The 137,593-nt window shown below is 48.7% G+C and overlaps 9 protein-coding genes and 1 long non-coding RNA gene across 23 annotated transcripts in view; 8 read left to right on the top strand and 2 right to left on the bottom strand.

The window, feature by feature from the left end:
• Window positions 1-9,810, top strand: part of NEMP1 (nuclear envelope integral membrane protein 1) — a 20,175-nt gene extending 10,365 nt beyond the window's left edge. For both annotated transcript variants that reach the window (XM_084760004.1, XM_084760005.1), the window contains exons 3-9: window positions 429-648; window positions 2,173-2,245; window positions 4,545-4,638; window positions 5,050-5,164; window positions 7,074-7,299; window positions 8,367-8,540; window positions 9,180-9,810. In XM_084760004.1, coding sequence (XP_084616130.1) covers window positions 429-648; window positions 2,173-2,245; window positions 4,545-4,638; window positions 5,050-5,164; window positions 7,074-7,299; window positions 8,367-8,540; window positions 9,180-9,345 — 1,068 coding nt within the window. In that variant the 3' untranslated portion in view covers window positions 9,346-9,810. The remainder of the gene's footprint in view (window positions 1-428; window positions 649-2,172; window positions 2,246-4,544; window positions 4,639-5,049; window positions 5,165-7,073; window positions 7,300-8,366; window positions 8,541-9,179) is intronic.
• A 6,452-nt stretch (window positions 9,811-16,262) lies between these two features.
• MYO1A (myosin IA) lies at window positions 16,263-33,796 on the top strand. The gene is made up of 28 exons (XM_084759044.1): window positions 16,263-16,437; window positions 17,879-18,011; window positions 18,111-18,226; window positions 18,424-18,518; window positions 19,432-19,536; window positions 19,883-19,929; window positions 20,110-20,173; window positions 20,320-20,418; window positions 22,654-22,757; window positions 22,878-23,025; window positions 23,481-23,599; window positions 23,687-23,773; window positions 25,405-25,470; window positions 25,598-25,702; window positions 26,543-26,605; window positions 26,714-26,914; window positions 27,019-27,245; window positions 27,586-27,786; window positions 27,930-28,023; window positions 28,324-28,473; window positions 28,561-28,629; window positions 28,953-29,027; window positions 30,969-31,103; window positions 31,857-31,963; window positions 32,232-32,364; window positions 32,693-32,845; window positions 32,998-33,125; window positions 33,507-33,796. The coding sequence occupies exons 2-28, from the start codon at window positions 17,898-17,900 to the stop codon at window positions 33,631-33,633; spliced, it is 3,132 nt and encodes a 1,043-aa protein (XP_084615170.1). The 5' UTR covers window positions 16,263-16,437; window positions 17,879-17,897; the 3' UTR covers window positions 33,634-33,796.
• A 5,038-nt stretch (window positions 33,797-38,834) lies between these two features.
• On the top strand, window positions 38,835-45,030 carry TAC3 (tachykinin precursor 3). The gene is made up of 7 exons (XM_084759045.1): window positions 38,835-38,974; window positions 39,548-39,666; window positions 41,449-41,554; window positions 41,703-41,732; window positions 42,494-42,547; window positions 42,797-42,870; window positions 44,812-45,030. The coding sequence occupies exons 2-6, from the start codon at window positions 39,553-39,555 to the stop codon at window positions 42,850-42,852; spliced, it is 360 nt and encodes a 119-aa protein (XP_084615171.1). The 5' UTR covers window positions 38,835-38,974; window positions 39,548-39,552; the 3' UTR covers window positions 42,853-42,870; window positions 44,812-45,030.
• Window positions 45,031-56,213: 11,183 nt separating this feature from the next.
• ZBTB39 (zinc finger and BTB domain containing 39) lies at window positions 56,214-63,416 on the top strand. Of its 2 annotated transcripts, none has more exons than XM_084758499.1 (2): window positions 56,214-56,395; window positions 58,433-63,416. In XM_084758499.1, the coding sequence occupies exon 2, from the start codon at window positions 58,477-58,479 to the stop codon at window positions 60,595-60,597; it is 2,121 nt and encodes a 706-aa protein (XP_084614625.1). In that variant the 5' UTR covers window positions 56,214-56,395; window positions 58,433-58,476; the 3' UTR covers window positions 60,598-63,416. The 2 variants fall into 2 exon arrangements, with proteins under 2 accessions (XP_084614625.1, XP_084614626.1); XM_084758500.1 differs by lacking the exon at window positions 56,214-56,395 and adding an exon at window positions 56,437-56,967.
• Window positions 63,417-63,568: 152 nt separating this feature from the next.
• ACKR5 (atypical chemokine receptor 5) lies at window positions 63,569-73,067 on the bottom strand. 4 transcript variants are annotated; one of them, XM_084758560.1, is made up of 4 exons: window positions 72,916-73,067; window positions 68,290-68,554; window positions 66,659-67,870; window positions 63,569-64,491 (listed from the first exon to the last, which is right to left on the bottom strand). In XM_084758560.1, exon 3 carries the CDS (start codon window positions 67,851-67,853, stop codon window positions 66,660-66,662), a length of 1,194 nt encoding a protein of 397 aa, XP_084614686.1. In that variant the 5' UTR covers window positions 67,854-67,870; window positions 68,290-68,554; window positions 72,916-73,067; the 3' UTR covers window positions 63,569-64,491; window position 66,659. The 4 variants fall into 4 exon arrangements, with proteins under 4 accessions (XP_084614686.1, XP_084614685.1, XP_084614684.1 ...); XM_084758559.1 differs by having other exon boundaries at window positions 66,659-67,873; window positions 68,402-68,554; XM_084758558.1 differs by having other exon boundaries at window positions 68,402-68,554; window positions 72,916-73,066.
• Window positions 73,068-77,803: 4,736 nt separating this feature from the next.
• Window positions 77,804-93,768, top strand: LOC311584319 (retinol dehydrogenase 16-like). 8 transcript variants are annotated; one of them, XR_014774819.1, is made up of 7 exons: window positions 77,808-78,360; window positions 80,739-80,997; window positions 82,423-82,586; window positions 83,080-83,182; window positions 83,459-83,530; window positions 88,354-88,612; window positions 89,408-89,545. XR_014774819.1 is itself a non-coding variant. In XM_084758566.1 (6 exons), the coding sequence occupies exons 1-6, from the start codon at window positions 78,048-78,050 to the stop codon at window positions 84,504-84,506; spliced, it is 921 nt and encodes a 306-aa protein (XP_084614692.1). In that variant the 5' UTR covers window positions 77,804-78,047; the 3' UTR covers window positions 84,507-84,596. The 8 variants fall into 8 exon arrangements, 5 of the variants coding, with proteins under 5 accessions (XP_084614692.1, XP_084614691.1, XP_084614690.1 ...); XM_084758566.1 differs by lacking the exons at window positions 88,354-88,612; window positions 89,408-89,545 and adding an exon at window positions 84,497-84,596 and having other exon boundaries at window positions 77,804-78,360; XR_014774820.1 differs by lacking the exons at window positions 88,354-88,612; window positions 89,408-89,545 and adding an exon at window positions 84,497-84,596 and having other exon boundaries at window positions 77,805-78,360; window positions 83,080-83,332.
• Window positions 93,769-98,302: 4,534 nt separating this feature from the next.
• Window positions 98,303-106,068, top strand: LOC311584322 (retinol dehydrogenase 16-like). 2 transcript variants are annotated; one of them, XM_084758572.1, is made up of 5 exons: window positions 98,303-98,754; window positions 101,375-101,506; window positions 103,908-104,166; window positions 104,999-105,162; window positions 105,616-106,068. In XM_084758572.1, the coding sequence occupies exons 1-5, from the start codon at window positions 98,442-98,444 to the stop codon at window positions 105,831-105,833; spliced, it is 1,086 nt and encodes a 361-aa protein (XP_084614698.1). In that variant the 5' UTR covers window positions 98,303-98,441; the 3' UTR covers window positions 105,834-106,068. The 2 variants fall into 2 exon arrangements, with proteins under 2 accessions (XP_084614698.1, XP_084614699.1); XM_084758573.1 differs by lacking the exon at window positions 101,375-101,506 and having other exon boundaries at window positions 98,305-98,754.
• Window positions 106,069-114,207: 8,139 nt separating this feature from the next.
• LOC311584326 (retinol dehydrogenase 16-like) lies at window positions 114,208-123,975 on the top strand. The gene is made up of 4 exons (XM_084758580.1): window positions 114,208-114,636; window positions 117,968-118,226; window positions 122,906-123,069; window positions 123,520-123,975. Exons 1-4 carry the CDS (start codon window positions 114,324-114,326, stop codon window positions 123,735-123,737), a joined length of 954 nt encoding a protein of 317 aa, XP_084614706.1. The 5' UTR covers window positions 114,208-114,323; the 3' UTR covers window positions 123,738-123,975.
• A 132-nt stretch (window positions 123,976-124,107) lies between these two features.
• Window positions 124,108-131,688, bottom strand: LOC311584354. Its single transcript, XR_014774825.1, has 3 exons — window positions 130,375-131,688; window positions 128,022-129,364; window positions 124,108-125,683 (listed from the first exon to the last, which is right to left on the bottom strand). It is a non-coding gene; the product is annotated as an uncharacterized lncRNA (long non-coding RNA).
• On the top strand, window positions 129,512-135,139 carry LOC311584329 (retinol dehydrogenase 7). Its single transcript, XM_084758587.1, has 4 exons — window positions 129,512-129,996; window positions 131,696-131,951; window positions 133,259-133,422; window positions 134,369-135,139. The coding sequence occupies exons 1-4, from the start codon at window positions 129,684-129,686 to the stop codon at window positions 134,584-134,586; spliced, it is 951 nt and encodes a 316-aa protein (XP_084614713.1). The 5' UTR covers window positions 129,512-129,683; the 3' UTR covers window positions 134,587-135,139.
• The last annotated feature ends 2,454 nt before the right edge of the window (window positions 135,140-137,593 follow it).

Genomic DNA, 137,593 nt, shown 5'->3' with positions numbered 1-137,593 from the left:
TGGGGCACATTATAACCAACGTTTATCCATAATCAGTGATTTGTGACAATGCGTTGAACTTCTCAGCCTGTCGTTATGGGAAACATTTTCAGTTTTCTGGGCTGTTTATGACTAGCAATTTTCTTAATATCCCAGGTCCTTGCTTTGTATGATCGTAAATAGCTGTGTTGATAACTCTTTGTGCTTGGGAACTCCTTCCCCGCTTTCTGGCTTAATAGCAGACTCAGACCGTGTTAACAAGAGACTGTGGCAGCCGCCTCTCTATCGCAGCAGCATCATTTGCCAAATCATGTTTTGCTGCGGCAGCTGTGTGTTTCTGGTTAGCCCTGAGGGAAACAGGCACATGGCTCATGAGCTGTTTAAAGGTTTCTAAAAGTTATGTTACGAAAGTTTCTCACTGTTTCATCCTAATCTCATTTGTGTTACAGGTCCGGGTAAATAGTTCCAAATTGGTCCGAGTCACCCAGGTGGACAGTGAGGAGAAGCTGAAGGAGCTAGAGCAGTTTAGTATCTGGAACTTTTTTTCTTCCTTTTTAAAAGAGAAGTTGAATGACACCTATGTTAACGTGGGTCTGTACAGCACAAAGACCTGCCTCAAAGTTGAGATTATAGAGAAGGACACCAGATACAGTGTCATTGTGACGCGGAGTAAGTCTCACCTGATTTTCTGGTGAATTCTATAGTGCGATGGGACAGAGCTGTGGAGGGTGTAATCACTGAGACAGAGGTCAGCCCAGGACAGCTCATTCTGTTTTTATTACAATCTTGACTATACTGTGGTTCTTGACAACTTAGGGAGACTCCACCCCACATAAGACTTTTAAGGCCTAGAGTTAAAAGTCTCCCTCAGTAACTCGTTGCCCAGAGGTGGGCAGGCCCTAAGTCACAATGGTCAGTACTACTGAAGTCAGTCAGCCGCTCCTCCTCCTCCTCCTCCTCCTCCTCTTCTTCCTCTTCCTCTTCCTCCTTTCTTCTTTTAGTTTTTAGAGACAAGGTTTCTCTGTGTAGCCTTAGCTATTGTGGACTTGCTTTGTAGACCAGGCTAGCCTCGAACTCACAGAGATCCACCTGGTACTCCACTGCTCCAGACTAAATGAGTGCTCTATTTGCATGTACACCTACATGACAGAAGAAAGTATCAGATTCCATTACAGATGGTTGTGAGCCACCATGTGGTTGCTGGGAATTGAACTCAGGACCTCTGGAAGAGGAGCCAGTGCTCTTAACCTCTGAGCTATCTCTCCACCCGGTTCTGGAGACTTCCTGACAGAGGTAGTTAGTTGTGCTGCTCTGTTCAGGCCTATGTTTGAGGACAGGAACACTAAACAATAAACTTAGGAACTCACAACAGAAATACTTGTGGGATCATAATGAAAGGTGAAGACCCACAGTTTACTGTTTATTTACTGGACCTGGGAGAAGTTTTTTCTCCTGTTGGCATCTGAGAGCATGTTGGTAGAGGAGGTACACTCCCTCAAATCCTGACTCGGTTTCTCCTTGGTTACTCCTCAGGGTTCATGATGTAGGTTTTGCTACAGACATGTTATGCCCCTTCCTGTTGTCTGACAGTCCGTGGACAGGTGGCTATGTGAGGTTGGCCCGCCTTTGAGTGTTCCTTCTGTATTTACTCATCCTGCCATCTCCTGACTGTTCCTAGGCTTTCCTTAGACTCCCGCTTTTGAATGTAAAAGCCATGGGATGCTCTGGTGTGCCACCAAGGGGTCTGCTTGGGCCTCCAGGTCCTGAGTGAGATATGTTTGACAAGCAGACTTTTTAAGCACAGTGCTGTGTAGTGAGCAAAGTAGGAGATGTGGTTGGGTAAGAAAAACTCTAGGTAGAGTGCCTAAGGACACATCCAAAGTTCCAGGTCTATCTCTCAAGTTCCCTGAAACCCAAATACAGGGACCCCTTTTGAGCAAGTGTATGAAGTGATCACTTTCCCCCTAATCCTTAGAGGAAGGCAAAGTTGGAGTAAAATCTTCAGGAGAGTACAGAATAGATAGAAACCTGGTTATGTCTCGCCTCTGGAAGGATGCCCAGGATCTGGGTGGTGTGCATACTGCCATTTAGTTGGGCCATTTGCTTTGTTTGAGTTGACCAGGACTACCAATGTCTCCTTTTATAATACCTTTAACTGAGTCTTCTGTTAAGCAAACATTTTATTTGTTTCAGGATTTGACCCCAAACTCTTCCTTGTTTTCCTCCTTGGACTTACGCTCTTTTTTTGTGGAGACTTGTTGAGCAGGTAGGTGTGAACTTGATAAAACTCTTACCATAAGAATTATGATAAGTACTGCTATTCTCTCATAGGATCTATGCTTGGATATTTTAAAGACTTTTTTATTTTGTTTACATTTATTTTGTTTGTTTAAGACAGAATCTCACTATGTAGTGCTGGCTGGCCTAGAACTCAATTATATAGACAAACTCCACCTGCCTTTGACTCCCAAGTGATCGATTAAAGGTGTGCACCAACATAGCCAGCAGTTTCTTTTTGTAAAAAATGTGTATCTGTTGGTGCCTGCAGAGGCCAGAAAGGGGCATTGGATTCCCTGGACCTAGAGTTCTAGTCAGTTGTGAGTGTCCAACATGGATGCTTGGGACAGAGCTGAGGTCCTCCAGAAGAGCAACAGGCAGTAGAGACAGCTTAGCCCCATCTCTGGCCCTGCTTGGATATTTTAAAAATAAAAATTTCCCCCTGATTTGAATATGATTGTTAATTAATGTACCTTTTATTAGGTAGCTCTATCATTAGTTTAAGAGAGTTACCTAGGACTGTAAAGATGACTGTCAGCTTAGAAGTAATGTTACAGTTAAATTTACACAATGAAATTGGTGCCAAGTGTTACGCTGGTGAGTTCCATGCTGTTTAGATACAAGGGACAAGCACCAGGTACTTGTCCATTTCCTTCTTTTAGAAACCAGCTAGGATAGGAGAGCTTGACGTGCGCTAGTATAGAGGCCACTCTGAGAGGAAGCTCTGACCTGGTCCTGCTGAAGCCGCAGGAACCTGAGACTAGATCAGCCCTGGGTCTTACGGGAAAAGCTTCTGCAGTTATTCTGCTAAAAGAACATGGCAGTAAAGTGACTCCTAGTGATAGAACGCTCTCCCATTGATCAGTGCCTCACTCAGCCGCTTCAGAGACCCTCACCCGAGAGTGAGGCTTTGTACTACTTGTCCACCTTGGGCTGTCTGTATAAGACCTCCCTCCCCTCACGGCTCCGGGATCTGTGTAGAAGAGGTGGTGGATGACTCCCAGACACTACACAGATGAACACAGACTCTGGCCATGTCAACAAGTCCCACACTACTCAAACCAGTCAATTCCCATCATGGAGAAGGGGAAGTGGGCACAGAGTCCCGCCTCTAACCAGGAGACCATGTACAATAGAAGCCTGTGGGAAAGGGCAAGTCTAGTTTCTCCAGGCTGGGGCTGCTCACCAGGTGTATCAGCCACCCTCCAGGAGGAGCTGGCCAACACAACTACAGAATGGACTCCGTGGGTTGTTTTGTGTGTGTGTCACAGTTTCCTTAGGGCTGTTCCACAAGCACAGGTGAAGGTTTGTTTACAGCCGCAGGCTGCAGCACTGAAAACCGTGTCTCCCTCTCCCGTGGCCCAGTAACTGTACAAATTCTTTATGGGGCACAGTGGCTCATGAGAGGCAGGGGAGTCTCTCTGAGTTTCTGGCCATCCAGGTCTACATAGGAATTCCAGGACAGCCAGGGCTACATAGACCCTGCCTCAGAAACCTGAAATATAAAATAGAGTGCAGCAAGCGTGTCGTGCCTAGCGTCCGGCTCTCACCACTCTTCCCCTTCCTCTTAGCTCTTGCACTCTGTGAAGCCTTTCTTCATGGTGCTCCCTAAGCCTTGGAGGGGCTGGTACAGCTACTCCACTTAAGGCTGGACATTCAAAGGCCAGCCACGCTAGGTGCTTTGACCAGTTAGGAATCTGCAGCCTCACTGACCACTGCAAAAAAGCCTTTGATGGGCACATTGTATCCAGTTAGCAGAAGGAGAGCAGTAGCTCTCCCATTGCGGTCCACAAACTCCTCAGCCATGAGCTTTTGATGAGGGCAGCAGCCCCAGATGTGAATTCTCTCCTGTGGAATGGGCATCAGATCCAGTCTCAATGTGGTTGGTTATTCCTAAAACAGATTTCAGTGCACTCCTATGGTGTCTTGTGTGGGCAGTCAGTATTGCTGCACGTGGGGTGCGGCTGAGAGTTGCCACCCAGCATCCTGCATAGCCCCTGCTGGCACTATGAAGGCCACCCAACTCCAACTTGATTTTTCTGTCCTCTGTGTCTACAACGTGCAGCACATCTGAAGAGCAATGGAGCCAGGAGTGAGCCTGAGAGGACCTCGTTGATACTGACCTTCATAATCTATCAGCCACTTTATCCGCCCACATTTCTGTAGCTTTAAATACTGCACGGATTCCTCCTGTTGACTTGATGCTGTCTAGCTAGGGCACTTGTGACCCCATCAGTACTCTGTAGGACCTGCAATAATATTACATAGTCATGATGTTTTCTCTGCAGGAGTCAAGTTTTCTACTACTCCACTGGCATGAGCGTGGGGATTGTGGCCTCTCTGTTGATCATCATCTTCATGCTCTCCAAATTCATGCCCAAGGTGAGTAGTTAGAGTCGCCGAAGTGCTGAGGATGAGCTGGGCTGTCTTAGAACACTGTGCGTTTGTGTTGACGCTGATGAGCCTGCAGCCGTCCTAGTTTTTTATTCTGAAAGACGCCTGCATGGTAAGACAGGAAGCTGGACCACACACGAGCTCTTTACTTGAGAGCATGTGCGCAGTGGGGACTGAGAGCCACTCTGTGTTCTAATTGCAGAGTTGGGCTTTTCTGTTACTTAGCATCTCATCTGTCTGTGCTCACTGCCCGCTGTACCTTTGTAGGTATAAAGCACATCTTTTTAAAGAGATAGGTTTTTATGCATTTTGAGTAGGTTGAATTGTAAGAAAATAATGTCCCATTTGCTTCTTTTACAAAAGCCTTGTAACTTTTGCTTTCATTTCTACTTTGTCTAGAGAAGTCCCATTTATGTCATCCTGGTAGGAGGCTGGTCTTTTTCTCTGTACCTCATACAGCTAGTTTTTAAGAATTTACAAGAGATATGGAGGTGTTATTGGCATTATCTTCTGAGTAAGTATCGCTGGCCTGGCTTTCCCTTGTGAGTGTCTATAAGATGTTTGATTGTAAGATGTTGCCTGCTAACAAGGAGTCGCTAGTTAACATCATTTAATTAACTTGTAGAAATTATAATTTTCTACTTATTTCTAATACCACTATCTCCTTAACATCATCTTTTGTTTTTGGTTTTTGGTTTTTGGTTTTTCGAGACAGCATCTCTCTGTGTAGCCTTGGCTGTCCTGGACTCGATTTGTAGACCAGGCTGACCTGGAACTCACAGCAATCCACCTTCCTCTGCTTCCCGAGCGCTGGGATTAAAGGCGTGCGCCACCACACCATGCCTGGCTTATCTTTTGAACTCAGATGCTGTTGATAAGGATGAAACTTTAATTTGCTGACATTTATCTCTACAATAAGCAAAGCTTAAAAACTTAAATTGGCTTTATTAATGTTAATTTAAACATGTTAGGAAGGGGAACCTTAAAAAGTAAAACCGCGCCAGGCAGTGGTGGCGCACGCCTTTAATCCCAGCACTCTGGAGGCAGAGGCAGGCAGATCTCTGTGAGTTTGAAGCCAGCCTGGTCTACAAAGCCAGTGCAGGACAGCCAGGGTAACATCGAGCAATCCTGCCTCAAAAAACAAAACAACAAAACAAAACAAAAAAGTAAAACTGCAATGAGTCTTGTATATAGTAAGAAAAAAAACCTTTTTTTTCTTGATAGGAACTCAATTATTATTTGAGAATATTAATGTAGATTTTTATATTTGGGGATTAAAATAGACTAGAAATGTTCAACATGTAGCTTTTAAAAAAGATTTAGTTTTGATTGGTGGTGGTACATGCCTTTAACCCCAGCCCTTGGGAAGCAGAGGCAGGTAGATTTCTGTTTTCAGAGACAGCCAGGCCTATGCAAATAAACCCTATCTCCAAAAAAAAAAAAAAAAAAAAAAAAAAAAAAAAAGCCAAACCAATCAAAAACAACAACAAGAGATTTAGTTAGTAATTATATGTATGTGTGTATGTGTGCGCACTTGAATGCTGGTCCTGTCCTGTCAGATCACTGCATGCATTGCCCAGTGTGGGTGCTGGGAACTGAACTTGGGTCCTCTGGACGAGTATTGAGAAATTGTGAGCATGTATCCAACCCCTTTGTTATTTGAACTAAGTAAACTTGTGATAAAAAAAGATAAGAGTGATACATATAAGCATGTGAGGAACAGTGAATAAAATTTGTTTCCTGAAAATTCAAAATAGGTAAGCAATTGAGTCCAGCTCTTGCCCGATTCCCCGGCTCAGTAGATGCCGTCTAGGAGTGTGCTTGCTCTTCACGCAGGCTCAGTAGACGCCGTCTAGGAGTGTGCTTGCTCTTCACGCAGGCTCAGTAGATGCCGTCTAGGAGTGTGCTTGCTCTTCACGCAGGCTCAGTAGATGCCGTCTAGGAGTGTGCTTGCTCTTCACGCAGGCTCAGTAGATGCCATCTAGGAGTGTGCTTGCTCTTCATGCAGGCTCAGTAGATCCGTCTAGGAGTGTGCTTGCTCTTCACGCTGGCTCAGTAGACGCCGTCTAGGAGTGTGTTTGCTCTTCACGCAGGCTCAGTAGACGCCGTCTAGGAGTGTGCTTGCTCTTCATGCAGGCTCAGTAGACGCCGTCTAGGAGTGTGCTTGCTCTTCATGCAGGCTCAGTAGATGCCATCTAGGAGTGTGCTTGCTCTTCATGCAGGCTCAGTAGATCCGTCTAGGAGTGTGCTTGCTCTTCACGCAGGCTCAGTAGACGCCGTCTAGGAGTGTGCTTGCTCTTCATGCAGGCTCAGTAGATCCGTCTAGGAGTGTGCTTGCTCTTCACGCAGGCTCAGTAGATCCGTCTAGGAGTGTGCTTGCTCTTCACGCAGGCTTGAAAGGAATGACTTCTGCCCCTTCACAGGCTACGTCCTCACTGTTGGATTCCTGAGTTTCGCACTGTGCTACAAGTATGGACCCCTGGAGAATGAACGGAGTATCAACCTGCTGACCTGGACGCTGCAGCTGCTGGGCCTGGGGCTCATGTACGCCAGCATTCAGATGCCACACGTCGCCTTGGCTCTGCTTGTCATTGCACTGTGCACCAAGAACCTGGAGTACCCTGTGCATTGGCTGTACACCACCTACAGGTGACTAAAGGCAGTGTAGCTTGTGTCTGCGTGTCAGATTGGGATGCTCTTTGCAGCAAAAGGATGTAGAGCTTTTCCTTGGGAACCTCTGTGAGGAATCACTGTGCTGTTTCTACCCTTGCTCCTTTCTCAGTTGAGTATATTTATTACTTTTTTCTTTTTTTTTTCTAAAAGTATCCAGTAAAATGTCCTGTGTTCTGTTACCACTAGGTGGTGCAAATTATATTGTTGTTTTGTTTTGTTTATACTATAACCCTCAGGTTCAGGTTTCAGGTCATTTCATGCCAACTATCAGATGTTTCCAAAAATCTTAATCTTATTTTAAGATGAGATTTATAGCATGTTATTCTTGCAAAAGTAAATGGTCCTGGATTCTGAGGTTGTCAGTGGCTGTCCCATTGCAGACAAAATGGTACCTTCAGTTTGCGAAACTAGGTTCATGAACCCTAACATTATAGCATCATTTCGTTGTTTTTCCACTTATTGGAAAATAAATATTTTGTCATTTATTGGAAAATAAGTGAGTTTGCCTGCTCTGGTTCTTCACTCACAGTTTGGCATGTGAGTTGGGAGCACACTGTACTGAAAGGTGCGTGTGAAGGAAGGTGGAGGTGACGGCTGAGTGTCTAGTGTGTGTGGTGCGTGTGAAGGAAGGTGGAGGTGACGGCTGAGTGTCTAGTGTGTCTGGTGCGTGTGAAGGAAGGTGGAGGTGACAGCTGAGTGTCTAGTGTGTCTGGTGCGTGTGAAGGAAGGTGGAGGTGACGGCTGAGTGTCTAGTGTGTCTGGTGCGTGTGAAGGAAGGTGGGGTGGCGGCTGAGTGTCTAGTGTGTCTGGTGCGTGTGAAGGAAGGTGGAGGTGACGGCTGAGTGTCTAGTGTGTCTGGTGCGTGTGAAGGAAGGTGGAGGTGACAGCTGAGTGTCTAGTGTGTCTGGTGTGTGTGAAGGAAGGTGGAGGTGACAGCTGAGTGTCTAGTCTGTCTGGTGTGTGGTTGGCCTCCCAAAACAAGTCGAATAAGGATGGATGTGGACGCTGATTAATGACTCATGGTGTTATTTTGGTGAGCGCAGAAGGATGTGCAAGGCAAGAGAAATGCCTGTCCCCCCTCGCCTCCTGACAGAAGAAGAGTATCGGATACAAGGAGAGGTGGAGACGCAAAAGGCTTTACAGGAACTCCGAGAATTTTGTAGCAGTCCAGAGTGCTCCGCCTGGAAGACTATATCTCGAATTCAGTCTCCCAAAAGGTAAACTGTTGGCCTGATGAGCCGGGTGTTTATGGGTAGTTCCTGAGTTCTGACAGAGATCATACTTGTAGATAACTGTTATATATTGCCCTTTGATTACTGTTCCCTAGTAGTAGTCAGGAGAAAGTCATCTGTGCCATCATGGAGGAATCTTTCCTGTTTCCCCAAGGCGGCTGCCTCCTTGTTTTGATAATGGCATTAACTCGTGAAGACTTCAGCACCACGTGTTAAGTGTGGCCCTTGAAGTCTGAGTCTGCCCTCCCCCCTTTTTGGTTGGGAGTAGTTGTACCAAAGAGTATGTGAAGTTTCAATTTGGAATCATGATAATATAAAGTTTATAGGGCCACAAGTGCAAAGCACTGTAATGCCTTAATCTTCTCTTATCAGGAATGTGGTGACTCAGGGAACCTTAGCACTTCGTAACTAAAAAGGGCAGGGTAGTGATGGGCAGGCAGGAGGAGGGTGCCCAGGATGTCCATCTGTGATCTCTTCCTGTTTCCTGCCTCGTTCTTGCTTCACTGCATATCTGCCATGGCACAGGACAGGACTGCAGCATGCTGAGCTTTCAGCCGGGTCTTACTTTGGAAGCCATTTGGGAAGGACAGGCAACTTTCTAATGAGCACCCCTCTCTTTTGCAGATTTGCTGACTTTGTGGAAGGTTCTTTTCACCTCACACCAAATGAAGTTTCTGTTCACGAGCAGGAATATGGCTTAGGGAGCATAATTGCCCAGGACGAGGAGCTGTCCTCAGAGGAGGAGGGCTTGGAGGACGCCACTCTCACACACAACTACTTGTGGACTTAGATGGCAGTCAGCTACTTGTGTGTAGACTGACATGATGCCTTGATGACGCATGTTGTAAGTGCTGTGCGGTTCTCCCAGGCTTTAGAACCGCACAGAGAGATGAGCGCTCCCCACTGAAATGAGGGCCGAGTGGCTTACCCCTGGCAGCACTTCCAGTGGTCTCCAAGTGCTGTGGTAGCTTGCTTCTGACAGCTGAGCTGTTGGTCTCCTTTGCTGTTCCTGAAGAGACTTGCTGGCCACAGATAGCACGACATTCTGGCTCCTGTCTGAAAGTTCACTGAATTCTGGTGACTTTGTCACTGTGACAGACCCTTAAAAAAATAAGTATTAAGTGCAGTACTGTGTTCAGATGGAGGCTGCTTCTTCTAAAGAGAATCTACAAGTCTGAGCCATTTTTACTCCCGTCTACTTCTGTTTCAGTGGATCCTTATAGTAATCCTTGATTGAACTATTGAAGAAAAACTAGATTGTTGCCTGTCTTGTTTTTTAAAACAAATTATTTTTTTAATGCAACAAATTCATGTCCTAGAAGCAGTAAGTTCTCAGGAGTATAAACCGTGCCGACCCCATATATTGGTATAGACACTCCATGGAACCCCTGGAGCTGCTCTTGAGTTTGCTTACATTTAGAAAAATGTTTGCTGGCCTTCTGTGGGCTCTGATTCCTAAGCTTTTTATTATATTTAACACTGGCATTTTTCTCTGGCCATTTCTCACCACTCAACTCCCCACTCAGAAGGGTCTGTTCCCGTCCCTGTGGGGTGTGTGCAGTTGGGAATCTGGCTCATTTTCCTCTCCTCCTCCTCCTCCTCCGTCCTCTCCCTTCTTGCTGACACTGAGGCTGCTTCTGCATCTAACAGCTTTGTTTTACTTGTCCTTCCTGGGTCGGAGTCTTGCTGTGTGCCTCGGCTGGCCCTTTACCTCAGCCTCAGGGCCAGAACTTTACACCTGTGCTGTTGTACCAAGTTTCTTTTTTTTCCTTTGTTTTTTGAGGCAGGGTTTCTCTGTGTAGCCTTGGCTTTGTAGACCAGGCTGGCCTCAAACTCACAGAGATCTGCCTCCCTGGGTGCTGGGATTAAAGGCGTGCGCTACCACTGTTCTGGCTTGCCAATTTTTTTGTCCTGTTTCTTACATATATCCCCTTTACCTTCCTGTATTATAACTGGGCAGAGAAGTCTTTTTTACCCGCCCCATTCGGATCACATGTGTTTGAGTTACTACACACTCAGCACTATCCCAGGGCTGGGGATGTAGCTCAGTGGAGAGCGCTTGCTTGGCTCAGCACGCGAGCCCTGGTTGGATTGTTAGCACCACAACAAAACCAACCTTAGCCCCTTGCCCTTTGTCTCCTTTATAACCTGTTCTGCCCATCAGGCCTTCATTGCCACCTGCATGCTTCCAGATGAGGTCATTGTTAAGCCCTGGAGCTAGCTGGGATTTCTTTGTATGCAATTTTAGTTATGTACCTGCCACACTTCACATGGCAGAGAAGTGACCTCAGCTGGACTTCCCGTTCCTGATGCCCATTCCATTGTCAGCATCAGACACGGTCCCCTGAATTAACTATACTCAAAGTTGCATTTCTGTAAGAGATGCTGCCTCTTGCTGTAGTGACGTTAGCTCCAGAACCCTTGCCATTGCAGATGCCCAAAGAGGCTGGCAGTAGCCATTGTGAGGGAGCACACACTCAAGTCTCTGCCGTTTGCTTGGTTCTTTCATTGTGATCTTCACCTTGCCTGGGAGAAGTGTGTAAAGAAGTATGTAAGTGTGTAACTTGTAACCCTCAGCCGGGGAGGCGGATGCTCGCTCAGGTGTGCAGCATTAGATTCCTTGTCTTAGCATCTCTGAGGAGGAAGGTGATATTTTCAGGGAGCTCTCAGGGCTTCTTAGACCTGCTATCAGCATGTCATTTTGAAAGACCCTGGGCTCTACTGCTAGCATCCAAAATGTCAGCTGAGACACCTCTCCAGGTGGCCAGTTAGTTATTTCAACCAATGTTCCCCATAGCCTTAAATTGTCCTAAAGTGACACCTACCTCAAGTGGTAGACAGTGGTGTAAGGAGGAATGGAAAAACGAGCGGTGTTTGAGCAGATGCTGTGGGTTAAAGCTGGGCAGTACAGGAAGCTTTGCAGTAGGGAGCCTTTCTGTCTTTGTGCGTTATGAATATGGTAAAACTTAGTCCCCTTTCAAAGAACTGTTGAAACTCATGAAAGGGTTAAAGCTCAGGCTTAGTGCTTGTTATGCAAGCCCAAGGCTGGGTTCACTCCTGGCATTGCAAAAGTAAAACCCACCGCTAACAACAAAAGCCTCCAGAATACACAATTTTGTAGCCTTCTCCTTAGAAGTTGTATATTTTACCTAGTGTGTTTTAATGTAAAAAAAAAAAAAGTTCAGCTGTACAGGTAACGTCAGATCTTGGGAGACCACGGTGCAACCCCAGATCCCTCCTTATGGATGGTAAAGGGAGGCAGCCTCTGACTTAGATCTTATTTTAATGAGAAATCACTGTGAATGACTTCCTCTTCTGTGTGGTGAACTCCCTGTGAAATAGGGCTTTCATTTAAAGGCCTTTTTTTTTTTTTTAAACTGAGTTTGGGGTGAATAAACCAAGCTCATTTTTGTGCCCCTGCTTGGTAGTTGGAGAACTGAGTGCTGTGACAGCTGCTTTCAGACAGTGCCTTCTCTAAGTGCTGTGTATCCTTGCCTTTCCTGCCTGTGTGCCTCAGCGTGCCCAGACATTGTTTTACTCAGCTCAGTCTCATCACTTAGACGGGCTGAGCTGGATGCTGGAGCCTTGTCTGCTGCCATGTCAGCGTCTTGCTCAGCAACCATCAAGCCATAAAGTGGTTCTAGGGCTTAGGGTCTCATCAGTATTGGAAATCTATTGCTTCTAATTGGTTGGCCTAAGTTTATAGACCATGACTCCCACTGATGGGAACACAAGAGGCAGTGGGCGTAAAACTTTACAGTAGTTTCCCTTTCCTCATGAGAACATAGTGAGCAAAGCCAGGAAAACTCCAGCAGCTTTGATTACTTCATTACCTTGAAGGAAGAAGGAGCTAGTCCCACGCACACAGTGGCGATCTGCTTCCATCCTTGGGCATAGCCTTTATCCTACCCTTCTTGGCATGGGTGACCCACACAGGTCAGAGAATCCTCCCAGGCCTCATACTCAGGACTTAATTGTCCTTAGTCTTTTTGTTGGGGGGGGGGGATGAGCTGAGAGGGACCCTGCGTTAGAATGTCCCTAGTGCGCTCCTTATAACACTTCTGAAGTGAACGGTAAACGTTGAAGTGTGAGGGCATAAAACTAAGTGCCCTTCTAGTGTTCCCTTCTCTCAGGTCTAGCATATGAGATGGTTGTCTGTTTCAATGCTGAGAATTTGAGCGCAGGAGAGGACAGCGGTGCAGATTCACTGAACTCTCACCTTAGTCAGGCACTGAAGCCAGGGAGTAGGCACACGAGACAGACGTGCCTAAGCCTTCTGCTTGTGGTCTTCGTGCAGTTGTGCAGTTGTGGTGCCCAGTAACTTTGTGACTTAACTGTGGGTTCTGGTTGGGGCCCAGGTGGTTCGTCAGGCATAGTAGTGCATACCTGAACTTGGAAGGCTCAGGTGACAGGATCACCTGAGTGAGCCTTTGAAATTAGCAGGGGCAACAATGGTAACCCCATTTCAAGCTAGGAAGGGAAAGAAGAGTGTTAGGTGCCTTCCATGGGTGTCACTGTTGGTCCTTTAACCTCAGCAGGCACAGAAGTGGCCACACAGACTCACGTGTGCCATTTTTCTTTGGCACACATTTTTTCTGGGGCTGGTATTGTTTACACAGGGTGCCACGCTATAGTCCAGGCTGGCCTGGAACTCAGTATATTTATTTCCCAGGCTAGCCTGGAATTCAGGGCAGCCTTGCCTTGTCTCCTACGTGCTGGGATTGCAGACCTGCCCTAGCTACCATGCCCACCTTCCTTTTTCTCATTCTTGGTGATAACTTGAACATGGCAAAAGCACTTCTTTGAACTTGCAGGCAGCCCGGGCATCACTGTGTGACAACAGATGCCCCTCTCTGAACCTTCAGGCCTGTCAGCCTGCAGGGGCAACAGTTTCCAGTCTGTGGAACGGATACTGAAATAATAGGGCTAAGAGATTACTAGGTAAGTTTCAGCCTGTGGGTAATGCCCTGGTGTTACTCAGGTGAATCATTTGTCATTTATACCTAATAAATGTTAAGACAGTATCAGGGGCGGCTGTTTGCTACAAGTCTTCCACGTTTCTGTAAGAAAACTGATGCCATGTATTTTTCATTTTATTATGGTCTGTAAACAATCTCAATTTAATAAAGCTTTATATGCTGTATAATGGTCTTTTAAATTAAAATGTGTTATTGTGTGTGTGTGCGCACGCGCACGCATCTGTGTGTGAATGTACTCATGCTGTGGCACACGTGGGCATCAGAGGACAACTCGAGGGAGTCTGTTCTCACCATGCAGATTCCAGGACTCAAACTCAGGCCATCAGGCTTGACAGCAAGCACTCTTACCCACTGAATCTCTTAATGAGCATACATTTTTGTGTGACTCATACTTTCAGATAATTGGCAGTTAATAATCAGTTTCATGTGTATTTTTTTTTTCCCTCCTCCTTAACCACACCTCCTCGTCCTGAATATATTTTGGTTTACTGTTTTGGAGCCTGGGAGGTTTGAGACAGTGTCTCGTGTAGCCCAGGTTGGCCTTGAACTCCTTATTTCCTGTCCCAGTCTCTGGAGTGCTGGGATCACATGTATGAGCCACCAGACCCAGCGTATTAAAGTTCCTGTGGCTGGGAGGCTTGTCCAGTGGGTTGGTGTGATCAGATGGCTGCTCGCAACTAGTACCAAACCAGTCCCAAAGGGTTGGGATTGTCTCTCCCCTACCTTTCCATCTGCTTCTTCAGAGTGGAGGCTACACAGACAGGCTTCCTATGTTTGTGTAGTTTGGCTGGGTTTTGGCGGAATCAGTTGTCTAACCACCACATCATGAGACATTCCTACACCCCACCAAGTTCCTTCTCATCCTCTGTATGCTTGAAGTAGTTGGGGGCTCTGAGCTGTGGTAGCCACACACTACCACTGGGTCATAGCTCCATCCCTGGGGTAGGTCAGAGATGAAGGGGCAGGAGTGAGCTAACAGCTGGATTGCTCCGGCTAAGTCTGGAAAGCAGATTGTAGTGTTGTACGCGCCCACACCACTTCAGGATGGCAGGTTTTGAAATCCCAGCTGACTCGGATGTGTGTTTGATACATTATAAACTTAAGAGTGGCCCACCCTGGTCTTCCCTAGTTTTTATTTTGTAGGGTGAGGGGCAGGGTCTCACTCTGCAGCACTGGCTGGCCTAGCACTCCCTATGTAGACCAGGCTGGCTTCAAACGCAGATCCACGTGCTTCTGCCTCACCAGTGCCAGGTGTGCCACCATGTCCAGCCACCGTCTTCCCCCAGCTCCTGGATCTGCACCTCTGGGTATGTAGGAGCCCACTGTGGGTCCCAGGCAGGCAAGCATGGCTAGTAGCAGGAGGTGGGATATTAATATCATTGTTTTAAGACTTAAGAGCTGTCTCATTTTAAAGCATGCAGTAGGCACTCACATGAGTAAACGGGTAGAGAAAGCAAGTGGCTGCAGACCCCTAGCCATGAGAACGGAAGACCCAGGCTCTGGTGCCAGCTGTGGAGGTTTGTGTGGGTGTGGTCCTGGGAAAGTATTTCTTACTGGGGGTCTGTTTCTTCTGCCAGAGACTGGAATCAGTAGTGACCCTGGCTCTGACACAGTGACACTGCTCCAGCCCTTTGTAATAGGTGGTTATACTTTGATACATTTCTGCTTAGCTTTCTCTTCCTTGCTTCCCTCCCTTCAAATAGACATAGTAAATCAATAAAATATGTAAGGGCAGGTTGAAGATGGAACTGCTGATGGACCAGGCGTATGCAGAGTGCTTCTGTGAGAGCAATAGAGCTCGGACCTTGCACCAAGCAGCAGAGGCTGAGAATTGGAAAATCAAGTCTCCATGTTAGTTAAGTAATACGATTACCCACTTTTCTCTTTGTGCATGCCTCGGGGGCAGAGGAGCATGCTGCCTAGGAATTTCCTGAGTAGGTGAAGGCATGCTTGGGAAACTGGATCTTATAAGCTTTTACCTGTCTGAGGGAGCCATCATTTTCTGCTGGGCTAATGCTCAGGGAATAGCATCTTACTTAGTTGGTATCCTACTGAGAAATTATTAAGATTCAAAACCTCAGGACTTAGGCTGCAATCTTTCTGGGCAAGATCAGGAAGTGCTGTGGAACCAGAGCACAGGTGTCACGTGTGGGCATGGGTTTGCCTGTTTTCCCATTGAATGGTGCATCTGCACTGCCTACCTCATGGGGGGGGGGGCTACTGTGTGTGTATGTGATTGTCCGAGTTACAGATCTGGATTTAATCTGTGCGTCTCTGTGATGGGGTCTCAAGGGAAGGCAAGTAGACAGGATTTGGAATTTGGTCACTTAGCTCTCCAGGTAATCTGAGGACCCTGGGGCTCCCAGGAAGATAGAAAAGACAGCTTTAACTGTAGAAGACAGCACTACACCCATCCACCTGCCCATGCCCACTTCCATCCATGGCTAAATGTCCAGCTCTTTCTTGGAAAATCTTTTCCTTTGACACAAATTCTGTTCCTTCTGTCCTTGCTTCCAACTTCTCGGCAGAGTGGGGCATGGACTCTTCTCTATTGGAGCCCCTCAGCAGAAGCCAGGCAGAAAGCCTTTCCCTAAACGCAGGGAGTCTGAACTCACAGGCCTGTGAAGGGTTAAGGGAGCCACACCCTCAGAGGAAGAGCCCTGGACTTTGTGCTGAGGCGGCCAGCCCTCTCTCTGGCCTGAGTGTCACCGGGAGCCTTGGTTAGAGGAGGCAGCACAGAGGAAGGTGAGAGAGGGCACCTGGCTTCGCTGACACCATGGACAGCTCCCGTTAACAAACCCTCTCCACGTTAGGCGTCTGGGTCTCCATAGTCTTCCTTCAGACTGGGACTTGGACTCCATTCTCCCAGGGGCGCCGAAGTACACCTTTGTTTCCAGTGTTGGGTAAGACCTGTCTTGACCTGTCACCTTGGGGTGCCCCTTCTGGGATCTGCTTTTCTCCTTTCTCACCTCCAAAAATATCACTCTTACTCCTCTCAATTTAAACTAAAAGATGTGGGCTCATACCTTGCCTCTGCATCACATGCTTCCCTGCTTCTAAGACTGTGTGTGTGTGTGTGTGTGTGTGTGTGTGTGTGTGTGTGTGTGTGTGTGTGTGTGTGTGTGTGTGTGTTGAGACTGGAACTTACTTTGTATTTCTGGTTGGTCTGGAATTCACTGTGTAGCTCAGTTGGCCTCAAACTTAGGGCAACCTGAATACTATGATTACAGGCACAAGCCACCATGCATGGCTACTTAGCTTTAATCTGAAAAAATAATATCTACTTCACGGGCTGTGATAACTGTCCAGTTATGGTGTTTAGAGCTCTGCCTGGCCTGTGGTGAATGCTGCGTGTTTTCTATAGACTGCTGTCATCCGTTTCCACACTGTGCCCTAGGCTTATAGGCAGTTGCTGGAGCTTGGAGAATGCAGAATGGAAGACGAAGCAAGCTGGGTAGCTTCCTTGCCCTGTCATATGCGATTCCTGTTCTTCCCCTAGGTTCAGAGAAGCCGGAGAGTGAGGGAATGTGTTAGAGTCCTGCTTGGGAGTGGCACTGACCATTGTACCTGCCACCCCGCCTACTCAGTCTGCCTGAGGGCTGTTTCCTCCTGCAGAAACACCTGCCACATGCCTGCTGCATGTATGCAGCCCAGCCCTATAACCCTCCCTTGCCTCTCTTCGGGCAAAGTCCGTGCCACGAGATGATAGGGCTGAATATAAAATCTGAAGACTTTACAACCAAGGCAGAGCAGGAGGGACATCTGGGGGCCTGACAGCTGGGGAAACATACCCACCCACTTTTGTTTCCTATGGGGAGTCCCGATATTTGGTGAAGCCTGGCGTTATTTTTGAACGCCTCACCTTATCCAGCGTCATCTAAAAGTGAAGTCAGTGATAATGGCAGGGGAGAGAGACCTCCGGAGACAGGCATCATGGAGGGATTCGTGACTGAAATAGGGCTTGGGGTTGAATACAAGCACTGGGCAAGGAGCCAGGGAGCACACCCTCAGGAGGGAGGGCACCTGCAGTACCTGGCTGAGGAGCAGAGCCTGGCTCGCATTTCCTTCGCACTGCCTTCTGCCCCTCCATCGGTTGATGCCCAGTGATGTCATCCTTCCCCAGGTGGTCAGACACAGATAGTCCTATCTCATGCCCACCCCACCCCCTGCCCAGCGATCGGGGGTCCTTCCACTTCCCTGGCTGGCCAGGCTGGTCCAGAGGCTCAACTGGAGGGCTGTGCTGCAGACAGGGAGAAGAGGGCGGCTGTACGCCCTTCTGCCCTCTTCCCCTCCCACCATGACTTGGGTCCTGAGCAGTCAGCAGCTTACCGTGTCTACTCCTAGGACCCTCAAGGCTCTTGATATGCCTCTCCTGGAAGGTCACGTGGGGGTGGAGGACCTTGTCCTCCTGGAACCCCTGGATGAGGAGTCTCTGATCAAGAACCTTCAGCTCCGTTATGAAAACAAGGAGATTTATGTGAGCTCACCATGGGTGTCAGGCTGTGGGGTACCCAGAGGGTTCCAGCATCCCCACTGCCAGGCTCATTTGTCTCACCCCCGCCCCTCTTGACCCCAGACCTACATCGGGAATGTGGTGGTCTCAGTGAATCCATACCAGCAGCTTCCCATCTACGGCCCAGAGCTCATTGCCAAATACCGGGACTATACCTTCTATGAGCTGAAACCCCACATGTGAGTAAAGGGACCAGAGGAGGCTGACCAACTGCTAAGGTTGGTTCGCCAGCATCCCATCCCTCCCCATCCTTCCCTTACTGCCCCCCCCCCCCGAGAGTCCTTCATAGGTCTGTCACTTCTTATGGTGGATGAGCCTAGCGCTGTGGGTTGAAAGGTGCTGTCTCATTAGCTCTTGCCCACTTCCTCCCTGCAAGCTACGCTCTGGCAAACGTGGCCTACCAGTCACTGAGGGATCGGGACCGAGACCAGTGCATTCTCATCACCGGCGAGAGTGGAGCTGGGAAGACTGGTGAGGCGACCTCTGGCCTCTGGGGGCAGACGGAGGGGGGGGGGGTTCGACCAGAGAACTGTCTGGAATTGTCTCCTTGTCTTTCCAAGCCTCAATCTTAACTGCTTCCTCTCTAGTTTTGTCTCTTCCTTTTTTAGGGGTTTATGTGTATACGTGTGTGCTTGAGTGTATGTGTTTACACTACGTACACGCAGGTGCCTGCAGAAGCCAGACATGGGTGTCAGGTTCTCTGGAGCTGGAGTTGCAGATGGTTTTGAGACATGTAGTGCGGGTGCTGGGAACTGAACATAAACCTATAGGAGCAGTGGGTAATGTAGTCCTTTGGCGGCACGTGCCTTTAAATCCCACCACTGAGGCAGGCGGATCTTCTCGTTTGAGGCCAGGCTGGTCTACAAAGTGAGTTCCAGGACAGTGGGTTTGTTGCAGTTTTCTTAACTGTATGGTAAATAACTGATACAATGCGCCTGTAGTGTATTTAAAGCTGCAAGCACTACACTGGGCAGAATCTAAACTACTATTAATCTACTAGTAAACCAAGCTACTCTGATCTGATGGCCTCATAACGTACAGATATCTCAATCACTTGCCAATCTGATCCTCCCTGGGGGGGGGGGGGGATGGCGGCTTCTCTCCTCAACACAGAAACTGTGTCTCAAAAAGTTAAAAACCAAAACCAACATTAAACCAGCCAACCAACCAACCAACCAAACAGTAGCAAGTGTTCTTAACCCCTGAGCCAGCATCTCTCCTGTTTTTCTTACTGCCAGAAGTATAAGGTGTCAGAATTAAGCGGGGTGGGGGGGTGGGGGGGTTGGGGGAATGGGTATGCACTGGCTGGGGACTGTGAGAAAGTAGTTTGGGGGTGGGTGGGTGGGTGTGCCCAGTCCAGGGGCTCAGAGCTTCTCATGCACAGAGGCCAGTAAGCTGGTGATGTCCTACGTGGCTGCCGTCTGTGGGAAAGGGGAGCAGGTGAACTCTGTGAAGGAACAGCTGCTTCAGTCTAACCCAGTGCTGGAGGGTGAGCACTCTGCCCTCCACTCTCCCACCCCCTACCCCCACCCCTGGGTGCTATAGGGTGAGCACTCAGCCCTCTACCTTCCCCCCCCCCCGTGCTATAGGGTGAGCACTCTGCCCTCCACTCTCCCACCCCCCCCCACCCCCCCCCACCCCCGGTGCTATAGGGTGAGCACTCAGCCCTCCACTGTCCCCATCCCCCACCCCCCACCCTGCTCGAGCCCAGAGTTCCTGAGCCCTAGACTCTTCCAGCGTCAATGTTTCCCCAGCTGTCCCCCAGGACTCCCCTGTTCCAGGCTCTCACTCATGGGATCTTCAACCCGCTAACTCCTCTTTCTTCATCTCCTCAGCATTTGGCAATGCCAAGACCATCCGCAATGATAACTCCTCTCGATTTGTGAGTAACCACATTTGCCTGGAACGTGTGGCAGCGGGGTGGCGGGGTGGCGGGGTGGCGGGGGTGGGGGGTGGGGGGTGGGGTGGAGGGGGGGCTCGAGAGTGAGGAGGGCGACACAGACACCTCTCCACAGGTGTTGAGACAAAAAGCCAAGACTTTCTCTGGTTTCTCTCTCTGAAGGGAAAATACATGGACATTGAGTTTGATTTCAAAGGGTCTCCCCTCGGCGGTGTCATCACAAACTGTATGTGTTCCCCCCCCCCCCCCATATGCCTTACCAACACTCTCCACCTGCTAATTCTGTCCCTTCATGGGGCTCCGGGTGGAACCAGAGGGGGATGTCGCACTGTATCCTGGGCGCCCAGGGAGATGTTCCCTCACTCTCTCCAGATCTGCTTGAGAAATCCCGAGTGGTGAAGCAGCTCAGAGGGGAGAGGAACTTCCACATCTTCTATCAGCTGCTGGCTGGAGCAGATGCACAGCTGCTGGGTATGTGTTCCTCCTGGGCGCTGCAGCCTGGCCCGACCACCAGAACCGTAGGCCCCTCCTCCTCCTCCTCCTCCCTTCTCCGAAGCCCCTTCCCCACGTCGCCTTGCCTGCATTTCCCACCCACGGCCTTATGACTCAGGGTTTGAAACCAAGCCCCCTGGCCACTCTGGTCTTTTCCTTCGCTGGTAGAGATGGCCAGAGAGATTCCTGGGGTCATCGCTACTCTCGTCCCTGTGCCCTGTGTGGTGCTTCTCTCCTCAAGCTCATGTCAGGCACAGAACACTGTTGACGGTTACACAGGGGTGCAGGCAGGATATGTGAGTGTTCGAGAACCTTCCAAGACCTTCAGTTGACTGCCTGGGCTTATATACCTACCTCGCTTAAGACCTCCCCTGGCTTTCTTCTTTTCTTTTTGTCTTTGTTTCTTTGGTTTTGTCTTGTTTGTTTGTTTTTGTTTTTTTTAAAGATGAGGTTTCTCTGTGTAGCCTTGGATGTTCTGGCACTGGCTCTGTAGACCAGGCTAGCCATGAACTCACAGACATCCACCTGCCTCTACTTTCTGGGGGATTAAAGATGTGCACCACCACCGCCTGCCTGGCAGTCTTGCCCGGTTTTCTTTTCTTAGATAGCTCTATAGAGGCTTCGTTCACTCAAACCTTCATCAAGCATGTGCTGAATGCCCAATCAGGCATCATGTTAGTGACAGAGCTGAGTATGACGTGGACCCTGTTGCCAAAGAACTGAGTTTTGTAGAGCCGGCAGATGTGTGAGCAGACACACTGCAATGCAGAATGGTTGGCTTCAGTAAGCTGTGCAGTTATAGGAGAGGACAGCATGGCGCTCCTTGCCTGCCCTGGGGAGGTGGCTCTGGGTGAACATCACTGGGGGGGGTGGTTTGCTGGAACCCTGCTCATGACTGGGTTTGCCTACCAGCCTTGCTCTAGCTGTGAGAGCCATGGACTTCTAGCCTCTCAGGAGTCATGTCTGGTCCCTTGATATTCTGTGCTTGGCTTGTGCATCACTTTTTTCCTGCTCCTTGAAGTGTCTACAGTTCAGGAGACTCCATAGGTCTTATCATCCCCTTCTTGATGTAATGGCTATGATGCTGCTCAGTTATCAGTGTCTGACTCACAGGTTTTATTCAGTCTGGGTCCAGACTCCCCCTGGTGTCATTATCCCTGGTCTTCTGACTCGTCACCTCTCTAGCTTGCCTTCCCTGGTAACCACACCTATCCTCAGAATCTGTGTGCTAGGGGAAGCTGCCACTGAAATCGAGTTTGGGGCTCACTACCCTGATTCTTAGATCATTTGGATAAAATATAACTGACGTACCTCTAGTCTGGGATCAGCCCAGCTCTTCCTATCTTATGTAAACAGCTTGGGACATTTCCTTGATTCATGTATTGAAATGAAAAAACAAGACTTAATGTTTGTCAGCCAGGTACACAGAATATGGAGATGAGAAGTAATCCAACACAAAAATCATTCAATTTTCAGGGAAGACAGAAAAAAAGAGTCAAAATTTAGCTTTCCTTGTGTGGTCTGGGAATGTCTCACTTACCTCAGGGGAATGCATGAAAGCCGTTTAGCTCAGTAATCAGCATCCAGGAAACCGTCCAGAGGAGGTTAGGGCCGGAGAGCAGGTGCCAGGTGTGTTAGCAAGAGGATGATGAGGCTGGGGATGGATTTGTAGTTCCTTTCTTCCCTCACTTCCTTGCCACAGCAGGAGACAGGGTTTGCTTGCTTGTTTCCACTATTTAGACCCCAGAGGGCGGGAATAAAAATCAGTGAGACTCTTGTGCAATTCCCTATGAGGTTTGAGTGCCCAACCCCCCAAAAAAACCACTTTAAGAGTTACTTATCATTCACAGAAATCTATCATCCCCAACCAAAGGGGACCAGGGAGGAAACAGGACTCAGGCAAGGGTGGTGAGGTGCCAGGCTGGTGTGTCCTGGAGAGCAGGTGCTGACCCCTTTCTTCTTCTTCTTCCTCTTCTTCTTCTTCCTCTTCTTGTCTTCTTCTTTTTAAGATTTATTCATTATTATATATACAGTGTTCTGCCTGTGTGTACACCTGCAGGCCAGAAGAGGGCATCAGACCTTGCGATAGATGGTTGTGAGCCACCATGTGGTTGCTGGGAACTGAACTCAGGACCTCCGGAAGAGCAGTCAGTGCTCTTAACCTCTGAGCCATCTCTCCAGCCCCGCCCCTTTCTTCTATGCTCACCCTCCCAGAGTCCCTAAAGCTCGACCCGGATACGAGTGGCTATACATATCTGAACGGGGAAATGTCCAGAGTGGATGGCATGGATGACGCCTCCAACTTCAGGGAAGTACAGGTGAGGGGCCAGTGTAGGGCAGGCCTGGCCCTTCAGGCCATCCTCTGAGGCCCCGGGTTTGTGATGGAGGTGTTGGGCTGGCCCCACCAGCTCTGCCTAACTCCCTGCTTTCTCTCCAAGAGTGCGATGTCAGTGATTGGGTTCACAGAGGAGGAAATAAAACAAGTGCTGGAGGTCACCGCTCTGGTCCTGAAGCTGGGGAACATAAAGCTGAAGGACGAGTTCCAGGCCAACGGGATACCAGCAAGTGGCATCTGTGATGGGAAAGGTTAGTGCCACCTTGCTGGAGCCTGCTCTGAGTCTCCCACCCTGAGTCCGGTCTTGTACCACCCACCCACCCCCCACCCCCGACATGATTGGCTTCCTCTGGTGCACCTGCACTCAGCCCACTCCTGCAGTCTCCTCTCCTGAAGCCCTTTGGGATGAGCTGCCGAAAAGCATTAGGCTTTGACCTGCGTCACTCAGAACCTTAGCTAGATCTCCTGAGATAAGAGGACAACATGACCTATTTCAGGAGATTCTCCTGGGAAAGTAAACCTTGCAGGCAGTGTGCCCCGTTCCTCCCAGGTCAACCGCAGTGACTTCCCAGGCCAGAGTGGGTCACTAGTCACCCAGGCAGCTTTGCTGATCAGCAGCAGCAACCCCCCCCCCACCACCACACGTGTGCACACACACTGAGATGAGGTCCCCTCTCTGGCTATGCTGTATTTCTTGGCATCCTAGGTATTCGGGAGATCGGGCAGATGATGGGTTTGAGCCCGGTGGAACTAGAGAGAGCTTTGTGCTCAAGGACCATGGAGACAAACAAAGAAAAGGTGGTCACGGTGCTGAATGTCACGCAGGTAAGAGTTCCCCCTCTCCCCCCAAAGGAGCTGCCTTTGAGACTGTTGTGTGGCCGCAACATTAACGAGGCTGCGTCCCACGCCCAGGCTCAGTATGCTCGGGATGCCCTGGCTAAGAACGTTTACAGCCGCCTCTTCGACTGGATAGTGAATCGCATCAATGAGAGCATCAAGGTGAGCCACGCCCTTTCCCCCCTCTGGCCCCTCCCCAGCCTGCTGGACCATCTTGCTCTGCCTGCCAGCTTCGGTCCTTTGGTTTCTGAGAGGCACAGAGTCAGGAGTTACGTACTAGCCTTTCGCCTTCACGGAGACACCAAGCCTCTGTTCCCCGATTGTTTGCCTGCTTCACAGGGTTTTTACCTCGGATAAGAATGTACATGGCTGCGCAGGAATCAGCAGCCCCACCCCTTGGCATCTGTCCAAGAGGATGCTGCACACAAACATTTGCAGAAACGTTCTACATGATAGCCAAAGAAAGGAGGCTGGGGGCGGGGTGGGGGGGTGGGGGAGAGTGGGGATCAGAAAGTTCTGGCCAGCCTCAGCCACATGGTGAGTTCAAGGCCATCCTGGGCTACAAACGATGCGTAAGTAAATGAATACATGACTAAGTCATTGTCAAGCAATAGAAACAGCTCATGCCCATCATGTTATGACCAGAGAAACAAAATAACACAGCATTTGGCCATAAGAGGGAAGAGGACAGCAGGAGAGAGGTAGCTCAGCAGTTAATACTGACTGTTTATTTACATACTACGGCGCTGTCTATGGTGACCGTGTACTGAAAGGCCCCAGGTTTAGATGAGATTTAAATCTAGGCTGGGGTGAATGGTGTTTTCTTTTTAAGATTTTATTTATTTATTTATTTTTGGTTCCCTCTATAAGATGGGTAAGTTTACAAATGGCATGGGATAGTCTTTTATAAAATACTAAAATGTACCCAGGTGTGGTGGCGCATGCATGCCTTTAATCTCAGCACTCTGGAGGCAGAGGCAGGTGGACCTCTGTTGTCGGTACTTTTAAATTCTATTTTATTTTTGGGCTCCTTAAATGTCTTTCTCCTTACTCCACCACAATCCCTTCCAACACCCCAACACCAGGTAGGAGGAAACAAAAAGGTTAGCGGGGAGAGGGGCATAGCTTTCCTTACCTGCTTCCTGCTGCTGAGGGCCGTCATGCTCCTCCGGGCAAGTCCAAACCTCGTTTCAGCACATCTCCAACCTGTTCTCATCAAACTGCATCAACAGCAACCAGAAGCAGCAGGAGGAAGCACCAGCAGCCTTCTTACTTCTCTGAGCCCCCAGTCTCTCTCCCAGTCTGGCTTTTATCCCCACTGCCAACAACCACGCCCCCCCCCCCACGAGGTAGTTCACAGCTGAAGAACATCACGCACCCTCTCAGGAGGCAGTTATCAGCTGTGGACAAACTGGAGCAGGCCCCATAGCCCACACCTGGGATTAAAACAAAAACACGTTTACATATAATCCAAAACTTCCACAACAGATCACTGAGTTTGAGGCCAGCCTGGTCTACAAAGTGAGTCCATGACAGCCAAGGCTACACAGAGAAACCCTGTTTCAAAACAAAACAAAACAAAACAAAACAAAACAAAACAAAAACAAAACCAAACCCTGGAAAAGTTAAAATGTGAGGGAGGGATGGCCAAAACCTGTGGAGTTGCGACAGCGACACCACAGTTCCTCTGAGCCTGGTCAAGTGTGTGTAATTCTGTTTGTCCCTACTCTAGTCCTACCGACCTGATAGGCGCCGTTGGCCAGTCCTCATGTCTGCCCTTCCCTCCTCTTCAGGTGGGCACTGGGGAGAAGAGGAAGGTCATGGGGGTCCTGGATATCTATGGATTTGAGATACTGGAGGTGAGAAAGCATCAGACAACCCCAGTCAGTGGCCTGCTTCCCCGGTTAAGGGGACAGGCGCACAGTGGGTGAGGGGAAGCCACAGGGGAGGAAAGATCTTAAGTGAGCCCTCTCCTTACACTCACAGGATAACAGCTTCGAGCAGTTCGTGATCAACTATTGCAATGAGAAGCTACAGCAGGTGTTCATAGAGCTGACCTTGAAGGAGGAACAAGAGGAATACAAGAGAGAAGTGAGCCGGGGCTCCTGCTTGCCTCGCTAGGGACCTCCAGATGCACGCCTTTCTCCTGGTCACAATTTCCCTCTAATTGTCCCCAGGACAAAATGTTCCGGCTCGCAGCTGAGCGCTCAGGATTACTAAGTCACCCCAACATTGTGCTTCCCTCTTGTCTCCCACATCCCCAACCCTCCACTCAAGGCCAGTCCAGACAGGGGACAGATGGACGGAAGGGTGTTTGTGTGTGGAGAGTCCTGACAAGAGTGAAGTGACAGCTGTGCTTGGCCCGTGGCAGACTGAGAGAAAAATTGAGACCAAATCGAGGACATTTCTCCTGGGCTTGGCACCCTACACATCCCCTTCCGATCCTTTCTCTAACACGTCAGAATCCCTTGCCTCCCAGGCGCTGGGTGATGTCGCTGTCTGCCTGCCGTCCTTAGAGCTGCATTATTCTAGCTCATCAGAAGTGCCCTCCGGCGCCCGATTTCCACACCCTTTCTCTGACTCATTGTAAAGCCCAGCGTCCCGGGGCTAGGTGTTAGAAAAGCTCTCTGATTAAGCCAGTCCACTTCCAAGTGTGAGCGGGCGAGCGTCACACTCATAAACCCTTCCAGAGATGTCCCTGTGAGCTCGAGAGCCTGTGTCTGCAAGCAGGGCTTCGGGCAGACGTGGCCACAGTGCAGGGGAGGCATTTAAGACGTTGTTTCACTGATCTTCGTTCTCCACCAGCCTGGGAGGGATAACCGTAAACTGAGTGAAAGCAGGGACCTCCCTGAGGGATAAGGTGGGCTAAAGAGAGCCTGCCCTGAAGATTTACTGGGAGTAGCTTCTGTAACCGAGGTCTCCCTTTGCCAGGGCATCCCATGGACAAAGGTGGACTACTTTGACAATAGCATCATCTGCAACCTCATTGAGCATGTGAGTGGCTGTTCTCTCACCTCGGGGTTGGGGGGGGCACAGCAGTGACAGTGCGGACATCTTGAAGGACCAGGTCAAGGTTGCATCGATCTTGTTCCTTTGGCCTAGAGTCAGCGAGGCATCCTGGCCATGCTGGATGAGGAATGCCTGAGACCTGGGGTGGTCAGCGACTCCACTTTCCTAGCCAAGCTGAACCAGCTCTTCTCTAAGCACAGCCACTACGAGAGCAAAGTCACCCAGAATGCCCAGCGCCAGTACGACCGCACCATGGGCCTCAGCTGCTTCCGCATCTGCCACTACGCTGGCAAGGTGTGGCAGGCCTGTGTGGGAGGCCAAGGCAGTGGCGGGACACTGGGAGGTCCCAGTGCTGGGACAAGGCCGTGGGGTCTGAACCCACACCTGCTCCTCTGCAGGTGACGTACAACGTGACCAGCTTCATCGACAAGAATAATGACCTACTCTTCCGAGACTTGTCCCAGACGATGTGGAAGGCCCAGCATACCCTTCTTAGGTCCCTGTTCCCAGAGGGGAATCCCAAAGAAGCGTCTCTCAAACGTCCCCCGACTGCTGGGACCCAGTTTAAGAATTCGGTGGCCGTCCTCATGAAGAACCTGTATTCTAAGAACCCCAACTACATCAGGTGAAAGTCTGGGCACACAGGGAACATCCTCTATGTGAGACGGGGTCTGCGCATGGTGGAGCACGTCTGCGTCCGGGAATCTCTGGGACAGGGTTCTAGAGGCCCCGTCCTCAAGGAAGACAGGACCAGATGAGGAGCCGAGCGTCCTGTGGCCGATGGAGTGGAAACAGAAGAGAGTGAAACTGGGAAGGACAAGAGGGTCTCCTTTCATTTCTCTTGAATTTTCCACCTCAGGGGGTTGTGGGGAGTAGGCGTGTGGGGACCAGGGCAGTTCCGCCGGCCAGGCGTCCGTCCGCTCCTGAGCCCTCCTGAGCCCGTGTCTTCCCGGCTTCTTGACCAGGTGCATAAAACCCAATGACCAGCAGCAGCGAGGCAAGTTCTCCTCGGAGCTGGTGGGGGTCCAGGCCCGATACCTGGGCCTGCTGGAGAATGTCCGGGTGCGCAGGGCAGGCTATGCCTTCCGCCAGGGCTATAAGCCTTTCCTCGAAAGGTACCGATTGCTGAGCCGGGGCACCTGGCCTCGCTGGAGTGGAGGAGATCGGTAAGACCCAGCAGGGAGAACGCTCGGTGGGCTCTTCAGCAGGGCTGCGGAGGGATAGGGGTAGGGGTGGGGGTGGGGGATGTGGGAGAGCACTCTGCCCCGCCACACCTCTCCCGTTAGCTCCCCACCATCCGGCCCTGTAGGGAAGGTGTGGAGAAAGTCCTGGAGTCTCTGACTGTGTCCTCAGAGGAGCTGGCCTATGGGAAGACAAAGATCTTCATCAGAAGCCCCAAGACCGTGAGTCAGGAAGCGACGTGGGCTGCCTTTGGTGTGGGTGGAAGGCGGAGCTGTGATTAGCTCACCTGAGACCCAAGCCAGCGGGGGGCACGCCGCAGCATCCAGTGCAGGGCGCGATGGGGCCTGAGGAGGGCGCCACCCTGGGAACTGAGCGTTCTACCTCCTCCGCCTTAAGCTAGGAGTCACTATGGGGCCTGGCCGTGGTAGTAGACCTGGGAGATTTGAGTGCTCATTGTAGGATGCTGGATGGGGAGGAGAGAGCAAGCTCCTTTTTTGCACCCCTCCCTCGAATCCCCACAGCTTTTCTACCTGGAGGAGCAGAGGCGCCTGAGGCTTCAGCAGCTAGCCACCCTCATTCAGAAGGTTTACCGGGGCTGGCGCTGCCGGACGCACTACCAACAGATGCGCAAGAGTCAGATCCTCATCTCTGCTTGGTTTCGGGGCAACAAGGTGCTGCCACCTCCCAAGTACCACCTCGTTGCTGGGACGCGTGGTTTAGGGTGTGGCTTTCCCTAACGGTGCCCGTGTTTCCCTCAGCAAAAGAGACATTATGGGAAGATGAAGGCCTCAGCGCTGCTGATCCAGGCTTTTGTGAGAGGGTGGAAGGTAACATCCTTGGCCACACGTGGTGGCTTCTGTTGGGTTGTGCCCCATACTGTGAGAAAGAGCTCCTAGAGCAAGGGACCTATCCTTCAGCTCTGGCCTATAGGGCAGTGGGTGTGTTTTCAGGAGATTGGTGTATGGGTCTGGGTGTGGTTTTTGCCCTTAGCTGGAGACGACTTCACATCATTTTTTTCCTGTTATAATCTCAGTCCTTCACTTATTTGTCATTTATTTAATTTTTTTTTTCTGACTCTGTACTTTGGTTGAAAACAAAATAGCTGAGCCTCTTTTAGGCTGTCTTCACGCTGACTTCTCATCCCTGCTAGGCCCGCAAGAATTACCGAAAATACTTCCGGTCAGGTGCTGCCCTCACCTTGGCAAATTTTATCTATAAGAGCATAGTAAGTGTTGGGTGGGTGGGGGTGGGGTGGAGGAGTTGGGGCCGTCTTGGGGGCGGGTGGGGGTGGCAATTCCAAGCCTTTCCCTTGTGCTCCTGCACTCTACGGGAGGGAACACTCATACCCTGGGAGCAGGCCCCGCGTTCACGGCCAGAGTCACATCAGGTAGATGCTGTCTGTGTCCTGTGCTAAGGAGTCCCGGCATTGTCATCTGAGCTGTGGACAAGTAGAGTTGGGGAGAGACTAGCTGGGGTTAGCCTGCTTATGGAGTGGACATGAGGGCATACCTTCCCCCATATCCTCTGAACCCCCAGGCAAGTGAGGGCAGTGTCTGGAAGGAACTGTCAGAAGGAAACCTCCAGCTGTGGGTGGCTTCCCGCAGGATGTCTGTCAAATAGTGATGGCACTTCTGAGAGGATACTGCAAAAGCCACAGAAGGAACAGGACCCTGGGCAAGGCCAGACAGGAAGGGGATGTAGAGGTGTTGGCCTGAGGGCACAGGAAGATGCGACTGTGGCCTCAGGAGCCCGGCTTATTAGTCCTTAGGACCCTCAGTAAGCTCAGCGGACCGTGACGTGCATTCGTCTGGTCTTCTTGTTATCCCAAAGCCCCGCTGTGTGGCTGCGCGGAGGGGTGGGAGGTTGGAAGCTAAGGCTGTGGCATCCTCTGCCTTCACATCTGCCCCCTCCTCCCCGGCCCCATCTAGCCTGGCCTGTTGGGCTGGCTCCACCTTGCCCTGTCTCTTCCCACAGTGCATGCTGTCTCACCAGACACCTGAAGCCTGCTATCTGATTTTGCACTCACCTCCTGAGAGTCTCTTCTTGCAACTTTTCTTTCACCTGTACTTTGTCAGGCAGCTGCTGACTGTCAACCTGGGAGCTGTGTGGTTCAATAAATCACACTCCAATGCCTCTGACACTCTGCCGCGGCCTTTAATCTAGTGTCATTACCTTGAACACTGACAACAGGCCCCGCTCTTCCCACGCTTAAAGGCTCCTGACAGCCCTTATATAGGCCCTCTGCTTTCTCCAATCTGATAGGTTAAAAAAAAAAAACTAAGACTTGGGCCAGGTGTGGTGGTGCATGCCTTTAATTCCAGCACCTGGGTCTATGTGAGCTGGAGGTCAACTTGGTCTGCATAGCAAGTGCCAGGCCAGCCAGGGCTACATAGTGAGATTCTATCTGAAAGAAAGAAAAAAAGAAAGGAAGAAAGAAAGAAAGAAACAAACAAACAAAACAGATTAAAACTTAGGGAGGCTGGGTAATTTGCTCCAGGCCCGGGAGCTGGTAAATGGTAGGGCTGGGATGTAACCCATTTGATTTCTGAGTTGCTGGCCACTGCCTAAGATTGTCCTTCTAACAGAAGTTTAGGCAGCCCATGGCTCTAGGAAGGCTTGGACTCTGAAAATCCAAAGAGAGAGAGAGAGAGAGAGAGAGATTGGGCCAGGCCCTGTAGGCAGCACCAGCAGCTCTCAGATCAGCAAGAAGTGGGCGGAATCCATTATCTTTGAGAAGGCATGGAAGGGAGGGCTGTGGCAAGCTTGGAATACCGGGAGCCCGGGGGTTCTGGGATATGACCCTGGGCTCCAAGGGGAGGGCTGAGGCATCAGGTACTGTTGATTAGAGGCAGATTCGGTGTCTATCCAATAACCAGCACAGAAAATGATCCTAGCTGTAGGTCGCTGTGGCCCGAGAGAAGAGAAGGCCAGAGGATAATATCAGACGATTAGCTTCGTGGTGGGTCACCTCACTGCCCTGGGTGTCAGGTCCACATGCCCCACCACGTCCCATGTCTGTTCTAACAGCCTGGAGCACAGCCCGTGCCCACCTCTCAGCTCTGCTGCTGCGTCTTCCTAGGCATGGCGGCAGGACCTGGGTGTGAATCTGCTGCCTGAGGGTGCCTCTTCTTATGACTCCATTCCTAATATTCTGCTTTTAACCCAGGCACAGAAGTTCCTCTTGAATCTGAAGAAGAATTTGCCACCTGCCAAAGTGTTGGACAACACATGGCCAGCTGCCCCTTACAGGTGCTTCAACACAGCCAATCAGGAGCTGCGGCAACTGTTCGTCCAGTGGAAGGTGAAGCCAGGCACCTCCCTTCTCTATGGGATGCTCCTCTCTTATTTTCTTCCTCGTTCCTGTTTATTTTACTGTGGTAAAAATATCCATAAAGTAACATCTATTATATTGCCATTGGGGGAGATGTTGGTTTTTCAAGACAGGGTTTCTCTGTGTAGCCTTGGCTAATCTGAAACTCACTCTGTAGACCAGGCTGGCCTTGAACTGAACTGAGAGATCCACCTGCCTCTGCCTCCTGAGTGATGGGATTAGAGGCGTGCGCCCCCATGCCTGGTTTATCTTACCATTTCTAAGTGTTGGAACTCTGGCAATAAGTGTGTTCAGGGGGTTGCAAGGTTGAGTCCACCACCTGTCCATCTGTCTGTGCTTTGCCCCTCAGCCCTGGCCTCCCTCCCCTAGCCCGATTCTCTGCTTTCTGTGTCAGTGGCTTTTGCCATTGTAGCAAACGCCTGTGAGTGGGGACTACACAGTATTTGTACACTTTGTGTCTGACTGACTTCACTTTACATCCTAATGTCATGTGTTACTCTAGGATGCCCATCTAGGCCAAGCGTGGTCCTGCGTGCTGGGTACCTGCTTTCACGGTGCTTGCATTTGCTAGTGTCCACTTTCTCTTCAACATCTCTCAGTTCACGCTGTTTGTCTCACTGTGTCTAGTTGCTGGCATCTCCTCCACCCCTCTTCTCCCTCAGGTCCTGGGGGGGCCTTATCTCACTTATCCCCCTAGCCTTGCCTTCTTTCTCCTCCTCACAGTGCAAGAAGTTCCGAGATCAGCTGTCCCCAAAGCAGGTGCAGACACTGAGGGAAAAGCTCTGCGCCAGTGAACTGTTCAAGGGCAGGAAGGCTTCTTATCCCCAGAGGTGAGCCCCTGCCTCGTGGCACCTCTCAAGCTTGAACCTGCATCCCTGGGAGTTCCCTGGGAGGGCTGGAGACACCTAGCTATGCCTTCCTTCAAGTCTCTCACCCAGCAGGTCGGTGGGCGGGTGGGGGGGGGGGGGGAAACGACACTGGCGCCCATGGTGTTGATCCTGGACCATATCTATGGATCACTAAACTAGGATGTGGTAGAAGGGGGCAGAACACCCTGGGAGGCTTTGTTCTCACAGCACACCTCTCATGTGCCCTCAGTGTCCCCATTCCATTCCGTGGTGACTACATTGGACTGCAGGGGAACCCTAAGCTACAGAAACTGAGGGGCAGGGAGGAAGGACCTATCCTGGTGGCAGACACCGTGAAGAAGGTCAACCGTGGCAATGGCAAGGTAAAGAGTTATTGCCCCTGCCGGGCGTGGTGGCACACACCTTTAATCCTAGCACTTGGGAGGCAGAGGCAGGCGGGATCACTGTGAGTTCAAGGCCAGCCTGGTCTACAAAGTGAGTCCAGGACAGCCAAGGCTACACAGAGAAACCCTGTCTCGAAAAACAAAATAAAATAAAACAACAACAACAAAAATAAAACACACAAAAATAACCAGTTATTGCCCCTGACAAGAGGGAAGAAGCCCATGGCCATCTGCTTAGGCTTCGCCCAGTGTACACACGGGGTAGGTGACAACGCCTGCCCTCTTTTTCTCCATGTCCCCTCTCTAGACATCTACTCGGATTCTTCTCCTGACCAAGGGCCACGTGATTCTCACCGACACCAAGAAGTCCCAGGCCCAAATTGTCATTGGTCTGGAGAATGTGGCTGGGGTATCCGTCACCAGCCTGCAGGACGGACTCTGTAGCTTGCATCTGAGTGAGGCATGTGAATGTAGTCTCTGTCCTGGGTGTCCTGAGGCTGAGGTGGGCTGGATGCACTAGAACTAAACGTCTCACTAGGAGGCTTTGATGTCCCTCAGGCTGCTCCTGAGAGGGGTGGTAACATTTACTGTTTTTTTCCCCCTTTTCCTAAGACGTCATCGGCAAGCGCCAAGGGGGACATCCTACTAGTCAGTGACCACGTGGTTGAACTGCTGACCAAAATGTACCAAGCTGTGCTAGATGCCACGCAGAGGCAGCTTTCTGTCACTGTGACTGAGAAGTAAGGCCATGGGCTGGTGATGAGGGACAGCTTGGGACAGATGACCGGACTACTGGTCACTGTGACCGGGAAATTCTTGCAATCAGAAAGTGAAACGGACCGTGTCAGGGCAGGGCTTGTAGGCTCTTCCTAGTGTTGTCCACGCCTCCCTCACCTCACCAGGGGACTCTAAGCGGCAAGATCTCTTAGCTCATGAGTCATTGGATGGATGGGGGTGTCCACGCGCACGCACACGCACACGCACACGCGCGCGCGCACACACACACACACACACACACACACACACACACACACACAGGGAGAGGAGGCCACCTAGAAATGCAAGCGTCAAGCTGAGAGGCCGGAGGCACTAGCTTTGGGTTCTGTCTCTTCTCCCTCCAGGTTTTCAGTGAGGTTCAAGGACAGCAGTGTGGCTGTCAAGGTCACCCAAGGCCCCACGGGGAGTGGGAACAGCAAGCTGGTTTGCAAGAAGAAGGGGAGTCACTCCATGGAGGTGACTGTGCAGTGAAGAGGTTGGGGGGCCTCTTGGAGATGCAGCTCCTTCCTTTGGATCAGAACTTCGCGTCTGACGTGAGGTGGGGCTTAGAGATGAAGAGCCCTCAAAGAGGCCTCACTGTCCCCTGGACCATTCCAGCACCCTCCCAGCTTCAGCCGTCTGCCCACTAATAAATCACGTGGTTGAAAAAGGTCTGGGCGGCGTTGGCAGGCCCATGTTTACTCATTTCCTCACTCACTTACTTATACTTTTTTTTTTTTTTTTTTTTTTTTTTTGGTTTTTCGAGACAGGGTCTCTCTGTGTAGCCTTGGCTGTCCTAGACTCACTTTGTAGACCAGGCTGGCCTCGAACTCACAGCGATCCGCCTGCCTCTGCCTCCCAAGTGCTGGGATTAAAGGCGTGCGCCACCACCGCCCGGCTACATATACTATTTATTCCCTTGGCTCTGAGTTTTATGCAGTCGTGCTTGGACACCCATCCCCCTATGCCGTGTGTCCCTTAGGCTCCTGGGAGCCAGGGAGCGCAGACAATAAGGCAAAGAAAGGAATTGCCTCTGGCCTCCTTGACCGGCTGAGCTCTAGAGGCACGGGGTGGGGGTGCAGAAGTCTGGGAAAGGGTTCAGGTCGCAGGTGGCCAATGAGCTGATTCATTAAATGTGTCCCTGGAGGGATGACCTGCGGATGCCTGTCTTGGAGCCTCGGCTCCTTAGAGGTGGAGCCTGAAAAGAAGCCTAAGGCTGCAGGGCTCATGCAAGCCAAGCTGAGGCAAGGTGGGGTATGCGGGGACCCTGCTCCAGGATCTCCACCACACTGGACCCCAGAGACGGGCTACATCACACCTGCCTCCCAGAAACCCTCTTCTTGTCTGTGGCCCTGAGATGCCAAGCTGCTGTTAATCACTGTCCCATAGCAGCAACACCCCCTTCCCCCTCCCCCTGCCCTCTCCCCCCTGCCACCTACCCCCTACCGCCCCCCACCCACCCACAGCTGGCAGCCCTGATTCACACATTAGCATCTCTAGGACTGACTCCTTTTCTTGTCTTCCTTCATTTTCTCTGTGTCATTGTCATTATTTTTGTCTCGGTCTCGGACTGTGTCATGCCACCTCACTGTCTCCGTTTGTGTAATGTAAATGTACGATTTTTTTTTTTTTTGGTAGGAAGTATTGCTTTATGTCTTTCCCGACTTTATTTCTCTCTCCTCATAGACCGTCCTGTCTCGCCACCCCGTTCTGTCTTTGGGGAACACGCTGCCTGCACGCAGCAGTGAAATGCAGGTCTGCCCCCAGGGAGAGGTTCAGAAGGGCTGTCATTGTTCCTGTCACCAGCTCCACCCTCCCTGTCTCCTCCCTGCCTCCTCCACGGAGCTCTGAGGCTGGGGTCCCTTGCAGCCTCCATCGGTAGGCAGCTCACGGCCTGAGTAATCGCGCTGGTGGAGAGAGCTGATTAACGATCCTTCCTGCCTACAGATTCCTCTCTCTCTCTCTCTCTCTCTCTCTCTCTCTCTCTCTCTCTCTCTCTCCCTCCCTCTCTCTCTCCCCCATCTCTCCTCTCTCCCCTCTCTCTCTTTCTCTCTTTCTCTGTCTCTCTCTCCCTCCCCCTCCCTCCCCCCCTCCCTGCCCCCCTCTCTGCCCAAGCCTGGAGCTTTGGCATAACCTCCTCTGGACTGTAATGGGCCCTGGGCAGACAGAGGCTAGAGCCTGTGCTGTGGGGGCTGGGTCTGGAGGAGGGGTGGCCCAGGCTCTGTCTAGCCTCCCACCACCTACATGACAACTCCAACCTTGACTTCTCAGAATCGGAAAATCGTGAGATCGTGGCTGGCTGGGAGCGGGTAGTGACCCGAGTACCATCGCCCCCACTCTCTGCCTCATCTCCTGCTCCCAGGGCCCAAATTGTCGTCACTTTCCTGGTGAAGTGTCTGGTCATTTTCAGAAGCAATTTCAGGAGAAAATGCAGCTGCTGCTCCCAATCCTGCTTTTCTTTTCCCGGGGCTGAGGGAGCTGCCAGCTCCCTGGGTGGGGGCAGGGATGCGGAGGGCTCATCACCCCGGTGTTGCCTCCCCCTCCCGCCTTTCTCCTGTTTTTGCCTTTCCTTTCTTCTGGAGCTCTGGGTCCTTAAGTCTTTAGGGCTCCCATTTCCCCACCAATGAAAAAAGGCTAGCACTGACAGGATCCTGTCACCCGTCCTGCCCCACCCAGCCTTCTGCCTCAGCACCATCCAGCACTCTCAAAGTGTGGGTTGCTTCAGGATCACGAGCCATCCCGGACCACCCTGACTCCCCACTAAGGAGCTGCTCAAGGCCCTCAGAGCTTAACCCAGCTCTGACTCAGTCCAGGCTCAGACGTTCCTCCTCCTTGCCCTCAGGGCCTTTTCCTGGTTCTTGACGGCAGGCACTAGTTGATGAGGAGACTGCTGCCCTTCTCCAGTGTCACACACGACCCAGCCCCCTCTCTCCTCAGTGTCTCTCCAAGATTACGGAGGGAGTGCCCACTACGGTGGACAGGTCATCTGTGCACCCAAGCATGTGGCCCCCTAGGGATTGGCTGGCTAACTTGTCTCAGTTCTGTGCAACTGAGCATACACACAGTGGGGTTAGGGACCCTGGACTTATGTGCTGTTTTCTCTATGGTGACAGCACCTGAGGTGTGCCTTGAGTAAAGAAATGTTCAAAGGCGGGGGGGGGGGGTGGGGGGGTGGGGGTGGTGCGGGGTGGAGGGGAAGGCAGGGGGAACCCTCCTAGGTGCTCCATAACTGCAACACGCACTTCATGTATCACTTGCATATGATTTGTGGGCCAAATAAGGCTGCCTGCTCCAGCTTTCTAGTGCCCCCTCCGTCACCACCACTCTAATTTGGGTCAGCATCAATTCTTTCAAGTCTTTGCTAATCTCAGAGATCAAGCTGCGATCAGCTCCCTCCCATCCCCTGTGAGCGACAGCATCATCAAAGGACATTATTCATGGTGGACCTTTGCTGAGGCCCTGCTTCCCTGATGTCAGGCCCTGGGGATGGGGTCAACTGTGCGGGGGTGGGGGGAGTGGGGGGGTGGGTGTGGGTGGGGGGGCAGGGAGGGCTGGAGGAGCTGAGGCCTCACCTCTGCTCTTGCATAGCCAACTCCCTTGGGCGGCCAGCTTGGTCTTCTGTGCCCAGGCTGGAGAGGATAGGTAGGAGAGGAGGAGGGAGCCATCTAGGGCAAGGTCCAATTAGAAACAGTGCCCAGGGTTCTCTGAGGCACAAACATGTCATGCCGTTTGCATGTAAACGGCCTCCCACTTCTATTCCTCATCCCAGCAAATGTTCAAGGCACTCGGTGCTGGCCCGTGTTCTTTGCCCACACAGTCCTGCAATTAAACTGGATAATGAGAAGCCCTTAATGAGGCCCCATTAACTTCTCGTGTCATAAAGAGACCTTGCTACCCGGCTGTTGACCACAGTCTGGCATGAACATGAGGTCCTGTGCACTCAGGATGACTTTCTATCACTGCGACCCAAGTCCCAGAGTGTGTGGAGCGGGGACAAGGCCTTCAGGACCCAACTACCTCCCCGAGATGCTCATGTTTGGAAATGAAGAACAAACATCTTGGCTGTGACTTCCTTTTCTATACTTTTTTTGTTTGTTTTCTGGAGACAGGGTTTCTCTGCATGATAACAGCTCTGGCTGTTCTGGACCTTACTCTCTGGTGCAGGCTGACCTAGAACTCACGGAGATCCACCTGCCTCTGCCTCCCACCTGGCTTCCTTTTCATAAAGTTTTATTGAGCATCTGTAATATGCCAAATACTTCAGGGAGAGGGATACAACAACAGACAACGTTCTTGTCCTTGGCATGCTTAGAAGGGTGGGTGCATTTGAGGGAGACGATAAGATCTCAGCATGTTGGATATAGTAATTGTTGGAAGAAGGAAGTGGGGGGGTTGGGGTGGTCAGAGAAGGAGTCTATGGTAAGTGGGGGGGGGGCACACATGTGAAAGTGTTGACATTTCCAACTCGGCGGCCGTCTATGCCCCCTGGAAGAGTGAATGGTTTTCCTCAAAGGTCAACAGGCCAATGCAGCAAAGAGAGTGAGTGATTTAGGGTAAGAAGAGCTGGGCTGTGACTCTTCATTGATTATAGTATGCTGGAGTGAGTCACTGAACCTCCCCAGCCTCAGTTTCCCAATCAGAAAAATGGGTATATTTCTTATTTCTATCATGGAGGTGAGGGAAATCAAATGCCCACTGCATATCATATCTAAGCTCCTGGTGAGTATCCAACCCCTACAACCAGGTCTCAGCTGCCACTTTCCCAGAGCATGGCTAGTCTTCTCTGAGTTCTAATTCTGAGCCTGCCTCTTTCTCCTCCCCTGGCTCTCTCTCGTGGGCCAAGAAACCTAAAGAAAAACCCCTTCATCTTTGTGGGATGTAAACAAGGGCCGGAAGGGTCAGAGAAGATGTCTGAGCTTTGAGGGGAGAGGGTGGCAATTTAGAGATGACGTTGTGGAGTGGAGCAAGGTGAGGCAGGGGGAGCATAGCCATGCTGTTTGCTCCTTCTCTCAGACCACAGCAGGAGAGGCAGGAAGGTAGAACTCCAGCAAAAGGCAGCTGTGGCACCTCGTTCAGTCAGGAAGGAGAAGGATGGGGAGGGGAGGGGTGCATAGCACTGATGGGGAGGGGGTAGCAGGGGGAGGGGGAAGGAGGAGTGGGGTCTCAGTCCTCAGTCCAGCAGCCTCGCATCTCTCTTGGGATGAGCACCAGGAGACAGGAGAGCTTCCAACCAGAGGGAGCACTGAGGGAGCCAGCTTCACCCCCAGTCTTCAAGTGGGACTTCGGCCCCAGCTGTCTTGGTGGTGGTGGTGGCAGGGACAGAGAGCTCGCTCACTTGGTTTGAGCTGTTCCAGGCTGGTAGTCAGGCTTGGAGGTTTAAAGAGAGAGGGGCTGCTGAGGTCCAAGAGATGCATGCACCTAGAGAGCTAGACTTGGAATGCGATTTTGTGAGAAATCACATACATCGGCATTCCGTGGAGCTCCTGCCTTGGGTGCCTTTGCAAAGTGGGCTGCTGGACAAGTCTAGCGAACTGCCTGGCCTGGTTTTGTGGTGTGTGTGTGTGTGTGTGTGTGTGTGTGTGTGTACATGCGCGTGCCTGGGTATGTGACTGCAGCCTGCATTTTCTCCCCTACCAGCCTTCCTCCTCCCCTCCAGGCACCCTGGGATTGGTGACTCTCAGCCCCTCCCCTCGACTCCCCCAAACCCTCCCAGAACCTTTATCAGGGAGCTGGGACTGGCTCTTGCCACCATCCAGAGTCCTTGCACTCCTGTTTCTCTCTCTGCAGCAGCACCTGCCAGCTCCCTGCTCCTGCCATCCATCCAGCTCCACAGGTAGGCTCTGGGAGGACAGAGTTGGGGGGCCTGAGGCTAGCATCAAAGATGAGGGCTGAGAGCCAGAAGGGGATGAAGGAGAGAGCAGCCTCTACCGGGCCAGCAGGGCACCAGGAAGGAGATCAGAAAGTGCCAGGGACGATAGGGGACTGTTGGTGATTGGCGTTTGGGGCTGGAATCAGGACTGAGTCTTCAGAAAGTTTTTCTTCCTGTCTTGGTGTTATCTGGTTCTGTAAGACAGTATCAGCTCAGGGGTCTCTCATCAAGCTAACTAAGGAAACAGACGAGTGTACCTCTTGTGACCCTGTCATTCTCCGGATCTAGAGGTCCCAGTACCATGCCATTGCTCATTGTTGGGGCACATCCTGGGGAGATGTTTAGTGGGGGACTGGGGAAGCTGAGCCCAGATGATGTGCCCCCTTCTGAGAGATGCACCTCACTCTCCTCGGATCACGGCTTGGGACTGGAGAGCTGGGGGCTAGAAAAACGTGGTGGAGCCCAGCTGTTGGTCAGGAAGGCCTCCCGTGTTCCCACCAAGCTGTGTCTTTTCTCCCTCTCACCTTTGTCCTTCAGGCACCATGAGGAACGCCATGCTGTTCGCAGTCATCCTGGCCCTCAGCTTGACTTGGAGCTTCGGGGCTGTGTGTGAGGGGTCACAGGAGCAGGGTGTGCCTGCTGGGAGGCACAGCAAGGTAAGATGCGCCCCGACAGAGTGCATCTCTCAGGGAGACTTGGGAGTCTATCTGATAGCTGGGCTGGTGAGATGGATATTTTGTCTCCAAATTTCTCTATGTCTCTGGTCCTCTCCTGTTTCCGCTGTCTCCAGGGTACCTCTCTGTGTCTTGGATAAAGTGCACCCTTAAAACTGTTGTTCAGCATCGTATGGACTGAGCAGCTAGCATTTATGTATTTAGAAATATACACATACGTGTATATTTACGTATAGCAAGCATGAATTTGATCAAGCAGAGCGGAGTCCGTGGGGGTAGGCTCGTGGAAGGAAAGGAAATGGGAGAAATAATATAATTACAGATGCATTTCAAACATTTTTTTTTTTTAGATTAAGAAATATGTTGTTCAGTCATTTGGTGGCGACGTAGTGATTGACGGGTACTGTGCGTAAGCAAGGGTGCGCAAGTTCTCAGCAGCGTGGCCCAGCTCTGCCTCTTGCTAGGGGAAAACTCTCCTCCTGGATAGAACCAGATGCAGGCAGAATTTCTCTCCCAGTGGCCGCCGCCCCCCCACCCCCCCCAGTGCTATTTCATCTATATCAGCTACACCTGTTTTTTTCAAGTTGCGGACCCCCCCCCCCGCCCCACTTACCCACCTCCCATAGTCTCAGGTGTGCCTAAGGTCCAGGTCCCAAGCCTCCCCTTCCTCTCTTCTCCCTTGTCTTTTTCTAGCCTCTGCCTCTGCTTCGTCAGACTATGAAACAGAAATCAAAAAACAAAGCCAGGGTGAGCCTGGATTTCCAAAGTTCCTCCAAGGAAAAAAGAATAGGACTTGTCAGGGTTGGTGTAGGGGGAAGTGTGCCTGGAGGAAGTCTTTTCAGGGCTGGCAGCGGTTACACTGTTACAAATGTTCTGACGATGATTGCAGGTGGGACTTATTACACACTCAGTATTCCGATGATTACAGGTGGGACTTATTACACACTCAGTATTCCGAGTCTCGCTGCCTCTCCAGCTCCAGTCTGTTTAGCATCTCATTACTTGGGGTGGGCTGAGTATTTGAACAATTTGGAAAAAGTGGCTTCTGGGAAGCTGTGTGCTGGGCAGAAAGAGAGGAGGACACACACACACACACACACACACACACACACACACACACATACATTGCACGCATGCACACATAGGTATACACACACACTCTCACACACACACTCTCACGCATGCACACATGCACGCACCCGAGGGCAGCTGCACAGGTGGCAGCAGTGCTCAGGAAGTGTCAGGCACAGCAGGCTGAACCCTGTGTGGTCAGGGCGGTAAGACTATCTGGGTTCCTCAGAGGCAAGCCGGCTTCAGCGCCTTGGGCAACAAGAAAAGCCCTCTGCCTCTGTTGGTCAGCAAAAGAGAGCATCTCTCTGTTGGTCAGCAAATAAGACCATCTTTCTCCCCAGGGTCCGTGAGGATGAGGAGTACCGCTTGGGGTACTTGTGCGTGGGGAGCCTGGCTGTTCACAGGGCACAACTGAGATTCAGAGAAGTACCCCCTAAAGCAATCAGCAGCAGCATTTCTCTAGGTGCTCGGCATGTACCCACAGACGCTGCTGTGTCTGAGATGCTACCCAAATAAATAAAATAAAGAAGTAAATCCTGAGGCTAATCCAGTGCTCATCACGAAGGGCACGGGGCTCTGGAGTCTGAGGTTCTGTTGGAGGGGCAGGAGAAAGGCCAATTCTGAGTGAGCAGGAAGGACAAGAGGACCTGGGTGGGGCGTGGACCTCAGCTCTCTGCTCTTCTCCCCTACAAGGACTCTGCTCTCTATCAGCTACCTCCGTTCCTGCTTCAGAGACTCTATGACAGCCGCCCAGTCTCCCTGGAAGGATTGCTGAAAGTCCTGAGCAAGGCTAGCATGGGTAAGAGGCAGCTCTGGAGGCGGAAGGGTCAAGGGTCAGGGTCCTGTGGGAGGGAGGGAGACGGGGGTTGTCCTAGCTGTCGAGGAGGACAGTGACTTGAATTCCTCTGGAATTGTTTCCGTTTACACACGTGTGCCTGCCTTCACAGGACCCAAGGAGACATCGCTGCCACAGAAACGTGAGTTGCTCCCCCCCCCCATCAGTGTTGACCACTTGCCTGGAAGTTCCACAGGCTGGTTTGGAAGGCCTCCTTTCAGCTGGTGCAGACAATATGCCAGCTGCAATTGCTTAGCCAGCCTTTCTGAGTGGGAGATGGCAACGGGAACAAGGAAAAAGCAGGTGTGAGGGGCATGGGCGACTGACCCTCCCTGGCTGGCTGGTGACTGGGAACTGAGAGGCTCTCCTGGTGGCAGTGAATATTCTAAGCCAGGCACCTGCTGTGGTAGATAGAAAATGGACGAAGTGTGTGTGTGTGTGTGTGTGTGTGTGTGTGTGTGTGTGTGTGGCAGGGGAGGGGGCCGAAAAGAGAAGGTGGGCAGAGAGCATATACCCGCTAGCTGTGGTGTTCAGGCTCCATCCAATGAGACAAAGACACGGCGACACAGTTCTAATTCCAGGACTCAGGAGATTAAGGATGGAGAGTTTATGGGTAGCCTGGGCTACATGGCAAATTCCAGGGAAGCCTAGCCTACATAGTCCTGGTGGTGGTGGGGGTGGGGGTGGGGGGGGTGGCAGACAAGAATTGGAGATAGCTGGGCGTGGCGGCGCATGCCTTTAATCCTAGGACTAGGGAGACAGAGGCAGTGTGAGCCCCAGGACAGCCCAGGGCTACACAGAGAAACCCTGTCTCGAAAAAGAAACAACTTGGAGTTCGGGAACCCATATTCCAGTCTCTGCAGTCTTGGGGTGTATGTTGACAACACTGGCCTTTTCTTTCAGGTGACATGCATGATTTCTTTGTGGGACTTATGGGCAAGAGGAACAGCCCGCCAGGTCAGTACACCCAGAGGGAGGGTCTGGGGACTGCTAAGGGTGCGTCAGAAGTTGCCTTCCAAAGTCTGTGGCCCTTTCCTTCTCAGTCAGCTCAGAGGGACACTCAGGATCAGTCATGCCCCTGAGCATGGGGTAGGACAGCCCTGCTTAGCTGAGAGAGGGACGGAGCCTGTGCCTCCTTCCTGGTCTCCCAGCTCATAGCCGGCCCTTCACCCATCCCTCCTAACTATGCTGCTCGCTTACCACCAGACACTCCCACTGATGTGGCTGAAGAGAATACGCCCAGCTTTGGCACCCTCAAATAGGCCCCCAGTACAGAAGAGGTAAGCACTATTGGCTGGCGGGGGTGGGGAGGGGAGCGGGAGCTGTCAGTCAGCTGTGGTTTTCACGCATGCTGCCAACGCATGCCTGGACCTTTGCCCTAAAAGACAGGTACCTGGACAGTGTGCAGCACACAAGTGTCAAGTGCAGTGATGCTTAGAGATACTCATGCGCGCGCGCGCGCACACACACACACACACACACACACACACACGCGCGCGCGCGCGCGCGCGCGCACACACACGCATGCACGCATCCCTGCTGTTTCCTTTCATCCCTTTCTCCAGTATCACGGACGATGATGATTACTGATATCGTCAGCGGTAGCAAACAGGGAGAGGAGCCCTGTGGGGCTGCCGCACAGTCAGCTGGTGTTTTGGATGCTGTCTCTTGGTGAGAGCCTCTCTCATCCTTTGTGGGTCTGATCCCCAGCTGAAGTGTTTACTGAAGTGGGTTGAGCTGTGTTGAGTGACAGCCTTAGGAGGCAGTCAGGTACGGCTGTGATTTAGGAAGAGATCCAAGGACGCTAAAAGTCTATGCCAATAGCAGCAACCACATCTTAGCTCCACAGCGCAGCAGGCCGTGTCTCCTTGGCCAAGTGACGTAATGCTGTGCCTCAGTTTCCCCACCTGGACTATAAGGGTGGTGATAAAAAAAAAATCTCCCAGGGTTGTGGTTTTATAGACAAAGCCTTTTTAATAGCTCCTGGCACACTGAGAGTCATCTCTGTTATGGCTCTTCTGCTCTAGGAGCTGGGTGTTGGGAAGGGTGGGTGGAGAATGTCCTTATGTGTCCCCTGGCTGGCTTTTATCTTGACTGCCGAAAGCCATCTAGGCCAGACCTCAGGACTGAGTGAGCCGAGAGATTCCTCACTTGTCCACCAGTGTGAACGCCCCTCAGGGAGCCTAGTCAAAACACAGAAGCTTCTGCCTTGGCGCTGTCTACCCACGCACACGCACGGCATCGGCAGCTCAATTGATGCCTTCCTTTTTTGCTGGTTTCTAAAGAGAAGGAAGACAAGGTGTGAGCAGGGATCTGGGAAGTCCCTTGTCTCAGGGTGGCCCGTCTGAGAGCCAAGAAGCTGACTCCTGGTGCCACCTGCTCACGACTCCTTAGGACCAGGGCCTGGGTCTGCCCCCCCCCCATTTGCTAATGTGTAAGAGGGCACAAAGGGCTGTACCAACTATAACTTGCTGATTACACGGCGCTTACCAGGTCATTTTGCTCTCATTAGATGGTTATTTCAGTCCTGCCGATGGCCAGATAATTATACGGGTCGCTATATCTTGGTAGCATCCTCTCCTCCTCCAGCGCTGTGCACTGACCATAAAGATAATTACAGTGTCATTTTGCCATAGTATTTTATACAAACGGTAGAAAGCAAGTGCATTGTGGAAACCCACTTTTAATATGTGCTGGTGAATCCAAGCTCTTTGAGAGGGATTGAGACAGTAATTGTAACTGTCCTGGTCTCACCACCCATGGCGTTCTAAGCCTGTTAGGTGCCAGACAGATGGGGCATACAGTCCCCAGGGACTAGCACTTAAAGATGATTAGAGGAAGTGGAGCAACACGGGTGGCTTCGTCATCTTACTGCATTCGCACGAAGCTCCCGACAAGGGAAACCATTCAGAGCCAGTCTGGGAAGACTGGTTTCAGCAGGGGAGGACCAGTCGCTGCGGATGGGCTGTGCCGGCCTCGTGGGAGTGCTGGGTGACATAGCCCAGTCACCTCACCTTCTGCACGCACCCCACAGGCCATGGCCCTGTTTAGCACATTGTGGAAAGTGTAAGCACCTGCTGCCAGCGGTTCTCCAGCCCAAAGGCTGCTGGGACAACTCAGAGTTAGGCTTTGCCTTCTGCAGAGGTGGCCATCCCTTGTTTCTGCAGAGGGCGGGACGGCAGGGATGTGACTTCTAAAGTTTTATTTATTTTTGTCCTTAGCGCTCCATGTCTGGACCCCTGGACTGCATCCACGAGTCCCGGTGCATGCTTTCCCTGCCTGAAAGACCCCTGCCAACGCCCTTGCCCACTTAGCATAGAGGCTGCGTATGAAGAGCCTCAATCCCACGGGCACTAAGCATGGACTATGCTTTCTGTAGTGTCCTGCACTGAAAATACAATGCCTCCTCTTCTTCAACAATAAAAGGTTTTTACAAAGGAGTGATGTGATAGATTGATGAGTGGGCTTTTTCCAATAAATACATATATACAAAAAAAAAAAAAAAGAGGGTGGTTCATCAGGTAAAAGGGCATGCCACACAGGCCTGAAGACTCAAATTCAGCCCCTGGAATCTACCATGGAAGGAGATAATTGACTCTCAAAGATTGTGTTTTTGGCTATCCTTCCTTCCTTCTTTCCTTCCTTCCCTTCCTTCCCTTCCTTCCCAGGTTTGTTTTTTATGTATACAGTATACAGTATTCAGCCTGCATGTGTGCCTGCACTCCAGAAGAGGGCACCAGATCTTATTATAGATGATTGTGAGCCAATATGTGGTTGATGGGAATTGAACTCAGGACTTTTGGAAGAGCAGACAGTGCTCTTAACCTCTGAGCCATCTCTCTAGCCCTTCAAAGATTGTCTTTTGACCTCCACATGTATGCCACGGCATGAGCCACTTTTCTTACACACACACAAACACACTTAAAAACACTAAACATATTTTAATAGATACACCTTTGTTTTGGATACATAGTAATGGTTTTAATAGAGCCCTAAGCAATTCTTCATGCAATTAACATCATATTTAGTGATTAAAAGAGCAGATATACAAGCCAAGTGTGATGGCGCACGCCTTTAATCCCAGTAGGGGGAGAGGCAGGTGGATTTCTGAGTTTGAGGCCAGCCTGGTCTACAGAGTGAGTACAGGACAGCCAAGGCTACACAGAGAAACAAAAACAAAACAAAAACAAAAACAAAAACACCCAAAAAACCAAAACCAAAACAGAACAGAACAGATATACACCAGTGTGGGGACACATGCCTGTAACCCCGGCCGTCAAGGAGTACAGGCTGGAAGATCTTGAGTTCAAAGCCAGTCTTGGCCACAAAGGGAGACTGTTTCAAGAAAACAAAAACAACCCTCAACATTGGGTGGTTGCTAACAGTCAAAACCCTTCACAGCCGGTTTCAGATGAAGGGAAAACAGACAGACTGACTGGCTGGCCTATGTTTCTAGGCAGGGCATGGGAAAATTCAGTTAGCAACTCCCGCACTTCATAATTAGGGGCCTGTGTAAAGACTTATTTTCTCTCTCCTAATGTTAGTGTGGGTTCTGACAGACCCTCAGGATGATGGTAGCTGTTGCTGGGTGGCTGATTCCTCCGGGTTCCACCCGATTATTACCACCTCCGATCAGAGCAGCCATGATCACCCACATGATCACCCTCCTGAGGCTGGCTTACAAACATTCCCATGTGAAGGAGGTGGAAGGCTAAACGAACTATGGCAGGGCACTTCCTGTGGCACTTCCTTGTGTGGCTTTCCCAACGTTGCTTGTTGGGGTACTGTTCCTGTGGACTGTGTAGTATTCGAATGCTGATTTCTCTAACGCCACTATCTGGTTTCAATTCTGGACATTGCATTGTGATGTTTATTCTAAGTATCTCCTGTTTCAAGTTTGTGTAAACATGTCACCATTTGTTCTCTGTGTTGCCAACAAAAGCCACCTAGCCAACACTGAGCAATACAGAGACTAGGGTGGGGCATCCTGGTCCAGCAAGGGGAGGAGAAAGGGCAGGAAGGACATGATGGATGCACATGGAGAAGTCCAGAAAGCTCCAGAAGGAATGAGTTGGACCTAGAATATTAGTAAAATGCAAGTATAAAGTGGGAAATCAGAGTGGGAGGAAGCTATACTAGTTTGGAGGTTTAATGGAGTAATTATTGCACAGCATTGTGCTAAAGGCAAATTAAATAGATCCTGGTCTCTCTGTGTGGTTATTTGGGTACAAAGCTAGTTAAGAAGTAACTTCTGATTAAAATAATAAATCAATATTAAATGTTAATAGTCACTCAACCATTTCCCATGCCTATATAGCTATACATGTAACCTCCCCCTGGATGTAACCTCAAACTCCAAAGTCAAATGTTCACCAAGCTGAACTTGGAAACAGGGATCTCTTTGGACTGCTGTTGCCTTCTCTATCTGGGACCAATAAAAATAGACCCCTACTCCCGCAAAACAAAACAAACCCCACAGCACCCACACATGGGTTTTTGTGGTATGGCAGGGTTATGGACAAGCAGACACAGCTAGGTCCAGTTGGGATGGGGGTTGGAGGGGAGGTTATTACAGAGCCCCAAAGAGAGGCAGACACAACCATCTCTCTCAGATTCTTCTTCTGTAGTGTACCAGGCCTTTCAACAGTGGCGTAGTAGACCCCAGATTGTGGTCTGACATGTCAGGGGCCTGCGTATCTTTTGTCAATCTGACGTGATAATGATCAGGGGGGCTCTGTACCCCAATAAAACATCATGGGAATGCTCCAAGCTCCCACTCTTGGCAGGTGGTTGTGAGCCTTCCCAAGGCACCGCCAGGACCGGGCTTCTGAGAAGATGCTGTTTCCTGCAGTTCTTCCTCCTCAGGCAAAGTTCTAGTGTCCAACTGGGGTCCCCTTTTGACTGACAGTGCAGGCGGAGAAGAGAGAGAAAGTGCCCATTCACAGCCAGGTCAAAAAGTAACCGCATCCAGTGGTGTTGAGGACTCCAGGTGAGAGTGAGGGACACCAAGGGCTTCTGCGACAACCTATCCACCAACCTCAAGGAAAAGGAAAAGATGGGAGGCCATTGGGGAGGGTCCTTAAGAGTTCTGATGGATGTAGCTCTTCAGGTGCTGGCTTCTGAGGATGTGGGAAAGGGCTGGCCATGCTCCAATTGGGCATGTTGTAATCGGTGTACTGTTTTTGGGTGGGTAGGGGACACAAAGGTGGGAGGGCGGGCCTGGGAGGAATAAGAGGGAAATGAATGGGATTTATTGTATGAAATCCTCAAGTAATCAATAAAAATATTATGTTGGAAGAGAAGTGACCGCACTCCAGATTCTAGAGCCATTCCCTGGAAGTCATCTATCTGACCTTTTATTTTTATTTTATTTTATTTATTTATTTTGGTTTTTCGAGATAGGGTTTCTCTGTGTAGCCTTGGCTGTCCTGAACTCACTTTGTAGACCAGGCTGGCCTCGAACTCACAGCAATACACCTGCCTCTGCCTCCCAGAGTGCTAAGATTAAAGGCACGTGCCACCCCGCCTGGCCCTATCTGACCTTTTAAACCGAGCTGTCTGCAGGGTATTTTGAGACACTTCTGCAGGCTCTGTGGAATTTCTTAGGGATGTGAAAGCCCCAGGAGTCAGTTCTGCTCAAATCTGGAGTCTGGCATGTATGCTGAGCTGTGACAGTCGGCTGCCAAGCAGAACATTCACGCAGAGAGGTTGCTCTCTGGTGGGGCTGACAAACATTACAGTGCCAGGGATCTCAGGGGAAAGCATCTCTTTCCCTCCCTCCTCTCTTCTCTTCTTCCCTCCCACTCTCTCCCTCCCTCTCCCATCTTTCTTTTCTCATTGTGTAACCCAGTCCAGGCTAGCCTTGAATTTACTATGTAGCCCAGGCTGGTCTTCCTAATTTTGCGTTAATAGCCATTTGACACCGCACCCATCTTCTCAAATTCCTATTTACTGTACTTAGAGCACCGAGCCCCTCCTTCCTGGTATAAGGAGGCTGAAGTCTAGAGAGACCTAATCCCTCTAGTAAATTCCCAGCCCTTTCTTCCCACTTAGCTTTGTGCACCTGTATCATTGTAACTGTGTGGTAATTAACTTTAACAAGAGTAGGTAATGAATAGCATACACTTCTTTTTTCTTTTTGTCTATTTGTTTTTTTCCCCGAGACATGGTTTCTCTATGTAGCCTTGGCTGCCCTGGACTCACTTTGTAGACCAGGCTGGCCTGGAACTCACAGTGATCAGCCTGGCTCTGCACTGGGTGCCAGGCGCCCACCGCACCTGGCTAATAGTATACACTTTGCCCTACACCTTGCAGGTGGCTTGTTAGCTGGTGAAGTTGCCTGGGCTCCATACTCCAAAGATGTATTTAGATAAATTGTCTAATATTTGTGCCAAAAAGACACAGAAGGCATAAACTGAGGCAAAAACTTGCTAGTTCAGGGAGGTAACTTTATTTTCTGAACTATATACAAAATATCTAGTTACAAACCTGATTCTACAACTAAACTGCTGGCTCTTTAGAAATCTTTTTATCTGTGACATTCTACTGAGCTAGTTTACCTTTCTCTTGAGCACCCCCAAACCCAAGAGGGCGCTGTTAGCTCTCTTAACTAGAATACTGTTTTGCCTGTGTCCTGCCAGCTGCCTCTCTGTTGGTTCTGCAAGCCCAAAGAGAAAATCCCTATCTCTAAAATGGAGCTCCTTCCAGGAGGGATCTTCCAAGGCAAAAGGAAACTTAAAGGTCTGGTTGCTATCACAGAAGTCTCTAGCTCCTCCTCTACAGCCTCGACAGGCTGAACCATGTCACCTTGGGGTGATGGGGGGTGCTCCAAACCAAGTCATCTTTAAGGTGGGGTAGCTCCAGGGCACCCAGCTGACTTGGCCTCCAGTCCCAGAGCCAAGACCGTAAGACCTCTCCCAAGCAACTCTTTAGAACAGGCAGGAACTTCCATTCTTTAGGGTTCTTGTCTGTGGAGGCTTCCAGAAGCGCACCCAAGCTGCATCTCTTCAGGACACACCTAACTGCCTCTGCCCTCTAGCTCAGCTTTTATATTTTGCTAACAATTATGTTTTTTATGTCTCATAGTCAAATATCCCGCAACAGACTAAGGCAGCAGGTGAGGGAGGTTGGACAGATCTTGTGAGTCCTATGCATCACCGTGCTGCCTTGCTCAGCTGCGGTTGCAGGCGTTGGACCTGTCACTGGACTATAGCATCCACCTTCAAGTGACTCTTCCACTGCGAGCCAAGTGAGATTCCCAGCCCCAAACTATAAGAACAGGGTGCATGGCTGTCGCGTCAACTTCTGTGGGAGACAAATGTCTGTTCGCTCCAGATAAGCCACCAATGGCAGACTAAAGAAATAACTCCATTCAGGTCTAGCCTGGTGAACCAATGCGCTTGATTAGGCTGACTGACAGAAGTAGGAGTTAAGAGGTGACTTACAGGAGCAGGACTGAGGGGTCAAGTCACCGAAAAAATTAGTTCAGTGCTAATAAACCCTTGGGGAGGTGGGTGTCCTCCACCCAACAACCATTAACTGCCCATGCTGGCTAGGTACCTGTCACAAGCTTGAGTCCCCTGAGGGCACCTCAAGTGAGGAAATGCCTCCACTAGACCAGGCTATATGGCTAAGGGTGTGGGGCTTTTCCTTCTATGTGGGAGGGACCAGCCTATTGTGAGAGGCAGCAGGGCCCGGAGCAGGAGAGGCCAGTAAGCAGCACCCTCCGTGGCCTCTGCTTGAGTCTCTGCCTCCGGATTCCCGCCCCCGCCCCGGCTTCCTTCCATGACAGACCATAAATTGTAAGCCAAAGAAACTCTTCTCTCTTCAAGCTGCTTTTGGCCGTGGTGGCGCGTTTTATCACAGCCAATATGCACCGTAACAAAGACACTGCCTATTCACCCTGGGATGAGACCGCATGAGAGCCCCCCACCCCCACCCCATGACAGCAATTAATGGGTCCGAGCTTATGCACAATCAGTCACAGCTACTGAAGAACTCAAGAGGACAACTGCCTTGTGGTGCCCTAAGAATGGTTATTTACAACATCCCCCTTCCCCGCTCCCCCAGCCTTATATCCTTCCCCGCCCCTTCTGTGACATTCTGTAAAACCTGAGATTCCCCAACTGGCCAATTAAAGCAAGCTGTATTTTGGGGTACACCCAAGACTGGCCACTTGGCCAACAGTCAGCTAGCAGCCCCTGCTGGCCTCCTACAGATCCTCTTATGGGAGAGATAAGGTGTTCACAGGAGCAGAGGGTTGGCGCTTATCTACCGTTAGAAGAACACAGGGAGAAGGGAAGAAACCAAGGCATGGGAACGGGGTTGCAAGCCGTTTACACCAGACCTAAGGAGCAGGGTACTTACTCTTAATTGCAAATAGAAACCTTATTTTGCAAGGACAGAAAACAGGAACCTCTTCTTAATACTAAGTGGAAACCTCAGCTTGCAAGTGATAGAGCCAAGTCAACCCAAATTAAAGTACAGAAGGAAGTTTATTGGGAGCAGCTCTCGAATGGGAAGTCGCTGTGCAGAGTGAGTGGAGAAAGAGTGTGTGTGTGGGAGAGAGAGAGCGAGCGCATGGGTGGGGCATGCCAGACATGCGCTGTAATAGGGAGCTAAGGGATCCTGGGAGAACCTGACCGCTAGGTCCGCTTTGGTTAAATAAGCAACTCAGCTGCTTGGCAAGGACTTAACATGGGACAAACGGGGACGTCCTTTCAACTGTCTTAACTGCAAACAGAACTCTTAACCTCAAGGTATGTTGTTCCTGCTTTAGTCTCGCCACAATCCCTTGAGCCCTAGAGTGGGTACTGCCGACAAGCATTCAGTAATTGCTTATTCTCAGCACTTAGCAGTTAGGAGCCTCCGCAGCTTAACCACTGCCCGCTGCAAAAAGGAGCCTCCCCTAGCCGGGCATGGTGGCGCAGGCCTTTAGTCCCGGCACTCGGGAGGCAGAGGCAGGCGGATCGCTGTGAGTTCGAGGCCAGCCTGGTCTACAAAGTGAGTCTAGGACAGCCAAGGCTACACAGAGAAACCCTGTCTCAAAACAACAACAACAACAACAACAACAAGAAGTCAGAAGTCAGGGTAAAAAGGCACCGAAAGGGAAATAGGAGAAGGAGCCCCGGAATGCAGGAATAGGTGGGAATCCAGTGGGCACGCCCCGCCACACCAAGCGGGATGAGCTGAGCTGCGTCCTGCCCAGGATTCCCTCAGGCGTGGCTACCTCAGAGTGTTAGAGACTGAACTCATCCGGCCCAGACAGAGAACATCCCATACAGCACTTAAAAGAGAGGCTAGGGCTGGAGAGATGGCTCAGAGGTTAAGAATACTGACTGCTCTTCCAGAGGTCCTAAGTTCAATTCCCAGCAAACACATGGTGGCTCACAACCACCTGTAATGTGCTCTGGTGCCCTCTTCTGGCCTGCAGGTGTATATGCAGGCAGAGCACTGCACATATAATTAATACATCTTTATAATAATAAATTCTTCCACAGGTCTCACGTTTTTAGGAACTCAGGACAGGGTATCAGCATAGACAGGCTTTTGTTATGTTTTTGAAGACTGGGTGTCTTTGTGTTGCCTGCCTGTCCTGGAACTCACTCTGCAGACCAGACTGGCCTCGAAGTCATCGATCTCTGTTGGTGCACTTTTGACCAACTATTAAAAAAATTATTTATTTACTTATTTATTCTTATGTATACAGTGCTCTGCCTGCATGTACACCCGAGGGCCAGAAGAGGGCATCAGATCACATTATCTAGGTGGCTGCTGGGAATTGAACTCAGGACCTCTGAAAGAACGGTGCTCTTAACCGCTGAGCCATCTCTCTAGTCCCTTAACCAATTATTTTTATTTTTGGGTTCCTTCAATCTCTTCCTCCCTACTCTACCCCAATCCCTTCCAACACCCCAACACCCATCAGGAGAGAAAGAAGGGTAGTGGGGAGAGGGAACATAGTTTTCCTTAGCTGCTTCCCTGCTGTTTGTGGTCGTTGGCTTCCTCGGGGCAAGTCCAATCTCCATTTCAGGAGCTCTTCAACTTCTTGTCAAACTGCATCAGGAGCAACCAGGAGCAGCAGGGGGAAGCACCAGCAGCCTTCTTCTTTCTCTGAGCCCCCAATCTCTCTGGGGCTGGCTTTTATCCCCACTGACAAAGACCACGCCCCCCCACGAGGTAGTTCACAGCTGAAGAACATCACGTGTCCTCTCAGGAGGCAGTTTTCAGCTGTGGACAAACTGGAGCAGCCCCCATAGCCCACACCTGGGATCAAAACAAAAACACGTTTACATATAATCCAAACCTTCCACAACAGAGATCCACCTGTCTCTGCCTCCGAGAGTGCTGGGATTAAAGGCGTGAGCCACCACTTCCTGGCTTTTATGTAGCCCAGGCTAGCTTCAGATATGTTATGTAGCAGAGGGATGGCCTTGACCACCTGAGACTTTTGCATAACTTGACAACATGACCATTCCGTGGGATGGTTAAAGGGAAGGGTTTTTTGTTGTAGATGTGAGAGAAAGCACAGCTAGAGGCATCTGGAAGAGTCCAGAGCAGAGAGGAAACACGCAGAATACAGGCGGCTGTCAGACTTAGCCATGCAGGAGAGAAGTGGGAGGAGAGAGAGAGAGAGAGAGGAGACAGTGTGTGTGTGTGGGGGGGGTGGGGTGGGGGAGCACAACAGGAAACTTAGTAGCGTTACAAGGCCGGTGAGCAGCTGGGGGGAGGGGAGCCCGTGAGCTGGAGAGAGTTTAGAGTAGAGGACAAAGTGAGAAGACCTAGGATGCCAGCGTGGGCTCTGAATTGTGTAACAGGAACTTGTGACACGGAGGGAGCCTGGGGGCCGGGTAGTCCCTTTGCCGTGCGGATGGGTGCCACAGATAGCCGTTCTGCCAGTGATAAACGGCTTCTTTTGGCAGAGGGGAATCGGCTTTGCACGTTCCTGAGGACGCTGGTTTTTATGTAACCGCGAGGAATCCTCCCAAAGCTAGGTGGAGCCATTGCTGGATATTTGGACTACTTTTTGGAATTTTGGGAAATGGAGTGTCCTTCGGACCTGGCACGCTCTGTCTTTACCTCCTGAATTCTGGGGGTTACGAACACACACCACCACACATGGCTTAGGTGGCACTGGGGGGTAGTGGTGGTGGAAATTAGGGTCCCATGCTCGCTAGGGAGGCATTCTACTAACTGACTACATCTTGGGCTCATTTTTTGTTTGTTTGTTTGTTTGTTTTTTTTTTGAGACAGGATTTCTCTGTGTAGCCTTGGCTGTCCTGGACTCACTTTGTAGACCAGGCTGGCCTCGAACTCACAGGGATCCACCTGCCTCTGCCTCTCGAGTACTGGGATTAAAGGCGTGTGCCATCATCACCCGGCCTGGGCTCATAATTTATATTCTCTTTTCCCCAACCATATAAACTTGCAAGCCAGCCACCTCCACCCGCAGCTCTGCCGACTCAGAGGCCAGTACAGAGCTTGGTATCTACATGCCTCTTGCGTGGGCAAGTTCTTTCTGGGTGGACAGCTGAGGCTGAGTGGCTTATTACCCGGGGCGACTAAGCACCTGATGCCACAGCTGCTTCCCGCTCCTGTTTCACATGTGCTGCTTTCAGGAATTGCAATTCATAATCTCGTCTGTCAGTCACGTTGGTGGTGTCCTTGCACTCTTGTGGAAGGCTCATTCATCAGGAAGTCTTGCCGATCTCCGTCACACAGATGATGACAGCCACCCGGGGACACTGCTCCACCTTAAGATGAGCAGCCTTAGTTGTATGTCTTTTTACCCACAGCAAGGTCGGTGCAACGGCAGGAAGACATGCCATGTCGTCGTCTTCCTCTTCTCCTCCTCCTCTTCCTCTTCCTCCTCCTCCTCTTCCTCTTCTTCCCTCAGATTTATTATGTATACAATGGTCTGCCTGCACATGTGCCTGCCTGCCACAAGAGGGCACCAGATCTCATTACAGATGGTTGAGAGCCACCATGTAGTTGCTTGGAATTGAACTCAGGACCTCTGGAAGAGTGGCCAGTGCTCTTAACTTCTGAGTCACCTCTCCAGCCCGTGTTGAATTTTCTTAAAAAACTAAAAATAGAATTCCCATATGACCCAGACATATCACTTCTGGACCCAAGGCTTTGATATCCTGCTACACAGACACAGACCCAAACGTCCATCAACTGGCAAATAATGAAAATGTTGTATACAATCAGCTTTTACCCAGCTGTAATGAAAGGTGGGATTATGACAGTTTGAAGAAAAAAGGGTGGAATTGGAGAATACATTAAGAGAGGTAGAAAGACAGACATTACCCATTCTCTTTTATACGTAGGTCCTTCTAAAATTTTTATGTTTTTGTATTTAGTTGGGAGTGTGTATAGAGGCGACGAAACAAAAAAGGGACTCAAAAGGGGGGGGGGAGGAGGGCTTTAAGGGAGATGGGTGGGGAGGATAATAGAGCACGTGATCTGAAGGCAGGAATGGAGACAGGGAGATGGAGGAAGGGAAGGGGGTTGTGGAGGATCAAACAAAACTAAAAAACATACGAAAAGGTCTTGAGGAAACTCATTGCTTTGTAGCTAATTATAGAAGAGGAGGAGGAGGAGGAGGAGGACCTTTCCCAGAAACCATGCAGGGGGCGGGGCTTTTAAAATTACCGGTCTCCCTCCCCCAAAGGGCCTAGTCTTGTGCTATCTGTGCTAAGAATCTTAGCTGCTGACAGTTCAAAAGGGCAACAACCCAGTCATTGCCAGAGGACAGACTTGGCTAATAAAACCTGTATATTCGGTGCATTTGACACAATACTTCCTTTCAGCGTCGTCTGCCAGGAAGACGGTGGGAATGAAAACAAACCACTTACCAAAGTAAATAATTACTGAGTAGCCAAAGTGGCTTAGATCAGTTAGCAACACCCACTGCGTCTGCCCCTTCCCATTTATCCATCACCAATTGCTAAATTAATCCTGCCAGGAGCTGTTCCAGGCTGCCCACTGCCCTCAGACACGGGGGACTAATGAGAACCTGGTGGGCTCCTTCCCTGTGGAGGAGCCAGGCCGGGGTGTCCTGGCTGCATAAAGGATGTGGGCAGGGGAGATACTTCTGGTTTTAAGGCTAGTCTTGGGCAGGACCCTTTGATGAGAGGATTCAGAGAGTGAGGGCCAGGGAGACAGAGCAGTTTAGGAACTGACCTGGGTTGCCACGGTCCGGGAATCCCGTGACTCCTCCATCTGGCCATGCAAGGAGGAAGGAGGGTCAGTTTTGGACTATCAGAAGGGTTCTAACCTGGGTACTCCGTACACACACCCCCTACACCACCAACAGGCTTTACAGAGCACCCAGATCGTCTGCGCCCCGGGAAGGGTGACAGACAAAACGCAAAGCCCCAGATCCCTGCCTTTGGAAAGCTCACAGGAGGTACGCCCTAAGTCAGCGAGCTCAGAACTTTTCTGTCAAGCTGCAGGAGCGCAGGATTGCCCCTGGGTTTGCACTTCCCGGCCGCCACGGCGAGGGGCTGGGGCGGGTTCCCGGCTCCGCCCGGCCGTCGGGGGGCGCTGCCTCCTCCCGTGCTGCGGGGGGCGCTGCGGGCTGGGCGGCGGGGGGCGCTGCCTCCTCCGGGACGGCGGGGGGCGCTGCGGGCCGGGCGGCGGGGGCGGCCCGGGCCGGCGCGGCGAGCGGCTCGGCGGATGGAGAGTCTGGCCGCGGCCGGCGGCGCCGCCTCCTCGTCGGGCCGGGCACGGCGGGCCGGGGCCTTTGTGTGAGGCGGCGGCAGCGGCGGCGGCGATGGTGCTCGGGCCCCGCGGAGCCGGGTAAGCGCGGTCGGGTGAGGGCTGCCCCTGGTCGAGCCGTCTCCCGCTCGGCCTCTCTGCTGCCCTGGCTGGGCGCGCCCCGCCGGCCGGCGTCCCCGGCTCGTCCCTTCCTCCTTCTCTCCCTCCCTGCGGGCGTCCGGGCCTCGGCTCCCGGGGTGCCTGGCCTGGGGCTGCCCCCCTTGCCGCGGTGCTACGCCCCCTCCGCCCTCGCGGATTGCAGCGGAGAACTCGGCGTCACCAGACCGTTGGGGTGCACACTGCCTGCAAGTTCCAGATCCACGGGGGTGCCCGGAGCCTCCCACAGTGGATGAGTGGCCTCCAGGGCTTGGGAGACGGCGTGGTTGCTACCCGACTAGATCCAGACGAGTTCTGGGCCCCGGAAAAAAGTTGGGAATTGTTGGCAGAACCTGGTGCGATGGAGAAAGGGGTTGTGCTGCTCGCTCAGGGCGACTTGTGAGACGCACAAGCATGTGACCAGCCAGAGCGCAAAGGGGGGAAAGTGATGTTAAAAAGGCTTGACGGAATCTTTCCCTTGCACGAGGCATCCGGTTGTTAGTAATTGTTAGTATAAGGTTGGTAAAGACAAACGCATCGTACCCAAGTAACGTTAGATACCACAGCTGTGTTCGATTTGCTTTCTTCTTTGCTTATTTGTTTAGCTTCGTCCACCTGACACAGTAGCGTCCTCAGAGTAGGCATGTAGCCTAAGGAGGAAAGGCAAGGGGGGGGGGATTCCAGAGTGTGAGACTTTTGAGCTGGGTCTGGTGGCTCCTGTCTGTAATCTAGCATCTGGGAGGTAGGGGCCGGAGGGTCACGAGATCAAGGCCGTCCTTAGTAACAGCAATTTGAGAGTCAGCCTGGGCTACATAAGACCGCGTCTCAGAAGGGAGAGAGAGGGGGCGGGGACTTGAAAGGACAGTTACTATAGACAACGAAAACTGCAACGGTTGTCTCTTCTTCAGTAGCTAATGGAGCTTGGATGAAGGTGTTCCAAGTGTATTTGTGGCGGTTGGCACTGTGAGGGAGAAGGACAGACTTAATGACAGAAGACACTTTATATAGGAAGACTTTAATATAGAAACCCGAGCCTGTTGTAGTGTAGAGGACTGTGCTCAGTAGACGGTCTCCCACTAGTTGGAAGGTTCCTAGCTTGGTACCTGCAGCTCATGCGCATCTTTTTAAATAGACAGTTTGGCTTTATAGCACAGGCTATCCTAATAGCACAGGCTGTCCTAGAACTCCTGCCCTGTGGCCTTCCACGTGCTAGAATTACAGGTATATGTCATTGCACCTGGCCTTTTAGGTTAGTGGTTTGTTGTTGTTGGTTTGTTTTTGTTTGTTTGTTTTGTTTTGTTGCTTTTCGAGACAGGGTTTCTCTGTGTAGCCTTCGCTGTCCTGGAGTCACTTTGTAGACCAGGCTGGCCTCAAACTCACAGCAATCTGGCTGCCTCTGCCTCCCGAGTGCTGGGGTTAAAGGTGTGTGCCACCTCGCCTGCCTCTTTTTTTTTTTTTTAAGGATTTATTTGTTCTTGTTTTGTGTGCATGAGCCTTTGCCTGCATGTATGTAATTATACTCTGTGTGTGTGTGTGTGTGTGTGTGTGTGTGTGTGTGTGGTCTGTGTCTGTTGCCTGAGGCAGCCAGAAGAGGTTGTTAGATTCCCCTGGAACTTGAGTTATAGACATGTGGATGCTGGGAATGGAACCTGGGTCCTTTGGGTGAACGGCAGATGCTCTTAGCAGTTGAGCTGTCTCTGCAATTCCAGCCTCTTAGACTTTCCAGCCCAAGCTAATTGATTTTTTTATTTTTTTCCTCATCCCTTTTGGGTTTTATCGCAAAGATTCCGTAGCTGGGCACATGCACGGTGAAGATCATTTCCCCCTCGTTGCTCTTTGGCTCCCGTTCTCCCTGTGCGTGCGTGCGTGCGTGCGTGCGTGCGTGCGTGCGTGCGTTCACTCCGCTCAGCTAGGACACGCTCAGAATGGTTGCCTTTTTCCTGCCCAGAGCCCTCTTTGAGGCTGGTCTCGTCTCCTCCACAGATTGAGCTTGCTGATACAGGGGCGACTTCACCGGAGCTGCTAAGATGGGCATGAGGATCAAACTGCAAAGCAGCAACCACCCCAACAACCTGCTGAAGGAGCTCAACAAGTGCCGGCTGTCCGAGACCATGTGCGACGTCACCATCGTGGTAGGGAGCCGCTCCTTTCCTGCCCACAAGGCTGTGCTGGCGTGCGCCGCTGGCTACTTCCAGAACCTCTTCTTGAATACCGGGCTTGACGCTGCCCGGACCTACGTGGTGGACTTCATCACGCCCGCCAACTTTGAGAAGATTCTGAGCTTTGTCTACACGTCAGAGCTTTTCACAGACCTGATCAATGTTGGGGTCATCTATGAGGTCGCCGAGCGTCTGGGTATGGAGGACCTCCTTCGGGCCTGCCACTCTACGTTTCCAGACCTAGAGAGCACTGCGATGGCTAAGTCCTTGACCGGCAGCAGTGACAGCCAGTCTGCTACTCTGAGTTGTTCTTCGGTAGATCCCGCCCACTCCCTCGGGGAGCTCCGCGGGAGTGGAGAACACTTTGGTCCTGATAGAAACTGCTCGTTGCCTGCTGATGCTGGAGCGAGCTATAAAGAGGAAGAGAGGAGTGTCTCAGGGGACACTAGTCATAGCTTGCCTCTGCCACCAAAGACAGAAGACCACGACGCCCCTGTTCCCTTCACATCTGTTCCTACGATGGCGACCCCACCCATCCTAGGCACTGCCAGCACAGGCATCCAGACCAGCATGGGTCCTTGCCAGCCATACAAAGTTCAAAGCAATGGAGACTTTAGTAAAAACAGCTTCTTCGCCTCGGACAGCGTCATAGATGTTATGCCCGGGACCAATTCCTGTCAGAGCACCAGCGACCACTCCAGAGATCCCGGCTTTGGGCAGGTGGATGAGCTCCAGCTGGAAGGCCTGGCGGATGACGATTTGCAGTTTGAGGACCCGGCTGAGGACATGGGGACGGCCGAGGAGGTGATTGAGCTAAGCGATGACACTGAGGATGACCTGACCTTCGGTGAGGGTGACAGCCGGGAGAATAAGGCCGTACCCTGCCAGGTATGCAAGAAAGTCCTAGAACCCAACATCCAGTTGATACGACAGCACGCGCGGGACCACGTGGACTTGCTCACGGGCAACTGCAAGGTCTGCGAGACCCACTTCCAGGACCGAAACTCCCGGGTGACCCACGTCTTGTCCCACATTGGTATTTTCCTCTTCTCCTGTGATATGTGTGAAACGAAGTTCTTCACCCAGTGGCAGCTAACCCTGCATCGGCGGGATGGGATATTTGAGAACAACGTCATCGTCCACCCGAACGAGCCCCTGTCCGGGAAACTGGGTCTCTTTTCGGGGGCAGCCTCCCCTGAGTTGAAATGTGCTGCCTGTGGGAAAGCACTGGCCAAAGACTTCCACGTGGTCCGAGGCCACATCCTTGAGCATCTGAACTTGAAGGGCCAGGCCTGCAGCGTCTGTGACCAGCGCCACCTCAACCTGTGCAGCCTCATGTGGCACACGCTCTGTCACCTCGGCATTTCGGTCTTCTCCTGCTCGGTCTGTGCCAGCAGCTTTGTGGACTGGCACCTTCTAGAGAAGCACATGGCGGTCCACCAAAGCCTGGAGGACGCCCTGTTCCGCTGCCACTTATGCAGCCAGAGCTTTAGGTCCGAGGCTGCCTACCGCTACCACGTCAGCCAGCACAAGTGCAGCAGCGGCCTCGAGGCCCGGCCCGGTTTGGGCCTCCCACACCTCGCCCTCCAGAAGCGGAAGCTGCCGGCGGAGGAGTTTCTGAGCGAGGAGCTGGCTCTGCAGGGCCAACCTGGGAACAGCAAGTACAACTGCAAGGTCTGTGGGAAAAGGTTTGCCCACACAAGCGAGTTCAACTACCACCGGCGGATCCACACGGGCGAGAAGCCTTACCAGTGTAAGGTGTGCCACAAATTCTTCCGAGGTCGCTCGACCATCAAGTGCCACCTCAAGACACACTCGGGGGCGCTCATGTACCGCTGTACAGTCTGTGGCCACTACAGTTCCACCCTTAACCTTATGAGCAAACATGTCGGTGTGCACAAAGGCAGTCTTCCACCCGACTTCACCATCGAGCAGACCTTCATGTACGTTATCCACTCCAAAGAGACTGAAAAGAACCCAGACAGCTGACTGGCTCTCAGCAGAGCCAGAGGCAGCTCCCAGGGGGCGGCTGGGATAGCGATTTTCTAGAGGCTGTTGGTCCTTCCCCAGCCGACGCTACGGTTTTGCCTTGCTAGGAATCCTATTCTGTATTGTGTTGAGAGAAGAAATAGCACACCAGCTGTTACTGTTTTTGAGAGGCAACAGCCCTGTCACATTTACCTCCGTACCTATTCTTGTCCACTGAGGGCTACGTTCTTGATACTTTTGAGGCTGGCTTTAGGATCTGGTCAAGTGGCCCTGTGGACTAGGTCCCCTTTGCCAGTTTCCCTACTTTTAGTTTGCTGGTAGGTTTTATGCTGCTAAGAATCTGACCAACAGCCTCACTGCGTAGACGAGGTGACGACAGGTCTCACTGTGGCTGTGAGTGCCAGCCTTCGGCGGGACAACAGCTGTGAGAGGGTTTGGGGGAGCTTGGCCATTCAGAAGGGGACTAGCAGCAGGGTAGTCCGTCCCCATGCCCTCCTCAGCGGGAACAAGATGTGAGGAGCGGAGCCACTCCTGGCCCCACAGCTCGAATCCCCTGACTGGACAGCAATAGTCTCTTGGCAGCTCGATCCAAACTTTCTGTTGAGGTTGGAAAGCTTTGGGTGTCCTGCCGTGCCACCAGATGGGGCAGCCTGGCCGGATGGAAGAAGTAGCTCGGCTTTTTCTCCTCATTTCCAAAGAAACGTGGCTTTGTAGAGCGGTAGCCCTGGATGTCAAGAGCAGAGAGGCCCGAGCTGCTTCGGGTGGCCACCTGTCATCTGGCGGCCGCTCCCCTAACCTGTCCCGGGCAGCAGTAGTCTTGCCTTAATTTACAGCAAGTCTCCCACTCAGGCTGGTCTGACCTATGACCTACAGTGGAGGTGGTGGGTCGTGAACTCTTCTGGATTAAAGGAAGCTGAGTGGTACATAGCAGGGTGTGCGGTCCGACTGCCCCAGTTGGGTAGCCTGTTTACTCGGTGGTAAAAGTGTACAAGTTTGGCAGTTCACCCTGCTGGAATTGATCCCGTCTTTCATTGCATCACCTCCAGGGGGCGCATTTGGATGGCAGCTGGTTTAGGCCTTCTGTATGGCTGTTCAGCTTCATTCTTAGTCTGTGAAGGGGTCTAGAGGACCCTTGGTCTTGCATACTTACTAAGCCGGCACCTCAGTAGCTCATTCTACCTCACCCTGCTCAGGTGAGCTCCGAGAGTCCCTAATTTTGGGCCCAGCCACTGACACTGCTCCCGTGGGACTCAGCAACACCCTGGGCTGTTTCATAAGCAAGTGGTTTTAATTAACTCACAAAGCCTTTTTAGACATTAATATTTATTTATTTTTCTGTTTTGTATACACACTACCCAGCATCTCTTTTTCGGTAAGTGACTTAAGGAAAATTGGTTTCTCTCAAGCGAGGAGCCATATTCCAACAGGTAGTCATGGCAGTGGATTGGAGAACGGGCACGGCCGCGGGAGAGTGCACCAGGCCTTTCACCGCCCGCACAGTCTCTCCAGGTGTAGTCTGTAGCAGGACAAACTCAGATCAAGTCACACGAACAAGGTTCTCCCATAGTTTTTTATCCTCCTGCCTCGGGGAACCTCCTGTCCATAAGTTAAGATGGGCAAACGAAGCTGTACCCTGTTGGCTGCACCCAGCCGGCCGCCTCTTTTTCATGTTGAACTGAGGAAGGCCGTGAGGTGATGTATAGGGCCACAGGGCTGTCTTGTGGGCTCAAACAGTGGCCGGTGAAAGGCCAGCTTGCGTGTCTGAACTTGTGACATTTCATCAGGAGGTCACTGCTGTGGCCTTTAGTGTCTGGCTTCCCGTTTCCTTACCCTGGGCATGGGTAACAAGCTACAGTTACGTATCTGCTGAGCAGTTTCAAGCCCCTTCTACACTGCTGGCAAGGAGTGAACAGTGAGCAGTTTGATTCCGTAGGGGTGGTACTTAACTGGACCCCAGCCAGGTCGCTGAGCAAGGAGAAACCCTTTTCCTTAGCATATGCCGGGTGGTCTGTATACTTAACCTGAAACTGTGAAGTTTTTCCTTTTTGCAGTAAACCAAAAAGCAGATCTTTGAAGTTTTGCCCTTGAAACACTTAAAAAAAAAAAAGCAACTGTATCTTCTGCTTCCTTGAGACTAACCTATCAGGGAGGCCCAGTTGGTCCCAGGCAGACATGTAGCAAACGGGACCAGTAGCTCATGAGGCTCATTGTCCAAACCATGCCTCTTTGGGTAGCCCCACATTCACACCTGTCTCCCCCTCTATGTGAAGCTGTGTTTGCTCTCCCTGCAGAGAGGTCATGCTTCTCTTGAGTTGATTTACTTGAAACATAACACGGTAGTGAAGGGTACTCAAGGATACCTGGTGGAAGGTGTTCATTTTATTTTGAATTTTTTAACTTTTAACTTAACACCCATCTTACTTCACTCGCTCCCCCCTTTTGGGTTCCCATGTAGCAGTCTCCCCTGCTGTATGCCCTAGAGCTCTGTTTGACCTTCGAATGTTCCATTTTTGCCTGTCGTCCCCTGCCCCCCACGCACCCCCTTTTTTCGGTCTGCGTTCAGAACCAGCTGTACAACTTTTCAGAAGTGTTTTGTTCAGCAGTCAGTACGAGTGTCTCCTTGGCTGTTAGACGAGCATCAAGCCAAACCCGGGGAACCATCCCAGCGCCTTTCCTCAGGGGAAGTGGTGATGCTGATGTGGCATAAGCAGTGTGTAGTCAGCGGACAGGATGTGCCCTTGCTTGCTGGTGACCCTTCGTGGCTCAGTGACGATACAGCCTGGCTAGAAGCTCTTATCGAATGAACCCCAGTATTTGGTTTTTAAGTTTTAAGATTCTGTGGAGTCCCCACAGTTCATGGTTAGTTAATGGGAGGGTCGGGTAACCCTAAGGACCAGGAAATAGGTGAGAATCATTTTTTACTTTATTGCGACCCATCTCCAGCCCCTGTCTACAGGGCAGGCCTGTAAGCTTCAGAGCTTTTTACCCAGGCAGGACCTTGCTACTGATTATCTTCCTTTTCTGGCTTCCTGCTGGGCCCTTTCCACCAGACTATGGAACTTTGAAAGTGAGTTTAAATCCCTCTATAGATGGACACTGAATTTGTTGGCATGGGAGTGGGCCCTGTCTGCCTGTCTGGGAGTATCCACACATCCGAGTTGCACCGAGTGAGTCAGGATGCAGCTGTACAACATCTGTTTGAGTGTGACTGTGTGTCATAATCAGTGTCAAGAAAAATGACACCTGTGATGTTGCTCTGGCTGATGTTTTCCTTGTCAGTCCTCCCCCTCCCCTTCCCCTTCTTCTTCCCCCTCCCCCTCCCCTCCCCTCCCCTCCCCCCTCCCATCCCCTCCAAAGTAGCTCAAGTCTCTTCTGAAGCAGAGAAGCAATTCCTGTCTAACTCCTTCCATTAAATTAAGAAGTACTGACCTCCTAATATGTAAGTGTTTACTATCTGCTGTAAAGTTTTGTATATTTTGTAAACCTTTTCCCCCAAAATAGTAGACATCTAAAATCGTACATTGATTCTTTTATATTCCATTGTTCAGCACAAAAGTGTGGTTTTTATTTAGAATAAAAAAAAAGAGAGAGAGAGAGAGAGAAACTTGAAGTGGGAGTCCTTTTTCCGTGTCCACACACATCTGTCTGCTCAGACCTTGTTCATCTGGCCTGCCTCGGGAGCTTGCATCAGCCCAGCAGATGCCAGGGTTCTTTCACGCAGCACACTGTGTTTTCCTGTGGCTGGAATTCCCCCAGGAAATGAAGCCAAAGATGCAGTGTCTCAGGGAGACGCCCCTGAGGTGATCTGTTGTCCTCTACACAGGTCTCAGCCCAAAGTTAGGAAGCAGGGGTTCTGGCTGCCCACTTCGTGGTGAAGTAGTGCCTGGGAGGCAGCTGGAGAGGGAAAGGACCGTCAAACCGGAGGCAGAAGCCCAGCATCATTGTGTTAAGTAGGAAGTCGTGCTTTCCCTCAGAGAACTTGGGCCTGTGGACCACTTGGTCCCAAGCACGTGGCTGAGGCCCGAGACCTGGCCGGTCATCTTGGGAGAATAGACTTGTGGTCCATGAATCTAATGTCTACTCAAGCCTTCCGTGGACGGAAAGGCCCATGAGAGGCTGGTTGGCTGGTACCTGGCCTCAGGGAGGTGGCTTGTGTGGGGGCCTTTGTATAAGATGCATACCAGCGCTCACATCAGAGGTAAGGGCATCAGGGCTTAGTGAAGAAGGTCTTTTTAATGCAATTTCTGCACTGTTTGGTTAAATTTTTACTGCATCTTAAGCATCGACTAAGACGTCTGGGTCGGCAGGCCTTCAGCTCTGCCACTGAGTAGCTATGTATAGCTCAGGACCCTCTTAGCTTCGGAACCAGTGAGCAGCCGGTACTGGTTTCCCTCTTCCTGTTTGCTAGGCCTGTCTGCACCATGAGAGGAATTTGGTGATGAACACAGGTTGCGGTTTCTAGAAGCAAAAGTGGTTTCTATTTGAGTAGTTGTTAAAAGCCTTCCAGATGGTTAGGGAGGTGACTCAGGGAAAGTGTCTGCCACACACATGAACACCCATAATGGACACAGCAGTGGCATGCATCTGTAACCTTAGTGATTGCTAACGGGTCCCTGGAGCTTGCTGGCCAGCCAGGCTAGCCAATGATGACCCCTCAGCTCAGTGAGACATCACAAAATGGAAGTTGGAGAGCGACTGAGGGAGAAATCTGGCATTGACCTTTGGCTTAGGTATGCACATGGGTCTACACACACATGCACATGTGTCTACACACACAAACATTAATACACATGTGTCTTCACATGCATGTGTATTGGCACACAGGTATATATGTGAACATATATGCACGTGTCTGCATGCGTGTGCGCGCACGCGCGCGCGCACACACACACGTACACTGTTGGTAGAAGAACTAGGGAGACAGCTCAGAGGAATGCATGTGTGCACCATTACCAGGCAAGTCCACTGCTCTCCAAATGGCTTCCGGAGGCCAAGGACACAGAAGGCAGAAGCTTTTGCTTTAGTCCTTCATGGTCACCGCCCCGGCTTCCTAAGTCTGGTATGTGAGCCTTTGCCAGGGGACAGCTTGCTAACAAGAGGACATCTTTTCTCACCTATCGGTTTAGCAGGTGAATAGCTGGGCAGGGAACTGTGAAAAGACTTGACTAGAGAGAACTCACTGTGGAGTTCTGGAGATAGGGAAATCAGCCTTTGGCCTTCCGGCTCCCTGCAGTGGGGCTCTCAGAGTGTTCTCAGAATGAATTGTCCCCTGATGCTTTGCCATGATCTGGAGAGAGAAAGTGGGGGTGGGATCCCTGTGTCTCCCTAGGAGGATAGTGTCCTAGGTTCAAAGCTGGGAGGTGGCCAGTGAGGAGGCCTCAGCTGGTGGGCGGAACAGGACAGGTGGGGGAGGGGAGGATGCCACACGGAAATGGGGCCACATTTCCTGGATGACTGGGTGGAGGAACCATCCTGCTAGGCCAGCTGCAGAGTGCCTGCCTCAGCTGCAGCATGCCACACACACACACACACACACACTCGGCCTCACACTCAGCTTAGTGATGATGCACAACTGGGGAATGTCCCGCAGAAGCCTCCTGGGCCCTTGGCCTCTGGCCTCTTGTCCCCACAACTTGCCTAGTGAGCTGGAAGATCAACAAGCAAACACAAAAGGAAAATTCTGCAAGGTTCCTGTGGGGCTCACTCTTTCCGGCTGGAGTGATTTATGAAACAAGGGCATCTAGTTCCCTCTGCAGAACATCCCTCAGCCTCCTGGCCTTCCTAAAAACCCAGCTGGAAACACATAGTTCCCAGCCCTGCTGGGCTGCCTCTACTATTTATTTCACCTCCCCCCGCCCCCCACCTGTGTGGTTCCTTTAGCCTTGAGGCCCCAAACAAACAGTATACTACCAAGGAAGGACCCGGGCTCTCTCCTTCCCAGCCCTTCTCCCTCTCCCCTCAGCAACGTTTTGATAGACTTAAAAATTAACTCTTTCCCCTCCCCCACATCTCTTGCTTGTCCCTCTGGACTTTGTCATTTCTAGAAGAGCGTGGACTCTACCTTAGCTGGCTGTGGAATTGCAGAGTGTAGGTGAGGTGTCGGGAGAGGGTGCCTGAGTGTTCCTGATGGGGCGAGGATGGGGGTCTGCTGCAGCAGCCAGGTTGTCCTCTTTAGTAATGATGATGGAGTGCTGGGTGGAAGAGGAGGAAGAGGAGGCTTGTCCTCCTGCTGCCCTGGCCCGCTCCTTGGGAAGGTAACGGATCACGATGCTCAGCAGCCGGCCCCGGAAGCTTGGGCTGAGAAAGTTGTAAAGGATGGGGTTGGCAACGCAGTGCAGCATGGCGAAGCAGTCAATGATTTCGTAGAAGAAGTACAGAAGGTTTACCAGCTGGCAGTGGAGGAAGATGTGGGTCGAGTGCAGAGTGAGCAGCAGCATAGTCACATGGTAGGGCAACCAGCAGACGACAAAGACCGCTATGTAAGCCCACATCAACAGGCAGTGGCGCCTGCTCTCCGGCTGTCCTTGCCTCCGAAGCCGGCAGGCTGACAGGATATTGAAAACCGCGATGAGGGGAAAGGGCAGTAGGAAGCCCAGGATGGTGGCAGACAGGGACACTGCCAGGGCCCAGGTGCTGTACGTCTCAAAAGGTGCTAGGAAGAGGCACATGGGTTCAGAGCTGTCTATCAGCTGAATATGCACCACCTCAGGCAGCGGGATAATGGCCGAGAAGACCCAGACGCATGCGCACACGGCCCTCCGTATTCGGTGCTGGTGGCGCTGCCACGAGGGAGAGGCACCGGTGAGGGTGACATAGCGGTCAATGCTGAGGCATGTGAGGAAAAAGATGCTGCTGTACATGTTGGCAAGGTAGAAGTAATGAGTGAAGCGGCAGGAGAAGCTGCCCCAGAGCCAGGTGTACTCGAGCATGACTTCCAGCATCCACACAGGCAGAGACAGGATGATGCCCAAGTCGGCAATGGCCATGTTGAGGACGTACAGGTTCAGCATCCCTGCCCGGCCCGAGCGGCGCCAGTTGACACAGATCACCAGCATGTTCTCCACTAGCCCTACCACAAAGATGGCCAGGTAGAGGATGAAGAGGACCACTTGTTTGGTATTCTCGTTGAGTTCCATGTGGCAGTCAGAGAAGGTGTAGTTGAAGAGTTGGAGCAGTTCTGTCCAGTTGTGGATGTCCTCGAACTCATTGCTGGGTGCCAAAGTGGGGCCAGGCCTGGGGCTGGGTTTGGCTGACATGAGGACCAGCTAACCGCCTGCTGGGAAGACGCGGGGTGGGGTGGGGTGGGGTGGGGTTGGAAAACGAAAAGAGGGAGAGCGTCTCCCCTCCTATCCCTGCCGCCCCCCCCAAAGCAAGGCAGCCTCTGTCTCCCCCAACTAAATGTCACAGGGCCCTAGGGGGACTCCTGGGGCTTATGAGATGAGAAAAGTATGTTCAGAACTCACAAACTATGGCTGCTTAAGTTTGACGCAAAAGCAGACATTTTTGTAGGAACATCAGGGTTATTTGTACCCAACAAGGTTTCTTCCCAGCTTACCGCCAGCCCCAGTGGTCTCTGACTTCTACTTCTGTCTTAGACTTAACTTAGTGCAGTTTCATTAGGGGCTGCTGGTCTGCCTTGCTATTTGGACATAGGTATGGGGTACACAGACACACAGACAGATGGACACCCACCTACCCCTGATGCCTCTGAGTTGCCCCTAGCAAAAGCTTTGCGTCCTATGGGAAAGCCACCATCTCCAGTCCCTGCCAGCCATCTTCCCTGGGAGAGGACAGAGGAAATCACCTGGATTTCTCCTGGGAGCACCTGCCTGGGAGAGTCTGTGGATGGCGGCCCGCAGAGGCAGCGTTTGCTCGCTCGCTGTCCTGGAGCTGGCTCTGCTGCTGGCTTCAGGCGGCTCTGCTTGCCAGCGGGAAGTAGTTGTCGCAGGCTGAGGCTCTGTAGGAGAGGGCTGGGGTTTTTCCTGTGTTCTCCCAATCCAGTCCGAGGGGACGGACATCCCAGAAAGACTGACAAGAGTGTGTGTGTGTGTGTCAGGGGGTGGGGGTGGGGGGTGGTCAAGCTGCAAGCATGGAGGCTCAGAGTTACTCACTGACCTAAGAAGGTCTTATCACTTCTGAAAATGGCACTATCTAGCAGAAGGGACAGTGTGTGACCCCTCAAGCCAAAAAAAAAAAAAAAAAAAAAAGCAAAACAAAATGAAAGAAGACCGTATGGAAATTTCTTTTTTTCTTTCTTTCTTTAATAGAGAAGAAAAAAAAAAAGATTTATTTTATGTGTAGGAGTTTATTTTGCCCGCATTGTCATTACATGTTACATGCAGCACATGTGTGCCTGGTGACTGAAGAGGTCAGAAGAGGTCGCTTCCTTTGGGACTGGAGTTATAGATGGTTGTGAGCTGCCATGCGGGGTGTTGGGAACCAAGCCCGGGGCCTCTGCAAGAGCAGCAAGTGATCTTAACAGTCCCATCTCTCCAGCCCCCATGGCAAACTCCTTCCATGAATACAGAAGTGCATGCTTCTACCTCTCCTAGCAGAACTGGGGGGCACAGACAAAAGCACCCAGCCTTTCACTTGTGAAGCCTGTAGTAGTTACACCCGCCCTCGTTACCTCTTACACCTTTGTAATCCGAGGTCTGACATTCCAAGGAACTTCTTCGGGGCCCAGAGGTCAGCTGTCTTACACCAGGTACACATGGCAAAACATCTGGACCTGAGTCTGTTTTTTTTGGGGTTTTTTTGTTTGTTTTTTTGTTTTTGTAGCTAAGGGTGTGCTGGCTGCAAGGCACTAAAATATGTTTATGGAACTGAAATTCTCATAACAAGATTAGCAATTTTTGAGATGTCTGTTTTTGTGTGTGTGCCTGCCGTGTGTGTGTGCAGGTGTCTAACATATTCCAGGAGATGGTGTTGGAGCCAGAGTTACAGGCTCCGTGTGGGTACTGGGCACCAGACTCAGGTCCTCTAAAAGAGCAGCAAGTGCTCTTAGCTGCTCAGCTGTCTCTCCAGCCCCCAAATTAACCATTTTAAACCACACAAGTCAATGGCATTCAGTATATGGTATGCTGGCTAGTTTAAGTCACCTAGACACAGGCTAGAGTTATCTGCAAGCGGGGAAATGTCAACTGAGAAAATGCCTAAGATTAGACTCTGAGCAAGCCTGTAGGGCATTTTCTTAATTAGTGATTGAGGGGGAGGGCCCAGCCCACTGTGGGAGGTAGTGGTACTATCCCTGGGCAGGTGGTCCCGGGTTCTGTAAGAAAGCCGGCTGAGCAAGCCATGGGGAGCCAGCCAGTAAGCAGCGCCTTCCATGACCTCGGCATCTGCTCCTGCCTCCAGGTTCCTGCTCTGTTTGGGTTCCAGCCGAATAAACCTTTCCCTTTCCAAGTTGCTTTAGGCCGTGGGGTTTCCCCTGGAGACCACCATCCAGTTTGTCATTGCCATTGTTTGTTTTTGAGTGGCTAGACAAACTTTGTGGAAGCTCTCCAGACTCTAGCCTTTTCTCTCTTGCATGGTCCCTGTCCCACGGCAATCGCCAGGTCCAGTTGGCAGTGATGAGACCACCGTGGCTGGCAGGACCACCTTTGTGGATGCTTTGCTCACATTCTGGTGATCCTCACTCAGGAAGGGACTTATGCATGGCCATCAGCTCCCTTTTGCCTGTTTACTGTGGTAAACATGGCTGGTTTTCAGGATGGGTTTATCAGCTCAGTTACCACAGGTGTCTGCACTGACCACTGATTTTTTTTTTTTTAAAGAGGAAATGACCTTTATAGAGCTGAGGACAGCACTCGGGAAGCAGAGGCAGGTGGATCACTGTGAGTTCGAGGCCAGCCTGGTCTACAACGCAAGTCCAGGACAGCCAAAGCCATACAGAGAAACCCTGCCTCGAAAACAAAACAACAACAACAAGAAAAAAAGACTGGATCTTTTCTCTCTCTCTCTCTTTTCTTTCTTTCTTTCTTTCCTTTTCCTTTTCCTTTTTTGGCCCTATGTTTCCAGGGCTCCTTCACACTGTAACATGTGACAACACTTAGCTGTTTCCTTTCCTAGCTGTGTAAGGTCCTGTTATGTGCGCATACCACTCACACTGTATTTATCCATGAGACAAAGGGAATTTTAAAAGCCTGCTAAGTAGTCTTTTGTTGTGGTAAATCCAAGTAGCACTTATTAACTAAGTCACTTTTAAAGGGTAGAGGTCAGTGTTGCTGGGCCACTGTCATATCCCGCTCCGCTCCGTGGCAGAGGACAGTGTAGCTCTCCCGCCTCCCTCTTCCCTTCAGGGGTTCTTGGTCATTTTTAAATCCTTAAAACTTTGTGCATGTGTGTGTGTGTGTGTGTGTGTGTGTGTGTGTGTGTGTGTGTGTGTGTGTCTGTAGAGACCAGAGGTCAGTGTCAACTGTTTTTCTTTATTACTCTTCATTTTATTTACTCGCATACTTTAAATGATTTTATTTTCCATGTAGGTATCTGGGAGTCTCTGCATATATGTGCCACATGTAGGTATCTGGGCGTCTCTGCATATATGTGCCACATGTTTGTGAGTGTCCTTGAAGGCCAGAAGAGGGTGTCAGGTCCCCTGGAGCTACAGTTACATGGCTTGTGAGCCAGTCCACTCGGATGCTTCCGGCCCACCCCAGGTCCCCTGGAAGGGCTCTTAAATGACGAGCCATCTCCCCAGCCTCACTCTTTGGACAGTGCTCTTCACTGGACCTGAAGCTCCTCTCTCAGATGACCAGTAAGCCACTGGCATCTTCCTGCCTCTGCTGTCCTCTAACACGTCTTCCTTACCCACAGGCTATCCTGCCCTTCCTCTGCCACCCTTTTCCTTCTTGTTTGAGGTAGAGTCTCCTTGTAGCTTAGGTTGGTCTGGAATTCAGTAAGTAGCACAGGTTGGCCTTGAATTTTTGATTCTCTGCTTCCCTAGTGCTGGCACTATACCACTGTGGCCAGCCATAAGCTGGCTGTTTCCCTAAATCTTCCTATTTGTAACTAAAGAAATCTATCATAAGGCGTGAGAGTGTGAACTGTGGTTTGCTTTTTCAAACAGTTCTGCATCTCTTACACAGCCTTACTTTCTCTTGTATTAGAACCACCCCCACCCTACCCCCGCCCCCACCCCTGCCCCCACCCCCGCCCCCACCCCCGCCCCCGCCCCCACCCCTGCCCCCACCCCCGCCCCCACCCCCACCCCTGCCCCCACCCCCGCCCCCACCCCCACCCTACCCCCACCCCCGCCCCCGCCCCCATGAGGACTTCGTGAGAATCTTCACTGCCCCCTCTATACCTCCGAGCTACACAGGCGGAGCCTCTGCTGGACCACATTTCCTTCCAAAGAAGGTCCTTCCTCTCTGATCCTTCCACAGGACTACACAGCATATACCTTGGCCATTCTGGGCCCTGGAAGACATGAGCCCCTCAGCAGCCTTGCCTCTCTGAGAGCTGGTCCCTCCTTCCTTTTTACTCTCTGCTTTTGCAGCGAGTCCTGGTGGTGTCTTCAGACAGACTCTCAAGGGGATAGCCACTCTTTTAGGAAGGAAGGAGTGAGAATCCTGCAGTTTTCAGGGTAGATTTCCCCCCCTCTTTCATGTGTGTGCGCGTGTGTCTAGGCTTCTTGCCAGCCCGAGGCGTGCATTTTGCCTTCAGCAGCAGAAGCAGCCACCTTGAAACAATTCCCGGAAATTTACTTTCTCCCTTCATGCCAAACTGCAAATTTTTTTTTTTCCTTCTCCAAAAGTATAGACAAAGTCAGTATAATCACCGTTACAGAGGAAGGCCAGTTGAAGGGAGGAGTATTGAGAAGGATAGATAAAGGCTGCCAGCTCCTTAGGGTTGGCCTTGGCCCTGCAGAAAGGCTGAGGCAAGCTGTCCCGGTATCCTCAATGACTTGCCTGTGTGGGTGGGGCAGGTGGATAGTGGAGAGATTGAGGCTGAGGGGTTTGACAATGCTTACACCACCCAGATGTTAGCTGAGTGTAGTTTTAAAGGTACTTGGCCCTCGGGCTCCCCAAAGAATGTTGCCTTCCTCCCTTTCCTTGGCTCTTTGGTCTCAAACCTATTCTGCTTTTCAGGAGACAACATGGCTATAATGCCAACTTGGGGATCAGACCCGATTTCATATATCCCACTGGGTAAACGTCCACTGTGTGACGCTGGGCGACTCAAGTTTTCAGAGCCTCCGCTTTTGTTTGTTTGGTAGGATAATGATGCTCCCCCCCCCCCCCCAGAGGTACTGTAGACAGTAAAATGCAAGCTCCCACGAGCCCGGAGGAAGCCACCCTCTCTGGTCTTGACACTCACCAGCCATTTTTCTCTAAGTTGGATCAATAACAATGTCCCCTTCTGGAAGTGGTTGGGGTTACATTTCTCATGTAGAACAGCTCCAAAGACCACAATGAGTCACCACAGCAGAGATGTCTTCGACAGTAGCAGCTAACATTAACTGCATAGTCACCATTTTTTTTTTCCGGACCCAGCTGTAAAGGACATTATCTCATGAAAATCTCTTTAATTTTTGAGATGAATATTATCATGGAGGGTATAGCACACACAGAGGCCCAGGTCAGGATGCTTAGCAGTTCAATACGCCTGCGTGGGTTGTTAACCAGCACAGTGCCCTCAGACATGGACACCCCCCCCCCCACACACACACACAAAGCACACACAAGCGTACATTTTTATGAGGATTCCCTTAGATTCTCAAAGGGGTCCAAGACATCCAAATGTTAAAAAATGGCTATCCACGGACACCAGCAGAGGATGAAAAGACAGAGTTGGGTGGGTGATTCTGGAGGTGACAGCCCCCTGGAAATCCTGGGAATCTCCTCCACCACACCTGTGGAAAGGGGCCCAAGAAGCGAGATGAATCTTGCTTTTGCATCCCTTCCATGCTCTCCCACAAGGTGAAGGACAGCTGTTTACTTATTCTCTCTGTGGCCTTGAGCAGGGTGAGAGGGAGGGGGGGGGAAGGTGGGGAGGAAGGGAAAAGTGCAACTCCAGGGAAAGGAAAGGGAAGGCTGATAAGAGACACAAAAGGTGCCTGATCCCAGCTTCCCCTCCCTGACAGGATACCACCCAGAAGCCTCCCAGCATGCTTCACTCTACCTTTGCACCCGCCTTCCTTTCCCATCCCTCCCCCAGCTGTCCTGGGGATGCCAGAGCTTTAGGGTTCCTGCTAACAGAGTTTTCTCTGGTTTGTCCAGTGCTTCCTGGGCCTTCAGTTTTTGTCTGCCGCTGGCTGAAGTCACCCAGAGTCTTCTTCAGTATAAAGATGAAGAAAATGGAGGCTCTCAGGATGCACATGTTGTCGGGCAAGGCTTGAAACGTGTGGAAGTGGAAAGTCAGGGGCTTAAAACACAGGAAGTGGTCGTGAGATCTCGTCCTGGGTGCGGGGTCTCCCAGTCCATCAACCCTCTAGCGGTTACTGCACTCAGGATGCCATCCCATGACCCTGGTTTAGCTCCAAGGTAATGCTGCAGAGGTGTGCGCCCCTCCTGGAGTCTCGGGAACTGGACTGTGAGGTCTTTCTGATGGATACAGACTGGATACTATGCAAGGTTCCACCCGGGGCTGCAAATCCCTAGTGGAAAGAAAGGCACGTGGATAAAGAAGTCTAAAGCAGCCAGGCCCCTAAGGCCCCTCAGACCCTCACCCCCTCCCCAGACCAGTTTCCCCAAGGAAGTGGTAGATCTGAGCAGAGGCTGGAGCCCAGTCCAGTCATAGTGTGTGGGTGCCATGAGAAAAAGGCCTCACTCCCCGGCTTTGCTGCCTTGGCGCTACTGAAATGAGGCCTCAACCATGTAGCCTAGGCTGGTCTTGAACATGCAATCATCCTGCCTCTGGCTGCCGAGTGCCAGAATTATAGACCTGTGCTACCTACCGTATCTAGCTGAGTTCTAGATCTTTGACTCCTGGCAGGAAGAAGTACATCACTGTAGATGTGGGGGCTAGAAACTGATATGGGTAATCATGTGTATCCCAGACCTTAATCGGCTCCGGCATATGAAGAGTGCCTGGGCATCGGGGGAGGCAAACCCTTACAGTGGACAGAGTGGACATTACAGGCATGGCAGGTTCCAAGCCAACACCTCTGTCAGGACTGAAGTGCTAGATTCAATCAGTAGCCAGGCACGGCTCCTCCCAGACACTGGTTTCTTGTCTTAAGAGGAAAAAAAAAGAGATGTAGTTTTCTTTATGTGTGTGTGTGTGTGTGTGTGTGTGTGTGTGTGTGTGCGCGCGCGCGCGTGCCTAAACAGGCTAGAAGAAGGTATTCCGTATGGTTGTGAGACACTCCGTGTAGGTGCTGACAACTGAATTTGGGTCCTCTGAAAGAGCAGCAAGTGCTCTTAACTTCTGAGCCATCTCTCAGCCCCAGACACTGGTTTCTCTTCCCCCTCATCTAAATCTTTATCTTCCCTAAATTAAAGGACAGAACGCTGGATAAACAGGGACAACTGAGGAACCAGTCAGAGTCACGGCAGCCTGGCTTCTGTCTCTGCCCATTCCTTTAGCTCCTCCATCCCTCTTCATTACGTCTCCTGTGGGGTGTGGCATCCTGTACCCCACCCCAGAGCTCTCCATTGACAGTCCTATGGGGTCCAGACTCTGGCCTTGCCTCAGGTCTCCAGAGAGGATGTGCCTTCCTGTGTGTCCTGCCATGATGCACACGCCACCTTTCCAGTGGGTGTGACTCGGTGGGCTCTTGTTGCCTGGCTGAAGTTCAGGTCCTTGTTCAACGGAGACTTTCTGCTTTTAGAGTGTCTGCGGAATTTAGGTGTGTGTGTATGTGTGTGTGTGTGTGTGTGTGTGTGTGTGTGCACCTGTGTGTGCATGTGTGTGTCCCTGTGTGTCTGTGTGTGTATGCCTGTGTGTGTGTGCCTGTGTGTGTGTGTGCCTCTGTGTGACTGTATGTATGTGTGCGTGTGTGTGTGTGTGTGTGTGTGTGTGTGTGCACCTGTGTGTGCATGTGTGTGTCCCTGTGTGTCTGTGTGTGTATGCCTGTGTGTGTGTGCCTCTGTGTGTGTGTGCCTCTGTGTGACTGTATGTATGTGTGCGTGTGTGTGTGTGTGTGTGTGTGTGCGCGCGCGCGCGCGTGCAAGAAAGGCCCCAGAACAGGAGGGAAGAGGACAATGGCGACTACCAAGGCTTAGTGCCTGAGGACCTGCCCCTAGGTTCTATGAATTCTCAGAAAGAAAGGTGGGTAAGAGGAGGAGCACTCTAAGTGTGTATTGGCTACTTCTGTGAGCATGTGGCCAAAGTACCCGGCAGAAGTACCTTGGGAAGGAAGCGTTTATCTTGGCTCACAGTTTTAGAGGCTCTTAGTCGCTGGTGTGGGGAAGCTACTGTAGAGCAACTGTTCTCATCGAATAGCACAAAGCAGAGGGAAGAGGACCAGAATCGAGAGCGGGGGAGGGGGGGGAAGGTGCGGGGGGAAGGTGCGGGGGGGGGTGCAGGTGGGGGTGCGGGGTAATAACCTACAAAGGCCCACCACACCTAGTGACCACCTTTCTCCTGCCAGTCTCTGCTTCCTCAGCTAGCACGGATGGCTGAGGGATCCACATTTAAAACAAGAGCCTGGGCAGAGACACTTCAGATTCAAACGTAAGAGTGAATTTTGTGGGAGAGATTGTGACAGTTAAACTTAGTCGTTAGCATGACAGGGCTTCTCTGAGGAGAGAAGCCTCTGGGTGTGTTTGTGTGGTGGGCAGCACCACCCTGTAGGTGGAGTTTGAGAAGACAGGTATATCTCAGCACCCAGTCCTCTCTGCTTCCTGCAAAGTGTTACATCCAGCCACGACATGCTTTTGCTGTCAGTAAGGACCCCTGTATCCTCAAATTCTAAGCTTAAGCAAACCCTTTCTCCTTAAGACCAACAAGAACAGTTGGACCCCAGCAGCATTTGTGTCAGAAAGAGGGACATACATACCGGTTGGCACAAAGTCACTTCCTCCTAACAGAGAGAGACTTGAAACCGGAACCGGCATCAGGCACGTACGTTCCTGGTGCATGAAACGGTGGCCAAACTTGACACACTGCCTGAACAGGTTGTTAGCGTACATTTTTCTGGAAAACCATGCAGGAGAAACTGGCTCATGTTGATCTGAAAGAATCACGGTTTTTACAGCTCAAATGGCTCAGCCATGTCAAGCTAAACCCGCCCAGCAGGGGAAGAGCTTACTAGTGCCTTTCTGATCTGATCTTCCCCAGCAGTAGTTCTGGGAGTTTCTTTCAGGGCTCCCCCACTAGACCTCATTCCTTTCCTTTCCTGTTTGATTTATGTCCTGTTTAGTTCTTTGCCGACTTGACACAAGCTCGAGCTATTTGGGGTGAGGAAACACACTTGAGAAAATGCTACCATCAAATTGTCCGTAGGGCATTTTCTTGGCTAATAATTGATATGCCGAGCTCACTGCAGGTGGTGCTGCTCCTGAGCAGGTTCTGCTAGGCAGTATAAGAAAGCAGCCTGTGCAAGCTATAGAGAGGCATTCCTCCACGGCCTCTGCTTCAGGTCCCTCCATGCTAGACGGAAACTGTCAACCAAGCAAATCCTTTCCTCCACAAGTTGCTTTGCTCACAGCATCAGGCAAACTAGGACAGTTTATCTTTGAGGTCAGACTCCACTCCCCCATTGCAGACAGGAAGGCAGCTGATATCTTCTTGCTCTCTCCTCTGGCCTTTCCTGTGGTCCTGCAAGGATTTTTTTTTTTAAACAGCGTGTCTCTGTGTAATAGCCCTGGCTGTCCTAGAACCCGCTCTGTAGACCAGGCTGGGCTTGAATGCACAGAGATCCACCTACCTCTGCCTCCCAAGTGCTGGATTAAAGGCATGCACCTCCATCGCTCAGCTGGGGGTGCAAGGAATGACAGTGGGTTTGCTAAGTGCTGTAGTCAACGAGGAAACATGGGCTCAAAAAGGAATTCCGCTGTAAATTTGTCTATAGTCCAAGTAGCAATAAAATTCTACCTGTGCTCAGACATTGCCAGGCTGCACACATGAAATCAGAGTCTGGACCTTGACTGATGTGGGCCATGAGTCATTTGGCACCGACAGATCCCAGGTGTGCAGGAAGGCAGAAAGGAATGGACCAATTACAGAGGTGGTTTTGAGTAGGAGGTGCCCAGGGACATTTATGTATCAGCACAGAAAATCAGTCGGGAGAGCAGATAAGTGGATCAGAATTTAAAAAGAAGAAGAAGAAGAAGAAGAAGAAGAAGAAGAAGAAGAAGAAGAAGAAGAAGAAGAAGAAGAAGAAGAAGAAGAAGAAGAAGAATGTTCTAGAGAAACAAGATCAGAGGGAGCAATAGACATCCTTGCCAGAAGCTTGTAGGCTAGCTACCTGCCTACCACAGTCTTTCCTGTTTCTATTTCTTCCATCTGAAAACAGGGCAAGTTCATTTTGTCCTGAAAGTGACTGTTCTTGTCTTCTGCAAGCCATGTGGCTCTACCTGGTGGCCCTTGTGGGCCTTTATCACCTTCTGCGTTGGTACCGTGAGAGGCAGGTGGTGAGCCGTCTCCAAGACAAGTATGTCTTCATCACGGGCTGTGACTCGGGCTTTGGGAACCAGCTGGCCAGACAGCTGGACAGGAGAGGCATGAGGGTGCTGGCTGCATGTCTGACGGAAACGGGAGCCGAGCAGCTGAGGAGCAAGACGTCAGACCGGCTGGAGACAGTGGTGCTTGATGTCACCAAGACAGAGAGTGTTGTGGCAGCCACCCAGTGGGTGAAGGAGCGTGTTGGGAACAGAGGTACCACTGACATTCTTGTGGTCTTGTGTGTCTGCTGCTTTGTCTCTCTGTTTGAAGGGGGCCTCCCCTCTCCCCTGCCCCAACCCCGCCCGCCTACTCCCTGGCAGGATCCCTCAAGTGTTTGCGGGGCTTGAGGTAACAGCAGCCTCCTGGCTCCCCAGCACATTCTCTGAGCACTTTCTCTCTCTCCAGCCCTCCCAAGCACTCTGTCTCCCAAGCACTCTAATAAGAAGGCGCTCTGGTGAGGGTTCACCCTCTCACGGTCCTGTCTGTGCTCTGTCATCTTGGCTATGCAGAAAACCTAGATTACTACATGCTAAGTGACAGGGTTGGGGTCTTATGTTTGTGGTTAGGGTTGGGGTCTTATGGTTGTGGTTAGGGTTAGGGTTAGGGTTAGGGTTAGGGTTAGGGGTTATAGTTGTGGTTAGGGTACCTTTCCGGAGCCGAGAATGGGACTTGGCCCTGGGCTGTGTGTGCTGGGTCATCTGGAGCCATCCTGGGGTGGATCTCCTATGTCAACGCCGTACTTGCTCTAACTTGTCACCTGCAATCCTCTGTGTAGGGAGATATGATTGTTCCTGTGTGTAGAGGAGGGCGTGGCCAGCCTCAGGACTGACTTGGGAAACTACTAGAAGACGGGTTGCTCTTCTTTCATTAAGCTGGTTGTGTTAATCATTATGGGGCAAAAGAAGCACCTTGGCTTAAAAGAAATCTAAGAATAACTTAAAACCATGGCCATTGCTCAAAATACTAAAGCATGTAAAACCACAATAATTAACCTTTAGTTCACCACTCAGTGGATAAAACTAGTAACAGTTTCACTTGCATGGGTTAAAATGAAGGCATCCTTTTCTCTTAAAAAAGGAGAAGAATTTTTCCTCAACAACATTTCTTTGGATGATAATATTTAATGAACTAGAAGAACCTACCTTTTGACAGAGCCCCACTAAGTTAACCATCCTATGGGATCAGAGGCTGCAATTCTTTGGTGAATGTGTGTTTGCTTTGGCTTGGTTTTTTTTTTTTTTGAGACAGGGTTTCTCTGTGACGTCCTGGCTGTCCTGGACTCACTCTGTAGACCAAGCTGTCCTCGAACTCTGAGGTCTACCTGCCTCTGCCTGCTGGGATTAAAGGGGCGTGGCTGTTGCCCTGCACGAGACAGGATCTTGATGCTGAGCTGGCCTTGAACTCATGATCTTTCTACTTCAGCCTCCTTTGGCTGGGGCCTGCAGGTATGTGCCACCACCACCCCATCTTGTCTCCTACATTTAGGACCATAAGCTCTCTTCTTATGGTCAGTTTTAGTGAGCACGTGTCGGGATCCTAAGTGTAAAAATACCATGGATGGACAGCTCATATCTCTAGAAGGGCGAGGGATGGTTTTGGACTGAGGAAGCACATGGCTTTTGGGCCATTTCTACAAAATCTACAAGCACCGGTTAATCAACTAGCCCCTAGCTGGCCCTGCAGTGTGGTTAGACGCGTTGTTGTGTTGCCTGACGACCTGTAGTTTAGTGACTAAAGAGACCTCGCGTGACAGTGTTCTGTGTGTGAGTGGGAAGAGCAAGGGCTCTGTTTTCTGGGGCAACAGGTGGAGCTGCCTGCTCCTTCACGCTATCTTTGTATTTTGTAAGCACATCAGGAAAGTTGCTCAATATTGATTTGGGATGTGTCAAGGTATACAGGCCAGGAGATGTCCTCAAGTGTGGTGCGATCTGCTGTGTCTGTGTTTGTTTGCTAGGTTTTTAGAACTGATTTCCCTCCTGGGGTTCACAGATTTATCTAGTCTATTGGACTCGTATGCTCCTGTCTGGACCTCCACGGCTGTGGGCTTCTGAGCACACTACCATTCTCAGCTTTGTATGTGGACTATGGGCTGAAGCTCAGGTCTTCCTGCTTGGGAGAAAAGTCCTGCGCTGACTGAGCCGTTCTTCTATCTCTCTCTGTCACTTGAAAGGCAAAGGCAGCAGCATGTAAAGAGTTCAAAGAAATCTGAAAATAGAACTGGGAAAAATAAAATGTCTGTAAGGATGGCCTGGATCTGTACATCACACACACACACACACACATAATTTCATGCTGTCCAGATTAGCACAGGCGCACCATGTCTTCACCATCCCTTCTTAAACTTAGCAATGAGAAGGGGCTACTTCTCCCAGGCATGGAGCTGGGCCATGAAGCCTCAGAGGACTAAGGTATCCCTGCTGTGAGGCAGCAGCTTCTGGAATGGTTCCCAGCTCTGCCGACAGCAGGCTGTTATTCATGGCATCCTAGTCTCCAGTAAACACAGGGCTCAGTGGTCTTACCTCGTTGAATGTGCATTTCACCCACAAGTAATCCTGTGTTGTGTCACTCTCTTTTCTTCCCACTGTTCCCAGGTCTCTGGGGTCTGGTCAACAATGCTGGCATTGCCGTTCCCTCAGGTATCAATGGGTGGCTGAAGAAACAGGATTTTGTAAAGGTGCTGGATGTGAACCTGCTGGGCTTGATTGATGTGACTCTGAACATGCTGCCCTTAGTGAGGAAGGCCAGGGGCCGTGTAGTCAACGTTGCCAGTGTCATGGGCCGAGTGACTACTTTTGGTGGTGGCTACTGCATCTCGAAGTACGGTGTGGAGGCCTTCTCAGACTCCCTCAGGTATTGAACAGGGATGCAGGTCCCTGAAGTTATGTCTGGCAGGTTTTGATTTAATCCTGCTCTTTAAGACCTCACCGTAGAGAGGACAGTCTTTGGTTTTTGGACTCTCTCATCACCTTCTCCTGGGAGGGAGGTGCTCATTCACTGGGAAACAACTCTCCATGTCTATGGCTGGAGGGCAGGACTGAGACATGAATTCAACTCATCTTTTTGTTTGTTCGTTTTGAGACATGGCCTTTCTATGTAACCTTGGCTGGCCAGGAATTCACTCTGTAGATCAGATTTGTCTCAAACCCAAACAGATCCATCTCCTGAGTGCTGGGATTCAAGACATGTGTCAGGACTAAAGATGCACACATGCCTGGCGAGTTCAGCTGCTAGTGCTCTGCTCCGGAGGAGGGTGCACAGTGGGGAGATTTTCTTTTTTTCAGGTAGAATTGGACCTGAGGTAACCTTGGCAGAGTCCAGACCCTTAACCTTTAGTTCAATTAAGGATGCCCTTGATGTGGGCTGAGGATTTCATTCAGTTAACACGTGCTTTCTACACTCACAAGAGCCTACAGTCAACTCATTCTAGAATCACAAGGTTCTCACCCTGACCTCAAATCTCTGGCAACAGAGAAAATTGAAACTGGGGAGGGTTTGGGGCCTGGGGGCAAAAGGGACATCCTGTGGAGTGGCTGTCCCTGAGTGAGTCAGCATTGTCAGAGCAGTTGCCAGATTTTAGGTCCAAACAGGAACCTAGCAGCCTCTTGGGGGGCGGGGGAATCTGTGCTCTCTGTGGGAGCATCAGCTGATGAATGTGCTGCTGGTTCCCACTTGACAAGAGGATAAGTCAGATGCCGAAGAAGGAGGATGAGTAGATGAGCACAGGCAGGCTTGTGGGCCTGAAGGCCATGGACAAGAAAGTACTTTATGATCTTGGCAAGGCAAATGGAAAAGGTTGAGGCAGAGGAGCCATTTTGGGCCAGGGAACCTGTTGGCTGCAGAGTATGGGGTGACTTCTATCTGAGTCACTGAGACAGAAGACAGAGAGGCTCTAGGAAGACACCTGCGGCATCCGGGGTGAGGGGAGGGGGCCTGAGATCTTCCCGGGACAGATTTGGGGAAACTGCAAACCCAAGAGTGAGGAGGAGGTGACCAGGGCAAGGTTGGGGACCTTTTGGACCTGGAGAATATTGAGAGGTCCTATCTGGAGTCCAGGTTTAGGTCAGTGATGTGCATGAGCCAAATACCTGGGTGATATTCAAAAGTGCCGAGGTGATGCCCTCATCACGCGTTTCATCACCATCTGCTGGACACCCCTGTATCCACAGCTTGTGACCTTTCCTCACCACAGGTTCATCTTGGCAAGTTACTGTACATCCACAGGGAGTCTTCTCAGGGAAAGACCTCTGAAGTCCCTGACATCTGTCTGTCTTGCAGGAGGGAGCTCTCCTATTTTGGGGTGAAGGTGGCTATTATAGAGCCTGGAGCCTTCAAGACTGGTGTGACCAATAATGAGAGGCTATCGTTAAATGTCAAGATGACTTGGGACCAGACCAGCTCTGAAGTCAAAGAGGCCTATGGCGAGAAGTTTTTGATATCCTGTGAGTGGGAATAGGGGAGCAGAACAAGCTTGAATCTAGAACTTTGAGTCTACTGTAACTCTTCCCACCAACCACTCCCCAGTGTTTCTTCTCAAAATAAGCATGTTTATCCCTGTTTCCTTGGTAGCAGGTGGGCATCTTGCCACACAAAGAAGTCTTGGCTACTAAAGGGTTTATTTGAACCCCTCATGACCACGAAATCAAAGTGAAGCCAGAGATGGGAAAGCAGTCATTTTCCCATAAGCTTTGGGTTTTTCCCCTAATGTTGGGGAGACCAAAATTTTCTCTCAATAGAAACGCAGGAGGCTCCTTGTGCAGGGTTCTTCCTTGAAGCAAGGTTGTGGTTCTTCCTGAGGATCCTGGGAAGGTTAGGCTGGGCCATGCCTCCTGATGTGGGGCCCATGGATCCTACAGAACGTTTCCTCTATGTTGGTGTCAGAGCGGGAGTGGTGGATGGGGACAGCACACCTGAGTCATTTCTCGTTCTGCATAGATCTGAAATGGCTAAATATATTGGAACATATCAGCCAAGAAGACCTGTCTGTGGTGACGGACTGCATGGAGCATGCGCTGACTGCCTGTCACCCTCGCACCCGGTACTCAGCAGGCTGGGACGCCAAGCTCCTCTACATCCCCATGAGCTACCTGCCCACCTCTCTTACGGATGCCTTAGTCTACTGGACTTCCCCAAAGCCTGCCGGGGCTCTGTAAACCCTGTGCCTATGTGCACAGTTGGGGAGATATAGGTACAGTGTGAGGGAGGGGATCCTAAGAAGAAAGTAGGAGGGTTGAGGGTGGGAGCTCATGCCACTAGGGTTCATAGTCCAATTTTTCATTCCACTAATTCTCCTCTGATACTCACTCAAAACCAGTGATGCAATCAAGGAAAAGAGCCAAAGAATTCTGCAGCCACATGTGAATGAAGGAGCATGTTGGGAACAGAGGTATAGTTGAGATTCCTGTGTGGGCTGCTGGCGTTCTGTCTGTGTGTGAAGGGAACACCTGTGTGGTTCTGAGAAGACTCCTGGTTGGAGTCTCCTCTGGGGTGGATTGAAGTTACTTCAGATTCCCCAGCTCTGTGGCACATCAGTTCTTCACGCTCCCTATTCCTGGTCAGCGAAAGACTTGTGAAGATTTCCTGTCTAGATTCTTCTCTGCCTTCTTGGTCTTTGTATGCAGAAAGCCTGGGCTGTTGTCTGCTGAGTGGCAGGTTGGAGGCAGTGAGAAGGAAGGAGGGTCCTGGGGCCGTGGGCTCTGTGTGGTGCTGGCCGGTCATGTGTGACTGCTTTACTCAGTATCAGAACCAGTTCTTACTCCCACCCTGGGCTTCTCCTTAGGGAGAGCCAAGGTCATTCCCACTTAAGTGCAATGTCACAAAGTCATGGAATGCCTTAGGAAAATGAAAGGTGGCAAGGGGTCTCTCTTACACACACACACACACACACACACCCTATTTCCTTCTTCATGTCTCCTTTTTTCTCCCTGCTATGTGTACTAGTATAAAACGTAACTTTATATAAAAATAAATTGAAAACATGATATTTTTCTAAACCCTAGACATGTCTCACCAAAATTAACACCGGTTACTATCCAGTGGATAAACCTCGTAACACTTTGACCTGTATGGGTTAATATATGTGCATTCTTTTCACTTTAAAGGTGAGCAGTCTTACCACTTAAAGAACATTTATTCTAAGGACACTATTCAATGAACCAAAATGACTTGACCCCTAACCAAGACCCACCAATTTTAGTGTGCCTTGGTGTTGGATATTGTTTGGTCTCTTTGTGTCTATTTAGTTGTGTTTTCTTGATATTGAGGTGGTCCTGGTCCGACAAACCTCTTCCTCACCCTCCTTGGTGCTGGCATCCCAGCCATGTGCCACCATGGCCAACTTTTTCTTTTACAGATTGCCATAAGCACTGTCTCATGAAGCACCTACTCAACGCAGAGTCTGCAAGCATGTGTCGTTTGGGATCCTAAAAATAAAATGTCTTTATTACATTGTTTTCATGCAATGTATTTTGATCATGTTTTCTCTTTCCCCCACTCCTCCAAGATACCCTCCACGTCCCTACCCATGAATTTCATGTTATCTCTCTTAAAAATAAAAACAAGCCGGATGGTGGTGGCACACGCCTTTACTCCCAGCACTTGGGAGGCAGAGGCAGGCTGATTTCTGTGAGTTTGAGGCCAGTTTGGTCTACAAAGTGAGTCCAGGACAGCCAAGGCTAAACAGAGAAACCCTGTCTCAAAAAACAAACAAACAACAACAAAAAAAAACAACCCCCCAAAAAACCCCAAAACAAAACAATATGAAAATCAACACAAATGAACAGAAAACCAATAAGATAAAAAAAAAATCCAGACCAAAACAACATGAAATTGGTCTCCTCCTAAGTACATGGAGTTCACGTGTGTTTGTCAAGTCCTCTTGGCCGTGAGGCTCCATTGACAGTGCAGTGCAGGAAACTGTTGCTCCCTTTGCTGGCAGGATCATTAGCAATAGCTTCTGGCTTAGGTTAGACTGCATGTTCCCTTCCCCTTGTCAGGGCTGGGTCACTTGATCCTGTGCAGGCCTCCTGAGTGCTGGCATGGTCTCCATGAGCTCCTATGTGCCTCAGCCCTGTTGTGTCTGAAGACAGTTTCTCTGGAGTCACCCATGGCCTCTGCCTCCTAAGATCTCCCCACCTCCTCATCTTCACAGTCCTCTGAGCTTGAGGGAGGGGTGCGATGACGAAGTCCCCTTTGGGACTGAATGCTCTAACCCTCTCACTCTGCACGTTTTCCGGTTGTGTGTCTCTGTGTTCAGTCTCATCTCTTGCAAGAGGACATTGGACTGAGGGGGGTGATGAGGGCTCTGGTGCATTAGTGTAGTTAGCAATGTGCAGCTAGAGTCATTTTATTGCACAATCCCTCAGCAGAATAAGATGATTAGGTTTTGCCCGAGGTCCTCGACCTATCTAGTCTCGGGGCCATGGCCGCTTTAGCAGTGTCAGGTGTGGGTGCTATCTCATAGAGTGGGCCTTGAATCAAATGAAAAGTGTTTAGTTACTCCCATGACATTGGTGCCTCAACCGCACCAGTGTACCTTAATGGCAGGTCACCATGTGGGTCACAGGGCTTGTGGCTGGGTGGTACTGAGGATGACCTTTGTCCACTGGCAGTGCACAGAGCATCATCTGCACCTTAAACGCTACTAAGTGGGGATGAAGACTGTATCTGGGCAGCAGCTCTACATCTCCTAGGTCCATGAAATAAGAAAGTGTTGTCTTCAACAATAGGGCCTTACCATTAGGTTGTGGAGAGCATCTCGTAGCCTTGGTAGTAGCCCGAGATGGTGGTTGGGAGTGGGGCTCCATGGCCAAGGACCCAGCAAAACGTGGCTCATGCTGGGCACTGACAGTTTGCATTGGTGGCTTGGGTCACTTCTGCAGCTCTGTCCTCTGCAGCACACAGCTTGTTGGTTTTTTTTTTGTTTGTTTGTTTGGTTTTTGGTTTTGTTTTTTTTTTTGATTGTTGTTGTTGTTTTTTTTTTTTTTGTCCTTGGATGGACCCACTCCACTGCTCTTTCTGTTCCTGATGGTCATCCCATGGACCTGGCATCTCCAAAACTGCTGCTGGAACTGGCATGCACTTTCACAAATAGCCTCTTCAAAATACCAAGCCTCAAGTTCTTTGCGTGACCCCTTCAGTTCTGGGCTTTCAACTGGCACTGAAGAGGCACCTTCACCAAAGGGCTCTCCTGGCCTCTCACAGAGCCAAGCATCAGTTGCTCTCCATGACCCCTTCATGCCTTCAAAACCAGCACCACCTGAGTGACTCTTACTCATGACCAAGTCTGGCTGTCAACAGGAGTTACAGCCTTGTTTCCCTCAGGAACACAATTCTCTCTGTGCTCTCAGGGAACACTTCCCAGATTTCTTCCTCAGTGATGCTGGTCTCTTCTTAGTCTCTGCTAATGTCTTAGCTCCACGTGACCAGCATCAACTGTCCCAGTAACTCTAAGCATTCACTCCGTGGTCCTGGTCTCTTGCTAATCCAGGCTGAGTCTTCAGCTCCAGCTGAGCAGAATGACAGAACTTAATTCAAAACAGCAAATGTTCCTGATAGAGTCTGTACGTTTTCCTCTGAGCTTCACAAGCCAGGTTTCCATCTTCTGTATTGCCCTGGTTTCTTCTAAGCTACTAAAGAGCTTCCTGCTGGGGTCTCAGCACTCAATGGGTTTTCTAGCTCAGAGTTGCAAAGTCCTTCCACATCCTCTGTAAAACATGGTCAGTGGTACCCCACTACACTGGTACCAACTTGTCTTAGTTTGGGTTTTACTGCTGCAATGACCACCACATGGCCAAAGAGCAAGTTGGCAGGAAGGGGTTTGTTCAGCTTACACTTCCACATCACTGTTCATCATCAAAGGAACCCAGGGCAGGAACCTGGGTTGGGAGCTGATGCAGAGGCCATAGTGTGATGCTGCCCACTGACTGGCCTCAGTTGCGCTCTCAGCCTGATTTCCCATTGAACCTAGGACCAGCATCCCAGGGCAACACCAATGTCAATGTGCTGGACCCTCCCACACTGATCACTACGCCTTCCAGCTGCATGTCATGGAGGCATCTCGTGAACTGAGGCTCCTTCCTCTCTGATGCCTCTAGCTTGAACCAAGTTGACACAAAACCAGCCAGAGCATTGGATTTTGTCAACACCTGAGGAGGGTTGCCCAGTTTTTATATCATTTTTATTATATTTTATAATATTTTTATAACATTGATATTTATCAATGTCGAGAATTGATCAATATTGATTTCTAGGCCACTTCCTCAGGGCCAAAACCATATCACTGCTTTCCAAAATCTCCTCCTGCCAAGGTTTCATTTGTTGGTTTCTCAACTGTGTTTGACCCAGAGATTAATTTCATCTTTTCTTCTTTTTCCTTTGCATTTCCCCCTCTTCCCTTCTCTCCCTAATCCTTCCTTATTATTATCTTTCTTGGCCATTTGAGAGACGAAGGCAGCAGAGAGTGAATGGCTCAGAACAATCCAAAGATAGAAGTGTCTTCCTCAGAATTCTATTTCCATGAAGAGATACCTATGGCCTCGATAACTCCTATAAAGGAGAGCGTTTACTTGCGGGTTGCTTATATTCAGAGACTTAGTCCACTATCACGGTGGTGGGAACTGTGGGGGGCTGCCAGCAGACCTTGTGCTAGAGAAAGAGCTGAGGACCCTATGTCTGGGTGCACAGGAAGCAAGAGGAGGCTGAGGCTGGGAAAGTCCACCCCAGTGGCTCCCTTCCTCCAACAAGGCCACACCCCCTAGTCCCTCTCAAATAGAGACCAAACATTAAGTATATGAGCCTTTGGGGGCAATTCCTAGTCAAACCACCACAGGAAATTAAAGAATCAAATGTCTACAAGGATGTCCTGGATCTGTACAACACACACACACATAATTTCATGCTGTCCAGGTTAGCAGAGGTGTACCATGTCTTCAGCATCACTTCTTAAACTTAGCAATGAGAAAGGGCTGCTGCTTGCTTCCCAGGCAGGGAGCTGGGCCATGAAGCCTCAGAGGACTAAGGTATTCCTGCTGTGAGCCAGCAGCTTCAGCTTCTGGGATGGTTCCCAGCTCTGCAGACAGCACGCTGTTATTCATGGCATCCTAGTCTCCAGTAAACACAGGGCTCAGTGGTCTTACCTCGTTGAATGTGCATTTCACCCACAAGTAATCCTGTGTTGTGTCACTCTCTTTTTTTTCCTACTGTCCCTAGGTCTGTGGGGTCTGGTCAACAATGCTGGCATTGCTGGTTCCCCTGTTCACAATGGGTGGCTGAACAAACAGGATTTTGTAAAGGTGCTGGATGTGAACCTGCTGGGCTTGATCGATGTGACTCTGAACATGCTGCCCTTAGTGAGGAAGGCGAGGGGCCGTGTGGTCAACGTCGCCAGCGTCATGGGCCGAGTGTCTCTCAGTAGTGGTGGCTACTGCATCTCGAAGTACGGTGTGGAGGCCTTCTCAGACTCCCTCAGGTATTGGACAGGGATGTTGGTCCCTGAGGGAATGTTTGGTGCGGTTTTTATTTAATCACCTTCCTTAAGACCACATTATGGGTTTTATAAGTGACATTAAGATGATGGTCACTGTGAAACAGAGAAGGGAAAGAGAAGAACAGTGGCCTTCTTTTGCAGTGGCCATGGCCCAGTCAGCTGTGTGGACTGTGGTAGCCATCAGGTTTGTCAGGGCCTTGTAGTAGGATTGGACTGCATCAGAGTAACCATGGGAACATGGTAAGCTGGAGCCCGGAACATGCATGTGCAGGGAGATGGTCCTTGGTGAAAGGGCAGGCCAAATACAGAAGGAGGGTGGTCAGGTGTAGGCAGAGCATGTGGAGAACCCGAGAGTGTCACTCACTGTCTGCAGGGACCAGGGAGGTGGGGGTGGGAGGGCGCTGCATGCAGGAGGTTGCTTTCTGAAGACACCTGCAGGAACAAACAGTGGGAGATGTCCTGAGAGCTTCCTGCAACAGATGTGGGATGGATGGAGACTTAGGGGTGAGGTGCAGGTGAGTGGGGCAGCCATGGGGTCATGTGCATCTGTACTACATGAAGGTTTAGGTAAGTGACCTACACACCCCAAATCCTGTGTGTGACACCCAAGAGCGCAGAGCCTTCATGGCCGGTTTCATCACCGTCTGCTGAATAACCCGGATCCACCGCTTGTGACCTTTTCTCACCACAGGCTCATGATGGCAAATTATAGTACACACACAGGGAGTCTTCTCAGGGACAGGCCTCTAATGTTTCTACCATCTGTCTGTCTTGCAGGAGGGAGCTCTCCTACTTTGGGGTGAAGGTGGCTATTATAGAGCCCGGCTTCTTCAAGACTGAGATTGTCAGCGGAGATGTGCTTTTGGCAAATGCCAAGGAGATCTGGGACCAGGCCAACCCAGAAGTCAAGGAGCTGTATGGCGAGAAGTTCCTGGCATCCCGTAAGTGAGCTGTGAGGACCAACGCAAAACCTAGTCCAGGATCTGTACTCTGCTCATCGCGTTTCCAGCACTGGTGACCAGTTCTTTCTCTTCAAAGACAGGGTGCTTAGACCCGTGCCCTTGGGTGGTGTGGGTATGTGGTCAGCAAAGGCGTTCTCGGTGCGTGCTGCTCGGTGCCCTCTGAACCTCTACAGTTCACAAAGCTGTATATGAGGTCAGGGATGGAGGCTGAGTTCGACCAGCACCTTCCTGAGCTGAGCTACAAGGAGCTGATTGAGCTAGGTGCCCTTTTGATGCTGGGTTGTGTGTGAGAGTGGCTGTGCTGGGCCATGCCTCCTGATGTGGGGCCCATGAATCCTAGAGAACTTTTCCTCTACGTTGGTGTCAGAGCAGGTGTGGTGGATGGGGACAGCACACCTGAGCCATTTCTCCTTCTGCACAGATCTGAACATGCTAAAGTTGGTGGCACAGAAGTGCAAGGTGGACCTGTCTTTGGTGACGGACTGCATGGAGCATGCGCTGACTGCCTGTCACCCTCGCACCCGGTACTCAGCAGGCTGGGACGCCAAGCTCCTCTACATCCCCATGAGCTACCTGCCCACCTCTCTTGTGGATGCCATAGTCTACTGGACTTCCCCAAAGCCTGCCGGGGCTCTGTAAACCCTAGAAACCACATTGCCTTTTTAAGAAATACATTGGAACAATGCCAAAATAGAACCTTAATTTTGTATCAATATAGAAAGAGCTATATCAGTGTAAGATTTTTGGTTTGCAGTAGCTCTATGATTTAAGAGTAGATTCAGTAATCTACCCATTTTTCATAGTATTCCTATATTTCATGCCCCCATGTTTTAAAAATAAAAAGTATGTATTTTTCACTCTAACATGGTAAAACTGTTCATAGTAATGAAGGTGTTTCTGCCAAGCATTCTGCAATGTTCATCCTGGTTTTATTTTGCAGTCTTAGGATTAAGTATTTTTGAGTTCAAAGTTCTGTAGAATGTTTGTGTCAGTCTCCTGTGAGGTCAGCAATTTGAATGTCCTGAGCAGTTTGAAGTCTGAAGCTCAACTTGGGGTGGTGTTTGTCAGCTTAGTGGCAATCCTGTGTAGGAGGAACAAAGCAGCCAACCCAAAGGTGCCCACTGTTTGTGCAGACCCAGGCAGCAGAAGCAGAGGGCAGTTTTGCCCAGAGGTAGCTTTATCCCAACCCAGCTGGGTTCCTCATTGCAGGGCCCCGTCATCTTCTTGAAGATCTAGAAGGTTACTGTTAGGAACAGCAGAACATTGAAACGTTCTAAATGCCATGCATAGTCAGCTGATCTTTCAAAGATTTTGAGAACCACAATCTATTGAGTGTCTCTGAGGGACACACAAACTTTGTTCCCAGTTACCTGCTTCAGACTCAAACCTGAAAAAACATACAGGAAGCTAGATGAAGCTTATTTCTAGGATTAATTAATACTCTGTATGAGAAGCAGTATCACGACAGAGAGTTTGTATGTACATAACAATCTTATAGATTTTGCGTAATGATTACAGTTTAGGAGAAATCTTAGAGAGTCAAATGAATACCAAGGATTGTGAGATCAGTGGCAATAGAAATGTCCCTTATTTTTTGCTTTCCTCTGTCCCATATCAGGTGACTCTTCTGATAGGAGACTGATATTTTGGATTTCCCTTTAACAAGCAAGCGTGTGTTAGAGAAGAAGAGAGCCATGCCCCTATGACAAAGCTAGCTTTAATTTTTAATGGAATTGGAACCACATAAGACCATTTGCCACGTATGTGTGTGGAGGGCAGCAGAGACAAGCTGGAGGTGGGGAGACCACCTGGGCAGTTTACTCTTTCTCTTGGGACATTTCCTCTTGATGGTCCTTCTTTTTGCCTCAGATGTGTCATTTGTCCAGTGGTGTCCGGATTCCTTAAATGGATGCTTTTATTCTTCTGGAAAAATGAACATAAAACCTTGCCCCAACCCTGACTCTGAGGGGTTCCTTTTTCAGCAGGCTATAGCTTTCCTATGGCAAAATGATTTTGGCAACAAAAAAGTATTATCATTCCATTGAGATTTAAAAAAAATTTTTTAAAAACAGGCCCGGTGGTGAAGTTGGGGGGCCAGAGCTTTAATCCCAGAAGTGAGTGAGGCAGAGGCAGGTGGATCTCTGAATTTGGGCCAGCCTGCTCTACAGAGTGAGTTACAGGACATTCAGGGCTAAAATATAGAAACCTTGTCTCAAAAAAAATTATTTTGAAAATTAAAAATTAAGAATACCTTAGTGTGTGGGGGTAAATATACCTATATTCCCCTTTCCCTTTATGTATAAATGTCAATGTTTTAGTCTATTGTTGGGGGTTGGTCTGATGTATTTTGATGCTAATTAATAAAAGGCCTTCACACCTGGGGAGGGGCAAATGAGGCAGGTGTGGCTAAGTTCCCTGTTGTGCGGAGACAGGGAGAATGTTGGGAGAAGAGAGACCAGAGGAGAAGAGAGGACCGAGGAGAGGGAAGGAGGAGAAGGAAGCCGCCATGGGCTGGATGGAGAAGAAGCACAAGGCTGGCGAGGATGGAGATTTGGCCCAGATGAGGAACCTTTGCAAGTATTTGGGATTATGGATGGGAGGTAGCCTGGTAGAAATTCTTAGAAGCAGATGGCCTGGGATTGGGCAAGTATCCCATACCTGTCCCACTATGGGAAGTAGTTTAGAGGATTAACTTCTGCCCTGCCCCAGGTTAACTAAGGCTATTTTAAAATATAACAGGTGTCTGTGTCTTGATTGATTGCCAGTGGGTAAGAAAATACTGCCATAATAATAATTATAGGCCTAATAATAAACATTTTTAGGCCATAGTAGTAATTTAACAACAAGTGGTGCCCAACGTGGGGCAATTATTAGGCAATACTTGTCATTTAACAGCAACAGGATATTTATTTTTACATCACAGAGTACGTTTTGAATTTCACCCTGTTTTTTGAGAGCAGCTTTTGAATTTGAATCATTGTAATTCTTGTGTGCCTGCCCCTGCCTCCCAAATGTTGGGACTGAAGGTGTGTGCTTCCCAGCATCACCCTGTTCATTTTAGTTCTAGAACTTAGGAAAGACCTCATTTATAGATATCTGCCTGTCACTGCTGGGGTTAAAGGCATGAGCTACCAGTGCCGTGCCCAAATATTTTATCGTAGCTCCAAATCACTCCAACTCTTAGAGGTGTGCAACACAAAGTTGAACTGTAGGAACACTTTGAATTTACTGAAACCATTTTAAAACCTCATAACTGTGTTTTTATTGCTCACCCCCTCCCAAAGAAGGGAAGCCCAAAGCATATGTGGAAGATGGTATTAGGCACATGGCAATCTGCAGCCTAACATTCTAACATGGAAATAAGACACGTGGTTTAAGAAAACACTTTTTAAATCTCATGCTAGTAAGGCAAGAGTGCCACTTGTATATTATGGCTCCATAATCTTGTTTTCTTCCATGCATGATCAAATGAAAGGCAATCGTTAGTCTTTATAAATTAGTTTGGATTGAATGACCAAGCTGTCTGATCATCTCTCCAGTTAGAATCTAATCTGTACCAATTCAGATGATATCTACAACCTCCCACGCCCCTCTCTCTCTTTATGGTTTGTCAATGTATCCTTAGCTGTCCTAGACTCACTTTGTTGACTAGGCTGGCCTTGAACTCACAGCAACCCACCTGCCTCTGCCTCTGCCTTTTGAGTGCTGGGATTAAAGACGTGCACCACCGTGGCCTGCTCACAACTTTTCTTTTCCTGGGGAAACAAAGGCAAACATGTCATCACATATCTGAGTTTTGGTTTTGTGTTTAATACATCTTTCTATAGCCTATTTAATTAGCAGTTTTTTCCACTATCCAATGTCTCTTTGCGGCTGTTATTCCTTTCCCATTAGCATTTACAAATTTTAACATCAATAGGGCACAGTGTAATCTCTCCATAAGGTCTTTATTACCCTTTTCTGTTTATTAAGCATATCTTTTAAAGTGTGGTTAGATCCTTCTATAACTGCTTGACCTGTAGGATTGTGGGGTATACCTGTAATATTCTTTATGTTGTAATACACAATAAAATGTTTCATTTCACTAGAGACAATGCTGGAGCATACCCATTCTTACTTTGTACAGAAATTTCAATAATAGCAATAACTTTTAATAAATGAATTATTTCAGAATCAGCCTTTTCAAAACTTAAAACACTTGTCTATTCAGCCCTTAAATGAGTGTCGATGGTGTGGTACACATACTTTAATTTTACTGAGCTCTTCAATATGAAACACACCCATCTGCCCAATTTCATTTGTTGTTGTTTACCTTTTGGGTTACTTCCTGCAGGTAGTGGAGTTTTGTTATCTAAAGAAAAAGTGTATTTCCTTGGCTTGTTGCCAAGTAATAGAATTCCTGTGGGAGCATGTGTAGTGGGCAAAATAATTAAAATACAATGCAGCTTTGGGTCCAGGTTGTCCACACGGGCACTCTGTAAGTTCTTTTCTAACAGAGTCAATTCTCTCTCAGCCTCAGCTGATGATTTTCTTGGACTATTTAAGTCCTTATGACTTTGTATGGTTTGAAATAAATTTCTTAGCTCTTGAGTAGTTAATCTGATTATGGCCCATAGCCAATTAATATCTCCCAGCAAGTTTTGAAAATCATTAAGAATTTGTAATTTGTCTCTCCTGATTTGTACTTTCTGTGGTCAAGTTTTCTGTAACCTATCTTATATGGTAGATAACTATTTTTTTCAGGAGTAATTTATAAACCCCCATAAAACAAAACTCTCTTTGCTTCATCCAAAAAATTTTTTCTAATGTATGTGCATTTGAATCAGCCAGTAAGATATCATTCATATGGTGGTCAATTTTAGATTGAGGAAACTCTCCAAATTATTTCTAATGACTTATACAAAAGACTAGCATGAGGTAGGACTGTCTAACATTCCTCCTGGTAAGACTTTGGGATGCTATTTCCTGATTGGACAACTATTATTATAAGTTGGCACTGAGAGAGCAAGCCTTTCCCTATCATGCTCATGCCAAGGGATTGTGAAGAAGCCATCTCTTAAATCAATTACTATCAAAGGCCATGACTTAGGTAATAAAGAACGTAAACAGCCCACTGGCTCAAACATCTTAGTTATGGCTCTTAAGTCTGTTAAAATCTTCAATTTTCCCACTTCTTTTTGATAACAAACACAGTGGAAACCCATGGTCTGGTAGATTCCTCCATGCGTTGAGCATTTAGTAACTCCTGGACCAGCTACTCTAGGACCTGCCATTCTCCCTTTGTCATAGGCCACGATTTCACCCATCCAAGCTTGTCAGTCAGCCATCTTAACGGTAGGGTGGGTGGGACCTTTGAAAACCCAATATCAGTCTTGTCCTGCTCATGAACAACCTGTACTGTCTGTGGCTGTTCTTGATTATACCCTTCCATATGTTTCTCAGAAACATTCTTTATTTTCTGTTTACTCCTGAGATTACAGAAATGTTAATCTCTGTTTTCCGTTGCTGCAACAAATCATGTCCCCATAAATACATGGCTATATTAGCCACATATGGCTTTAATCTTTCTATTTGTCAACCAGATGCCATACAGTCGATCCATCTTGCATTTTGTTTTACCTGAGATAAGATTACAACCCCTAGAGGCTGAAAGTTTACCTCCTGAAGAGGCCAATTCTGATGCCAAGATGTTGGTGAAAATATTGTTACATCTGCTTATGTGTCTACTAAACCTTCCATCTCAATGCCATGTATTTGTGTTTTTAACTTTGGTCTCTTGTTGGCTTAAGGTTATTGTGTCATTCCGATGTTGGTTTCTGTATCCCCATACGTGGTCACAAGTTTTGTTTTGAGAAAGTCTTGTCTCAATGTTGCATAAACCTTGCCCCCATTGTGCCCTGGTACGCCAATAAACAGCTGAGAGCTGATTGCTGAGCAGGGGAGAAAACAGGCCTGTACTTCCTGCCAGGCAGGGTAGGAGAAGTTAGAAGAGGCAGGAGGTGAATTCAGCCACAGGCAGAGGTGCAGGAGAGATGAAGAAGATTCAGCGGGAGCAAAGAAAGAAGTAAAAAACAAGTAACTTGGGGATTTTGGCAAAGATGGAGTCAGGATAACGTAGAGTATTAACGACAGTCTCAAACAGGACAAGAAGTCTTGTAAAGACTTTGAAAGAAATATAAAAGAGTCTCAATTTTTGTGTGATAGAAACAGACACAGTTTTATAAAAGTAACTCTAACAGTCTATGTCCATTTATGGCAGCTTTCCAAAATGCTTGTTTTGTTGTCTCTTCTGAAGTTGTGTGTGTGTGTGTGTGTGTTTGTATGCATGTGTGTATGTGTGTGTATATTTGTGTGTATGTGTGTGTGAGTGCGTGTGTGTGTGTGTGTTTGTATGCGTGTGTCTATGTGTGTGTATTTGTGTGTATGTGTGTGTGTGAGAGAGTGTGTGTGTTTGTATGTGTGTGTATGTGTGTGTGGGTGCGTGTGTGTTTGTGTGTGTCTATGTCTATGTGTGTGTGTATGTGCATGTTTGTGTGTGTGTGTGTGTGTGTGTGTATGTGTGTGTGTACCGAAGCCCCTGTACTGTTGATTACATCCAGAGCTGTCTTATTTTTAACATCACACATTGAGCCTTTTAATTGCTGTATGGATGCGTTTCTCCCACATTGACAGGAAACCATGCCATTGAATTTGATGTTGGGGCCTGCAGGACGTTCCCTCAGATGTTTCCCTGGTGGCAACTGTTACTCTGCCTGTCCCTCGTTGATCTGCAACTTATTGGTCCAATGCCAGCCTTTGCAGCACCTTCTGCACACTCTAGAAGGCTGGAGCCTTCTTTTTGGATGGTTTCTAAAGAAATAAATTGTTTCTAGGAATACTTGGCCTAAACGCCCTTTGAAATGACCCTGGTTACACACTCCAAATATCTGACATTTTGGGTTTTCTTAAAACCTTTAGAAATTACCTCTCCGATCAGAGTAGCATCATATATATCAGATCCAATATCAGATGTATCTCTACTCCATTCCCCTACTGGTGGTGATCTTGCCTTTAAAGGTCTAATCACAGTTTTGCATATTCAATCAGCATTTTCAAAAGCCAAAGATTTGGTTAGTATTCTTATGACTTCTGAATGGGATATTATTCTACTTATAGCTGAAATCAGTCTTTGAAAAAAATAAAATCAGTGAAGGTTTTTATGAAGCCTTGTATAATTGTAGCAAATGACTCAGCCCTCTTCCCGCATCTTTGTCCCAGATATTTAAAGTTGCAAAATGATATAGCCGCCATGCAAGGTCTTCAAAGTTAAGCTGTTTTTGTAACTGGGCATATTGACCTTTACCTAGCAACAGATCCTGGAAAACATCCATAGCTCTAGCCTCATGATATTTTTCTGTAGCCCCAGCTTCCTCTTTCCCCTGTGTTTGCCATTGTAACTAAGGATGACCTTCCAATATTGCGGCTTCCAAATTTTTCTGTTCTTGATTGATATTTCTGTCCCAAATTGCCCATGAAGTTAATACCTGCATCACATAGGGTGAATAAATACCATATGAAACGATCACTTTCTTCTATCTCCTGAAGTCTAACATGTCTATAGGATTGCGTTTATTTTATTATAACCTTGGGTGTGTCTGTCATCCCCTGGAAGGTACTGAATAGTAACTGCATAAACTAACCCTGTTTTCTTACATCCATTGGCTGCCCCTGTTCAGTTTTATCATGCACCAGTGCTGTAGAATCTGGTCTAAATTCCTCTGTCTGTGTCTGAGTATTTTTCTTATTTTAATTTATTAGTTTTTGTAAGGCTTGTCTAAACTCCTTTCTTTTGGTCGAAGTCTTTTTCACCTTTGCATTTCTGAATCTCTTAGGCTTGTCCCTTACCAACTGACTTTTAATATTTTTCTCTGCATGTATAACCTGTGCATTAAAAAAAAAGATTTATTTATTTATTATGTATATAGTGCTCTGCCTGCATGTACACCTACATATGAGAAGAAGGCACCAGATCTCATTATATGATGGTTAGGAGCCACCATGTGGTTGCTGGGAATTGAACTCAGGACCTTTGGAAGAGCAGCCAGTGCTCTTTACCTATGAGCCACCTCTCCAGCCCAACCTGTGCATTTTTAAGATTGACTTCAAAGCACTCAGTCATGCAAATACTTAAACAGAGAAGCCTAAGGATTCAGGGTCTACACCCTTCAGTGTTTTTAATAGCTGAGTAGTATTCCATTGGGTAAATGTACCATAGTTTCTTTATCCATTCTTTGAGGGACATCTAGGTTGTTTCCAGATTCTGGCTATTATAAATAAATCAAGCTGCTAGGAACATAGTTGAGCAAGTGTCCTTTTTGTATGGTGAGTGCCTTTTTGGGATATCCCCAAGACTTGTATAGCCTGGTTTTGAAGTAACACTATTTCCAACTTTCTGACAAGTCATCAGATTGAGTTCCAAAGTCATTGTACAAGTTTGCACCCCCACCAGCAATGGAGGCGTGTTCCCTTTCTCACATGAGGTGAGCCTGGCACTGGACCACAGTGTGGCATAAGGAGTGAAACAGTCATGTATTGCCACATGAGTACAGTGGCAAGGATCCCAGGGGAACGAATGTGTGTTACTGAACAGGCAGCGGTGTTTTCCTTGAAAGTGAGTAAGTGAATGCCAAAGGACATTAGACACCAGAAGACCAAAGTCTGTTCAAAGGGCAGAGCATGTGCATGAATAAACATTCATAAAGGCAGTGAACAGAGAACACATTGTGGACCCTGTGCTAGGGGTCCCTACTTCTTCCTGTGTGAGCTGCTGCCAGGCTCAGTTTGAGTCAGAGTGCCTCTCTCTGCTTGACATGTGGCTCTACCTGGTGGCCCTCGTGGGCCTGTGGACCCTCCTGCGCTTGTTCAGGGAGAGGCAGGTGGTGAGCCATCTCCAAGACAAGTATGTCTTCATCACGGGCTGTGACTCAGGCTTTGGGAACCTGTTGGCCAGACAGCTGGACAGGAGAGGCATGAGGGTGCTGGCTGCATGTCTGACGGAAACGGGAGCGGAGCAGCTGAGGAGCAAGACGTCAGACCGGCTGGAGACAGTGGTGCTTGATGTCACCAAGACAGAGAGTGTTGTGGCAGCCACCCAGTGGGTGAAGAAGCGTGTTGGGAACAGAGGTATAGTTGAGATTCCTGTGTAGGCTGCTGGTGTTCTGTCTGTGTGTGAAGGGAACACCTGTGTGGTTCTGAGAAGACTCCTGGTTGGGGTCTCCTCTGGGGTGGATTGAAGTTACTTCAGATTCCCCAGCTCTGTGGCACATCAGTTCTTCACGCTCCCTATTCCTGGTCAGTGGAAGACTTGTGAAGATTTCCTGTCCAGATTCTTCTCTGTCTTCTTGGTCTTTGTACGCAGAAACCCTGGGCTGTTGTCTGCTGAGTGGCAGGTTGGAGGCAGTGAGAAGGATGGAGGGTCCTGGGGCCATGGACTCTGTGTGGTGCTGGCCCGTCATGTGTGTCTGCTTTCTCAGTAGGAAAACCAGTTCTTACCTCCACCCTGTGATTCTCCTTAGGGAGAGCCAAGGTCATTCCCACTTAAGTGCAATGTCACAAAGTCATGGAATGCCTTAGGAATGTCAAACTTGGCAAAGGTCTCTCTCTCTCTCTCTCTCTCTCTCTCTCTCTCTGTGTGTGTGTGTGTGTGTGTGTGTGTGTGTGTGTGTGTTGTGTGTTAGTAGAAAACATAAATTTATTAAAAGTAAATTGAAAACATGGTATTTTTCTAGACCCTAGACATTTCAACTCAACCAGAGTTAAGACACATGTGACTATCCAGTGGATAAACCTAGTAACACTTTAACCTGTCTGGATTAATATATGTGCACTCTCTTCACTTTAAAAGGTGAGCAGTTTTACCACTTGAAGAACATTTATTCAAAGAACACTGCTCAGTGAACTGAGATGCCTTGACCCCCAACCAAGCCCCACCAATTTTACTGTGCCTTAGTATTGGATATTATTTGGTCTTTTTGCATTTCTTTGGTTGTGTTTTTGAGGCAAAGTCTTGCTATAGAGATGGCCATGGTCCTAAAACCTCTTCCTCATCCTCCATGGTGTTGGCACGGCATCCGTGTGCCACCATGGCCAACTTATTCTTCTACAGATGGCCACAAGCACTGTCTCATGAAGCACCTACCCAACACAGAGTCTGCAAGCATGCAAATGTTGGGATCCTAAAATCAAAGTGTCTTTTTTCTATGTCTTTATTTCTTTGTTTTCATACAATGTATTTTGATCATGTTTTCTCTTTCCCCCACTCCTCCAAGATGACCTCCACGTCCCTACCCATGCAATTTCATGTTCTCCTTGTCTTACTCTCTGAAAACAATGTGACAAACAAAACAATGTGAAAATGGACACAAATAAACACAAAACCAATAAGATTTTTTTGAAAATCCACTGCAAAAAAACATGGAATTGCTCCCTCCCCAAGTACATGGAGTCCACGTGTGTTTGCCAAGGTCTCCTGGCTGTGAGGCTCCATCGACAGCACAGTGCAGGAAACTATTGCGCCCTTTGCTGGCAGGATCATTAGAAACAGCTCCTGGCTTAGAGGTTAGACCTCATGTCCCCTTCCCCTTGTCAGGGCTGGGTCACTTGATCCTGTGCAGGCCTCCTGAGTGCTGGCATGGTCTCTGTGAATTCCTATGTGCCTCAGCCCCTTTGTGTCTTTAGACAGTTTCTCTGGAGTCACCCATCGCCTCTGCCTCCTAAGATCTCCCCACCTCCTCATCTTCACAGTCCTCTGAGCTTGACGGAGCGGTGCAATGATGAAGTCCCCATTGGGACTGAATGCTCTAACCCTCTCACTCTGCACGTTGTCCGGTTGTGTGTGTCTGTGTTCAGTCTCATCTCTTGCAAGAGAACGTTGGACTGAGGAGGGTGATGAGGGCTCTGGTGCATTAGTGTAGTTAGCAATGTGCAGCTAGAGTCCTTTTACTGCACAATCCCTCAGCAGAATAAGATGATTAGGTTTTGCCCGAGGTCCGCGACCTATCTAGTCTCGGGTCATGGCCGCTATAGCAGTGTCAGGTGTGGGTGCTGTCTCATAGAGTGGGCCTTGAATCAAATGAAAAGTGTTTAGTTACTCTCTGTGCTCTCACAGAACACATCCCAGGAGATTTCCTCTCAGTGATGCTGGTCTCTTCTTAGTCTCTGCTAATGTCTTAGCTCCACGTGACCAGCATCAACTGTCCCAGTAACTCTAAGCGTTCACGCCGTTGTCCTGGTCTCTTGCTAATGCAGGCTGAGCCTTCAGCTCCAGCTGAGCAGAATGACAGAATCTTTATTTAAATCAGCAAGTGTTCCTGATAGAGTCTGTACCTGATAGAGCTCAGATAGAACCTCTGAGCTTCACAAGCCAGGTTTCCATCTTCTGTATTGCCCTGGTTTCTTCTAAGCCCCTAAAGAGCTTCCCGCTGGGGTCTCAGCACTCAGTGGGTTTTCTAGCTCAGAGTTGCAAAGTCCTTCCACATCCTCTTTAAAATGTGGTCAGTGGTACCCCACTACACTGGCACCAACTTGTCTTAGTTTGGGTTTTACTGCTGCAATGACCACCACATGCCGAAAGAGCAAGTTGACAGGAAGGGGTTTGTTCAGCTTACACTTCTACATCACTGTTCATCACCAAAGGAACTCAGGGCACGAACCTGGTTTAGGAGCTGATGCAGAGACCATGGTGTGATGCTGCCTACTGACTTGCCTCAGTTGCTCTCTCAGCCTGATTTCCCATTGAACCTAGGACCAGCATCCCAGGGCAGCACCAATGTCAATGTGCTGAACCCTCCCACACTGATCACTATGCTTGATGTCACCAAGACAGAGAGTGTTGTGGCAGCCACCCAGTGGGTGAAGGAGCGTGTTGGGAACAGAGGTACCACTGACATTCTTGTGTGTGTCTGCTGCTTTGTCTCTCTGTTTGAAGGGGGGCCTTCCCTCTCCCCTGCCCCCTACTCCTTGGCAAGATCCCTCAAGGGTTTGTGGGACTTGAAGTAACAGCAGCCTCCTAGCTCCCCAGCACATCCCCTGAGCACTTTTTCTCTCTCCAGCCCTCCCAAGCACTCTGTCTCCCAAGCACTCTGGTAAGAAGGCGCTCTGGTGAGGGTTCACCCTCTCATGGTCCTGTCCATGCTCTGTTAATCTTGGCTATGCAGAAAACCTAAATGGCTACATCCTAAGTGACAGGGTTGGGGGTCTTACGGTTGTGGTTAGGGTTAGGGTTAGGGTTAGGCTTAGGGTTAGGGTTAGGGTTAAGTTAGAATTAGGGTTAGGGTTAGGGTTAGGGGTTATGGTTGAGGTTAAGGTACCTTTCTGGAGCCGAGAATGGGACTTGGTCCTGGGCTGTGTGTGCTGGGTCATCTGGCACCATCCTGGGGTGGATCTCCTGTGTCAGCTTCGTACTTGCTCTAACGTGTCACCTGCAATCCTCTGTGTAGGGAGATATGATTGTTCCTGTGTTTAAAGCAGGGCATGGCCAGCTTCAGGACTGACTTGGGAAACTACTAGAAGATGGGTTGCTCTTCTTTCATTAAGCTGGTTGTGTTAATCATTATGGGGCAAAAGAAGCACCTTGACTTAAAAGAAATCTAAGAATAACTTAAAACCATGGTCATTGCTCAAAATACTAAAGCATGTAAAACCACAACAATTAACCTTTAGTTTACCACCCGGTGGATAAGACTAGTAACACTTTCACTTGCATGGGTTAAAATGAAGGCATCCTTTCCTCTTAAAAAAGGGGAAGAATTTTTCCTCAACAACATTTCTTTGGATGATAATATTTAATGAACTAGAAGAACCTATCTTTTGACAGAGCCCCACCAAGTTAATCATACTATGGGATCAGAAGCTGCAATTCGTTGGTGAATGTGTGTTTGATTTGGCTTGGGTTTTTGTTTTTTTTTTTTTTAAGACAGGTTTCTCTGTGAAGTCCTGGCTGTCCTGGACTCACTCTGTAGACCAAGCTGTCCTCGAACTCTGAGGTCTACCTGCCTCTGCCTGCTGGGACTAAAGGGACGTGGCTGTTGCCCTGCAGGAGACAGGATCTTGATGCTGAGCTGGCCTTGAACTCATGATCTTTCTACTTCAGCCTCCTTTGGCTGGGGCCTGCAGGTATGTGCCACCACCACCCCATCTTGTCTCCTACATTTAGGACCATAAGCTCTCTTCTTATGGTCAGTTTTAGTGAGCACGTGTCGGGATCCTAAGTGTAAAAATACCATGGATGGACAGCTCATATCTCTAGAAGGGCGAGGGATGGTTTTGGACTGAGGAAGCACATGGCTTTTGGGCCATTTCTACAAAATCCACAAGCACCGGGTAATCAGCTAGCCCCTAGCTGGCCCTGCAGTGTGGTTAGACGCGTTGTTGGGTTGCCTGACGACCTGTAGTTTAGTGACTAAAGAGACCGCGCGTGACAGTGTTCTGTGTGTGAGTGGGAAGAGCAAGGGCTCTGTTTTCTGGGGCAACAGGTGGAGCTGAACCACACTTTGCCTGCTCCCTCACGCTAGCTTTGTATTTTGTAAGCACATCAGGAAAGTTGCTCAATACTGATTTGGGATGTGGCAAGGTGTACAGGTCAGGAGATGTCCTCAAGTGTGGTGCGGTCTGCCGTGTCTGGGTTTGTTTGCTAGGTTTTTAGAACCGATTTCTCTCCTGGGGTTCACAGATTTATCTAGGCTATTGGACTAGTATGCTCCTGTCTGGACCTCCCCGGCTGTGGGCTTCTGAGCACACTACCATTCTCAGCTTTGTATGTGGACTATGGGCTGAAGCTCAAGTCTTCCTGCTTGGGAGAAAAGTCCTGCGCTGACTGAGCCGTTCTTCTATCTCTCTTTGTCACTTGAAAGGCAAAGGCAGCAGCGTGTAAAGAGTTCAAAGAAATGTGAAAAGAGAACTGGGAAAATAAAATGTCTGAAGCATGGCCTGGATCTGTACAACACACATACACAAACACACACATAATTTCATGTTGTCCAGGTTAGGAGAGGTGTACCATGTCTTCAGCATCCCTTCTTAAACTTAGCAATGAGAAGGGGCTGCTGGTTGCTTCCCAGGCAGGGAGCTGGGCCATGAAGCCTCAGAGGACGAAGGTATCCCTGCTGTGAGGCAGCAGCTTCTGGGATGGTTCCCAGCTCTGCTGACAGCAGGCTATTATTCATGGCTTCCTAGTCTCCAGTGAACACAAGGCTCAGTGGTCTTACCTTGTTAAACATGCATTTCACCCACAAGTAATCCTGTGTTGTATCACTCTCTTTTTTTCCTACTGTCCCTAGGTCTCTGGGGTCTGGTCAACAATGCTGGCATTGCCGTTCCCTCAGGTCTCAATGGGTGGCTGAACAAACAGCACTTTGTAAAGGTGCTGGATGTGAACCTGCTGGGCTTGATTGATGTGACTCTGAACATGCTGCCCTTAGTGAGGAAGGCGAGGGGCCGTGTGGTCAACGTTGCCAGTATCACAGGCCGAGTGTCTCTCGCGGGTGGTGGCTACTGCGTCTCGAAGTACGGTGTGGAGGCCTTCTCAGACTCCCTCAGGTATTGGACAGGGATGTGGGTCCCTGAGGGAATTTTGGTGTGGCTTTTATTTAATCACCTTCCTTAAGACCCGATTGTGGGTTTTGAATGTGACATTAAGATGGTGGCAACTGAGAGAGTGAGAAAAGAGACAGAGAACAGTGGCCTTCCCTTGGAGAGGCAATGGCCCAGTCAGCTGTGTGGACTGTGGTAGCCATCAGGTTTGTCAGAACCTTGTAGGAGGATTGGACTGCATCAGAGTAACCATGGGAACATGGTAAGCTGGAGCCCGGAACATGCATGTGCAGGAAGATGGTCCTTGGTGATAGGGCAGGCCACATACAGAAGGAGGGTGGTCAGGTATGGGGAGAGCATGTGGAGAACCCGAGAGTGTCACTCACTGTCTGCAGGGACCAGGGAGGTGGGGGTGGGAGGGCGCTGCATGCAGGAGGTGGCTTTCTGAAGACACCTGCAGGAACAAACAGTGGGAGATGTCCTGAGAGCTTCCTGCAACAGATGTGGGATGGATGGAGACTTAGGGGTGAGGTGCAGGTGAGTGGGGCAGCCATGGGGTCATGTGCACCTACACTACATGGAGGAAGGTCTTCCGTGGTACCATGGAGCAGAATTTCTAGTTTTAGGTCAGTGACCTCTACACACACCAAAACCTGTGTGTGACACCCAAGAGCGCAGAGCCTTCATGGCCGGCTTCATCACCGTCTGCTGCATAACCCGGATCCACCGCTTATGACCTTTTCTCACCACAGGCTCATGGTAGCAAGTTACAGTACACCCACAGGGAGTCTTCTCAGGGACAGGCCTCTAATGTTTCTACCATCTGTCTGTCTTGCAGGAGGGAGCTCTCCTACTTTGGGGTGAAGGTAACTATTATAGAGCCCGGCTTCTTCAAGACTGGCATTGTCAGAGGAGACGTGCTGATGGCAAATATCAAGGAGATCTGGGACCAGGCCAGCCCAGAAGTCAAGGAGCTGTATGGCGAGAAGTTCCTGGCATCCCGTAAGTGAGCTGTGAGGACCAAAGCAAAACCTAGTCCTGGATCTGTACTCTGCTCATCACGTTTCCAGCACTGGTATCCGACCCTATCCCTTCAAAGACAGGGTGCTGAGACCTGTGTATTGGGGTGGTGGGTTGTGGTCGGCATAGGCTTTCCTGGATGTGAGAGCATGCTGCTCGGTGCCCTCTGAACCTCTACAGTTCACAAAGCTGTATGTGAGGTCAGGGATGGAGGCTGAGTTGGACCAGCACCTTCCTGAGCTGAGCTACAAGGAGCTGAGTGAGCAAGGTGCTTTTTTAAAGCTGGGTTGTGTTCCTTCTGAGGAACTGGCTGTGCTGGGCTATGCCTCCTGATGTGGGGCCCATGGATCTTAAAGAACTTTTGCTCTATGTTGGTGTCAGAGCAGGCGTGGTGGATGGGGACAGCACACCTGAGCCATTTCTCCTTCTGCACAGATCTGAACATGCTTAAGTTGATGGCACAGAAGTGCAACGTGGACCTGTCTTTGGTGACAGACTGCATGGAGCATGCGCTGACTGCCTGTCACCCTCGCACCCGGTACTCAGCAGGCTGGGACGCCAAGCTCCTCTACATCCCCATGAGCTACCTGCCCACCTCTCTTGTGGATGCCATAGTCTACTGGACTTCCCCAAAGCCTGCCAGGGCTCTGTAAACCCTAGAAACCACATTGCCTTTTTAAGAAATACATTGGAACAATGCCAAAATAGAACCTTAATTTTGTATCAATATAGAAAGATCTATATCAGTGTAAGATTTTTTGGTTTGCAGTAGCTCTATGGTGTAAGAGTAGATTCAGTAATCCACCCTTTTTTCTTAGTATTCCTATTTCTTATGCCCCCATGTTTTAAAAATAAAAAGTATGCACTTTTCACTCTAACACAGTAAAACTGTTCACAGTAATGAAGGTGTTTCTGCCAAGCATTCTGCAATGTTCGTCCTGGTTGTATTTTGCAGTCTTAGGATTAAGTATTTTTGAGTTCAAAGTTCTGTAGAATGTTTGTGTCCGTCTCCTGTGAGGTCAGCAATTTGAATGTCCTGAGCAGTTTGAAGTCTGAAGCTCAACTTGGGGTGGTGTTTGTCAGCTTAGTGGCAATCCTGTGTAGGAGGAACAAAGCAGCCAACCCAAAGGTGCCCACTGTTTGTGCAGACCCAGGCAGCAGAAGCAGAGGGCAGTTTTGCCCAGAGGTAGCTTTATCCCAACCCAGCTGGGTTCCTCATTGCAGGGCCCCGTCATCTTCTTGAAGATCTAGAAGGTTACTGTTAGGAACAGCAGAACATTGAAACGTTCTAAATGCCATGCATAGTCAGCTGATCTTTCAAAGATTTTGAGAACCACAATCTATTAAGTGCCTCCGAGGGACACAAACTTTGTTCCCAGTTACCTGCTTCAGACTCAAACCTGAAAACTCATACAGGAAGCTAGATGAAGCTTATTTCTAGAATTAGTTAATACTCTGTATGAGAAGCAGTATCACGACAGAGAGTTTGTATGTACATAACAATCTTACAGATTTTGCGTAATGATTACAGCTTAGGAGAGGTCTTAGAAAGTCAAATGAGTACCAAGAATTGTAAGATCAGTGGCAATAGAAATGTCCCTTATTTTTTGCTTTCCTCTGTCCCATATCAGGTGGCTCTTCTGATAGGAGACTGAAATTTTGGATTTTCCTTTAACAAGCAGAGAAGAAGAGGGCCATGCCCCAATGCCAAAGCCAGCTTTAATTTTTAATGGAATTGGAACCACATAAGACCATTTGCCACGTATGTGTGTGGAGGGCAGCAGAGACAAGCTGGAGGTGGGGAGACCACCTGGGCAGTTTACTCTTTCTCTTGGGACATTTCCTCTTGATGGTCCTTCTTTTTGCCTCAGATGTGTCATTTGTCCACTGGTGTCCGGCTTCCTTAAGTGGATGCTTTTATTCTTCTGGAAAGATGAAAACAAAACCCTACCCCATCCCTGACTCTGAGGGGTTCTTTTTACAGCAGGTTATAGCTTTCCTAGGGAAAAATGATTTTTGCAACAAAAAAGTATTATCTTTCTATTGAGATTTTAAAAAAATTTTTAAAAAACAGGCCCGGTGGTGAAGTTGGGGGGCCAGAGCTTTAATCCCAGAAGTGAGTGAGGCAGAGGCAGGTGGATCTCTGAATTTGGGCCAGCCTGCTCTACAGAGTGAGTTACAGGACATTCAGGGCTAAAATATAGAAACCTTGTATCAAAAAAAATTATTTTGAAAATTAAAAATTAAGAATACCTTAATGTGTTTGGGTAAATATACCTATATTCCCCTTTCCCTTTATGTATAAATGTCAATGTTTTAGTCTATTGTTGGGGGTTGGTCTGATGTATTTTGATGCTAATTAATAAAAGGCCTTCACACCTGGGGAGGGGCAAATGAGGCAGGTGTGGCTAAGTTCCCTGTTGTGCGGAGACAGGGAGAATGTTGGGAGAAGAGAGACCAGAGGAGAAGAGAGGACCGAGGAGAGGGAAGGAGGAGAAGGAAGCCGCCATGGGCTGGATGGAGAAGAAGCACAAGGCTGGCGAGGATGGAGATTTGGCCCAGATGAGGAACCTTTGCAAGTATTTGGGATTATGGATGGGAGGTAGCTTGGTAGAAATTCTTAGAAGCAGATGGCGTGGGATTGGGCAAGTATCCCATACCTGTCCCACTATGGGAAGTAGTTTAGAGGATTAACTTCTGCCCTGCCCCAGGTTAACTAAGGCTATTTTAAAATACAACAGGTGTCTGTGTCTTGATTGATTGCCAGTGGGTAAGAAAATACTGCCATAATAATAATTATAGGCCTAATAATAAACACTTTTAGGCCATACTAGTAATTTAACAACAACAAGTGGTGCCCAACGTGGGGCAATTATTAGGCAATACTTGTCGTTTAACAGCAACAGGATATTTATTTTTACATCACAGAGTACATTTTGAGTTTCACCCTGTTTTTTGAGAGCAGCTTTTCAATTTGAATCATTGTAATTCGTGTGTGCCTGCCCTGCCTCCCAAATGTTGGGACTGAAGGTGTGTGCTTCTAGCATCACCCTGTTCATTTTAGTTCTAGAACTTAGGAAAGACCTCGTTTATAGATATCTGCCTGTCACTGCTGGGGTTAAAGGCATGAGCTACCAGTGCCCTGCCCAAATATTTTATCGTAGCTCCAAATCACTCCAACTCTTAGAGGTGCACAACACAAGGTTGAACTGTAGGAACACTTTGAATTTACTGAAACCATTTTAAAACCTCATAACTGTGTTTTTATTGCTCACCTCCTCCCAAAGAAGGGATCCCCAAAGCATATGTGCAAGATGGTATTAGGCACATGGCAATCTGCAGCCTAACATTCTAACATGGAAATAAGACACGTGGTTTAAGAAAACACTTTTTAAATCTCATGCTAGTAAGGCAAGAGTGCCTCTGGTATATTATGGCTCCATAATCTTGTTTTCTTCCATGCATGATCAAATGAAAGGCAATTGTTAGTCTTTATCAATTATTTTGGATTGAATGACCAAGCTGTCTGAGGATCTCTCCAGTTAGAATCTAATCTGTACCAATTCAGATGATATCTACAACCTCCCACGCCCCTCTCTCTCTTTATGGTTTCTCTGTGTAGCCTTAGCTGTCCTAGACTCACTTTGTTGACTAGGCTGGCCTTGAACTCACAGCAATCCACCTGCCTCTGCCTCTTGAGTGCTGGGATTAAAGGCGTGCACCACCATGGTCTGCTCACAACGTTTCTTTTCCTGGGGAAACAAAGGCAAACACGTCGTCACATATCTGAGTTTTGGTTTTGTGTTTAACACATCTTTTTATAACCTATTTATTAGCAGTTTTTCCATTATCCAATGTTTCTTTGCAGCTGTTATTCCTTTCCCATTAGCATTTGCAAATCTTAACATCAATAGGGCACAGTGTAATCTCTCGGTAAGGCCTTATTACCCTTTTCTGTTTATTAAGCATATCCTTTAAAGTGTGGTTAGATCCTTCTACAACTGCTTGACCTGTAGGATCTTGAGGTATACCTGTAATATTCTTTATGTTGTAATACAGAAAAAATGTCTCATATCCCTAGAGACAATGCTGGAGCATACTCATTCTTAATTTGTCATAGGCCATGATTTCACCCATCCAAGCTTGTCAGTTAGCCATTTTAAAGGTAAGGAGGGTGGTACCTTTGAGAACCCAATATCAGTCATGTCCTGCTCATGAACAACCTGTACCGTCTGTGGCTGTTCTTGATTATACCCTTCCATATGTTTCTCAGAGACATTATTTTCTATTTATTCCTGAGATTACAGAAATGTTAGTCTGTGTTTTTCGTTGCTGCAACACAAATCATGTCCCCATAAATTCATGGCTCTATTAGCCACTTATGGCTTTAATCTTCCTATTTGTCCACCAAATGCTATACTCTCAATCCATTTTGCATTTTGTTTTGCCTGAGATAAGATTACAACCCCTAGAGGCTGAAAGTTTACCTCCTGAAGAGGCCAATTCTGATGCCACGATGTTGGTGAACTTATTGTTACATCTGCTTATGTGTCTGCTAAACCTTCCATCTCAGTGCCATGTATTTGTGTTTTTAGCTTTGGTCTCCTGTTGGCTTAAGGTTATTGTGTCATTCCGATGTTGGTTTCTGTATCCCCATACGTGGTTACAAGTTTTGTTTTGAGAAAGTCTTGTCTCAGTGTTGTATAAACCTTGCCCCCCCCCCCATTGTGCTCTGGTACGCCAATAAAACAGCTGAGAGCTGATTGCTGAGCAGGGGAGAAAACAGGCCTGGACTTCCTGCCAGGTAGGGTAGGAGAAGTTAGAAGAGGCAGGAGGTGAATTCAGCCACAGGCAGAGGTGCAGGAGAGATAAGGAAGAGTCAGTGAGAGCAAAGAAAGAAGTAAAAAGCAATAAACTTGGGGATTTTGGCAAAGATGGAGTCAGGTTAACATAGAGTATTAAAGACAGTCTCAAACAGGACAAGATGTGTTGTAAATACTTTGAAAGAAATATAAAAGAGTCTCAATTTTTGGGTGATAGAAACACAGTTTTATAAAAGTAACTCTAACAGTCTATGTTCATTTATAGCAGTTTTCTAAAATGCTTGTTTTGTTGTCTCTTCTGAGGTTGTGTGTGTGTGTGTGTGTGTGTGTGTGCACGCGCGTGTGTGTGTACTGATGCCCCTGTGCCGGCGATTACATCCAGAGCTGTCTTATTTTTAACATCACACATTGAGCCTTTTAATTGCTCGATGGATGCGTTTCTCCCACATTGACAGGAAACCATGCCATTGAATTTGATGTTGGGGCCTGCAGGACATTCCCTCAGATGTTTCCCTGGTGGCAACTGTTACTCTGCCTGTCCCTCGTTGATCTGCAACTTATTGGTCCAATGCCAGCCTTTGCAGCACCTCTGCATACTCCAGAAGGCTTGGCACATCTTTTTGGATGATTTCTAAAGAAATAAATTGTTTCTAGGAATATTTTGCCTGAAGCCCCTTTTGAAATGACCTCTCTTACACACTTAAAACCTTCTACATTATTTTTTTTAATGTATTTATTTAAGTATACAGTATTTCACCTTCATTTATGCCTGCCCACCAGAAGAGGGCACCAGATCTCACTGTAGATGGTTGTGAGCCACCATGTGGTTGCTGGGAATTGAACTCAGGACCTTTGGAAGAGCAGGTAGTGCTCTTAACCACTGAGCCATCTCTCCAGCCCCCATTTTGGGTTTTCTTAAAACTTTTAGAAATTACCTCTCCGATCAGAGTAGCATCATAAATATCAGATCCAATATCAGATGTATCTCTACTCCATTCCCCTACTGGTGGTGATCTTGCCTTTAAAGGTCTAATCACACTTTTGCTTATTCAGTCACCATTTTCAAAAGCCAAAGATTTGGTTAGTATTCTTATGACTTCTGAATCTGATATTATTCTGCTTATAGCTGACATCAATCTTTGAAAAAAATAAAATCAGTGAAGGTTTTTATGAAGCCTTGTATAATTGTAGCAAATGACTCAGCCCTCTTACCGCATCTTTGTCCCAGATATTTAAAGCTGCAAAATGACATAGCCGCAATGAGTGGTCTTCAAAGTTAAGCTGTTTTTTGTAACTTGGCATATTGACCTTTACCTAGCAACAGATCCTGGAAAACATGAATACCTCTAGCCTCATGACATTCTTCTGTAGCCCCAGCTTCCTCTTTCCCCCATGTTTGCCATTGTAACTGAGGACCAGCTTCCAATATTGCTGCTTCCATATCTTTCCATTCTTGGTCGACACTTCTGTCCCAAATTACCCATGAAGGTAATACCTGCTTCACGTAGGGTGAATAAATACCATATGAAATGATCAATTCCTTATATCTCCTCAAGTCTAACATGTCTGTAGGATTCCATTTAATTTTATTATAACCTTGAGTGTGTCTATCATCTTCTGGAAGGTACTGAATAGTAACTGGATAAACTAAGCCTGTTTTCTCACATCCCTGGGTTGTCCCTGTTTGGTTTCATCCTGGGGTGGTGCTGTAGATTCCTGCCTACAGTCTTCTGTTTATGTCTGAGTATTTTTCTGAAGGAAAGATAAACCTGTTTTTGGGATGAGGTGCGGTCATGTGTGATGGGTAGGATGAGGAACGGTCCTGTGAGAGAAAAGGTGAGTTAATCCACTAGAAGACAAACCACCTCATGCACGAGCTTGATTGTTGCCAGGTGAAAAGATCCCTGAACAGACTTTGGGAGGAGATCTATAAATGAGCCCAAAACAGAAGATGGGGCCTTTTGAGAATTGGGATAGTTTTGGGTGCTCATCGCTTGACTTTGAGATGCTCCTAGAGAGAACTACAGGGGGGGAAGTCTTCGGGGCTCTGGGCTCCTGCTGAGGTTCCTAGTTCTGATTACTTCAGGTTCCAGCAGAAGAAATCCTGCTGATCATGCAAGGAAAATCATTCCTTGTAACTGATATGCTTACAGTTTTGTTATTGTGTTCTTTAATCTCCTTTTCCTATCATTTAGGTTAGTCAGGTTATAAGTGATGTATGCTCGGCTAATAAGTTCATAATAAAATATATTTGTTAAGAAAATTGAGCCTACATTTTTTCTTTATTTTCACTTATAAGTTTTTCTAAGGCTTCTCTAAACTCCTTTGTTTTGGTCTAAGTATTTTTTGTATTTGCATTTATGAGTCTTTCTAAGGCTTGTATCTTATCAATTGACTTTTAATATTTTTCTCTTTTGTGTACCTCTAAAGCTTTTGTTGTTGTTGTTGTTGTGTGGGTACAGGAAGCCACTGTGGCTATCAAAGATAAAATATGAAATACTGAAATGATATTAATCATAATCAGTGCTGAGCCCACTATAGTTAGGATGTTGGGCAGTTTATTTTCTGCTCCTATTTTGAGGCCATCTAAAGTAGCACCATACATGGTCCCAGCTCCTTGTATAATTGTATTTCTCATAACTGACTCTGTCCTTGAGGACTGACCAGGTGACTTTCCAAAGTGATGTCTTCTCAGTTTGGCTGCACTTGGCATGAATTCTCAGTCTGTGAAGTCATGTCATAAGTTGGAGTACCAATTGTTACTGTTAAGGAAAATCTTAGATGTTCAATTTTACCAAGAAAGACTGAGGAACCAGCTGCTGGGATGAAAGCCTGCTAGCTCAGAGAGACAGAGAACTGACCTGATGACCTTCCTACTCAGCAATACCCCAGAACAAAAGAGCCCTTCTCATTCTCCATGTTATATTTTTTTTAAATCTTGGTTTTACTTTTATGTTTTTAATGAAAATAAGATTTTTGCTTCAATTAATAAATACAAAGACGTAACAGTTTCCATTGCTTTCTTCTAGATGTTGTAACTGCCTCACAGCAAACATGAACCTGAGCTCTATAGTCTCAGGGTGGACACTTTGCAGGGCACTTGATAGGTTGGGTGATTGCTTTTTCCTCTTTATTTATAACTTGTGCATTTAAAAAAAGATTTATTTATTTATTATGTATATAGCGCGCTGGCTGCATGTACACCTACATACCAGAAGAGGGCACTAGATCTCATTTTAGATGGTTACGAGTCACCATGTGGTTGCTGGGAATTGAACTCAGGACCTTTCGAAGAGCAGCCAGTGCTCTTAAACTCTGAGACGTCTCTCCAGCCCAATCTGTGCATTTTAAAGATTGACTTGAAAGCACTCAGTCATGCAAATACTTAAGAAGAGAAGCTCAGTAAAGCAGGGTCTACACCCTTCCATCTTTTTAATATCTGAATAGTATTCCACTGTGTAAATGTACCATAGTTTCTTTATCCATTCTTTGGTTGAGGGACATCTAGGTTGTTTTCAGATTTTTGGCATTATGAATAAAGCTGCTAGGAACATAGTTGAGCAAGTGTCCTTGTTGTATGGTGGAATGTCTTTCACGTATATTCCCAGGAGTGGTATAGCTGGGGGGGGGGGCTTTCTTTTTCTCTTTTTCCTCTCCTCTTTTTATTTTTATTTTTTATTTTTATTTTTTACTACTGTGAATACAGTGGTCTGCCCGCGTGTACATACACCCGCAGGCCAGCAGAAGGCATTAGATCACATTATAGATGGTTGGGAGCCACCATGTATGTTGTTGCTTGGCATTGAACTCAGGACCTCTGGGGGAGCAGTCAGTGCCCTTCAGCTCTGACCATCTCTCCAGCCCCTCTAGCTGGGTTTTGAAGTAACACTGTTCCCAATTTTCTGAGAAAGCGTCAGATTGAATTCCAAAGTCGTTGTACAAGTTTGCATCCCCATCAGCAATGGAGGCGTGTTCCCTTTCTCACATGAGGTGAGCCTGGCACTGGACCACAGTGTGGCATATGGAGTGAAACAGTCATGTATTCCCACATGAGTACAGTGGCAAAGATCCTAGGAGAATGGATGCGTGTTACTAAACAGGCAGCAGTGTTTTCCTTGACAACGAGTAAGTGAATGCCAAAGGACATAACACATCAGGAGACCAAAGTCCATTCAAAGGGCAGAGCGTGTGCATGAATAAACATTCATAAAGGCAGTGAACAGAGAACACATTGTGGACTCCCCACTAGGAAACCCTACTTCTTCCTGTGTGAGCTGCTGCCAGGCTCAGTTTGAGTCAGAGTGCCTCTCTCTGCTTGACATGTGGCTCTACCTGGTGGCCCTCATGGGCCTGTGGACCCTCCTGCGCTTGTTCAGGGAGAGGCAGGTGGTGAGCCATCTCCAAGACAAGTATGTCTTCATCACGGGCTGTGACTCAGGCTTTGGGAACCAGCTGGCCAGACAGCTGGACAGGAGAGGCATGAGGGTGCTGGCTGCATGTCTGACGGAAACGGGAGCCGAGCAGCTGAGGAGCAAGACGTCAGACCGGCTGGAGACAGTGGTGCTTGATGTCACCAAGACAGAGAGTGTTGTGGCAGCCACCCAGTGGGTGAAGGAGCATGTTGGGAACAGAGGTATAGTTGAGATTCCTGTGTAGGCTGTTGGTGTTCTGTCTGTGTGTGAAGGGAACACCTGTATGGTTCTGAGAAGACTCCTGGTTGGAGTCTCCTCTGGGGTGGATTGAAGTTACTTCAGATTCCTCAGCTCTGTGGCACATTAGTTCTTCACACTCCCTATTCCTGGTCAGTGGAAGACTTGTGAAGATTTCCTGTCCAGATTCTTCTCTGTCCTCTTGGTCTTTGTATGCAGAAAGCCTGGGCTCTTGGCTGCTGAGTGCCAGGTTGGAGGCAGTGAGAAGGAAGGAGGGTCCTGGGGCCCTGGGCTCTGTGTGGTGTTGGCCGGTCATGTGTGTCTGCTTTACTCAGTATCAGAACCAGTTCTTACCTCCCACCCTGGGCTTCTCCTTAGGGAGAGCCAAGGTCATTCCCACTTAAGTGCAATGTCACAAAGTCATGGAATGCCTTAGGAAAGTCAAAGGTGGCAAGCGGTCTCTCTCTTTCACACACACATACTCTATTTGTGTTAGTACAAAACATAAATTTATTTTTAAAAATTGAAAACATAGTATTTTTCTAGGTCCTAGACATTTTTCGCCAGAAAGAACACACATGTTACTATCTACTCAACAAGCCTAGTAACACTTTGACCTGGACGGATTAATACATGTTCTTTACTTTAAAATACTCACTTTAAAAGGTGAGTAATTTTACCACTTAAAGAACATTTATTCCAATAAAAGTACTCAATGAGCTGAAATGACTTAATCCCTAACCAAAACCCACCAATTTTAGTGTGCCTTAATGTTGGATATTCTTTGGTCTTTTTGTGTTTCTTGGGTTGTATTTGTGAGGCAGGGTCTTGCTACAGAGGTGGCCATGGTCACCAATAAACGGCTTCCTCACCCTCCTTAGTGCTGGCATCGCAGGCATGTGCCACCATGGCCAACTTATTCTTTTATAAATTACCACAAGCACTGTCTCATGAAGCACCTACTCAACTCAGAGTCTGCAAGCATGCGTAGTTTGGGATCCTAATATTAAAATGTCTTTTTTTCTATGTCTTTATTTCATTGTTTTCATACAATGTATTTTGATCATCCTTTCTCTTTCTCCCACTCCTCCAAGATGACTCCCACATCACTACCCATGCAATTTCATGCTCTCTTTGTCTTACTCTCTGAAAACAATGTGACAAACAAAACAATATGAAAATTGACACAAATAAACACAAAACCAGTAATATTTTAGAAAAGAAAATTCCGGAACAAAACAACATGAAATTGCTCCCTCCCTAAGTACATGGAGTTCATGTGTGTTTGCCAGGTCTTCCTGGCCTTGAGGCTCCATTGACAGTGCAGTGCAGCAAACTGTTGCTCCCTTTGCTGTCAGGATCACTAGAAACAGCTCCTGGCTTAGAGGTTAGACCTCATGTCCCCTTCCCCTTGTCAGGGCTGGGTCACTTGATCCTGTGCAGGCCTCCTGAGTGCTGGCATGGTCTCCGTGAGTTCCTGTGTGCCTCAGCCCTGTTGTGTCTGAAGACAGTTTCTCTGGAGTCACCCATGGCCTCTGCCTCCTAAGATCTCCCCACCTCCTCATCTTCACAGTCCTCTGAGCTTGACGGAGGGGTGCAATGATGAAGTCCCCATTGGGACTGAATGCTCTAACCCTCTCACTCTGCACGTTGTCCGGTTGTGTGTGTCTGTGTTCAGTCTCATCTCTTGCAAGAGAACGTTGGACTGAGGAGGGTGATGAGGGCTCTGGTGCGTTAGTGTAGTCAGCAATGTGCAGCTAGGGTCCTTTTACTGCACAATCCCTCAGCAGGATAAGATGATTAGGTTTTGCCCGAGGTCCGCGACCTATCTAGTCTCGGGGCCGTGGCCGCTATAGCAGTGTCAGGTGTGGGTGCTGTCTCATAGAGTGGGCCTTGAATCAAATGAAAAGTGTTTAGTTACTCTCTGTGCTCTCACAGAACACATCCCAGGAGATTTCCTCTCAGTGATGCTGGTCTCTTCTTAGTCTCTGCTAATGTCTTAGCTCCAGGTGACCAGCATCAACTGTCCCAGTAACTCTAAGCATTCACTCCGTGGTCCTGGTCTCTTGCTAATCCAGGCTGAGTCTTCAGCTCCAGCTGAGCAGAATGACAGAACTTAATTTAAAACAGCAAATGTTCCTGATAGAGTCTGTACGTTTTCCTCTGAACTTCACAAACCAGGTTTCCATCTTCTGTATTGCCCTGGTTTCTTCTAAGCCCCTAAAGAGCTTCCCGCTGGGGTCTCAGCACTCAATGGGTTTTCTAGCTCAGAGTTGCAAAGTCCTTCTACGTCCTCTTTAAAATGTGGTCAGTGGTACCCCACTACACTGGTACCAACTTGTCTTAGTTTGGGTTTTACTGCTGCAATGACCACCACATGGCCAAAGAGCAAGTTGGCAGAAAGGGGTTTGTTCAGCTTACACTTCCACATCACTGTTCATCACCAAAGGAACCCAGGGCCCGAACCTGGGTTAGGAGCTGATGCAGAGACCATGGTGTGATGCTGCCTACTGACTTGCTTCATCTGGGTTCTCAGCCTGTTTCCTATAGAAGCCAGGAGCAGCAGAGTTGAATGGCTCAGAACAATCCAAAGGTACAAGTGTCTTCCTCAGAATTCTATTTCCATGAAGAGATACCTATGGCCATGATAACTCCTATAAAGGAGAGAGTTTACTTGCGGGTTGCTTATATTCAGAGACTTAGTCGACTTTCACAGAGGTGGGAACTGTGGGCGGCTGCCAGCAGACCTTGTGCTAGAGAAAGAGCTGAGGACCCTATGTCTGGGTGCACAGGAAGCAGGAGGAGGCTGAGGCTGGGAAAGTCCACCCCAGTGACTCCCTTCCTCCAACAAGGCCACGCCCCCTAATCCTTCTCAAGTAGTGACCAAACATTAAGTATATGAGCCTTTGGGAGCCATTCCTAGTCAAACCACCACAGCAAATTAAAGAATCAAATGTCTGCAAGGATGGCCTGGATCTGTACAACACACACACACACACATAATTTCATGCTGTCCAGGTTAGCAGAGGTGCACCATGTCTTCACCATCTCTTCTTAAACTTAGCAATGAGAAGGGGCTGCTGCTTGCTTCCCAGGCAGGGAGCTGGGCCATGAAGCCTCAGAGGACTAAGGTATCCCTGCTGTGAGGCAGCAGCTTCTGGGATAGATCCCAGCTTTGCTGACAGCACGCTGTTATTCATGGCATCCTAGTCTGCAGTAAACACAGGGCTCAGTGGTCTTACCTTGTGGAATGTGCATTTCACCCACAAGTAATCCTGTGTTGTGTCACTCTCTTTTTTTTCCTACTGTCCCTAGGTCTGTGGGGTCTGGTCAACAATGCTGGCATTGCTGGTTCCCCTGTTCACAATGAGTGGCTGAACAAACAGGATTTTGTAAAGGTGCTGGATGTGAACCTGCTGGGCTTGATTGATGTGACTCTGAACATGCTGCCCTTAGTGAGGAAGGCGAGGGGCCGTGTGGTCAACGTCGCCAGCGTCATGGGCCGAGTGTCTCTCGCTGGTGGTGGCTACTGCGTCTCGAAGTACGGTGTGGAGGCCTTCTCAGACTCCCTCAGGTATTGGACAGGGATTGGACAGCCCCTGAGGGACTGTTTGGTGGTGTTTTTATTTATTTTATTTTATTTTAATTAATTAATTAATTAATTATATTTTTGTCTTCTCACTAGTTACATTTGTTCATTTATTCTTAAATATATATATGTTTTTCACATACACTCTCTTTTCACACATTATATATATATATTTTTCCATATACACTCTTATTGCAGTTTACTTTTATTTATATATTCTCATATATATTTTTTAATATTTATTTACTTATTGTATATGAGTGCTTTATCTGCAGAAGAGGGCATCAGATCACATTATAGATGGTTTTGAGGCACCATATGTTTGCTGGAATAGAACTCAGGACCTCTGGAAGAGCAGGCAGAGCTCTTAACCACTAAGCCATCTCTCCAGCCCCATATATTTATTTTTAATGTAGTCTCCTTTCTCATGTCATTTTTAAAATCTTATATATATTTGTTTTTCATATACACAATCTCACATGTCATGTCTGTTTATTTATTCATATATATATACATTTATTTTTCATATGTACCTTCCTCTTGCATGTTACATTTGTTTATTTATTTATATATATTTATCTTTTATATAGAGTCTCTTCTCACATGTTTTTGTTTGTTTATTCTCATTTATAATTTTTTTTATTTTTCATACATACTCTCTTCTCACATGTCACATTCTATTATTTATTCTCACATACATTTACTTTTCATATATATGCTTCTCTCACAGTTTACTTCTGATTATTTCTTCTTACACATACATATATATTTGTTTTTTATATCTACTCTCCTCTCACTTGTAACATCTGTTCATTCATATATGTATATATATATATACACACATGTATATTTGTCATATATATTATCCTTTCATATGTTACATATATTGATTTATTCTTATGTGTGTATGTGTTTCATATATACTCTCTTATCACAGGTTACATTTATTTCTATATTCTCACATATATAGATTTTTATTGTTGTTCTCTGACACATCACATTCTTTTATTTATTCATATTTATGTATTGTTCATATAGACTCTTCCTTCACACATCACATATGTTTATTTATTCATGTATATACTTTTACTTTTCATATACACTCTGCTCTCACAGGTCACACTTGTTCATTTATTTATATATATATATTTTTTCACATATTCTCTCCCCTCACATGTTACATTTCTCTGTTTACTCTTATATATAAGTATATTTATTTTTCATGTAGACTCTCCTCTCACACATCACATTTGTTTAATCATTCTTATACATATATTTATTTTCCATATAGACTCACCTCTCATACATTTGTTTATTATTTTACCTATATATATTTACTTTTCATATTTACTCTCTTCTCATACATCATATTTATTAATTTATTCTTATACATGTATTTATTTTTCATATAGAACCTCCTCCCACACCTTACTGTTTTAATTCATTCTTTTTTTTTAAATACATTTTTATTAATTTATACATATTACATCTCAGTTGTTAGCCCATCCCATGTATCCTCCCATTCCTCCCTTCCTCCCACTTCCCCCCTACTCCCCTCCCCTCCCCTAAGTCTGTGTCTGAGGGGGACCTCCTCCCCCTGAATATGCTCATATGGTATCACGTCTCTCCTTGGTGACCTATTATCTTTCCTCTGAGTGCCACCAGGCATCTCCGTCCAAGGGACATGTTCAAATATGGGGCACCAGAGTTTGTGTGAAAGTTAGATCTCCTTCTCCACTCAACAGTGGAGAATGTCCATCGGGTAGGGGTTCAAGGTTTTTACTGCCTATTTTTTCCTTGGCTGTTGCCACAGTTTGCGGAAGGCCCCAGGGCCCAGACTCGCCTGTAGTTTTTAAATAGCCTCTCACACATTATGTTTCCTTCTTTTTTTCACATTTTTGATGGTTTTTATTTATTCTTATATGTATATATGAATATTTATTTTTCATATACACTCTCCTCTCATATGTCATAATTGTTTATTTATTTTTATATTTATTTGTCATATAGACTCTCCTATCACACATTACTTTTTAAATGTATTATTCTATATATTTATTTCTTTTTCATACACATTCTCCTCTCACACATTACACTCGTATACACATATATATTTTATGTACACTCTCCTCTCACAAGTCACGTCTGTTTATTTAGTCTTAGGTACATATATATTTATTTTTCATATACCCCTTTCACACATCAATTTGTTCATTTATTCTTATGTATATATTTCTTTTTCAAATGTTCTCTCTCCTCTAGGTCACATCTGTTTATTTATTCTTAAATATATCTATACATTTATGTTTCTAATATACTCTTCTCCCATATGTTACATTTGTTTATTTATTCATATGTGTATATTAATATATATTCATTTATTTTTCATACATTCTCTCCCCTCAAAGGTCATGTCTGTTTATTTATACTTATATATAAATAAATACATTTATTTTTCACATATACTCTCCTCTGATACACTAAAATTATTTATTTTTTCTTATATATGTTTATTTTTCATATAGACTTTTCACACATCAATTTTGCTTATTTATTCTTATATAACTAGACTTATTTTTCATATAGACTACCCTCTCACATGTCATATTTGTTCATTTATAGTTATATATGTATTTATTTTTGTATAATCTCTCCTGTCACAGGTCATGTCAATTTATTTACAAATATTTGTTTGTTTGTTTATTTATTTTTCATATATACTCTTGTCTTATGCATTGTATTTATTTCTAATTACATGTATATGTTTATTTTTCACATAGGCTGCCCTCTCACATGACACATTCCTCTATTTAGTCTTACATATATACTTATTTTCATATATACCCCTCTCACGAGTAACATTCGTTTATTTATACTGACATACTTATTTTTCATATCTTCTCTCCTCTCCCGTGTCATGATTTTTACTTATCCTTATGTTTTTTCTATAGACTCTGCTGCCACACGTCACTTTGTTTATTTATACTTACATGTGTGTGTTTATTTTCTTATATTCTCTCCTCTCACACGTGACATCCGTTTATTATAGTTATATATGTTTTCCCCTATAGACCCTCCTCTCACATGTCCTCTCACACCATTTATTTATTCTTACATATATATTTATTTATTTGTCATATAGACTCTGCTCTCACAAGTCACATTTGCTTATTAAATCTTATATATATACATTTATTGTTGATGGAGACTCTCCTCTCACAGGTGATGCTTTTTTATTTAAATTTGTATATATGTTTATCTTTCATATTCACTCTCCTCTCACGCATCAGGTCTGTTTATTTATTCTTATATTTGTGTATATACACTGATTTCTCATATGTACTTTCCTATCATACCTGACATCTATTTACTTATTCATATATATTTATTTTTCATAACACTATCATCTCACACATTACATTCATTTACTTTTTCATACGTATTTATTTTTCATATATAGTCTCCTTCAACACCTCAGTTTTTTTATTTATTCCCATATATATATTTATTTTCATATACACTCTCCTCTCTCACATCTTTTCTGTTTATTTATTCTTAAATGTATACATTTATAGGAAACATATTCTCTCGCATAACAGGTCATGTCTGTTTAATTTTCTTTTACATATTTTTATGTTGTCATATCATGTTATTTATTTATATTTTTTTTCATATAGAATCCCTCCCACATGTTACTTTTATTTATTCTTATACATGTATTTATTTTCATGTAGATTTTCCTCTCAAATGCCAGGTATTTTTATTCTTACTTATTTTTTATTCATTCATTATTTGTTTATTATTTCTTTCTTTCTTTCTTTCTTTCTTTCGTTCTTTCTTTCTTTCTTCTTTCCTTAAGACTCAATCGTGGGATTTGAATTTAACATTAAGGTGATTGTAATTGTGTGTGTGTGTGTGAGAGAGAGAGAGAGAGAGAGAGAGAGAGAGAGAGAGAGAGAGAGACAGAGACAGAGACAGAGACAGAGACAGAGACAGAGACAGAGAAGAACAGTGGCCTTCCCTTGGAGTGGCCATGGCCCAGTCAGCTGTGTAGAATGTAGTAGCTATCAGGTTTGTCAGGGCCTTGTAGTAGGATTGGACTGCACCAGAGTAACCATGGGAACATGGTTAGCTGGAGCCCGGAACATGCATGTGCAGGGAGATGGTCCTTGGTGAAAGGGGAGGCCACATACAGAAGGAGGGTGGTCAGGTATGGGCAGAGCATGTGGAGAACCCGAGAGTGTCACTCACTGTCTGCAGGGACCAGGGAGGTGGGGGTGGGAGGGCGCTGCATGCAGGAGGTTGCTTTCTGAAGACACCTGCAGGAACAAACAGTGGGAGATGTCCTGAGAGCTTCCTGCAACAGATGTGGGATGGATGGAGACTTAGGGGTGAGGTGCAGGTGAGTGGGGCAGCCATGGGGTCATGTGCATCTGTACTACATGAAGGTTTAGGTAAGTGACCTACACACCCCAAATCCTGTGTGTGACACCCAAGAGCACAGAGCCTTCATTGCTGGTTTCATCACCGTCTGCTGCATAACCCGGATCCACTGCTTGTGACCTTTTCTCACCACAGGCTCATGGTGGCAAGTTACAGCACACCCATCTGCAGTCTTCTCAGGGACCGGCCTCTAATGTCTGTACCATCTGTCTGTTTTGCAGGAGGGAGCTCTCCTACTTTGGGGTGAAGGTGGCTATTATAGAGCCTGGCTTCTTCAAGACTAATATATTCGGGAATGGCATGCTGTTGGCAAATATCAAGGAGATCTGGGACCAGGCCAGCCCAGAAGTCAAGGAGCTGTATGGCGAGAAGTTCCTGGCATCCCGTAAGTGAGCTGTGAGGACCAACGCAAAACCTAGTCCTGGATCTGTACTCTGTTCATCGCGTTTCCAGCACTGGTGACCAGTTCTTTCTCTTCAAAGACAGGGTGCTTAGACCCGTGCCCTTGGGGTGGTGTGGGTATATGTCGAGCAAAGGCGTTCTCGGAGCAGGCTGCTCTGTGCCCTCTGAACCTCTCAATCTCATGAAGCTGTACGTGAAGTCAGGGTTGGAGGCTGAGTTAGACCAGCACCTTCCTGAGCTGAGCTACAGGGAGCTGAGTGAGCACGGTGCCCTTTTGATGATGGGTTGTGTTCCTTCTGAGGAACTGGCTGTGCTGGGCCATGCCTCCTGATGTGGGGCCCATGGATCCTAAAGAACTTTTCCTCTGTGTTGGTGTCAGAGCAGGCGTGGTGGATGGGGACAGCACACCTGAGCCATTTCTCTTTCTGCACAGGTCTGAAAGGGCTAAAGTCGATGGAACACAAGGGCAACGTGGACCTGTCTTTGGTGACAGACTGCATGGAGCATGCGCTGACTGCCTGTCACCCTCGCACCCGGTACTCAGCAGGCTGGGACGCCAAGCTCTTCTACCTCCCCATGAGCTACATGCCCACCTCTCTTGTGGATGCCATAGGCTACTGGACTTCCCCAAAGCCTGCCGGGGCTCTGTAAACCCTACACCTGTTGTTTTTAAACAAAATCTAGATGGGTTGATTTTTACCTGTAAAGACTCAGGTGCCATATGCTGGGGTAAAAGCCTACTAGCTCAGAGAGGTAGAAAAAGTATCTGGTGGATCTTCCTACTGACCCTACATCCCAGAAAGAAAAAGCCTTCTCTTTCTCACCGTAAAACAAAAACAAAACAAAGAACCCCACAAAAACCAATAAACACAAGCAGAAAACCTTTAAATGGAAAGTCTCTTCTTTCCACTTCCTCTCTGTCCATCCTTGGGACTTCTTCCTCTCACTCTCTGAGTTTTGCTTTGGGTTTGATTCATTCAGTTGTTTGTTTTTTTAATGTCCACTCTCTGGCACTTGCTTCACCTCTTGACCAATGGTTGACTTTATTTAGATTAAACGTGTGTTCTATGGCTAAGCCACACCACAGCTAGAAACATTTTTTTCCTAGTGCACAATCTTGAAGTTTACAGGGTGATCAAATATCCTACAGCAAGATAGGATAGATAGTGGAGTTTTCTCAAGGTTGCCAAATGCTAATGGCCTGGATATTGTGAATGTAATTCTTCCCAGATAGCATATAGGTTTTTTTTTTAATCTTAGAGGAAAAGTCTTTTATTTAGGCAAAAAGGCATAAATGTCGCCGTATATTTGATCACACTGTAAACTTCAAGAAGGATAAATATTATCTGATAAAAAGGAACTGCAGAGCAAGGAGTTTCTAAAAGTACAGAAATGACAGGAGACAGCTGCCTGCCTGGACAGTCACCCAAGATTCTTCTGGAATGTTGGAGCATCATCTTCAGCCTCCTGGTCCAGTCTCTGACAGACTTTTCTGTGAAGCAGGAATTATGAAGGAATTGGCTACCTTCTGTTGGTTGACTTTTACACTTTACATTCTTTTGTCCTGCTTGCCCACAGCTTGGAAAGTATAGCATAAGCAGTTGAGGCCAGAACCATTTTTAGCCCTGTGGCAGCTTTGCCACGTTGGAAGCAAACTCTATATGGAGGTTCTTTGATGCTCATCATCTTCTTTGAAGGAGTCTGGGGCTTTGTATTCAGATGTTAATTGTTTGCTCCCCAAGATTCTTACTGTTGTGCAAGCAGTCCCTCACGTGTACCCAAAATGATGTTTATGAACTTTGCTTCCAGATTTATGCCTGACTGGCTAAATAAAATGCCTTAGCTTGACAGGACAGAAGAGAGGTAGGCGGGACTACGGTGTGTGGGCTTGGAGGACAGAGGATGACAGGAGAGAGAGGAGGTGAGAGAGACCAGAGGAGAGAGGAGGAGAGGAAGGAGAAAGAACAGCCATAGGTTATCTTAAAGAGGAGCCATGTTGGCAGGGAGGGGCTAACTCCTAGAATGGCTGGAGGGAAGCGGCTCAGATGGAAAGCAGGTGCCGGTATTTATATTATTTTGGATGGGAAGTAGCCCAGATAGGGATGATTAGGGCAAATGGCATAGAAGGTGGCCCTAGGAAATGATGAGGTTATTTAGGGGGTTAATATTGTCCCAGCCCCACGTAAGAGAAAGGCTTACTCACATCCTAATGCGTGTCTGTGTCTTTTATTGATCGATAGTGGCATAAATATTCACCACCAAATAACTATATGAATTAATAGTAAAATTAACAGTCGATTTTCAGCATCATCCACCCGTGCCCTTCCTGTTGGAGAAAGCACTTCCCACCTGCCTGAGCTGGGCTCCTCTGGAGTCTTGATCCCAGCAGATGGCTCTGTTCAGATCCTGGCTCAGCAGTACAGTCCAGAGATCTAAACTGTAGGACCCTTGGCCACTCCCACGTTCAGCCCGGGATGGATCAGGCCACCCTACCCAGGACAGGGAAGTGGGGCAGCTGGGCACAGTCAATTGGTTTCTTCAGGAACCTCAGGAGGGATGGATGGGCTGAGGAAACCAGCACGGGACAGGGAGGGTGTCTCTGGGCTTTCATTCCACCCTGTGGCACTAGGTGAAGGAGTTCCCCTACTTTGCTATTCTCTCTGACTTTATCTGGAAACCCCAGGAACTCTTCCATCCTGGAGAGTACTAGAAACCCTGACAGCAACAGGAGTACACAGTACAGTTAGCAGGAGAAAGAATACGCATTGGGTATGAGGGCTGGCTTTTGGCACTGAGTGGATAGGCCTAGGGCATTCACAGTTGAAGGGACATGGCTTCCCTGGAGAAAAATGTACCTTCAATCTCCCTATGTTAAGGAAGTCCTAGTGTTCACCTTGTAGAGTGCAGGCCACTAAAGGATATTGAAGTCCACTTGGCCACTAAGATAGTTTGGAGTCCCTTAGTCCCCATTGCTTTGATGAGCAAATGTTTATGGAGCAGTAAGGCAGGGGGCTAGAACAGGGTTGCAGTATGTAGGAGTTACTTTTACATGGCTGTTGTAAAACTGCACGAACTAGATAACATTTTAAATTTTTTTATTTTTTACAAATTTATTCATATTACATCTCAATTGTTAGCCCTTCCCTTGTATCCTCCTATTCCTCCCTCCCTCCCACATCCCCCCCTGTCCCATCCCCTATGTCTGTGACTAAGGGAGACCTCTTCCCCCTATATATGCTCTTAGGGTATCGAGTCTCTTCTTGGTAACTTGCTATCCTTCCTCTGAGTGCCACCAGGCCTCCCCATCCAGGGGACGTGGTCAGAAAAGGGGGCACCAGAGTTCGTGTGAGAGTCAGATCTCACTCTCCACTCAAGGGTGGAGAATATCCTGTTCATCGACTAAGTCTGGGTAGGGGTTCGAAGTTTATTGCCTATATTTTCCTTGGCTTACCAGGCCAAGGACCCCAGGAGGAAGACCCCAGGACCCAGATCCGCCTGTCATAAAGTTCTTCTTCTAGGTTTCCAGGACCCTCTGGATCCTTCTATTTTCCCATTCTTCCATGCTACTCTCACCGAAAGTCTCAATAGGATGTCCTCCCCTCTGACCCAGTTTCCTGGTAAGTCAAGTTTTTCATGGGACGTATCCCTTGGACTAGTGTCTTGATATAAGTGAGTATATACCTTTTGTCTCTTTTTGCCTCTGGGTGAACTCACTCATTATGGTAATTTCTAGTTCAATCCATTTGTCCACAAATTTCGGGAATTCTTTGTTTTTAATAGCTGAGGAGTATTCCATAGTGCAAATGTACCACAGTTTCTTAATCCATTCTTCTACTGAGGGACACTTAGGTTGCTTCCATGTTCTGGCTAGATAACATTTTTAAAAATGCTTTTTTAATGGGTCTTGGATCTCAGTCAATTAGTCCCGATGGCAAACAAAGGCATGCGGGTGCGTTGTGAGAGCGTACAGCTGAAGGAAGCAAGAAATAGTGCTAACCATGAGCAGGTAGTCTTTGGTAACCTGAGGGCCGGCCCCCAGGGGCATACCTCCTCCAACAAGGCCACACCTCCCAATCTTTCCCAAGCACTCTCCAGACCCATGACTTAGCATCATACCATCCTAGTTTGTGGGGGCCATTCTGACTCAAGCCACAGGAGGAACAGGAGAAGGTACTGGAATTAGGAAACAAGGCATGAACAGGAGAAAGGACAGAATTAGCTGGGAGGAGCTGAGCTGGAACCCATGCAGGGTCAGCACCAGGGGTAGGGGGGAGTAGGGGTGGGCAGGAGCAGGGGCAGGGTGAGGGTGAGAAGAACAAGAAGAGGCACGCCCACCTTGAAAGAAGAGTGGCACAGTTCTGGGTCCATAGTTCACTCCCTGTTGATAACCAAAGCTTAGCCCCTAAGGTACAGTGGAAACCCATCCCACTGTTCCTCCTGCTGCAGTTGGGTCAGACACACGCTTCAGCTTGTGCACAAAGGCTGCCTGCTCTTACAGCATGACGTACACTTTAGAGACTTGAACGGAGGCCTTTGGAAGCTGCTTGGAGCCATGGAACTTTGGCTTTGCTCTCTCTCTCGACTCTTCTAACCTCCTCTCACTTCATTGCGCTCTCTCTCTCTCTCTCTCTCTCTCTCTCTCTCTCTCTCTCTCTCTCTCTTTATTTTCGAGGCAGGGTTTTCTGTATGTACCCCTGACTATCCTGGAACTCACTCTGTAGACCTGGCTGGCCTTGAACTCACAGAAATCTGCCTGCCTCTGCCTTCTGAGTGCTGAGGTGTAAGGCGTGCGCCCACTGCTGTCTGGTTTCCATCTCTTATGAGATATGGCATCCTCCACTTTACTGTAGAGTCCTCTGTGGGCAGTCCTGTGTGATGCAGATTCTGTCCCTGCACTAGGAGCCTCATGAGGACACTCCTCGGTACACACGTAACGCACAGTGGACCGTACGTTTTGGGTCTGTACTCCTCGGGATTTCTATGTCTGGGTAAGTATCAGGGAAACCTGTGGGCTTTGTGGTCCTTGTTCCCCAAAACGTCGCTGTTTTTTAGACCTATAATGACTGAAGGGTCTTGATTTTCTGGAGGACAGGGGGCAAGATGGTGGGATCCGCAGGTCCTGCTTCCTAGAACCCTGGGGTTCCAGTGAATGAGGAGCAGACATGAGGGACTATGAGACCTAACAAAGAAAGGCAGATACCTGCAGTGTGTGTGGAGTGTGCACTGTGTTGGGGGATGTCCTGATTGACATCTGATCCTTGACAACAGCAAGGCCACACTGGTTCATGCCCGTGGGTCAGAACATGGCGAGATCCGTGGTTAAGGAGGAATGTGACTGTATCCTTGCTGGAAGGTTCTTGGTTTATCTTGAACTAAAAGCCAGAGTCAATCAGGCACAGCCCCAAAGCTGAGAGCCATATCCAAAACTCTATACACCTCTCCAGAGGTTCTGAGCAAGGCTTGCTGGGAAATTAAGCAAGGAATCCTGGGTCAGGTTAGTCTGGGGGATTCACGGCGGTTACAACTCAAGATAGCTATGCTTATGTCCAGGTGATTCCATGCCACCAAGAGAAAAACGTCCGTCCAAATTTACCTGCTGTTGCTGTGACGAGAACGTCGCGATTGAAAGCAGTGAGGGAGGAAAGCATTTATTTCACCTTACAATGGGTAGTCAACATGAAGGGAGGTCAGGAGGCAGGAGCTAAAGGGCAGAGCATGGGAGAATGTTGCTTCCTGGTTTCCTTCTCCCAGCTAACTTGGCCTATTTTTTTTTTATACTGCCCAGGACTATCTGTCCAAAGGTGAACCTGTTCATAGAGGATTGGATCTTCCTCTATCAATGAGCAATCAAGAAAACGCCCACATAGACTTGCCTGTGGGCTATCTAATGGAAGGATTTTCTCAACTGAGGCTCTTCCCATTTGCTTGTTAGTTGACAGAAACAAACAAGCAAACAACAAAACAACTAACAAGGATACTATCATGAGCAAGTGAAAGTCATTTCCTCCCCTCCCTCCCCCACATCAACTCTGGGAGTTATTATGAGTTTGGGGTCCCAGTTCCATTGCCTTTGTGTTCCTTTGGTGTCAGCCTCCCTGTTTTGGGGCAGCCCCTCCTTCTTCCCAGGCAGCTCAAGTATCTTCTCCTTTCCATGTGGTCTGAGTCCACGTCCAGGTTGGTCACAGCACCTAACTATGTTCACGATGTCTCGGGTCTGCAGCATCAGAGTGCAAGATGGAGAGACATGATGTGTTCCTGGGATTGGACCTTAGTGGGGCCTGTGTAGTGAAACAGGCATGTATTCCCCTATCAGTACGGAAGCAAAGATCCTAAGAGACTAGATGTGTGTTACTGAACAGCCAGCAGTGTTTTCTTTGTCAACAAGATAGGGAATGCCAAAGGCCGTTAGATATGCAAGACCAAAGTCTGTTCAAAGGGCAGAGATTGGGCATGAATTAAATGTTCCAGAAGTAGCGTGGTGAAAGAGAGGACCATGTGGATTCCATGATAGAATCCTGCAGGTCCTCAGTCCCTACTTTTTCCTGTGTGAGCTGATGCCAGGCTCATTTTGAGTTGAAGTGTCTCTCTTTGCTTGCCATGTGGCTCTACCTGGTGGTCCTCGTGGGCCTTTATCACCTTCTGCGTTTGTACCGTGAGAGGCAGGTGGTGAGCCATCTCCAAGACAAGTATGTCTTCATCACGGGCTGTGACTCGGGCTTTGGGAACCTGTTGGCCAGACAGCTGGACAGGAGAGGCATGAGGGTGCTGGCTGCATGTCTGACGGAAACGGGAGCCGAGCAGCTGAGGAGCAAGACGTCAGACCGGCTGGAGACAGTGGTGCTTGATGTCACCAAGACAGAGAGTGTTGTGGCAGCCACCCAGTGGGTGAAGGAGCGTGTTGGGAACAGAGGTACCACTGACATTCTTGTGTGTGTCTACTGCTTTGTCTCTCTGTTTGAAGGGGGCCTCCCCTCTCCTCTGCCCCCTACTCCTTGGCAGGATCCCTCAAGGATTTGAGGGACTTGAGGTAACAGCAGCCTCCTAGCTCCCCAGCACATCCTGTGAGCACTTTCTCTCTCTCTAGCCCTCCCTCCTGTCTCCCAAGCACTCTGGTAAGAAGGCGCTCTGGTGAGGGTTCACCCTCTCATGGTCCTGTCCATGCTCTGTCATCTTGGCTACACAGAAAACCTAGATTGCTACATGCTAAGTGACAGGGTTAGGGGCTTATGGTTGTAGTTAAGGTTAGGGTTAGGGTTAGGATTAGGGGTTATAGTTGTGGTTAGGGTACCTTTCTGGAGCCGAGAATGGGACTTGGCCCTGGGCTGTGTGTGCTGGGTCATCTGGAGCCATCCTGGGGTGGATCTCCTGCGTCAGCGCCGTACTTGCTCTAACTTGTCACCTGCAGTCCTCTGTGAAGGGAAATATGATTATGCCTGTGTGTAGAGCAGGGCACGGCCAGCCTCAGGACTGACTCTGGGACCTAAATACTAGAAGATGAGTTGCTCTTTTTTGAATATCCTAGTTGCAGGAAAAGATTGGTTTATAGAAATCTAATAATAAATTGAAAATAGGATTATTGTTCAAAACAGTGAGGGATGTAAAGTAAAAACAAAATTAACCTGTATTCTTACTACCCTGACATAAAAACCTGCAAACATTTTGATCCTCTACAGGATTAAAATATGTGAATTCTTTTCACTTAAAAAAAATGATCAATTTTACTCCCTAAGGAAAGTTTCTTCAAATAATGATATTCAGTGTTTAGGACCAACCTTAACAAACCTCCAGGTATTTGAATGTATCTTGGGGCTGGTTACTGTGTTCCTTGGCACGTCTTTCTTTTCTTCTACTATTATTACTTTTTGTAAAAAGTGTCTCCTGTCTCTTGTGTTTTGCAAGTGTCTTAGGAAAACTGCTCAGTATATTTAAAAACTCTTTGTTCATCCTTTGGTAATTTCATACAGGAATACGATGCTTTCGTGCTGTACTTCTCCCAGCCCCTCGCTCTCCCTTCTACTTCCTCCCTCCCTCTTCTCATGTGTTCTCCTCCCAACTTGCATCAAGTTGGATAGATCCCTCAATATTGATTCTGGGCCTGCCAAGGTCAGCTTTCTTCAAAGCACAAATGCAGTGTGGCTGCCCAAATTCTCCTCCAACCAGGATCTCTAGTTCACGTTTCTCAAATTCCGTTAGAATATTAGCCTTGCCCTTTGCCTTTCCTTCCCCCTTTCCCCCTCTGCCTTTTCATCTACCTGCTCATCTGCAAGGATATTATTAATCTACCAAATGTAGGCACAGTCTCCATGTGTCCACATCAACAGAGGCATAATACGTCGTCGACATCTGCTCTCACTCCTAGCAGTCGTGAAGCCCCTGGTTGTTGCTTCTCTCAGGCAGTGAGCTGAACTGCCGGGAATCAAAAAAGAGGAAGCTGTTTCTGCTGTGCCCCTCACCTTCTGAGATGCCCCCCCCCCACGTATACAACATGGTTACTTGTATCCCAGTTTCCACCCAATGCCTGTCAGGATGGCCTAACTTTACCCAGCAGAACGCAGATTTTACTCATAACTAGACCTCTGTTGTGTTTTTCTTCTTTCCACCATCCCCAGGACTCTGGGGCCTGGTCAACAACGCTGGCATCTCTGTCTTTTCTATCAACGAGTGGCTGAACAAACAAGAATTTGTAAAGGTGCTGGATGTGAACCTGCTGGGCATGATCGATGTGACTCTGAACATGCTGCCCTTAGTGAGGAAGGCGAGGGGCCGTGTGGTCAACGTCGCCAGCGTCATGGGCCGAGTGTCTCTCATTGGTGGTGGCTACTGCATCTCCAAGTATGGTGTGGAGGCCTTCTCAGACTCCCTCAGGTATCGGACAGTTATGGGGGTCCCATGGGGAACCTTCAGCAGGGTGTTTTATTTAATTGCAACCTTTGAGAAGCCCTCATGGGTAGTCTTGTCTTTCTTCTTTGGGGATCTCTATTGCCTTCTCCTCTCTGAGTGAGGTCGTTGTTTGTTGGGAAGCCTCTCTCTATACCTATGTTAGCTGACTGAAGTCTGAGCTCACGTAAACTCATCCAGCCCGGGAGGCCCAGCCTTCACAAGCAGGGAAATATCTGAGATGCCACTGGGCTTGGCCAAGAGTACAGACCCTCACATCCTTCCTCAGGTTTAGAACCTCCTGGAAGTGGGCTGAGCATCATACTCAACTCAACTGGGTTGGGTTATCAAGTCCCGGTAGGAGTCAACAGTCCTCACATTCTAGCATGACAATGAGATTTTGACTCCGATAAACAAACAAACAAAACCCCAACAACAACAGCACAGACCCTAGCAACCGAGAGAGAAAAGAGAGAGTGTGTCAAGACTGAGAGATTATTCAGCAGATTTGTGGAGGGTCCTGCAGCAGGGGCTCTGAGGTAAGGGCTAAACATAAGAAGAAGGCAGCCTGGTCACCTGGCCTTCCTGCATAAGCAAATGTTAACAGCCCAGGCCCAGCAGGATCGTTAACAGAGTGCCTTTTGTGCTGTGTCACCCTGGAGCAAAGGGCAGGTCAGCCCTGGCCTTACTGGGGCTGGGCGGACTGTCACAGGGCGGCTTTTGGAGAACCTGCAGGGTTTAGGCAAGTACATGTACCATGCTCATGGCTGGTCAGCCATCTAAAGCTGTTTTAGCACTGTAACAAAGTGGGTCAGATTTCCTGCTGGGACAGGCTGCAGGGCAAAAAGGTCTCTAAATGTGGGATCGAGTAGCCCTTGAAGGCATCTGGGGGAACCAGGAAGGATCTGGCCAGAGATTTTCTTAGCCAGTAGTGAGTGAAGGTGGGGCCCAGGGGTGAAGGGGAGCTGACTTAGGGAAGCCTAGTGAGCCCTGTGTGTGCACTACACAGACGCAAGTCTGACGCTGTGTCGTACAACAGAGTATCTAGATTTAGTCCAGTGAGCCGCGTATGCTAAATAGTCGGAGCAACGTTCAGAAGCACAGAGACAAATGTCCTTGCCACGGGTCTCATCCCCCATCTGCTGCACATCTCAGACCCTAAAACTTCTGAACTTTCTTCACCCCAGGCTCGTGTTGGCATGCTGTGCCATTGTCAATTGTATTATTTCCTCCCCCAGCCCCCCCCCCCGCCCAAAGATCTCCAATGCCTTTGACCTTTGCCTGCTGTCTTACAGGAGGGAGCTCTCCTATTTTGGGGTGAAGGTGGCTATTATAGAGCCTGGAGGCTTCAAAACCAGTATTTGTGATGTTGAGAAGCTATCACACACCATAAAGAAGCTGTGGGACCAGATCAGCTCAGAGGTCAAGGAGACCTATGGCGAGAAGTTTCCGGACTCCTGTGAGTGACCTATAGGAACTAAAAATGAGACCTCATCTTAAATTCCAACCCTCCGACTCTTTCTGCCATTGGTACAAGGCCTGCCCCAGGCTGTTTTTCCTCATGGTTGGGATCTTTAGTCCCCCTTCGTAGGGAGCCTGTGGGATTCTAGTCACGTGAAGACATTCTGGATCCTTAAGCCTGGGGCTGTTTCCCCTAAACTCCCCCCCTTTTTAAAAAATATTTATTTATTATTTGTGCAGTATTCTTCCCATATGTGTGCCTGCACTCCAGAAGAGGACACCAGATCCCATTATAGATGGTTGTGAGCCACCATGTGGTTGCTGGGAATTGAACTCAGGACCTTTGGAAGAACAGACAGTGCTCTAACCTCTGAGCCATCTCTCCAGCCCTTCCCTAAACTCTTAATGATTTTTATCTTTTTTTAAAATATTTATTTATCATGTATACAGTATTCTGCCTGCATGTATACCTGCATGCCAGAAGAGGGCACCAGATCTCATTATAGATGGTTGTGAGCCATCATATGGTTGCTGGGAATTGAACTCAGGACCTCTGGAAGAGCAGTCAGTGCCCTTAACCTCTGAGCCATCTCTCCTGCCCATGATTTTTATCTTAACAAGGATTATCTTAGTGATGAAGGTAAAGCCTGGGGTGGAGGCGTGAAGCCACCACTTTCCACAAGCACGGGTTCCCACTGTTGGGTGAGAACCTCCAGCTATCCTGTCAGATAGCTCCCTGACCAGGTACACAGGTGGCTGGGTGTGCACTGCTCTTCCTAGAGGCTGGGTTGTGGCCCTTTCTGAGGAACCAGGACATGCTAGCCTGGACACGGCTTCCGAGTGTGTGGGGGCAGCATGGATTCGGGAGACCCTTCCTTTGCTTGGTCACAGAGCAGCTGTGGTAGAATGCGGACTCTACCCAAATGATTTCTCCTTCTGCACAGATCTGAGATCAGTTAAATCACTGATAAACACCTGCTCAGACGACCTGTCCTTGGTGACAGACTGCATGGAGCATGCGCTGACTGCCTGTCACCCTCGCACCCGGTACTCGCCTGGCTGGGACGCCAAACTCTTCTACCTCCCCTTGAGCTACCTGCCCACCTCTCTTGCAGATGTCATACTCTCCTGGGGCTCTGTAAAGCCTGCCCAGGCCCTATGACGTCTGCACTTTTGTGCAGAATTGGGGGAGTAAGGTGGAGGGAGGGAGCTACCAGCAGCAGGGGTATCATTGTTCGCCATAGTCATTAAAAGAATTCTTCTTTCCTACTACGCAAGACCAGGGACACCCAGAGGAAAAGGCCAAAGGAAAAATACTGCCAAGGGATAAGAATACAAAGGCACTGGCAAGATCCCGTTGAGTTAGGCAAGTTCCCGAGGCTTTGAGCATCGTGGTCTGTTTGGGAGGCTCCACAGAACCGGGGGAGGGAGTTGTGTAAACACCTAGGATGAGCTTCTCCTGTCCCCATATGCACTGGCCTGGCTGCTCACATAAGATGGTAAGAACTCACTTGGCAATCACCTTTGTCCATGGTGTCAGGTGGGGGGGGGGGCCACCCCCAGCACTCCCTAAGCGACACAGACAGGCTGTGCTTAGAAGGCAGAGCCTCTGGTGGTAAGGAATCGGGGAAAGACAGAAAAACCAATTTTGACTTGTCTTGGAACCATGGCTCTCTTTGGATTCCTTTTTGCTTTGGAATAAAAGTTGAAACGATCACTTGTGTCTTGTGCTTTGAACTAGAGAAGCCGTGGGGTGTGGAGACAGAGTTAGGGAAGAGGGGACTCAGAGGGAGCTGGCACAAGTGACTGCACAGCCCTTCCTGCAATGGAGGAGAGTGGCCATGGCTTTTCTTCCAGGACTTTGGAGCATCCTGGCCACAGGATAAAGCAGGATGATGCTTGTCGGGGAGCTGTCTGAGAGGCACTGGCAGGCCCCAGGTCTTCCCTCTCTCATCGGCACTTCTCTGCAGACTCACTCACCAGCTGTCTCAGCTCTCTGGGATTCTGCTCTGTGGCTCCTCTCCTGTCCTCCTGACTCTTCCCCCCCCCCCCCATAGCCCTTGGGAGGATGGAGTGGTTACCATTTCCGGGTCCTGGTTTTCACTTCCTGCTCAATATTTGCTGTGCACCGTCAGAGATGCTCGTGGACTTGTCCTGGCTCCCTAAGACCTGGCTCTGTATGTCAGGAGGTTTGTGATGAAGCCCTCTCTGGTGAGGGCTGAGCAGAGGAAAGTGGTAGAGTCCTGGGTTCAATCCAAAGTTTCCATTGTGAGGAGCCTCTCTGGATGTCCTAAGGCCTCCCTAAATATAGAGATGGAGGCCCACGTTGCCATCAGTGAATCTATTTTAATTGAGCAACGGTTCCTGTCTCAGGAGAAAACAGAAACTGACATCCCATGTTGCAGGAATAAATAGCAAGGAGGATATATGTACGTATACAAACACACACATACACGCACAAATTTTAAAAAGAAAAAGAAAAAGGGGCTGGAGAGATGTCTCAGAGGTTAAGAGCACTGACTGTTCTGTTGTTCTTCCAAAGGTCCTGAGTTCAATTCCCAGCAACCACATGGTGGCTCACAACCATCTATAATGTGATCTAATGCCCTCTTCTGGCCTGCAGGCATACATGCAGGCAGAGCACTATATACATAATAAATAAATAAATAAAATCTTAAAAAAAAAAAAAAGAAAGAAAGAAAGTAAAAGAAAAAGGTGTCTTGGTTGTAGGTGGAAGTCACCTTGTTTGTTTACAACTTATATCAAAGAGTCAAACCAGCCCCTGAAGCCAGCGAACTGCAGAGAGCAGGGGAAGCCCCACGTGAGTGAGGCCCTGAGTGAATGTGTTCTGTTGACATGGGCACCACCATGTCGAGAATCAAGACCTTAGACCCATGGGAATTGGCAAAGCCTTCTTCCTCTGGCCCAAGTTCAGGTGTTTGTGAATGACCAACCAGTGTGTGCAAATAGTAGTGACTGCAGCTTCCTCCTCCTGCACGTTTCTAACTAACGCCCCCACTCCCCCCCCACCCCACCCCCACCCCCGTGCCCAAGCCACAGGATGACAGCTTGTCTGTACACGTGTCTGTATGTCTGTCCTTTCTTCATTCCCTCACTTCCCCTAGTCAGGCCCGGGTCATGAAAAGGGACAGTTCCCCAAGCTCCACTTGATAATTTTGGTTCCTGGGAATCTCTGTAAGAAAATCTGACTAAAGTTACTCAATGTTGCCTTATGGTGATTACAACCCAAGATGGCTTAGTCGCAACAGCCTGAATCTACAGACCAGGGAGGGGAAAAGGCAGCTTGAGGAGATGGAAGCCCTCTAGTCTTTCCTCCGGCGAGTCCTCCCGGGTCCCACTGCCCTTCCCTTCTCCTTTCCCTGTTCAGGAAGTGAGGCTTCCTGTGTGGAGAGCCAGAGCCCTCTTCCTCTCTCTCTATCTGGTTCTTCGACTTGTAGGTCACCAAAGCCTTCCTGCCCTCCCCTGTGGCTCTTTCCTGAAGTCCTACGGGAAAATGACGTGGATTTCTCAGTGAGGACTTTAAAGCTGATGAGAGAATCTAGATTCAGTGAGGGGTTTCTCTTAAATGTGAGTTTTGGGGGGTAGGGTGGGGGAAAGGAGCTGAGGACAATCAAGGATATGTCACTCTACCAGTGAGCTGAGTCACCAGATTTCTTTTGAGAGAGAGAGAGAGAGAGAGAGAGAGAGAGAGAGAGAGAGAGAGAGACAGAGGAAAGATTTTGTGGGTCCACCTTTGAAGTGGCTCAGATTGCAGCTACGCCCTGATAGGCACAGGTGGATGTAAATGTGTTTTTATGCCAAGTCCAGGTTATTAGTAGCAACTGCTTCTGTTCAGAAGTTCCCCGGTTCAAAGGTGCTTGCCTCTGAGACGTGAAGCCACACTCTGAGCCTGGAACTGCGTTAGGGTGGAGCGTGTGTTATAAGTATTGGATGGATTCTCATGTGGGCGTAGGAGGTTCAAGAAATCAAGGTTTTGCCCAGTAATGAGTTGTGTTTTCTTTCCAGCCAGGACAGGAAATACCCAAGGACATTTGTGTATTAGAAAGCAATTCAAAGAGCAAAGGTGGGACAGGGATGAAGTGTTCCAGAAGGCCAGCAAATGGGGAGGAGGCTGAGGACTCCAGTGGCCTGCCCTGCCTGCCACAGTT

Source organism: Acomys minous, assembly GCF_964271855.1.
Source record: "Acomys minous genome assembly, chromosome: 15".
NCBI classification, from domain to species: Eukaryota; Metazoa; Chordata; class Mammalia; order Rodentia; family Muridae; genus Acomys; species Acomys minous.
Note: the sequence above shows the minus strand (reverse complement) of the source record. Positions and strands in the feature narration are given on the sequence as shown.

Excerpts from the sequence above, each read along its gene's own strand:
- MYO1A (XM_084759044.1), top strand. The coding sequence starts at position 17,898 with ATGCCTCTCCTGGAAGGTCACGTGGGGGTGGAGGACCTTGTCCTCCTG. Across the intron at positions 28,630-28,952 it reads CTTTTGTGAGAGGGTGGAAG|GCCCGCAAGAATTACCGAAA; the intron begins GTAACATCCTTG and ends CATCCCTGCTAG. Across the intron at positions 33,126-33,506 it reads TCTGTCACTGTGACTGAGAA|GTTTTCAGTGAGGTTCAAGG; the intron begins GTAAGGCCATGG and ends TTCTCCCTCCAG.
- TAC3 (XM_084759045.1), top strand. The coding sequence starts at position 39,553 with ATGAGGAACGCCATGCTGTTCGCAGTCATCCTGGCCCTCAGCTTGACT. Across the intron at positions 41,555-41,702 it reads CCTGAGCAAGGCTAGCATGG|GACCCAAGGAGACATCGCTG; the intron begins GTAAGAGGCAGC and ends CTGCCTTCACAG. Across the intron at positions 41,733-42,493 it reads GACATCGCTGCCACAGAAAC|GTGACATGCATGATTTCTTT; the intron begins GTGAGTTGCTCC and ends CTTTTCTTTCAG.
- ZBTB39 (XM_084758499.1), top strand. The coding sequence starts at position 58,477 with ATGGGCATGAGGATCAAACTGCAAAGCAGCAACCACCCCAACAACCTG.
- ACKR5 (XM_084758560.1), bottom strand. The coding sequence starts at position 67,853 with ATGTCAGCCAAACCCAGCCCCAGGCCTGGCCCCACTTTGGCACCCAGC.
- LOC311584319 (XM_084758563.1), top strand. The coding sequence starts at position 78,048 with ATGTGGCTCTACCTGGTGGCCCTTGTGGGCCTTTATCACCTTCTGCGT. Across the intron at positions 78,361-88,353 it reads GGAGCGTGTTGGGAACAGAG|GTCTGTGGGGTCTGGTCAAC; the intron begins GTACCACTGACA and ends TACTGTCCCTAG. Across the intron at positions 89,572-90,013 it reads CGAGAAGTTCCTGGCATCCC|ATCTGAACATGCTAAAGTTG; the intron begins GTAAGTGAGCTG and ends CCTTCTGCACAG.
- LOC311584322 (XM_084758572.1), top strand. The coding sequence starts at position 98,442 with ATGTGGCTCTACCTGGTGGCCCTCGTGGGCCTGTGGACCCTCCTGCGC. Across the intron at positions 98,755-101,374 it reads GAAGCGTGTTGGGAACAGAG|GACCAGCATCCCAGGGCAGC; the intron begins GTATAGTTGAGA and ends CATTGAACCTAG. Across the intron at positions 105,163-105,615 it reads CGAGAAGTTCCTGGCATCCC|ATCTGAACATGCTTAAGTTG; the intron begins GTAAGTGAGCTG and ends CCTTCTGCACAG.
- LOC311584326 (XM_084758580.1), top strand. The coding sequence starts at position 114,324 with ATGTGGCTCTACCTGGTGGCCCTCATGGGCCTGTGGACCCTCCTGCGC. Across the intron at positions 114,637-117,967 it reads GGAGCATGTTGGGAACAGAG|GTCTGTGGGGTCTGGTCAAC; the intron begins GTATAGTTGAGA and ends TACTGTCCCTAG. Across the intron at positions 118,227-122,905 it reads GCCTTCTCAGACTCCCTCAG|GAGGGAGCTCTCCTACTTTG; the intron begins GTATTGGACAGG and ends TCTGTTTTGCAG.
- LOC311584329 (XM_084758587.1), top strand. The coding sequence starts at position 129,684 with ATGTGGCTCTACCTGGTGGTCCTCGTGGGCCTTTATCACCTTCTGCGT. Across the intron at positions 129,997-131,695 it reads GGAGCGTGTTGGGAACAGAG|GACTCTGGGGCCTGGTCAAC; the intron begins GTACCACTGACA and ends CACCATCCCCAG. Across the intron at positions 131,952-133,258 it reads GCCTTCTCAGACTCCCTCAG|GAGGGAGCTCTCCTATTTTG; the intron begins GTATCGGACAGT and ends GCTGTCTTACAG.